Raw genomic sequence first — 144,179 nt, 5'->3', positions numbered from 1 at the left:
ATAGCAATCTTGGATAATAGTGAAAGAATTTTTGAAATCGGTTCGGTAGTTTCGAAGATTACCCGCCTCAAACATACAAACTCATGAACGCTTACCTCGTTATAATAATTATTTAATATAATTATAATGTATTTTCCATAATTTGTACATTTGAAATAAATCCCAACTAATATTATAAATGCGAAAGTTTAAATAGCAAATTGGATAAGGCACAGAGATAGGCGAAACGTTCTCAAGTAACATACGCTTTATTAGTGGTTTTACCCGAGCGAAGCCGGGACGGGCAGCTAGTATTCAATAAACTAGCAACCGGTCAAGGCTATGTGTACCTTAGTCGCCACATTCGACATCCACAGAGGGATAGAGTGGTTATAATCTAGGGCGGAACCACACGCTACAAGAAAAGAACAATACCTGTCAGCGAAATATATTCGGACGAGTTCAAATTTCAGTGGGTTTAGCAAATTGACGCCACTGCGCCGTTGGAAAAAAGTTTGCGTTTGGCGATTGAATTCCGAAGCTGAGGCCACAGTATAATTAGGACAGAAGTCCGAGTCATTATTGTTATGGATCGTGTGGAAAATTTTGTTGTAACTCTTTTGTATGTTATAAAATTTTAAATATTTGTTTACTAATTTTTTATGGTAATTGTGCAAACAAACAAAATAAATTTGTACGGTATTTAGAAGAGGAATTGGAGAAGTAGGATATTTTTTTCTTTATGATATAAGAAAGCCGGGTTTTCACTGTTTCTAGATCTATGAAGGCTGTCTATAATTGTTCACAAATACAAGAAAAAATTGCCTGTATACAATAACTTACTACTGTAACTTATTATCCAGTATCTGCGTAATGATTCTTTAATGTTTCGTTTATAAGTTTCAAAGCCTTTATTCTGAAATTAGGCCTTTACATATACTTTTTCACGTCATATTCTAATTAAATAATATTTGCCAAAAGGGTTTGAAGATTTGTGGCATACCTACTGCCGCCATTTTGATTTTTTTTCAAAATCGCGGCCAGCCATGAAACGTATATAAATCGATAGCTGACATTAATACCAACAAAAAATATTAAAACAATGACCCTCGTAAAGTGTCAGGTTTCTGAGATAATAACCGTCAAAGTTGATCACGTGACATCCATAATTATAAGCAAGGGTATGTGTTCTGATGAATCAAGATGTTAAAAAAAATAACTTTTAGAACAAATATGTATGTTGCATTGTATCTGGATATATTTTTCAACTTAATAACATATTTTGTGACCATCTATGTGTGAGTGCAGTATCGTCATTTGATTTAATATGACATTTGACATTATAGGGTAAATGAAAGTAATAGGTACCTCTGTAAAACCATTTACTACATAACATAAGATAGGAATAATCATAAAATTAAAAATTCTCTTTACATTTATATTGTGGCATAGTTTTATGGTTACCTACTACAATTTCTCTTTGCGAAAATAGTTATATAAACCTGGATTTATTTTTACATTGGCACAAAAGGGAAAAAAATTAAAAGTACAGTTTAGGAACAGTATTTTTATTGCCCGATAAACATTTTAAGGCATCATGCTTTTAGTATACACAAAAATCATATTCATAACATCAATACAAATACTAAATAACGAATAACTCGCACAGAGAGGCGTTTACTCCCGCATAGAAAGAACACAGGTAGCAACAACTGAGTGCAGCGGTCGGGGGGGTATAAAGGTGACCCCCCTTCCGTCTCGCTTGCACATTAGAATAATGCAATATATAATCTATTTTCTTGTTATATATACTCGTAACACCTAAAACAATACCTAATGAACAGTACGTCACCATTGACATTTTTGTCGTAGTATGAAATATTCTTATTAAGTACATAGTAGCCGCAACATGTAGAAATATCATGAGGCATAGTTATCTATGTTTTATTATTAATATTATCTATACCTATTAGAATATTTTGTGTATGTTTACACATAGTTATACCAAATAGATGGGATTATAGTAAAAAAAAAAAATCACGTGATCAACTTTGACGGTTATTTTCTCGGAAACCTGACACTTTATGAAGGTCATTGAATTAATATTTTTTGTTGGCATTAATGTCAGCTATCGATTTATAAAAGTTTCATGGCTGGCCGCGATTTTGAAAAAAAATCAAAATGGCGGCAGTAGGTATGCCACGCTCCATAGTAAAATCTTCAAACCCCTTTATAAACTACAAGCACTTCAGAACGAACGCTGCTGAGAAGAAATGCCGAAAGAAATTCATAGAAAGTCAAAGAGTAGGTATCCCTGTCTAGTCATGCCAGAAGGGCTTACTATTATTTTTTTATACATAGGTATATGTTATAAATAATATAATAAAGTAGATTCTTTAAATCATGGTCAAAAAGAAAACATAATTTTTTTAGGATTATGATCAAGTGCTGATATAAAAAATATATTCTTATATGAGATCATTTTTTCCCCGGCGATCAACAGATGACCTTCTTGTTTGCATGTACTGTTCAGCTAGGCTGTGCTGTGGCGTCGTAATTTTTTATCGGCTATCCCTCGGGAGTATTTGCCCTGAAACCGGTGGACGTTGCCAAAAATAGCTGGCTATTTTATTGACGATAAAACCCCACGTTTTTTTGTGACAATTGATGAGCAATTAGATAATTTTTTTAGTAACTTTACAAAATATATATATTTTTTAAATTAAAGTTTTTGTAATTTAGTCAAATTTCTTCAATAGCTACGAATTTATAAAATATTATATATTCGGGATAAAAAATACCCTATGTGTTATTCCATGTGATAGATAGATTTAGCATGAAAGAGTAACAAACAAACAAACAAACAAACAAACAAACAAACAAACAAACAAACAAACAAACAAACAAACAAACAAACAAACAAACAAACAAACAAACAAACAAACAAACAAACAAGCAAGCAAGCAAGCAAGCAAGCAAGCAAGCAAGCAAGCAAGCAAGCAAGCAAGCAAGCAAGCAAGCAAGCAAGCAAGCAAGCAAGCAAACAAACAAACAAACAAACAAACAAACAAACAAACAAACAAACAAACAAACAAACAAACAAACAAACAAACAAACAAACAAACAAACAAACAAACAAACAAACAAACAAACAAACAAACAAACAAACAAACAAACAAACAAACAAACAAACAAACAAACAAACAAACAAACAAACAAACAAACAAACAAACAAACAAACAAACAAACAAACAAACAAACAAACAAACAAACAAACAAACAAACAAACAAACAAACAAACAAACAAACAAACAAACAAACAAACAAACAAACAAACAAACAAACAAACAAACAAACAAACAAACAAACAAACAAACAAACAAACAAACAAACAAACAAACAAACAAACAAACAAACAAACAAACAAACAAACAAACAAACAAACAAACAAACAAACAAACAAACAAACAAACAAACAAACAAACAAACAAACAAACAAACAAACAAACAAACAAACAAACAAACAAACAAACAAACAAACAAACAAACAAACAAACAAACAAACAAACAAACAAACAAACAAACAAACAAACAAACAAACAAACAAACAAACAAACAAACAAACAAACAAACAAACAAACAAACAAACAAACAAACAAACAAACAAACAAACAAACAAACAAACAAACAAACAAACAAACAAACAAACAAACAAACAAACAAACAAACAAACAAACAAACAAACAAACAAACAAACAAACAAACAAACAAACAAACAAACAAACAAACAAACAAACAAACAAACAAACAAACAAACAAACAAACAAACAAACAAACAAACAAACAAACAAACAAACAAACAAACAAACAAACAAACAAACAAACAAAAAAAGCCGACCAAACGCAACGAATAACAAGCCACACAAGTGATCCACGAATCTACGGACAGATGGCACGACGGTCGACTCACTATAGACAGCTAACAAGCCTAGATCGCGCAGACAGTGCGTTTACGATTGGAAGCATAAATACAATTTCCGACCTGACCCAGGGGCAACACGTAGCCTGGCGGGAAGATCTTCCTTTTGTGGCGGTCGAGCATGATAACCTAGCTCCCGCTACACATACACACATATTCACAAACTTCTATAATATTAGTAGGATAATAATGACCTGGTGGCGTTTGAAAGGTAAAATTGGTTCAACAGTTTAGCCATGAAAGCGGAACAGATAGACAGACAGACTTTCGCATTTGAATATTATTAGTATGAATTGGATTATATGGATGATAATCTCAAAATCTAAGATCAGTTTTCCTTCTTTTTTTAGTTACATTCTTAGTAATCCACTTAGTAGATATTAGTAGTCGGGCATTGCCACGCATATCCTTGACAACAAACCATTTTATAGCCATATTCCATTGCGCAATCGTGCTCCCATTGTTTTCTATAGGTTTTGACGCTGATGTGCATTGATGTACATCGAAACTTCACACAATTTCTGCTTTGTCTATCGATTGACCAAAAATATTATACCTACTCTGGTATAGGTATGTACATGAACTTAGTAAGTACTCCGTGAGGGCGAAGTGCGGGTTTGCTTTTTCACTTCTCACCATCGAATCGTATCGACGAGTGACGCACCAAACCAATGACATTGCAGTGTGGTTGTCGTTGCGTCACAACGGCGTAATATAATTGGTTCGCTATATATCATTTCGAATCTAGAGTAGTGAAATGCTAAGCCACACTTCGCCGGATTACTTACTAATTCTATGGTAGAATGTCTTTGCGATTGACATCAAAACGATGAAGCGCGACTGAACAATGTTGCATGGCTCTTAAAATCGATTTTTCGATTGATTTATCGATGCTATCAAGACGCTGTCGATATAAAAGACCATTTCTTGTGCAATCGCTTCTTCGCTCCTACAACAAATGGATCTCCACAGACGTGCGAATGTTATACAATGCGTGACGTCATTGAGATTCCTGTCATTGCTCAACTTCAGTTGGTGTATTGTGTTGCATGCAAATCCTAATTCTGGGAACAAAGGCAAATAGCCGGCGACGAATAAATCACTTCGTGTGTACTATGTGCGGTCCTGTGCCCATGTCCCGGGCAGAATATCTAGGTAGTAAATCTCTATTCATATAACTTTAAAGTGTAGTCGTGTTTGTTTTGTAGGTATCGTTAAATAAAGATGGCTGAAAATTTTCTACGGTGTAGAAAAAATATTTAAGACATTTAACTAAATTCAAATTAATTTATTTCGTGAACATATGTAGTACAGCAGATGGTATACAAAAGCGGGTTTTCTGTATGTTCCGCCATACAAAATTTATCACATAGGTTTGTGTCATTAAATGTATTACATTACTAAAGACAAGTATAATATATAAATAAAGATATAGAAGAAAAGTATAATATGTAAGTTATAGATAACTAGCTATTTACTATCGGCTTTGCAAGCTAAATTCCCTGGCAAACAGTTTTTTCTTCGGAATAAAATATCGATTGATTGATGATTATTATCGATTGATCGATTGATTGATTGATTTGATGGATTGAGACAGTTGGAATAAAATATCGGTATCTCATAAAAAAATTGCATATTGCAAAGTTATAAAACGTGCATTTAGCGCCACCAATATTAGAATTACAATAATTAATTTTACAGCTGTATAGGGAATGATCTAACTTAAAATCTTGTATAGGTTTAATCGCGACACGTTGCTTAGTACCTACCTGAGATATTAATAATAGTGAATTATTATTATATTTATCACCTCTAAAATATAAAACATATTTTATTATATCATGACTAAATCAATATTATTTAGAATTTTATTGAAATGATATAAATTTAAGTGCAAATAATTGATTTGAAGAATATTATTGAATTTTTAGGCTGCAGTACTAAAATTCAGTCAGATTGAAATTTTCTATTTTTAAATACGTAAGATAAACCTTAAGATGTTTAAGTAAATATTAGGTGTGTATAGGTCAAATAACTGAAGCAGCAGGCTTACCATAAACTTTTACAGAACGATTCCAATGCAACTCATTTCAATTTAGGCATCTAAAATGAATCGCATTCATACTAAAAATTAAGTCGATGGTACGAATTTGCGATGCAGTTCAGTTTAGGTCGTAAAATGGATGTTAAGAGATGATGGTAAGCCTCCGGTGTTAAAATTTACCAAATATAAAAAATATATATATTTTATATTTTAGAGGTGGTATTATCCATTCTATGTTACTACTATGTCGAAGATTAGGTAAATATGCACTAGAATATCCGATCTCTGCTAATATAAGTCATAAGCAGACGCACGAATTTAGCCGCGAGAAAAAGCCAGTTAAATAAGACAATTTCAAATTATAAAATTTCAAATAGCCTTCACGTTTCCCTATATTTGTTATCAGTTTCATTCGGCTTCGATTTATTTTATAATTAAATTTATGTTTAAAAAATGGTAAGCCCTTCTGGCATGGTAAGCCCTTCTGGCATGGTAAGCCCTTCTGGCGGGACCAACACTATTTGAATGAGTTTGAATTTGAATGAACAGTGGTCGTTCTGAAATGCTAGTAGTTTGTAGTTTTGGTGAATATCATTTAATTTAGAATATGACGTGAAAAAGTGCCTGTGAAGGCCTAATTTCTGAATGATTTGATTTTGATTTCGATTTTGCCCAAATATCAAGTTTCCATATAATAAAAACGTACGATATTTTATCTGTAGCCTAAAATGCCTGCGCTTCCTCTGAAATATTTAATTTCGGTAACAAAACTGGGATCACTAAAATGGAAAGCTAAATAAATAAAACAAATTCTGAAATCCGAAGTGGCAACAGATGTTGTATCCGCGATCGCCCCGATGGGTTTACGAAGGGTAGGGGAACACCGCCATTTTGCCTTTTTTGTATCATTCTAAATCTCTTTTTCTACCTTTTATTTTGACATATCTGTGGTGTAGCGTATAGCCACGTCCACTATGGTCCTGCTGGCCTACCGTCAACATTCACAGAACGATTCAAATACAACATTCAGTTCAATTTAGAAATCTAAAAAGAATCGCATTCTTTCATATTATTAAACAAAATCCTTTACCGCTTCTGTCTGTTTATTCGCGATAAACTCTAAAATTACTACACGAATTTTCGGTGCGGTTTGCATCAGTAGATAGAGTGATTACTTAGGAAGGTTTGAGGGTATAATTTATTATGTATTTATCCGAGCGAAGCCGGAAAGGGTCGCTAGTTAATAGTAAAAATTAAGTTGATGGTACGAATTTGCGATGCAGGTCAGTTTAGGTCGCAAAGTGGATCGCGTTAGTAGATAGTAAGCCCCGTGCTTCAATCCCGATATTTTACTTGTTTTAAATTGGTTGTCTGTTAGAGACTTCGCGATGGCTGACCCATGCATCAACTCGTGAACGGGTGGTGCTAGGGGGAACTGGTCAGCTCGATCTCTTATTAAATTTAATTTGGTCAATTTTATATAATTGTTTTTTATCAGTACTCGATCACAATCATAGATAAAAAAAATATGATCACAATCATATGTTTCCGTATAGCTTTGCACATGTAGGTACCTTATTGTGCAGTGGTAAAATGCTTGCCTCTGGTCCGAGAGGTCCCGGGTTCAATCCCCGGTCGGGTCACGATGGAAAATGATCTTTTTTTGATTGGTTTGGATGCTTATCTATATTATGTATTCGTTATAAATATAGTATCGTTGAGCTAGTATCCCATAACACAAGTCTCGAACTTACTTTGGGGCTAGCTCAATCTGTGTGATACCTAATATATTTATTTATTAGATATGCAAAATGATAATTAATTCAATAGAAGTCGACAATAAATCACACTATCTTGTGTAAATTAACGTCGTTTTAAATAATGTCCTTCGAATTTCACAAATCTTGGCTTTGATACTGTACTGTAGATGTATTACAATTCAAAACCACCATCATACCTAAAAGCCAGCCAATAAAATTTAAATGACGTCGATCTTATCATAATCCGGGACAGCGGGACACTCCGGGGCAATTAGGCTCTGCTAGGTTTATAGTCCAAGCGGCAGCTACCACGATTTATAGGCTTTTGTCTATTGTTGGATGAGCGATAGCCTGGAGAGGAGTGATTTTGCCAAACATTCAACAAACTGTGGGCATGCCGTCATCTCTTAACGCGATCCACTTTACGACCTAAACTGAACTGCATCGCAAATTCGTACCATCGACTTAATTTTTTGTATGAATGCGATTCATTTTAGATGTCTTAATTGAACTGAGTTGCATTGGAATCGTTCTGTAAAAGTTGATGGTAGGCCTGCAGGTCCGACATTGCATTGGCGAACAAATTCGTTGGAGTAGAAAATGTGAATTTTCAAAACACGAGGTATGTACAGCTGTTTCAAAAGTACAAATAAACTTATAGAATTAATTATTTGACGTCAATAAGTGATGTATATAATCATAAATTGAATAAAGAATTTTGAATTTGAATTCGAAATTTGAAACGGCGGTTTAAAATTTTAGTTTTTCTTTATCTGAATCGTAAATCTCATATTGGCGCTCACTCCACTTGCATTTCACACAATCGCATTAGAAATATGACAAAGATCCAAAATTTATATTTCTTTTATCTATGAAACCAACAATGAGATTGTCTATACTTTTTACATAATAACACTATGTTTTTTCTTATGAGAAAATTATATACATCTTATGTAATAGCCGAACTAGCATGGCTTCGATAGCTCAGTGGTCAAGAGCACTGTCCCGAATAGACCAGGGTGCGGTTCCCGCTCGATTCCAGTATTTTTTAATCTCATTATTATATTAAAAATAAATTAAAAAGCAAGTGTCACATGTATAACAAATCCATTTATATACCTCTTGTGTACTTCTTCAATTCTAGGTTTTGCTTATACTAAAATTCATAATGTCGGCACGCATGTGTGTGTAACAATAAAACTGATTTCACGTTAAGTATAAGTGATGAATTAGTGATAAAGAAATGAAATATCCATCTGTTAAATATATAAAAATCTCCCCTCTTCGTCGGAGTCAATTAAATTTGTATTAGTCCAATTAATACTTTCCACCCATAGCGTGATTTGGCAAAAAAAAATATCCGTGAAAGGTAAAAATGGCATCAAGTATGATTGATCACATTTATAGGACGTCATCAATCATATCTCAAGATCAGGGACTCGTTTATATTGTTATCCAATCCAAATGAAATTAGTCGGACGAAGATTGAATTAATATTTTCTGCCAATGAACCAAAATTATTTAATTTACCTAAGATATAGTCCAGTTTTTGTAACTTTTCTTGTAGGACATCAGTATCACCCCCTTCTATAGTAATCTTCTATAGTAATGTATACTATAGAAGATTTATTAATACCTTAGATAAATATAAATCATGGGTCATAATCATACTTCATTGCAAACTTTTGTATTTGGGTGGAGAAAATAATGTTGTACTGTAGCACGTCTTCATACTATACGGAGTAGACAGAGCTGCGAAACTCAAAAGTTACATTTAACTGTACGGTGGCTTCTTTAATTAGTCTAAAAATTGTATGAAATTCTCAAAATTGCAGCCAAAGTACAATCAAGAAAAAAAAAACATTATTTTGCTAATTTATACAGATATGGTGAATGATATGACGTGGTTCCGATCTAGAATGCCCACGACTCGACTCGATTAAGGGACACAGACTCAGCCTAGGCATCTGATAGGTAACAATAGCATTCCCAAGGACGTCAGGTTATAAAATCGCAGCGGAATCTTTTAAATTTTAAGGTGTAATATTTTAACATACCATAACGATTATAAATTATTATATTTTAAACTGGTTCAAGAACTAATTTCAAAATCACGAAATGGAGAAAACAGAGCAATAAATTCTTCATATTTTGTTTATTATATCATTACGAGAGTCCAGTAAATCATTCTCGTACAATCTCCTTATCCTTTAATACTCCGATTGTAATTCTAGCGGCGTTTCGGCGAAATTTATTTACTTTGAAAGTTCAGCGATATAAATTTAGTTTGTCTTATCAGATTAGGTAGTTTCCATTATTGTTTACTTTTCTGTTTGAAAACAAGTTTATATTTGTTTCTAGATGGACGTGATTCTTCATAGTTGTATGATGGTCATCCACGTAATAACCACGACCCTAATGTCGTGGTTATTACGTGGAATGAAACACACACAACAACTTTCTTGGCATCATTAATGGAGTGATTTGACAATGCTTTCTCCAATTCACACACAAAATAATAAGAAACAACCAGTGTGCAGGTTTCCTCACGATGTTTTCCTTCACCGGAAGCAAGTGGTGGTCGATAAAAACTACTATACATGAGTCAGATTGGTATACAAACTCATGTGGCACGAGTAGGATTCGAACCTGGGACCTTTCGATCCACAGGCGGGCGGGTTAACCATTACACCACCACCGCTTCATAGACTTGATATAAATGTACAAAATAATTGTTAATTTGTTTTGTAATTTATTATTTCAGATTATTAGACTAGTGTTTGCCCGCTGATAGCCATGTGATTTTTCTGTTTTAATAGTACTACTGACTGCTAGCTTTTGACGAACGAGCAAATAGTTGAGTTTGAAATTAAAATTTAGCATTTTACTATGATAAATAAAACATAAATTTACATAATAACAAATGTTTATTTATGGACATAACTAAAATTAGCATTTGAAATTATTTCTATACTACTATTTAATAAAATAATAATTATCTAGACAAACTTTGCACTAATTTCGAGGTTCGAGTTAAATTCAATATACAATATTGATATTAAAATGATAACGGAACCTAGCATTGTGTAGGGCGATGTAAATTAAATTGCTGGCAACAACTGACTGGGGATGGCCCAGGACAGAGATGGTTGGCGGAGACGAAAGAAGGCCTATACCCAGCAGTGGGTCACGGGGGGCTGCGGACGATGGTGATTAAGAAGTATCTAAAATTGATATTTTTTTTCTCTATATTATAACTTATTTCTAAAATACATTTTCGACCAGCAATTCAATTATTGTGGATGTCACAATTAGATGACTGAAGCAACTAATAACAGGAATGGAATAACAAAGTAATAACCCAAGTAATTGCTAGCCAATATAGATATAGGACATGGAATGGCTAAAAAACTATGGAGCGCCCATATGGTCGTAGCCAGAGGGTGAAGTGTAGGTTAGCATTTTCACTTCTCATTATCGAATCGATTCGAAGTGAGACGCCGCGAACCAATGCCATTGCAGTGTTGTTGTCGTTGCGTCACAATTGCGCAATGTGATTGGTTCGCTGTGTCTCATTTCGACTCGATTCGATGGTGAGAATTGAAATACTAACCCGCACTAACCGCTCAGAGCACCAATTATTGAATCTAAGGCAGAAAGAAAAGTCACCTGTTACGTACTGTTTGTATAACTAACAAAGTGCACACAATTAAGCTACAATATGAGGTTTGCTAACTAACTCACTACATATTTTATTATTTCAATATCAGTTTATTTTATCCATGTTTCTATTTAATATTTTTAAAAATAAATAAAGAACTATAAATCTATATATATAATAATTTTTTATCAAGATGTATTTCTTTTGTATATATAAAAATATTTTGTCCTATATTCCTACTACTATATTAAACATAAAACATATTTGTAAATATAAATATACGGACAAATCACACAGACTGAGCTAGCCCCAAAGTAAGTTCGAGATTTGTGTTATGGGATACTAACTCAACCATACTATATTCTATAACATATACATATATAGATAAACTTCCAAGGCCCGACCGGAGATCGAACCCGGGACCCCTCGGTTCAGAAGCAAGAACTTTACCACTGCGCCACCGAGGTCGTCAAATATTTTCCGATAACATTCTAATCAAAAGAAATTCATATTTATGAATTTTTTTTCTCTGTAAAATCATAACTTGATATGAGGTTCTGTCCTTTCTCCCTAATCCTTGCAAATGGTTTAATAACTAACAAGACTACACACTGATTCTAAGTTAGCAAATCGAATAACAAAAAGTATGGAGCAGTTTCATTAATCAACATACATAATTCACAATTATGAATTACCAGAGCGCCAGAGAATTCATGTATCATTAGAAACTTCCTTGCCCGTGCTCTGCTATACACAAGAAAAGGCACACTACATCTACAATAGCAAATCTAATCAAAATATGGTAATAGTTTCATTTCGGTGGCTCGTTCACGTACGGCGCGGCGCCCGTCCATGTGATCTTAGCGTCTTGCCATCTGCAAAACAAGTTTTTTACAGTTATACCAACAAACTAATGTAATTTGCATTATATCTACTAGAACAAATTGTTAGTTTGCGTTTGTTTTCTTCATATTTTATGTCGATTTAGTTCTGATTACATCTTATACTCAATACTTTATTTGCATCAGTTGTTATTGAATTATATTGTCCATCACACAAGCCTAATCCGACTATGCAAAAACATATTAACATAAAATAGGAATTATTGTTCACATGCAATAATTAATTAGGTTAATTATTTATAAAAAAAAAAAATATGACAAATTTCAACAAAAATCAATTATGTTTGGGTCGATTTCGAAAAAACAATTTAACTGAGTAAAAACATTGGTTACATAGCCAAGTTTTCAGTTCTTTTAAGAACTTCTTACGAGGCAGCAGACATGCATACTTATTAGACAAATATGACCGAGAAAAGTATTAAAATCAAAAATTTTAAAAATAATTTTCTGCCGTCTTTGATTACGGTTTATGTATTATTTTCTACCCATTGCTGATACTCCTCCTCCTCTCTTTATATACTCCATAAGATTTTGCCTTGTAAGACTTTTATAAGACTTTTATACGACTTCTGGACTTTGTATCGTCTGCTTCTTTCATTGCAGGCAGTTTGATATTTATTTCATTTGCTCTGGGTTACCATTCGGTCAATTCTTTACTGTTTGGCATAAATGTGGTTTCAACTGAGTAAAATTATTTCGATTAATTTAGCTTATTAAAATTTCTATATCCACTATGAAATTGGATATAGAAATTTTAATAAGCTTACCTAAGATACCACTATTTATATAAACTATACTCTCTTTTATATTTATATTCTCGGTTTAATTCTGGGTTGTAAAGCCACGAAGCCCGGGGTCAGCGTGAACAAAATATTTGTCTGTAATTTTACAACTGGCCGCCAGCCTGCCGTCAACCCTCACTGGGAGTGCTATTGTTGCCTATTAGCTGCCTAGACAGTGTGTCCCTTAATCGCCTCGTACAACATCCACGGAGAGATATAGTGTGGTCCTATTCCGACCAGGACGGAACCACACTATTTAAGTTATACATGCGGTATTTAATACAAAAGTTACTTGGTGTGAATCAACTTTTCAAGTGGGGTGGCGCTAATGTCATCATTCCTTATAGATCCAGGGATATCGTCGTGCGCCCGAGTGTCAACATTCAGGAGGACATGGCAACCACCGCATGTATAGTAGTTGATATCAAACCTGAAATATGAAAGGAAATTTTAAAACTAGGCGATCTGATAATAATTACATACAAAGTCGACAGTCGCAAAGCATCATCAGTCTATTAGAGTATGGTAAGTTAGGCAAGATTGCTGATACTGAAGGAAAATAATTACAGCAATATAATACTTACAGTGTTTAAAATAAATGTTTTATACCTAAGATAAATTTATCAAACATTAAAAATAAACAATCACCTTCTTTCGGCATGGTAATTTCTAAGTAGCTCACGATTGGTATTGAACAGCAGACCATAATGCCCCGAACAACTAGTTACCTAATGTTAAAAAAAAATACATAAATTGTGAGTTAAAAATTACACATTTTTAACAATAAACAATTGTTAGTCAACAATATATTTACTGTTGTTCAAATCTATCCAAACGAACACTAGTTTAATGATAATGCAAATTGTACAGAGTATTATATATTTATTAGCTTCAAACATCAGATTCACTCACATCATGATCATATAGATATGGAGTGAACTCATATCTTTATGCGACTACGTACTGAGTATAAAAGCTACATTTTGTTAATTGACGTCCTTGGAGAAAAGGCTGCGGTGAAGTTTGTTGCACCGCTTCTTCTTCACCAGCGCTTTGGAATTAGTTTAAGTAATTTTTTGACATAAATAAGTGATGTATATCATCCTAAATTCAATAATTTTGAATTTGAATTTGAGTAAGGACTTACTATGAATGGTATGTAGGGTGTGGTGACCACTACGCTACAAAACTTGTCGCGTAATCCTTAATGTGTTGTAATAATGAAATATTAATTCTTACCCATATAGGCATGGCTGGAGTCTTCAGCCTCGATCCAGGATACTGCTTGTTAATGTTACTTTTCGACCCATCTTCCCCTCCATACCACACTAACAGTCCGACGGGGCTACGGGATAGAATTCCGAACTGCGGCATTGCCTGAAATTTAATAGTGATTACATTAGTTTTACTCGTAAAACATGTTTTTAGTTTGGAAATTTTATCCACTCATTCTAATTTAGGATTTTTATCATTTTGGCCTACGTCAACTATCAGGTAGTCGTTCATTTATATCTAGTGACATTTAAAAACATTTAACTAACATAATAACTAGCTAACTAAGGCTTAAGTAACATCGCCTAGAATTTGTGCTTATTATTAATATAGCAACTTACGTAATGGTCTTCGTCGCCGACATACAAAACCCCATTATGAAGATATGGTGTGGCTCGTCCAGTCAGCAGAAGAGTTACAATATTGATTGAGCCTTCCACGTGAGATGACACTAGATTCGTCAGCTTGCCATCTAGATCTTTCTTTATGCTGTAAAACAACATAAAACATATATTTTCTTTCTTTCTCTCTCTCTCATCTGAGCGTTTTCCCGGTTCCGTCCTTGGAGCGTCGGAGTCCAAGGTCCGCGTTCCCAACTCCACTACACACGCGGCGTCCCTAGTTGTCAAATCATTGACTAAATATTTAATTTCTTTATACATCGTATTCCTGTCATTGAAATGATCACAATATTTTTGATGTGAATATTCATCATCATCATCATCATTTTCAGCCTGTATCATACTGAGTACAGGCCTCCGTTTATTCGCACCATTTCTGTGGCCGTCTCATGCATCTCTTTCCCGTGACCCAAACAATGTCGTCTGAGCGGGATAAGAAAATTATTATCTGAAGTTCTTGGTTTGATTACTTGGATATATAAATTGTTAACTTACTTCTCACAGCCTCTTGATAGTATAACTGAATACAATAGTAGTAATGCACCTGAACCCTCTTCAATTTGGAACTGTAAAAAAGATTTTTTTTTTTACAAAATTGTTTTTAACAAATTTGTCAAGAGATTCACTGTCGTATCTTGTTACATTCATTGTATAACAAAAAGTAATGTCTGTGCAATTAACAGTTGAAAATTACAATGGCAGTTAAATATAAATTTAAAATATATTATTTGATTGATAAAAAATATTTCAAATTAAAAGTACTGTGACTCACCAAGTACAAATAACGTTTGACGAAAATTTGCAGATCTTCCATATTCTTGAACTCGAAAAAGTGAAGCTGAAAATTCAATAATTTTATGTATGAGAAATTTTAATGAAATTACTAATACAGAGAACGGCGTTTAAATTAAAATGTAGAAGGGAATCAAATTACGATTTCGCAAACTTAAATGGCAAAGGGGTGTGTTTATGAAAAACAAATACAAATTCGTATAGAAAAATGAAATTGGATAAGTACTTCAATATGCCAAAACCATGGAATTAGTAGATACTCCAGTACCTACTAATTCCATGGCCAAAACTAATACACTTCATTTCACTTTTTAATTTTATGGCTCCATCGTTTAGTCAAACGATGATTTTGCCAATGTCAAGTTTGAGAAAGTCACTGTGATTATTGCTACAAATTATAATCTGTTAGAAATTCTACAGCAGAAATTGACCATTGTCCAAGAGCCTAAACCTAAAACGACACAACAAACAAAACTAATTCGAAATTGTGTTAAGTTTTGATGTACGTCAACTAATGTCAGTGTCAAACCCCATAGAAAACAATGTAGCACCACGGAGCTACAACATACTGCCATTTCCATTGCTCGTTGCGATGTCGCAACGAGCAATGGAAACGCGCCCTATGGGTCTAAGATCAAGTAAAGAACAAAAAGTATTAAAGCGAGCCCTGGATACCGACGCTTTATTACTGATGTATGCAAATAAATGATTGATGCATATAAAACAGTTCACCTTTTCAGTAATCCCGTCCTGGTAGTAATGAGAGCTGTGTTGCACGTATGTATTCTCACTGGGAAGAGCGACGACCGCTTTCGGCTCCACCCCGCTTTGAGGATTGAAGCCTCCTCCGCACTTCCATATCACTTCGCTGCAAGCTCGCCAGAGTGCCTCTTCTTGACGATCTTCTGATGGACGTAGGTAACTGTAATAATGAAAAATCATTAAATTACCAAATTTAACAACTTTGTTAAAAATTATTGAATCCGTTAAAAAATGATGGTTTTTTGAAGCTGAACCGATGTTGGAACTATACGAATATTGCAAAGACAGACTTACGGATGTATTTCTTTACTTACGCGATCTAAATAAACATTAATTAATTGTGGTTCTCAAAATCTGTGTTTCCGTACCATCGTGTAGAAAGATCACTGAGTTATTTTTACTTTGCATTAATCCTGACAATGAAATTAATCTACAAGAATGCTCATTTTCAATAACATGATAAGTATACGGATTTCTGCACAAGAATCCTCAGTGACACTACACCTTACATAATTCATATAAACAATGGGTCATAAAGGGGCCATTGCAAGTAAAATATCGGCCAATAGTGCATTGAACAGATTTATGCTGAAACACGGGACGGGAGTTATGATCGGCCTTTAACGCTGGTCGGTGTCTTACAGCGATAGGAAATACGCGTTTATTTTTAAAGTTTTATTCTCAGTTTTACTTGACTTGGTTTATTAGTATGTTTTTTTGGTGTTTATAAAATTTTACAAGTTAGATCTTTTTTTCTATGACAATTCATTATTATGATATACAGATCTAATGGTGTATCCAGGATCGCCTTCCGACTATGGCTTGCTCTTTTGAAGTCAAAAAATCAAAATCAAAATCAAATCATTTATTCAGAAATTAGGCCATCACAGGCACTTTTTCACGTCATTTCGTATTCTAAATTAAATGATGTTTACCAAAGCTATAAACTACTAGCATTTCGGAACGACCACTGCTGAGAAGAAATGCCGAAAGAAACTCATTCAAACAGTGTTGGTCCCTATTATGCCATTTTTTAAATATAAATTTATGTATATTTTTTTATAAGTAATATAACAATGTAAGTACACAATAAAGTACATGGTCAAAAGGTACACTGAAACATATTATGATTGTGATCAAGTGCTGATGAAAGGAAAAAATATATACCTATATATATATATGTATAATTAACCAAACAAAAAAACTTTTAATAAAAGATCGAGCTGACCAGTTCCCCCGACAGTACCCGTTTTACAAGCTTGTGTCAAAAATAATTTTTTTTTAATCTTATTTATTCTATAAAAGTTGCAGAGAGGTGAGGATGAAAACAACAGTTTTCATAAAACAGTTACAAAATTGGTGATTGCCAGACGCTAAGTAAATTTTAAAGAAGCGGAATTGATTTTTAAGATCTGAAATAAGGTTCAATTTAGTATAAAATAATCGCGATTCGTAAAAAAACAGGACATTATGAAAATCTGGAATTAAATTTTCTAAAACTTAAAATGTAAACTCTCCGCTTAGATACGATAAGCCGCAATGGAGCGTTCACTCTACTTTCCCGTTTGGTCTATTTTGAATATAATATTATATACTTAATAATGTTTATTTTTGTCAGACATGACTTCTTAAAAATAAAAAATACAGTACTACATGCTGCGCCATTAGGCATACAAAAAAAAAAACACAAAATTTTGGAGTGTTATCTCAACTTGTAAATTTTTTCCTAATCCCGTGGAACTAGTCCCGCTTACATCATGTTTCACTGCAGATTTTATTAACGTTTGTTACAAAAAGTGACATTTTAACTGCCTCCCTTAAACTACACAATAAATATTTTTTACGGTTACAGCGTAACGTTAAGGAGTTTCTCGTCGCTATAAACAAATTTGATGACCATCGGTGAAAAAGTAAACACGTTTATGAGGGATCTGGAACATTTTGAGAAGAAATATCACTTACATTGCTGATTTTACGTTTATGTATCGTTTGTATTGTTGATAGTAGAGCTGTAGTGGTACAGTTATTGAGTCAATAAAATAAAAAAATAAAAATAAATATATTAGGACAAATCACACAGATTGAGCTAGCCCCAAAGTAATTTCGAGACTTGTGTTATGGGATACTAACTCAACGATACTATATTTTATAACAAATACATATTATAGATAAACATCTAAGACCCGGGCCAATCAGAAAAAGATCATTTTCCATCATGACCCGACCGGGGATCGAACCCGGGACCTCTCGGTTCAGTGGCAAGAACCTTACCACTGCACCACCGAGGTCGTCAAATCTGTTGGTACAGGTTTGAATTCTATACCATTCTCTTTTAAGATACAAAATATCACCAGCCTTTCAGGTCTTTAGTCCCAGTAGTTTGATCAAACTACTCACACTAACATTCTATGGTATCAGATTTTATTCAAGTCACCTAAAGACAACAGACATGATGTATTCACTGGTTTTATGTAACCATTAATTGAAAATTTTAAGCATAATTATAACCTAGAATAAGGAATATGTTACGGAAAATGCAAAGAATCAACTACTCCTAAAACATTGCCAAAGTAAAAGATACTAGATGCTTCCAATGGTATTAATGAAGAAAGGCTTTAACATTTAGCAGTAAATAAATGGAACTTTAAAACTTAGACATTCATACGTATCAATCGGCAATGTCTTATTACCCCAAGTCTGATCCGGGCTGCACTATGAGGTTATGCGTAATATATTAATGTATTGTCGTGGAAACTGAAGGGATGTGGAAAATTTCAACTTTGTAGGTCAACTGGAAGTAGGAGAAATCTAACTTGCAAGATTTGATTACAGACAACGGGACAGGTGAAACTAAATAAAAGCTTGTAAAAATTCAAGATTCTTACGTATCTGGCGGCAACGCAGACTTGTTGTCCCGGGTTAGCGGGCGTGAGTCGAATAAAAGCCACTTAATGATGTGAGCTTGGAGAGCGGACAGCAAGGATCTAGCAGCATTTCTCGGAGCACAGAGACCGTAGGCCAGAGGTTGGTCTGGAGGTCTCATGACAAGTGGTGTGCGCACCCATTCACCTCGCGGGGGACACGCAGCTGTGCCAAATGCTACTATGCGAAGTTCCTGATAGAAACAAAAAAAAAAGAAAACAAATTAAAAAAGATAATCTTATTCTTCAAATGTCACAAAATTTGAGTTATTTAGCCACATGTTGGGCAAATGAACATATGAATACAATGGAATCAAAATATTTATAAATAAGTGACCTAAAAATAAAAATTCTTACAGCGGCCTCCTCTTCAGTTATTGGTTTTCCTCCCACCACAGCAGGTTTTGTTCCGGCCAGCAATTTGTTTCTGGCATAGAGCACCCTCTCTGTAAAGGAAGAATGTATATATCTTGATGATGTCATTGGCGTAGTACTCACCACGCCCGCACGCTATCTGGAGGTCCTGGGTTCGTTTCCCAGCGCGGCTAAAATATTTACCTGTGATCACAAATTGTCTGCGGTTCTGGGTGTGGGACCGTTTATGTGTTTGTGTCCATCGGATCCGCTATAAATTTTTATTGTTTAACGGCTTTAAGTGTTGTCACATGATTATTTTTCTTTACTATACGTCGAAATAGTAATTTCTAATACGTCTTTAATGTCTTTACCTTTTGTATTATAATGTATAGCTATACAAAACAATCCCTAAACAAATTTAAAACTTTTACTACAGAAATCTATTTCTGTTGACCGTAAACATATGAGGTAGTTGTCCGTCCACTTAACCTGTGTTTTTGGGTAACCTGTGTTTTTTGTAATTTCATTTTTGAATTCATAATTGATTAGTAAATTTTTGTTTACAAAAAAGAAAATTAACATTTTAATTCACAATTGATAACTGCTGTTAAATAAAAGGGCAACTGATATACTCTCTCCAACCAAAAATATTAGTTAATTTCTGAATAACTCAGAGTCAAAGTTTAAAAGATATTCTGGAGTTTCACAATAATGGAGTAGACCCTTGGACCCTGTCATGTCAAGTTCTCTATTGTTGGCCACACAAAAGCAATCAATTTTCTCTCAAAAGCATCAAAAATTTGGATGTCGAGGCATGCAGTAACTTTATTTTGAAAGGAAATTGCTGTGTTGCGAATTTTGTATTGCTCAATTTTATTTTATAGTGATTTTTATGTTTTGTATATTATATTTTTTGAATTAATTTCTTTTGTTAACGTTAGCAATTAAAATTGTTACAGTAATAAAATGTAATTAGAGTTACAATATTAATTGTTAGTTTATTAAAATATTTTTTCTACTGTTTTATTATATGTATTGATTAATAAAATATTATTAAAGAACACGTTACAGTCTATAGTTAAATGAACATTTCGAACTTACAATTTTTTTTTACTCTTCAAAATAGACTCGACAAGATGAATAGAAGTGAACAATCTTTGTTCTTTAAAACTAAATGAGTAAATTAACTTTTTAAAATAAATTGACTATAGAATGTTCAACACATCAGCTGCAGAAGGAGCCTGTCTATTATGTATTATAATTTTCATAATTAAATAAAGTCTATTATATAAATAAATAAATGTGAAATAAAAATTATTAAATAAGCACATAGCAAAAAGTCAAACCATAGAATTCTTCTTGCGATGTTCCGAGAACGTTTTTCCTCTTCGCTCCGAATAAATACATGTTTATTTGCAGTATATGTTTTTAAGATTGAACATAAAAAATAATTAAAATGTGATGAGATGCAAGAACACTCTTCCATATGTCAAGTACTATATTTCGTATGGAACTATAACTGTAAGTAATTGATAGTGTTCCTTCTATTACGTTACGATTTTGTAGTCAAAAATTATTCCTTAATATATCTAGGTACATAAGTGAGAAAAATCACGCAAATAATGAAATCGATCTATTAAAGTCACTTTTGGTTACTTTTATGAGCATATGTTTTACCAGGGCAAATTGCCAATTGATAGTCTACTCTATCGCTCAAAAAATTGAATTCATTTTTATATTTTTCTATTTTATATTTATTATATTTTATATTTGCGAATTGACATTTAACATTTACTCTACCAATACAAACAATTTAAAAGGAACTCCCGTTATGACTTCAAAAAGATTTTTAAAAATTAGATTTTAAACTAGAAGAATTGAATTCTTTTTAAAATAAATAATCAAAGAAACCTTTGCATTGCCAAAAAGTTTATGCGTACAACAATTGCATAAAATTATGCTACCACTAAATTAAAAGTGACTATTCTAAAAAATTAAAATAAAAACTTTCCTTTTTTTTAGTACCTAAGTTTACCAACGAGCCTTAATTTAACGTAGTCTTATAATTGACTTAACGAATTCCTGAGGCAATGTGTCGACTAATATTGAACTATCTATTACTGTATTTCGTATACAGGTCGATAAACAAATGAGACGAAAAAAATTATGTGAAATGTAATATTGTCGCCTCCTAAATGCCATCCGAATTTAGCATTCAAGATGAAAAAAAAACATATCCCTGTTTTCTATTTAGCGCAGATGTAGTTGATTTTCACTTGCAACGAATACATCATTCAAAAAGCATTATATTTTTCACAAAAAGATTAAAAACACGATCAAAAACGAAAAGCAAAGAAAATATTATTTTATAAAATTTCAAGAAGAATTTTTAAAATGAAAGCACGCAGGAGTGATGATATATATACACTGAAGACGTTGAAACGGAGACAAATATTAAACAAGCCGACACCGCCAAGAGAATGATATGATCCACTACGGAACCTAAGTGTGGATTGTCGACTGCATTAGAGGTAATTTTCGCTTGCACGCTACGGCCATCACTTTTGCTTGATAGGTCTCTGCACTAGTACGAACCTCTGAATCTACTTATTTAATTTTAAAATACTTTTTTAGATCAAGGAAGCCGAATATTTTTAAAAGTCTTTAGTTTGATTTCTGTTGATTTAGGTTAAAACAATATAATCGTAATTTTATATAATGTGGTTAGTTTCTATTTGCTAGACTTTGAGGAATTGATTTAGGCCTTATTGACGTATACAACGTACATAAAAGTGTCAGAGAAATGATAAAAGCATCAGAAAAAAATATTCATTAATTTCTCACTCGTGTCTTGAAATTTATCATTTCATTATTATAATTTCTATTTCGGAATTTACTATTTCGGAGATCAACTTATACGTAATATAGCTAATCGATTTGCAAGTGTGTGTACCCAAGAATGCTAATATACAACACAAAATATATAATTCAAACAGTAATATCACAGCTGTCTGCATGCGCAGTCATAAAATGCATGTAGTCAGAGTATTTTTATTTTATTTCGTCCTTTTTGAGACACAAAAGGTGTCATGCAAACAATACACATACATAGTTGCTAGTCCAGGTGAATTTTAAAAATATATTTGTTATGTTATCAATTTATGAGACCGTAACTTTATAATATTATTACGTTTCTTTGTAAACTTGGTATTAATACCAAATAATGTATTTTCTCTACAACATTGAGAAGTATATTATAAATATTTTATTGACAGTCACGTTAAATAATTTCCTTTAATTTTTGACATAAAATCTAAGTAAATTATGTGTTATCAGACTTGATATAAAATGCTTGTAATTTAATAACACACTTAAAAGTTTACTTTGTAACACAATAAGTCAATAGATATAGGACTAAAATGTAAATAAAAATAAACAATTAAATTAAAAATAAACTTGTGTGTGTGTGAACGTGACTTTTAGCAATACATCGAATGCAAAATGTCAGGGACATGAGACATTTTTACTGTATGGCTTCGAATTTGCTTGAGAATTGATTTCCCTCAAATCGGAAGTCGAAATTTGGGCTTCACATGCACTTATCTGCATCCACTTCTAAATTTTATATGATTCCGTCAGATTACAAACTACCAGCATTTCGGGAGGAGCCATTGTAAACCAAACTTTTTTATGCATATTGGATATTCTTATTTTTCAGATTGAGATGTAAATGTATAATTGACATTAACTTTGTATAATTTTTTTGTAATTACTTATTCAGAGTAGAATCTCCTACTGGTTTAAATTGAAAAACATTATGATGTAATTGATACTCGTAATTTTTTTTTTTTTTCAAAAAATGGATAAAATATTACCTTCAACGTGTAAAAACGCGCCGTTGTTTGCAGTTTTATTCATTTTTGATACTTTAAAAAGGATTCATGAAAACAAAAAGAAGATATTATTTTATAAAATACAATTAAATTTAAAAATGAGTATATCATTGGATTGGATTGAATTAATAGGTACAAAACAAGGAAAGAATTGTGAAAATCGAATAACTGTCAAAGCAACATCGATTTAGAATGACAACCAATTTTGCACTAATCGAGTATCACTCACAAAATGTCCATCAGAACCGCAATCAAATCTTCAATTTCCTGATCGAACACAAAGGAAAATGTTCCTTATTATACTTTGTTGTAAAATTGAATGTGCTTTAAATTTTTATAGGGATAATGCACGTCAAAACGGGCTACGTGATTGTTTTGAAATGGTTGCATTTCATTGTGTAGACTAAAGTTTGTCAGGTATATATAGTGTTAACTTGATAACAGATGTTGGTCGAATGGAGCTGGCATGTTGATTTTTATTTTTTTTTAAATCGAGATTTTCGATTTTACTGTTAAATGTTTCACGTATCTTTTTCAAATATAAGGCTAGTAAAGTGTTCTATGTATATTTTTGATATCGATTAATGACATTTATCATACTATAAAATAATTTTGAATTCGTCGCGTTAAATCGTCTTTAGGTACTGTTAGTAAGAACTGTTAGTGCCGAGTAGTGAGGATATTTAAATTGCTGATGAATATTATGAAATTGAATACAAACAATATTGTTATAAATATTTTTAATTAAAGTAATAAATAAATTAATAATTAACCTACGTAAATAGTGAAATACTTTTGAAAAAAAATTAAATCATAAAAAAATATCATAAAACTTTTACTAAAATGTATTCTTCTCCTGAATAGACTATAAATTTTTCTACAGCTTGAGAAACTTCGGTACTCCATCACTTGGAAAAGATTAACCACATACCACCTACGACCTTAGGAAATTAGCCTTTATTTTTAGACCCGATACTTGCCAACGTGTGAGCTTTCGTGTGTAGCTGCAATAATATGCGGCGGCCATATTTCAAAATGGCGTCGCGTTCGATTTTTAAAAAGACCGTTATGGACGATTCGTTTTTTGAATTGCGCATACTTTGATTTATTTTATTTGTAGCTTTTATCTGTTTGGTCCAGTTTCAAAATTTTAACTGCCAGTTTTTTGTTGAAAAACCGCATATTAGCAAATTGAGTTGTCTGAATATTATTTTGAAATCGTGCGGATTGGTAGTAGACCTTGACTTCTGTATAAATTGAATTGGTTTAACAGTTATGAAAATTGAAAAATAGTTTATGGTTGTCTGTCACAATATTCGGTCAAACTTTGAAGTTTTAATTCAAGAGAAAAGTAATGTATTAACAATTATCGAATTATGAATAGCAAAATAACATAAAAAATTATACAATATTATATATAGTTTGCAGTAATGAATATTAAACTCACGGCCTTTTTTATTTTCTGGAGTTTTTTTCATTTCAACATATGATTTCACTCTAACACCAAGGAGGACGGGTTGATTGACCCAATTTCAGAAAGACTACAATGTTATAGGAGGCACCTTCTATGAAGACGATTACTTACTAAACGGATGACTTAACTGCAACTTAAAATGTTCAAGTTCTTATTAAGTCTTGAACTCTAAGCGGGGTTGTAGGAAAAAAATTGTCGGTCGTCGAACAATTTGCAAAACTTTGGCGAATTCGGTATACATTGTTGGTTTTTCAATGCGGTAAATAAAAGCACTGGTACGAACTACGCAGTGTTCACGCATGTGTCTGAGTTCGGCGACAGTGCGCAGCTGGCATTAGAATAGGACGTGTCCTCCCCGACTAAACCCATTTAGGCTTTTGTTATAACCTTATGGCAACGCTCTTGAATTATAAAATTTGTTTGTCCACTACGCTCTAGGTCGGAACGCTATAATAATGCGTTTTTTGTAATTTTTTCGAGTGAACTGTACCACTCTATATCCTGTATGTATGAAGCGACTATTGTCTCACATAGCCTTGACAGCAGCAAAAAAAATAGGTTGATGACAGACGGCCGAATTATATAATTACAACTTGCCTTAAATAAGTATAAATGTGAAAGTAATTTTTTGTTACCTCTTTAAGCTCTGTAATGCTCAACCAATCTTCTTGAAATTTTGTATACGTGTATTTAGAAGTACGGAGAAGGACATAGAGTATATTTCATCCCGGAAAAATAAATGTTCCCGCGGGGAATTCACGCGGGCGAAAGCTAATTTCTAAATATTCCTAAAAGTCTTGTTTCTGAATATAATTATGCTTGGTTTCTTAGTTTTTGATGCAACTTCTTTCTGACTTATAATTGTCTCAACTAGCCTAGGGTATATTTATATATATAATCGTAAATGCCATATAGAATGGGTCCCTGATGGCTGGCGGCGACGTAAAACAGGCCGGAGCAGGACAAGATGGTCGAAAGATTTTGATGTGACGGATAAAAACTGGAGGAGTTACGCAATGAGACAGAGATGGATAGCGAAATTGAGGGGAAGCCTTTGCCCAACAATGGTGTGTCCCATTGTTGGGCAAAGGCTTCCAACGGGCTATTAATTCCACAGGCTATTAAAAAAATCGCAAATGAAATATACTTTTATCGCTTGCACCGCCAAATTTTTGTAAGTAGCGCTGTTATGCATTAATCAAAGTCATCGACAAGATAAGCGGTACAACCTTCTCGCTTCAAATTTGGTTTGCCTTGTTATCTTGGACTGTTAAATACCTTTAATTGTACTGATTATATCCAGTAATCAGTGAGTATATCCAGGCATATTAGCTATTGCCTATACACTCCAGCTCTTCTATTATCTCCACACCAAAAATAGAACATCAGAAATTTATAAATAATTTATCTTTGAGCGTTTTCCTAATTACTTCCTCAGCCTGTGAGCGTCTGATCCCTTTGAACGGTAGTCGGTATCGCTAGTTATTAGATACAGGAAAGCCTACATTAAAAAAAATATATTTTGTATTTAAACATTTAAAAATTTTGATTGAATTGTATAAGAAAATAATAATAGTTTCAAGGTCATGTACTATTATGATCGATTAATAATTTACAATTTGACAGTACAGTGCAATATACTCCTTTAATTTGTATTTGTGTAAGGCTTTATTATCAAGCGATACTGACAATAACGTATCCATGGTATGTAGAATAGACTTCCTATTCTAATCACAGTGCATGTTGAAGGTCAACGTTGATTGGTTCTTGGAAGCAATCATGAGGATACCTTTGTAGTTGCTCTAGACGTAACGCCTGCATAATTTGGTAATCAATTTTTTTTATAATCTATACAGAGTGGCGCCTTGAGAAATACGTGAAAATTGACAAATACAGGAACCAATCACACAGATTGAGTTATACTAAAGGTGAACTCGAGACTTGTGTACCCTAATCTCAACTAATATTATAAATGTTAAATTAAGTTTTATTGTCTGTTTATTACTTAAATATGCTTTATTTTCTCAAAGTAATTGGAATTTTGCATAATATAGTTAAGAACACATACAATAAAGCATTCATCTCGGAAAGATAATTAATCCAGTGCAAAATTGGACATGGACGGATGTAGTTGCGGATAAAATTTAGTATTTTATAAGATATGAATAGAAATGAACTTAAAAGACCAAAAAAGATAAATTTTCCATCTTGATTTATTGACCGGAGATAAAACTTAAAACGTACGTTACAATACAAACAACTACTCTCTTACTTACAATAAACAGTGATACTAAACCTCAGTGCAAATGATGAATTTGCTGATGCATGTCAAATGATTACGGTTCGAAAAATAATTAAACAAATAAATATTATTAGGACAAATTACACAGATCGAGCTAGCCCCAAAGTAAGTTCGAGACTTGTGTTATGGGATACTAACTCAACGATACTATATTATATAACAAATACATATATAGATAAACATCCAAGACTTGAGCCAATCAGAAAAAGATCATTTTCCATCATGACCCGACCGGGGATAGAACCAATGATCTCTCGGTTCAGAGGCAAGCACTTCACTGCGCCACCGAGGTCGTCTAAAATTCTATGATAAGTAAAGACTTACCGTCAGTCTTCCTAGCAGCCTCTGGGGACAATAGCAAGAGTCTTCTATCCGTAGGCCCTTCTGTTTTCTTCTCTCTCTTCTCCGCCTTTATAGTCTCGTAATCATTACGACAACTTGGTGTAGTATTGTATACTACGTATTTTACTAATGGATCTACCATTATTAGGTCTTATTACTCAATACTGTGTTAGTTAATATAGTTGGCGCATGATGTTGATGGGTACCTTCGAGGCATTTACAAGATTTTTTTAAATTTAATATACCCAGATTGTAGTTTTGAATTGTTAACATATAATTTTTTTAAGTATTAACTGATATATTATCTCTTTTTGATATGAGAAGAAATCTACTGGGAAACCAGACAGTTACAGGAAACTTGACATGCGGTTTTAATCGAAACTATGCAAAAAATATATAATAAAAAAAAGTAATTGGAAACACGTAAGTGAACACATTTTTATTAAATAAATAAAATAAATACATTAGGACGAATCACACAGATTGAGCTAGCCCCAAAGTAAGTTCTAGATTTGTGTCATAGGATACTAACTCAACGATACTATATTTGATAACATATACATATATAGATAAACATCCAAGACCTGGGCCAATCAGAAAAAGATAATTTCCATCATGACCCGACCGGGGATCGAACTAATGACCTCTCGGTTCAGAGGCAAGCATTTTAGCCTCTTCGCCACCGAGGTCGTCATTATATAAAATTAACACAAGCCATAGTTATTTTTTTAAATTCGATTTTCACACCAAAACATAACTTTAGCAAGAAACTCAAGTAAAACAAGAATCACATTCTTTTCAAAACAGTCTCATTTTCGATATTTTTGTCAACTATATTTTTTTCTTTGCATCAGAAATCTTAAGTAATTTCATGTTAAATCTACAATCGAAACTCTAGTTAAGTAAATGTAATATCACCAAACTTCACCATTCTCTGTGTTAAAAGTGTACTCTGTGTTAAAATTGTAATAGCTAATTAGTTAAGTAAATGTAATATCACCAAACTTCACCATTCTCTGTGTAAAAAGTGTACTCTGTGTTAAAATTGTAATAGCTAATTAGTTAAGTAAATGTAATATCACCAAACTTCACCATTCTCTGTGTAAAAAGTGTACTCTGTGTTAAAATTGTAACAGCTAATTAGTTAAGTAAATGTAATATCACCAAACTTCACCATTCTCTGTGTAAAAAGTGTACTCTGTGTTAAAATTGTAACAGCTAATTAGTTAAGTAAATGTAATATCACCAAACTTCACCATTCTCTGTGTAAAAAGTGTACTCTGTGTTAAAATTGTAACAGCTAATAGAAATGGTAAAAATTTAAATCCGCCCATTAGAAATCAAAAGTGCTACCCATGCAAAAAATGGTAATTTTCCGGTTGCAAAAGTGTTGCGTACACGTTACAGGTGCGACGACGGTACGTATGAAACAACTCGAGCCTCACACATATTGTGCCTGTGATGTTTATGCAAATCCAAATTTGCATGAAGGCGGATTCTCGCATGTGGATCGTGTGAAAAAGATTTCGAAATTATCTACGTTTTATTGAATTTCATTTAAATTGCGGACGCTTTGGACGTTTTTGTTACGTGAAGAGTAATCAGTGCTACTCGTCTCTCTCTCATGTACGATCCCGGTTGCGATCAGGGTTGTGAAGCCGCGAAGCCCTGGTAAGCATAAAAATAAAACCTGAAAATTTTGAAAATTCGGCTATGATTTTACAACCGGCCGCCTGCCTTGACGTCAACCCTACTTGGGAATGCTTTTGTTACCTATCAGCTGCCTAGGCTGTGTGTCCCTTAGTCGCCTCGTACGACATCCACGGAAAGAGATTGTGGTTATAAAATTTCATAGCGTGTGGTTCGAGTCCAAAAATACGATCACTTCGTGTCCATTCGTAAATGTCATGTGTATTAAAGATTTTAAAAGCCATGATAGCTTAAATTAACAAATGCATTTCATTGTGCTATTGTCCAATAGGCAATAAATTTCTCAGATGATAACGCGCTTGTGTAGTCTTCCAATCAATTTTAAATCGACCAATCAATATCACATACAAAAGTTGCACTCCGCGAGTGCCGACAGAAGTAAAAACTTATAAAATATTAACGTTGTGCATTTTTGACGTCTTACGAATTTTCGATCAGGATCACGTGTCCTGACGCGAATTTAATATTTTTTGCCCATCACAAAAAGTGCACAACGCCGCCAAAGAAGTTTTCACTTCACTGAAAATTAATCATTATTATTTGTACTTTTATTAATTCAATTTCCACAATAGATTCAAAATGTAATTTGCAATTTAAAGTGTAAACCTGCATGCACAGCTTATCAGGGCACATTTTGACATTGACATTGTAGTACGTTTGACAAATTTTGGTACTTTTGTGAAATATATAGTTTTTTTTCTATTTAATGAAATAAGTAAATTGTAATAATATCTTATAGCATATTGTTTGGGTGTAATCATTCGAATAATTTAATTTAACATTTAATACCGACTGATATTATCAATTTTTTATAGTTTAAAAAGTTTAATTAAAATTACGGATTATTTGCTAAACTGTATTTTTCATAGAATTTAATTTCTATGAAGATGAACAAGACAATAAGATTCTTACTTCTTTATAGTCGTATTCCTCATAGCTGAGGGTCGTGGCCATAATGTGGAATGAAACACACACAATAACTTTCTTAACGCTATTGATAGAGTCGTTTGCCATTACCTTCTCCATTTCATACAAAATTTTATAAATCAACCAATGTGCAGGTTTTTTCATGATGTTTTTCTTCACCAGAAGCAAGTGGTGGTCGATGAAAGCTAACCAGATTGATATAAAAACTCATGTGTCACGAGTAGGATTCGAACCTGGACCTTTCGATCCACAAGCGGGCTTACCATCACACCACCGGTTCTTGGCATAATTCTTCAGGATAATATAAAATTATAAATATATATAATAATAAAAATAGAACAAAATTATTAACATAATAAAATATTATTATTAAATCAAAAGGGACCTTATGTCACCTTGCACTTACGCCAAAATTACCGTTGTTTTGTTGTATTATACACAATTATAATGCAAGTATCAAAACTGCAAGTCTGTACCGTGTTTAAAATTAGAATGATTTGTAATTGGTCCGCACCGCGGCGCTGCAGCCTGTTTTATCGCGGGGCGTAGTTACCCCGCATTAAGGCCGTATTTACACGGTAATTAGCACACAGATTGTGCTACATATTTATTATGATCACTGACTTGACACTCAAGCTAAAAATGTGGTAAAACCAGAATAGCTCACATTATTGAGCTATTCTCACTTGTTGTACTTTCATACGTTAATCTATTACTGGTCAGTCACTAGTGGCAAATTAACAATAGGCCTATTCCCACTTGTTCTACTTTAGAATCTTAGTGTACTACTGCTCAGTAGAACTATCTTTATTTAATTAACATTTCTTTTAAAATACTTTTTAGTGGGAGCAAACCACAGATTTCATCAGATTTCTAACGTAAAGTAATCCATACAATTTATTTCTAGTTCAATTTTATTTCAAATAAGTTTTTGTTAGTAATGAATTTGCAGTTATAACTTTGGAAAAAATAGATAAAAATAATTAATTGAAAATATATAAATGAAATCTTATTTTACCATTTAGTAGTCGATAGGTGTTTATAGTTAAGTTTGACGACCTCGGTGGCGCAGTGGTAAAGTTCTTGCCACTGAACCGAGAGGTCCTGAGTTCGATCCCCGGTCGGGTCATGATGGAAAATGATCTTTTTCTGATTGATCCGGGTCTTGGATGTTTATCTATCTATATCATATCTATGTATTTGTTATAAAATATAGTATCGTTGAGTTAGTATCCCATAACACAAGTCTCGAACTTACTTTGAGGCTAGCTCAATCTGTGTGATTTGTTCTAATATAAAAAAAAAATTAGTTCTAATGATTTGGTAAAAATACAATATAAAACAGATTTTTTGATATTTCTGTCCACGAAAAAACGTGATCGAAAATACAATTTTCATTTCTAAATAATAAAAAAAACTGCTTTCAACGTCTATTTATCTGCGAAAAATGCGACTCTCTTAAAATGAAGTGTTTTAAAAGTATGTTTACTTAAATTAATATGCATAGAAATTTCAATTACAAGATGAAGTAAACAAGAGAGCCGCAGTTCTTTATTTAACAAACAAATAGACTTATGCTGAGAAATCGCTGGAAAATGTTAATTAAACCCTTTCATTTTACTTTTTATTAATTTGCTGCGCTCTTGTTTGGCTAAACTTAAAATTCGTGATAAATAATAACAACTTACTGCTTATAACAACAGTGGAAAGAAATTGCTAGCAATTACAATAAAAACTTTCGTGCGCTAACGAAAAACAACAATACACAGCTAATGCGTGTGAATCTACCGAAATTCGTTGAAAATTCACCCCTATTACAGCGATTTAAAGATCCGTTTGGGATGACTAGATGTGACCAACTATAAATATTTGACAGACATGCGGCCCACCTGATAGGAAGTGGTCACCGCTGCCATTCAACGCGTGTAAAACCATTTGCCGATATGTGTTATAACTAAACCATCGCAAGTACAAAAATATCCCTACATTACAAAAAGGTACCTCTTTTTGTCGGCTTGTCGCCTCTGTCTGTATGAATGCGATAAACTCAAAAACCACCGAACGGAATTTTCTATCGTTTTCACTAAAATATAGTGTCATTTCTTAGACAAGTTTAGGTGTTTAAATTACTAGCGACCTATCCCGGCAAAATCATTACATGAATTTCGGGATACAAAGTACCCTATGTGTTATTCCAGGTTATATCCTATCCGTGTACCAAATTTCATAACAATCCGTCCAGTAGATTTTGCACGAAATAGTAACAAACATACATACATACCTACATCCCAACATATTTGGCTTTATAATATTTGTATGACTTACCATCACCATGAAGTAAGTCGGCTACATTACCAGTGAAATCCGGTTCAGAAGTTACTTTTGACATTATAAGGAATTAATCTTAATCTTCAATAACAATGTATGTCTTTTAAATTTCCATGAGCGTTATTTTAACTAAATTAAAATCTTTTTTTTGTTTAACATTTAGTATCTTCACTAATACACTGCAGAATGAAATGTATCAAGTATATTTCTATAATTAAAAATTCTCCGGTAAAAAAATTCTCGTTCAATTCTATAACGTCAAAACTATTTGTTATAAATTGGAAAGAACTGACACAATCGGAAACCTTATAAACACTAAAAATATGTGTGGGTTCGCGTGATGTCTAGTTTCAACTTTCGACACTACAATAAAACTTCCTATGTCAGTGCAATCTAATAGTGTTTGCACTAAACCTAACAACATCAAGATAAAAGTTAATCGAGTGTTACCACCGAAAGTCGATTTATAACACTGCAATGTAAATTCCACTAGATTTATCTACTTAATTGTATTTAGTTAATTAATTTTAAGCGTATCTACGAACTAATTTTATTTCAGGGTTTAAAATTCCAGTCCAAATAAAAGCGTGTTCCCATTGCTCAGTCGTGCTCCGTTGCAGTAACATTACTGTTGGTAAAGATTTGTACGCCTATTTATAGATGACAAGCTGCGCCCCGGGGCTTCGCTCCCGTGGACATTTTGGGATAAAATGCACCCTATGTATTATTTCAGGTAATATTCTACACGTGTCCCAAATTTCAAAACAGTCTGCCCGAGATTTTTCACTAAAGAGTAACAAACATACACACATATTAGCTCACAAACTTTCGAAATCAAAATCAAATCATATATTTAAAAATTAGGCCTTCACAGGCACTTTTTCACGTCATATTCTAAATTAAATGATATTTACCAAAGCTACAAACTACTAGCATTTCGAAAAGTACAGCTGAGTAGAAATGCCGAAAGAAACTCATTCAAACAGTCTTGGTCCTTATCATGCCAGAAGGGCTTACCATATTTTAAACATAAATTTATATATAATTTTTTATCAGTAATAACAATGTAAGCACATATTGTACTCACTACATGGTCAAAAGGTATAAACATATTATGATTGTGATCGATTGCTGATGAAAAATATATGTATATAATTAACCAAACGAAAAAAATTTATTCAGAGATCGAGTTGACCAGTTGCCCCGGCAGCACCCGTTCGCATAAAATTAGTGGGATTTTTGTTACTATGATGATGTAAATTTACAAAAAAATTAAAATGGTGAACTATTATAAAAACATAAATTGATATATTTCAAAAAGCAAAAGAGCGAAGCACGTACCTTTTTCTTTAGCGATATTCAAAACCTTATTGATAGACGGTTCATTGTTGCCTTCTTGTTTATCATTAGGCATAGTTAATTTGACATTTTTCCAACGATTTCCTATATTTTTCATGGTTTAAAAAGTATACTCGTATTATCACTATTAATATTTTGTGGTAAGCGTTTGTGAACTCGATTGCTGTCGGATTTATGAACGTATTAGAATGTTTTTTTTTCTAAAACAGTTTAAATAGTTCGTTTATGATAGGATTTATACATCTTGATCGTCGCATTATTTAATTTACTTTTCTTTGATATATTTATTTATTCAAGTAGGCCTTACAGTCTTATTACATATGTAAATATGTCTAAAAAATTATAATATTACAGTTGCTTGTAACAAGATTGTGACGTCCTACTATCATATTTTCTCGTACTCCTTCATAATTCATTAAGATCATTAACATATCTTTCTCTTCGTGACAATTTACCAACTTACTACTCCTGACACATGAGTTTATATTGAATCTGACTCATGTATAGTAGTTTTCATAGACCACGTCTCTTGCTTCCGTTGAAGGAAAACATCGTGAGAAAACGTGGACATTTTAATTCGCTAGTATGTACGCGACTACTTGCCACTAGATGGCTGACGTAAAAGTCATGTCACATGCCTTTAGGCAACTTGAATAAAATCTGACACCAGTTTTAGGAATAACACACTCGATCATAAGAAATAATGACCAACTTATTTGGGGTTAACACTTAACACTCCCTTACTACTTACTTAGTAAATAAAATCCTCCAAAATACTTTTACTAAATAAAATCCTCTTTTATTACTGACACTCTTTAGACACTTTATAGTGATATTTTTTGTAATGCTTTTTGGGAGCTACACTTTTTACTTTAAACTATTACACATTTTAAACATCCCCGATATTGGTAGACCTATCTACTTGTGAATAGGGATAAATACATCTATAATCTATCCAATACATTTTTGAAATAGGTAGTACTCATTAATTAAATAAATAAATATATTAGAACAAATCACACAGATTGAGTTGGCTCCAAAGTAAGTTCGAGACTTGTTTTATGGGATACTAACTCAACGATACTATATTTTATAACCTATACATGTATAGATAAACATCGAAGACCCGGGCCAATCAGAAAAATATCATCTTCCATCATGACCCGACTGGGGATCGAACCCGGGACCTCTCGGTTTAGAGGCAAGCACTTTACCACTGTGCCACCGAGGTGGTCATTACACTCAATCGCACTATAAATGGAACGATCAAGAAAACTCCCATCTGTTAGTTAACAACCCATTATTCTTTATGTGAACTTAAAACAAAGCCGTATCAAAGTAATCGCAATTCTCAAGACTGTTTAATCGTAGTCCAAATCGATTTAAGTCTCGTAAAAGGGTTTTATCGTTGAACTAAGGTCGGGAAACCACTCCAAGTAAAGGTGTGATTGGTGATCGAACCCCATGAGGGGTACTTTCAATAGAGTGATAACTACTACTTGCGATTATTCACAATTTTTAGCGTGTTTCCATCCGTATATAAGGGATACGGCTACTTCAAAACATTCGCTTTGATTTTCAACGACTGTTATAATTGTAATTTATAGTATACCGGCTTTGTATAAACTTAATAAATCATAAACCTTCCTCAGGAATCGCTCTATCTATTGCTGAAAACCACATGAAAATCCGTGCAGTTTATCGCGAACAGGCAGAGAGATAGACGCAAAGGATTTTTTTTTAATATGCGAGGATAAGGAAAGGATAAGAACTTTAGTATATTGGCTGTCGGTACCTATTTAATTATTTAAAATTCTAATATCATGCAGAATCAAGAAACTTATAAATCCTCATTGACAAAAGTACATAATAACAATGTAATTTCGATTTTATATGATTTCATTTAGCTTTGACCCTCTGTAACTTGTATACATTTTATTATTCTGTGACAAAGGCCGCGATCACACATTAGTTCTTTACAAATGGGACCACTTCAATTGCTTCCAAAACTATTATGTTGTATGAATAGGGGTTCTTGAAAAACTGATTCATTTTCGATAGATGACTTGCGCTTTCTGTGTTTTGCAGCTTTGCTGGTTGGTTGGTTGGCTGGCTGGCTGGCTGGTTTATGAAATTTTTATAAAATGGTTGAACGATTCTCTTGCATTTTGAGAAACCATTATAGGCTTAGAGGTCTTTAGTTTAAAATTTAGGTATCAATAATTAATATCTACGACAATAAATAAATGAGGACAAACCACACATATTGAGCTAGCCCCAAAGTAAGTTCGAGACTTGTGTTATGGGATACTAACTCAACGATACTATATTTTATAACAAATACATATATAGATAAACATCCAAGACCCGGGCCAATCAGAAAAATATCGTTTTCCATCATGATCCGACCGGGGATCGAACCCGGGACCTCTCGGTTCAGTGACAAGAACTTTACCACAGCGCCACCGAGGTCGTCAACAATATGACCTAAATATATTTTTTTAATACTTACATAAAATAGAGATACCTACCGCCAATTAGAAGTAATGATTAGTTTTAAATTTCTACAACAGGCTCAAATGAAACATAGCATAAGAAAACTAAATTAATGTAGGCTCATATATCTTTCGCATTCGTTTAAAGACAATTTAAATCAATCGTAAATATCTTAAAACTAGATGTTGCCCGGGGCTTCGATCTCGTGGGAATTTTGAGATTAAATATAGCCTATAGCAATCTTGGATAATGTACCTTTAATGGTGAAAGAATTTTTGAAATCGGTTAGGTAGTTTCGTAGATTACCCGCCTCAAGCATACAAACTCACAAACGCTTACCTCTTTATAATAATAGTATGAATTAACCATTTGCAATGGGTATTCTAACAAAAAAATCTATCACTCAGGTCAATAACGCATTAGTGACTTTTCTAACGTTGTTTACGTCCTATCAGATAATTTTCATTTAAATAATATTACGAAGGCGCCCAGGAAAACCAAGATATAGTTACGACCAGACGAATAAATCAAAAAGTTGGTGTCGTGTCGTATCAAGAATTGAAGGAATCGGCTTTGGAGAGAGAACAATGGAAGGAACTCCACAGACAAGAGCCTCGCTCATAAATTACATGATGATAATAATACTAATTATCGATCGTCAGAGAATATTTTCCGACTTATAAAACAAAAATTAAGTATACAAAAAAGACTAAAAGATTCAGGGAGAGTCCCAAACAGATTAGCCCGATCAGACTCGATGTCCGCGATACTTCACCGGAGGTAATATACCGGATATTGTAGTTCGCAGTTCGATTAATGTGTACGTTTTATCAACGTCACAAACGTTTATCGGACGATCGCTCCGTAATGAAATTCGAAATTTCAATCGAAGGTAGTTACAACACAGCGATACTATTGAATCTGTTAAACAGCTTTGATAAAAAAGTTCGCAAATCTCTTGCCATGCCCCATGGTCATCACGCCGGACTGCCACACTGGAGGTCCCGGGTTCGATCCCCGGTAAGCTCGAGATGGAAAATGAACTTTTTCACTTTTTTGTCTTGGGTATTGGATATTTATTTATATAATGTATATGTTTCCGCATTCATGTTTGTTTCAAATTAGCATGGGCAAAGCCGTGGGCAAAAGCTGGTTCATTTAAAAATTATTTGTGTTTATAAAAAAAAAATTTTGAATACAAGCTTATATTGTCTTCAGAGAGATTTTATTTCAATCAACGCATGACACAAACTCACATCAGTGCAATAACCGTTGAAGGGTTCCCGCGTTGAGGGTCGTTCCTTGTTCACCATCAGCTTAGGAAAATAATGCAAATAATGTATTGCCATCGAAACTTGAGCCATGTGTAAACTTTCATGACCGTTGGCTACTAACCGTTTCGGAATTCCCTCGACATACATACGTACAGATATACATAGGTTCATTGCATAATACATAAAAACTTTTGAAAACAAGTAATTATTCTTGTCACATAAAAAATATATTCGTAGTTAAAGTAATTTTAATAAACTTTTTTAAGTTAAAATAGATATTTTAACTCGCTTTTTTCAAAGATCAAATAAAAAAGCATCGTCTCCTAGTGACGTCACTTGCTACTTCGTTATAGCGCCATCTAACCGGATTGCGTGGAAATATGAAGTATTCAGAAAACAACCTGAATACCTTCATTCTATTATGCTTTACTTCCTACCTTCGCTAGATGGCATTTGTTAGAAAGTTTAAGATGACCAAGTATAAGCATTGTTGGTCCGTTGTTATCTAAATGTCGTCTCCACACTGTCGTCGAACAGTTTGCCAGACTTTGGCGGATTACATTGCTGGTTTTTTATTGCGGTAAATAAAATCACACATGCTAACTATGCAATGTTCACGCATTCGCGTCGGCATGTGGTGCTGGCTTCGTATTCGTATCTTTCGTTCTTCGACTTCGTACAATTTCCACGTTGGCAGTCGACGGACGTCAAAACGACGGAGCGTGACTGAGCAATGGGGCATAGCTATTGTACTCAGCTATTAATAATTTTAAAGATTTAAACTCAGTTTTGAATGTATATTATTAAAAAAATATATAATTTAAGGTTAGGTACCTAGGACATGAATGAAAAGATTTGTAACATTAATAACCTCTAATTGTATTTTTTTTAAATAAAGTTTATATACAAGGCTACTGGTATCTAACGCATAACCTTCCAAAGGCGCATAAGGTATATAGAGACTCACATCTTTTTTTCTACGACTTTTGTCTAAACGTAATAAATAAAAAAAAAACATTTTTTAGTTATAATGTTGATTCTATAAACGTTAACTCTATGTTTGATTCTGCTACATAACGCTACTGTACTGTCTCGTGTTGCTTGGCTATTACATAGAGTTAAGATGTGTAGAATCGCAAATTACATTGTATATTTTTTTATATAAAAAAAATACTACAAATCACGAAAAGTCGTAGAATAAAAGTTGCTTGTTTTGATGTACCCAAGTAGTCTTTAGGAGGTTTTGCGTTTGATACCAGTAACCTTGTATGTATATATGAATGAGAAAACTTCCAACGTAAAAAAACTCCCAAAACGTTTAAGTACAAAAATTGTTTCCTTCGTCTAAAACACTCATTGTTCATCGCGACGCGACGTCTTCATCCCCATTTCAAGAGTTATTTACGTTTAAAAGGATTTTTCCTGAAATTGCTTTTTTTTTTTTTTGAGCGAAAATCGTATTCGTGAGTGCAAAGTGGTATTAACCGCTCCAATTTTTTCCCTTTTGTAGTGGCTAAGTGGTTGTTTAAATTTTTTGTTTTAGAAGCGAAACGTTCAGACTTTGTCGACGCGTTTTGGAAATGAGACAGTGAAGACAGTTTTAGCTGATAAGCTGATGTTGTGATGGATGAAATTTTTTCCCTGTGTTCGTTTTAACAAAAAGCCTCCTTTTTTAACTTGCAATGTATGTATTTTTCGGTAACATAATTTTGAAGCAGATATCTTTAACCGATTGAGCTGAAATTTTGTAAACACGTTTAATTTGGATGACAATGTATTATTGTGATATGCATCACCGTAAGGCGCGCCCAGTAATGGCTCCCGACGTGGAAATTTTTCAACGGTTTACTGAACAGATTTGATTTTATTGTCACGCATTGACTGCAATAATACTCCTTAGTACAGACACAGCTCACATTACAGTTTTTTTGTATGTATGTATGTATGTATTATACGTATATACGTACTGTTTACTACTGTGTATTAGTTTTTGTAATTATATGCTATATATAATAAAGAGAATTCAAGAGTGTTCTTAACTATGTTTGGAAAATGTGTGGAAACCATCAGCATTCATTTTCTACTATATGGGAGATTGCAAACAACTTCGAAGTCGAGGGTTTTACATTTTTAATTTATTTTTTTATTAATGAACGACCGCTTGCTACTTCGAATCGTCAAAATCACAAAGCAATAAAAATAGAATAAATAAATAAATATATTAGGACAAATCACACAGATTGAGCTAGCCCCAAAGTAAGTTCGAAACTTGTATTATGGGATACTAACTCAACGATACTATATTTTATAATAAATACATATATTGATAAACATCCAAGACCCGGGCCAAACAGAAAAAGATCATTTTCCATTATGACCCGACCGGGGATCGAACCCGGGACCTGTCGGTTCAGTGGCAAGAACCTTACCACTACGCTACAGAGGTTGTCGATACCTTTATATATGCTCAATCAAGATTGTTTCAACATATGACAGCTACACTGGAGATCCCGGCTTCGATCCCCGGTCTGCTCAAGATGGAAAATGAAGTTTTTCATTTTGCCTTGGGTCTTGGATATTTATTTATATATGTACTAGCTTATGCCCGCGGCTTCGCCCGCGTAAATTTTGTATGTTGTCGTATCGAGACCATGAAATAACCAAATATAGAGAGGTGTGGTGTATACTGCACCAAAAAGAGCATAATGTATTTCTTACATATTATAAAATAAAGTCCTTTGCCGCGTCTGTCTGTTCGCGATGAACTCAATAGCTACTGCATGGATTTTCATGCGGTTGTCACCAATAGATAGTGACAACCGCATGAAAATCCATGCGTCCTGAGGACGCGAATGCGTGAACTGAGTATCTCATAACACAAGTCTAGAACTTACTTAGCGGTTAATCTATGTGATTTGTCTATATATATTTATTCAATTAATATAAGAGAAAAAGCTACTAAATACCAAACACATGGTTTATAAGCCGCAGTCCGTTTCGGATTATCCCTGTCAAAGAGATTACCGTGGATCACCTAATGGATGTCGGGATAAATTCATTCATTTCAGGAATGACTTTCTCTGTCATTTCGTTAATCATAATACACTTGTAATCATAATACAAATAACTTTGATTTTTTCCCCTGATTCTTTCTTTTCAAGTGGGTTAATTTCTAACAATGGTATCAGGTTTTATTCAAGCTAAAAGGCATCGGAGATGACTTTTTACGACTGTCTAACGCGACTAGTAGACACATACATTGATTATTGATATTTGACGACCTCGGTGGCGCAATGGTAGTTCTTGCCACTGAACCGAGAGGTCCCGGGTTCGATCCCCGATCGGGTCATGATGGAAAATGATCTTTTTCTGACTGTCCCGGGTCTTGGATGTTTATCTATATATGTATTTGTTATAAAATATAGTATCGTTGAGTTAGTATCCCATAACACAAGTCTCGAACTTACTTTGGGGCTAGCTCAATCTGTGTGATTTGTCCTAATATATTTATTTATTTATACATACTATACCGATATTGTATTTATGTAAAGTCGGTATTGACCATTGCACCACCACCGCTCAACGGCAAGCAAACAGGGCTGTAGTAAGAAATCATGACTGTTCAGGTGGGTTTAGCTTTGACAGCGCCTCTAGTTATCTCCATATAATATATAGGTATGTTATAAAATATTGTGTCCTTGAGTTGCCCCATAATACAAGTCTCCTGGCTTTAGGGCGAACCCTATTAGTGTGATTTGTCCATACTATTTAATATTCTTAATTTTAATTATTTGATTCGGTAAACAAAGTTTAAATTCAACTAGTTAAGCGCTGTAAGCGTGTTTCGGCGCATAGCAGATGGAACCGCCAAAGAAACGTTTACGCTTTCCAATCACACTGATTCAATGCACGACTGGCCTTTAGCCACTCTAATGAATACTGTGAACATTTCTGATTCAAATAAAATAAAAATTGTTGCACATTTCAAAATACTAGTGGAAGACTCAAGTTTTATTCACAATTAGGTAATTTATTAATAAAATTAAGTGTTTTAATTTTTAGATTTGCATCTATATTCTGCTTAAAGGCATTTATGTTGTGCCTGGATAAAATTATACAATACAATAGGAGTTACAATACAACGAATTGAAGACACTTGAAGAAGTCAAAAGTCGATTCGTGTGATTAATTTTGTATTGACATCCGACCTACTTTAAGACGTAATATGATCAAGAGAAGTTGTACCTTTGGCTGGACATTTATAGATATTGGTCATTCCGAGAGACTAAATAATATGGGGACTGGACGTTACATGAGACTGGACTCTTTAACATATTAGAAATTGTCAGCCTAGATATTGTGGATCGAAAGGTCTCAGGTTCGTATTCTACTCGTGCCACATGAGTTCGTATACCAATCTGACTCATGTATAGTAGTTTTCGTTGAAGGAAAACATCGTGAGGAAACCTGCACACTGGTGGACAGTTTAGTTTACAAGTATGTATACGACTAGATGGCGATAAGATCTGACACCAGTGTTAGTAATAACACACTCGATATGATGATGAGCCTAAACGCATCTAAAATGCTAATTACTAGTAGAGGCGTGTTGGGATAACAATGGAACAATACGAGACATGAATAAGAAAGAAGAAGAAATACATGTTGAGGAATGTTTTTTGCAGTTTTCTATTTGTAAATCTATATTATAACTTTTTTATTGTATACATAAAAAGTTTTACAAACAAAAACTTCGACAGAAATCCGCGCATAAAGAAAGCTTTGTCTTCAACAAATTGAAGTTAAATGCAATTCTGCGTCCTCTCCTCGCTTATTAAGTCATAATTAATTTATACTTTAAGTGGTTTTTACGGAATTACTTTCGAGTATTGCGACTTCAAACTTGTCAATAAAAAGAAATTTCGTGTGTACATAGAAATTAAAAAAAACAAATCAACGATTCAAAAAAGACAAATTTATATTTTATAATTAGAAGCAATATTTAGCTACATAGCGTTATCAATTGTATTTAGGTATTTTTACAATTTATTAAACTATGAGAAAATTATAGCATGTTTTAGTAACCGATAGGCTACAAAAAATACTATAATTTTCAAAAAATTTAGATGAAGGCCAAAAAATATTTTTGTAAAAAATGCTACATTGTTTGTTACAATAGAACAATCTTACGTTAAAACGTTCCAAACGTTAACAATACAAAAGAAAAAAAAAAACTAATTCTACGTGATTGCAAATTACACTTTACCAAGTTAATAATTTTCCACATTTTTTCAACAAATCAAAACTCCTCAAAAACATGCAAAACCTAATTAAAAACTGGCAACATTCAATTAAATGGCCCAGTCGGTAATTCCACGTGGTCCCATTGTACCGCAGTTAATTTAGTTCCAACTTCGCCGTACTCCCGGTTTTTATCGACGGAGAGAGAATTCGCAATTCAGTACTCTGATTAGCCTGGGTTTTATGCGAATTGTCTGTTGTGGAACAATTTGTTAATGTGTTTTTTCTGCATCTGTGGTCTAGAATATTTGCATCATTATTTGAATGAAACATTCAATGGTTGAATTATATATACAACTGTCGATTGAATATTATCAATAACTAGGCAATCGTGGACTGCTACACTGGTCGTCCTGGGTTCGAATCCCGGTCAGGTTAAGATGGAAAATGAACTTTTTCAGATTGACCTGGGTCTTGGATGTTTATGTATATAATAATGTAGATGTTATAAAATATTGTGTCGTTGAGTTAGTAACTTATAACACAAGTCTTACTTTGTGGCCAATTCGATCTGTGTGATTTATCCATACATAATTGTTTATGTATGGATAAATCACACAGATCGAATTTATATTTGTATATTTCAATGCAGTTAAGCAGAGACTAGGAATTTCCGCTTGCCAAAACCTGACAAAATGTCAATTGCTTGCTTTACCCAAAGGTTGGCCGGAAGATATTGCTTAGCAACAAGCCCAACATTTGTCAATATGTATATGCTTTTGTATTATATTTATTGATACTGTTTTTATGGGATATAAAGATAGTTTGTGTGTGTTGTATTGTATACTCATCACTCTTTTCATGCGTGTTCTCCGGATGAATAGTTATATGTATTAATATAATTAATAATTATTCAATACGTATACTAATATTGCTAATAAAATATTATAAACAGAAAAGATTTGTATTTTCGTTTTTTGTTTATAATGGATAAACTCAAAAAGTACTAGGCCGAATATGATGAAATTTGGCAAAGAGATAGGCGAAACTATCAGGAGTGACACAGCATACTTTAAAAAATGACAAATAAAATGATAAGAATCTATTTGATCGAATCCACTAGGGTTTTCTTCTAAAATATTTTTTTTACTATGATTTTTTATGAGAAGGCCACAAGACAAGACTTAAGTTTGTCCTTAAACGATGAAAGATCCATTTCCACATTTGACTATATATAAATTCCACTAAGAGCGTCATATTTATCTGTAACTTTACATTACTCGCTCTAAAAGGCTCTAGAGTGCTCCTTAACGCACACGCGCAATTAACACGACCCATATCTAAATTTAGCCTTTAAACCCATCGATGTCACACCATTATCACCCTTAAACACAAAGGAAGAGAATGCAATTTGGTGTAACGATTTCGGAGATATAACAAGGGATTTATATTGACAATACAACATTTTGATTTTGAATCTTATTTTGGGCGCGGTAAAGTTTATTTTGATTTGTTAGTATTTTTGAGAGGATTAAGTACAGTAAATTATTTCATGTGTCTTAGAGTATAAGGTTAAAAGTTGCTTGTGGGTATATAATGGTGGTAATATGAAGAATGCAACGCCAGCATACAGCATCAATGTGCAGCTTACTGAGGTATTCGTGCTTCAGGGCAATAATGTGTTGAGGTGCGAAGGTGTGACGTTCTGTTCAACATAACTTTGTTTAACTATTTCTACATTATCTAGTTGTTTTATCTATGGTATAGTTCCTCCCTTACCACGACAGTCACAGATAAACAACAAATATTCAAAAACAGACTGAAATAATAATAAGGTCCTATAAAATGGTCATTATTTTTCTGCCGTTTCGTAAATATTGGTACGGAGCTTTGAGTGCGCGAGTCAACTCGAAACTCGAACTACGAGTAAGCCCGTTTTCACAATTGAAATTAAAAACAAATGCTCAAGTGCTATTCTCTAAGTGGTACTTAGAAAATAGTTGTAATAAATAATCTTTACTAAGTAGTACTTTATGACTACAATTGTAGTCATGAAATAGTACTTTATGACTACAATTGTAGTCATAAAATAGTACTTTATGACTACAATTGTAGTCATAAAATAGTACTTTATGACTACAACTGTAGTCATAAATTAGTACTCTTTATTACTATAATTGTAGTCATAAAATACTACTCTTTATGACTACAATTGTAGTCATAATGGAGTTTAATTAAATTCCATTATGATTGAACATTTTAATTAATAAATAAGTAACAGGAACCCAAATTTTACCAACACTATTTTCCCGATATTCTCTTCCTTGATAATCTAACCTATTAAATATTTCATCAAAAATCAGCCTAGAACAGTTAAGCTGTGATAGAAAGACAAATACTTTCGCATTTTTGTAATATTAGTATCATCAATTAATTTATGAACTTTGTTCTTGTTGGTGGAGCATTTTCCATCTAATTCTGTCCGCAGCCATTGATTTCACCTCCCTATACGACACGAGCTCTGCCTTCTCTTTTATTTCATCTAGGAATGCCCTTCTTGGCTTTCCTTTTCCTCTTCTTGCTTCGAGTTTTCCTTCAATCAGATATTTCATAAAGTTGTCGTGTCGTATAAGGTGGCCAAACATCGTTCCCCTTCTGTTTCTATTACCTCTATTCCTCTTCTTGTCTTGTATATATTAATATATGAAACTAATTAATGGTAAAATTTTCAAATTATTGTATTTAACTTGTCGTGTAACAATTAGAAGCCTCACTTCCTTTTTTGTTGGTCACAAATAAACTAACAAACCGGATCTACAATTTCTGTAAAAAAAAAAAACATTAAAAAAAATTATACTTTTAAACATTGTCAAAACCTAACATTTCTATAAAAAAAAATATTTGAAATATATTTTTTTGAAAATTGCCACGAACCTGGTTACTAAAAAAACATACAATAAGCTAAAAATATAATCTGAAAAGACAGTACTGCTGTTATGCCAAAAAAAAGTGTTTCCAACATCATAATGCCAGCGTACGTATATTAGGAAACGAGAAATATCATTATGGAAAAAGAAGGGAACCATAAATAATAATAACTCTGTACCAAAACTGAAAACCTCTCGACATAAATCTTACTTCGCGACCAGTGAACCGCACTAAAAGCAAAATGCAGTACGTATACAATGCAACCGAACATAATTTAAGACAACGGCTTCAAAGTTCAGACTTTCCAACGAATATTCAGTTGAATCCTTACAAAGTAAAGCGCGCTGTTCGAATTTTTCAACTGTCCTTTTGATGTACCGTCCTGGCTGACCTTTGGGGATTTCCCCCGGATCGCCAAGTGAATTTCTGTGTTATGAGTTAGAAGGCTTCCCATTATTGGAATAGATGTGGCAGTTTAGATTAGCGCAAATTGCGCAGTAAAATTAATACTTACCTTGTTTTATTTTTTTATGAAAGTTTGCTTTAATTGATAAGTAAATTTGAACTTCTTCTCAATATATTCTTAAGTCAATTCAGCAAAAAATAAATTTAGAAAATGTTGAATTCGCAAAAAGGGTTCACTTCAAATACTTGAAGAAATTTTGATTATTTTTAAGCTGATGCCAGATTTCGCGGCTTCATAGCCCCGAACACGCGGAGATGAGAAAGTTGCCAACCCCGCTGTAACGTTTAAAGACTACGAACGGCTCAAATCAGAAACCTATGGACAATAAAAGGGGAGACATTTGCCTAACACTGGGATACAAAAACAAGCAATTAAAATAAAAAACACACGACCCTAAGCGTTCGACGTATAAAATTGAATATGTTCGCTTAACGTATAAAATTGATTAAATTATTGGTGCCAAGATATCTTCAATTAAAGCTTATAGTCTACTTGATAGAGCTTTTGAGCTTTAAAATCCACGAAGTCCAGTCAAGTCAATGCCAGCTGTCCACTTTCAGCTCAGCTAATCTAAATTACGATACGGTCGGTGTAAATCCTGAAACCCAATTTATCTTTGACACTGCGCTTTATACTTCCTAGGACTGCAGCCTTGGGCTGTGACGTGGATGTTGGTTGGTTGGAAGAGGCATTCAAATAAAATACATTATATAGTTGAGGGCAAAGAATTCTGACCCGTCGCGCTATATTAATTGCCTCAAATAAATGAATACGTATCTATACTGAAAACTTGTAAGGTTTTTTCAGCTTTTTCCGCCAATACATACATATATTTCAACAAAGCTGAAAAACCATTATTTTCAGTATAAGATAAAAATAATTAACATGACTTAGATTATATAGGCATTCGGAAGTTTATATTCCATCATACGACAATGTATTAAATGAATTTTGTACCTACTCCCAAGCCTTGAAAATTCTCACTGGAGCTGACCAAATGGCACAGCTAAATAAAGATGCGTGAAAAGAAAAATGAAAATAAGAAAAAAGTGAGAATATTGAAAAAAAACAGAGAGAGATCTACAATGTCTAGCTGTTCAAATTCAAATCATTTATTCAGAAATTAGACCTTCACAGGCACTTTTTCACGTCAATTTTTATATTAAATCTAGTTGTTTCTCACAAGCTACAAACTACTGGCATTTCAGAACGACTACTACTGAGAAGAAATGCCGAAAGAAACTCATTTGAACAGAACAACTTCCTAGCTCTATGGACGGCCGTGTACCGCAAGGCAATTGGTAGTAATTACAGTTTTAATCCCAAGACCCACAGTGGAGAAGCCGCATTTAACGACGATTTTATATTTATGATTTCAACCGCCACCCGGACGAAATTACGCGAAAAGTTAGTTTTATGGCCTCGTAAGAGTTGGAATTAGATTCATTTGATGAAAGGATTCGCGGTTTTTTTTTCCTGATCTTTTATGGCTTTGTTTCTGAATGAGTAAAAACGGAACGGTTGCCGGATCTGTCTCTCTGTCTGTCAAAACTTTGTTTTATAAAGAATAATTCTATAATATCTATAATATTCCAATTCTTACGAAATTGGAATTAGATTCGTTTGATGAAAGGATTCGCGGTATATATTTTTTTTGTGATCGTTTAGTGTTTTTGTTTCTGAATGGGTAAAAACGGAACGGTTGCCGGATCTGTCTGTCTGTCTGTCAAAACTTTGTTTTATAAAGAATACTTCTACGTGTCAAAAGTCAAGTCGAAAATAATTAACTAAATAAAACAGATAAATAAACATTATTGTAAATAAATTACTTTCAACAAAGAGTATTAACTTATTTTTCGTAAATTCTTCACATTTTCCTAAACTTCTGCCTTTTTTATTTTGATTTACATCAATTGCATAATAATTCACTTTCAAATAGCACTTCATATTTGTCAACATAATTCTTACCAATTATTTTCTTTCATGTCTTACATAATTTATTTATTTAAACTTTATTTTCCACTATGGTAGTAACGGCAGACTTAACGCTAAAGATATAATCATTATATGAATACAATAAAAAAAACAATAATTTAAAAAAAATCTTCAACGAAATCTTAAAACGAAAGTGTCAATACTATTTCTGTCTTATTCACTCTGAGAAGCTCACTATGAAAATCCATCAACATTAAATTGATCCATTACCGTTGAGGCGAAAACTCGAATGTAAATACAAAGTGGGGTTAATGGTTTACGGATCACATTTACTGTAGCACCAATTAGTGTCAGTAATGCATTTTTTAAACCACAGAAAAATGTATCTTACCAATGAAATATACGGCTCAAATTTGATTGCACTTTAGGCGCAGAATCTTAAGTAATATGCATTGGTGTCGTGTCAATCGAAAATGGAATTTATGATGATGGATAAGAGTTCAAATTTGAAAATGATAGATATAACGCAGGCTGGCTAAATGTTATAAAGATATTATCTACGTAAGACTAGTCATTGTCGAAGTATATGCATGTTTAATATGACTTTGATGATGCCGCCTTCACCATTAATATTAAGCGCCGACAAACGTTCGTGGCCTATTTGCATGTCACTATCATTATAATTAAATTCAAATTCAAAATTCAAATCATTTATTCAGAAATTAGACCTTCACAGGCACTTTTTCTCGTCAATATTTATAGTTATTTCTCACAAGCTACAAACTACTGGCATTTCGGAACGACCACTGCTGAGAAGAAATGCCGAAAGAAACTCATTTGAACAGTTTGGTCCCTATCATTATCATTAGTTAAAGCTAAACTTGTTTTCAAACCTGAACCGCTGATTTCCTATGTTTAGCTCGTTTAAACAATGTATACAATCAAAATCTCCAGCGTACTTAAATATTGGTACAGACAGACAGCAGTAAACTTGTGTCCTTCTATTTAGTGATTTGTATAACCGGCAACACAGTTTTCAAATCTTTTAAAATGTTAGTGGTCATGACATATTCTTTATACATCTATATAAAGTACATAAAACTCTTGCGTTACTGAGTGACTGAGTGAGTGACTGACTGACAATGCACAGCCGAAACTACTGGGCGTAGACAGCTGAAATTTGGTGTGTAGGTTCCTAGCACTATGTAGGGGAGCACTAAAAAGACATTTTCTGAAATTCTCACGGGAAACGGATTTTTACTCACATACGGAGTTATGGGCAAAAACTAGTCTTATATATATTCTTAACATCAAGTCGACTCAATGACTGTGATAAATAACCGTGTGAAAATGTTCCTAAAGATGGTCTTTGCTGTAACAGTCAAACATTAATCTCGAGTTAAGCACTCACCTTCCATATTCAGCGCTGTATTTGTTTACAACATTGATATGCATATGAATAGATGACAAAACTTTATAATTTTTTATTACTTATTGAAAAGTAGGACTTTTCAATAAGTAATAAAAAAATAATAAAAAAGTAATAATATTATTTTATTTTATTTCTAATCGTATCTGATAATATATATTAGCATTTTAAGATTTACATTTAAAGCAATCAGCTTGTGCACTATGACACAACACACACTTGACACTTTTGTCCAAATTACCGAATATTCCTAAAACGGATTTTTCTATGCACACAGTGGCATTATTACCATATAAACGCCTGCACTTTTTGGAAGCAAAAAAAAAAAATCAGTATTCTGAGGATATACCTAAGAATAAAACCAAAATTTGAATTTGCAAAGGAATAAAAAAAATATGTTGATTTATGTACGTGTTACAAACACTGTTTAAATGAGTTTTTTTTCGGCATTTCTTCTCAGCTGTGGTCGTTTCAAATGCCAGTAGTTTGTAGCTTTTTGAAAAGTACAGTATAATTTAAAATTTAATGTGCAAATGTGCCAGTGATGGTCTAATTTCTGTATAAATACATTGATTCTGCTTTTGATGTCCATTGATACGTATGTCAATATTTGTTACCCCTATATGCTCTGAAGAACGCTATGTAACGGTGTTTGATTATGGAAAACTGACTCGGCAAATTTGACTGAAACTAAACGCTGTGTTGTATATGCATCCCGGCTTGGTTATTATGCTAACTCGTTTGTTGCGATTTTTCGAAAACCACACGTGATTTTGCAGATATTTTCGTAGAGAAAATGATATTTTTTTTACAAAGAAAAAGATTATTTATTTGCAAAAACATAAGTTTACATTTTTTTTTTTACAATGTGGTGTTAAAAGAAAAGCTTAATCCTACATGTTTCACCGTCCACGGGTATGCAAATTTAAATTGAGAGCATGCTATCATCCCACAAAACAAAATCGAATAAATAAAAGTAACTGAATTAACTAAATTTTTATCTAAACCTATCATTCAAAAATCGTTCAAATTATATTGTTTTTTAATTTAAAAAAAACTAATCCACCACCATTTCTTTAAAATAGTTATTTAATGTGATTATAATCTGTATATCAAATTATTAAATTAGATCACCAAACTTAAAAATAAACCACATTAAAAGTATGAATACGGTTGTCTTGCGTCAAAATGACCAAAAGGCCGACAGCACTGCCGATTTGCATTGCAATGCTGAGCCTCTGACCAAAAAAGCCCTTTGGTAAGGAATCACTTGCAGAGCCTCTAGCTAAAAAGCTTCCAGCCCTTTGGTCACGAAATACTTAATGATTACAGATCAAATAGAATGCAAAAAAAGATTTTACAACCTAGTTATGCGAAACAATATGCTATGGAAAAATAATGGTATGTGAAAATATTGTTATACTAAAAAAAAGTTATGTCAAGATATATTAGGAAATCTTTACGATTCAAAGTGAAGAGATCCCATATTTTAATTTAATAGTAAGTCAATTAAAATATAGTATCGTTGAGTTAGTATCCCATAACACAAGTCTCGAACTTACTTTGGGGCTAGCTCAATCTGTGTGATTTGTCCTAATATATTTATTTATTTAGAATTGTATATTTTTTTCTATATAATTTTTGTTTTGCGCCATTTGCGGGTTGCAGCTCTGATAACTGGGAGTTTGAACGTAAATCAAAGTTCAACAATAAGATATAAAGACCAGCGGACAAAGCACGAGCTGACGTAGATCCGGGAGAAAAGGTACCAGGTGGTGGGAACAAGCCATAGGAATACAGCGGATTTGAGTTTAAAATCTGTTGCTGTTGTAGATGATGCTGTCTCTCTCAACTCCGAGTATTTCCGGTTGAGGGATAGCATACAAAATTACCTTTAATAGTTTCGGCTATGATTTCGCGTACAAAATTACCTTTAGTCTGCCTCAATACTCCTTGTTGATGCCATTTTTGCCTATATCAGCTGAAAAGCAGCTGCCTAGGCTGTATCCCGTTGTCGCCTCGACATACACGATGAATACGGAATTGCCTTGCCTTATTGTTGGTTCGGTTCTCAAGCAAAAGTGTTTCATCTTACTTCAGAATTTCATCTGTTTCTCTCTCTCGCCATTGTTTGTTGTTCTTTTAATTGTAAGCGTAAGAGGTGACCGATGAGCGGCGTTACGGACCATTTTTAATAGATTTCACATATTTTTTATTGTTAGGTTTTGCTTGCAACAATTGACCAAATCGGTCCAAAGTCGAAAAAGTAAATATTTAAATTAGTTAAGATATAAAAAATAATCTTAATCTAAACCAGTTCTTAAAAGCTTCCAGCAAATCAGACAATAATAATAATTAATAATAATAATAATAAGCCCGCAGGGCAGCTTGTGGCGAGCTGTTGGGGAGTAGCGACCCCACGGACCTGAGTGCTCCCAGGGGAGGCCCCTGTTCCTCACCTCCGCCTTCCTTCCCCAAGGTCGGAGTGGAAACCGAGAGGTAACAGGACCCCTACCTCTGGCTTGCCTTCACCGGCCGGCCAGAGTGGAGTCGCGAGAGCTATATGCTCGAAGGGTGGAAGTGTAAAATGTCATAACGCCGGGGGCGTCTGACTGGATCACCATGATTTCGCGCCCCGCAGACTCACCTCTCTACACCCTTAGCCGCCCACGCCAATGTTGCCCCTTTGTCGCCAATCGCGGCGACTGATTTGAGGGGCCCATCCAGTGAGCGGCGAGTCACCACCTGCCACTGAATAGTCAGTTATCATGATTATGGCAGGTGACCGAACTCGTTACAATAGCCCATTCTCAGTTCATCCAAATTTCATTCTATAGACCAGTACTTCTATCCATTATTCTGCAATAGTTCACACTCCCGCCGAGACCTGCTCATGGGCATATCATTTTATTGATATATCCGCGAGCGGGCTTTGGCGGGAGACCTACACAACATCAAAACTCTCCAAAGGGCCTCTACGTGTTGGATCCATATCCCCACGCAAGCCTCTCAAAGGACCGGACTTAGTGCCGTGAATTCCAACAGAGGAGAAACATAATAATAAAACACAACATCAAAATTCTCCAAAGGGCCTCTACGTGTTGGATCCATATCCCCACGCAAGCCTCTCAAAGGACCGGACTTAGTGCCGTGAATCCCAAAAGGAGATACAAATAATAATAATAATTTATTTTCAAAAACTAGTTTACATAATAACTCTTTTTTGATTGATGCCTCCTTTTAAGCATTACGCCTGTGCCAGGAGACATCGCTCTTCCACAACACAATTTATATTTATTTATAAGTATATATGTAGATATAAGTATAAGTATAATTCCATAGTAAGCCATAATGTACCAAGATTTAAACAAGACTAAAATTTATTTAACATAGACAAGCATCCGAAGTCATAATTGACTTCGACTGATTGTTACCTGTATAATTTGATATACCTATCTTGGCTTTAGCCTAATGGCTACAGAAAATATAGGTATATCAATTTATACTTTAAAAATATATTTAACAATAATGCGATAACTTAAACCATACACCCAACTATATACAGGATATGACAGCGTAGTGGGCGGTATTCAAGCGTCCTTACTACAATGAAAATAGTGCTCATATCTTGCGATCAGTAAACTTTGCACGGTGAATATTCTGACGGAGGTGTAATGTACTTGAATAGCTACCTACACTGTAAATAGAGAGTTATTTGAGACACGTTTTCGTAATGTGGAAATGACAAACGTATTATGAATGTGTCTCATTCTCGTCTGACGTTATAGTAACCTATTTGCATTATCTAATATAAGACGTGTGTATTGTAATGTAATATGTCACTATAATTACAAACTAATAGTGAACGCGGCGCCATTGCTCAGTAGTGTACAGTTGTTTTGATGTCCATCGATCCGACTTAAATCGACATATGTCAATGTCAAAACCTATGACAAGCAACGGAGCATAACCATAGATTTAGTAAGTACTTCTTTACGGAGTATCGACTATTTCTGTGAGCACAACAGAGCGACTTGATGCATCAGATTTTTTTGCTGACTCTAGTCTGAGCGACGTGACAGGCGAAACAGATCCATAGACAGACAGACTGTCGCATTTATAATACTAGTTGTTTGTCGCGAACACAATATTTTTTTACAAAATTGTGAATATTTCAGAAACTAATCAACCGATTTTGATGCACCACGAAATTAAAATTTCTATTGACAAATTCTATATACATTTTGAATTTCATCAAAAACATGAATGTTATTGCGTTACAAACAAACAAATATAAATAAATAAAAAAAAATTATTTTTGCCCCAAGTAGAATGATAGACCTCGCACTCTTCGCTCGCTCGGTCAATCAGTATGGATACATTGCTACTTCCAAGTGAATGTTAACAAAACGCATAAAATCTAACAACCAAGCATTTTTATTCAAAACATTGACCATTACATAAAGGAAACGACACAAAAAGTGAGGACGGGGAAAGGAGGGAAATTTAGGACCGCAAAATCCTTATATATTTTGTGTAAACAAATAAAGGAGAGGCTAAATCGCGTCCGTGGCGTAAAAATATTCCTTCCTTGAGAATCACTATGATATCCGTTGTAAGCGATGAGATGTTGGCGATTTTAGAGACGATTTTGTCTTCCTGCTTGTATCTCATTTCTATCGAATCTTTTTCTTTCATCGTCATTTCTAATTATAAAAATAAATACTTAAATAAATATATTAGGACAAATCACACAGATTGAGCTAGCCCCAAAGTAAGTTCGAGACTTGTGTTATGGGATACTAACTCAACGATACTATATTTTATAACAAATACATATATAGATAAATATCCAAGACCCGGGCCAATCAGAAAAAGATTCATTTTCCATCATGATCCGACCGGGGATCGAACTCTGGGCCTCTCGGTTCAGAGGCAAGCACTTTACCACTGCGCCACCGAGGTTGTCAAAAATGTATACAAAATTAAAATTAATCTTTCACAACTTACACCCGCGCACAAATCGAAATTATATCAGTGTCCCAGAGGGATATTTTTTTTTACGAAACATCCGATATTTATTTATTTTATTTTGCAGGTTTGGCGACAGGCGGATTTTAATAAGTATCAATTTTCATATTTTTTTTGAAAAAAAAAAAGAACAATATACTTTTACAGCTGTCAATGTTTTTTTTTTTTTTTCGTTTATTATATCGAACAAGATACGATCTTATACTGCGAGGAGTTTGTCCGACCACAATGTAGTCTGCTAGCAATCCAACAAGACGTGGATCGGGTCGAGAGGAAATATATATACATTGTTATATTACTGATAAAAAATTATACATGGCACGAAACTATGTGTATTGTTTGGTAGATAGATAGATAATAATATATTATATTTACCAACTAACTTTTTACTCATTATCTACTGGACCGATTGTTGTGAAATTTGGTACACGGGCAGAAAATAACCTGTAATAACACATAGGGTACTTTTTATCCCGAAATTCCCACGGGAGTCAAACCCCGGGGCGCAGGTAGTGAAATATATACCAAAGCATTCCTCTTAAATCCATCTATTAAATCTGATTAATAATCCGTTGCGTAGGTATAAAGATCTAAACATACATATAAAGTTCTAAATATACGTAGGGACAGCGGGAAGTGACTTTGTATTATACTATGTAGTTATTAAACCAGATTTTTCTATAAAACTAATACAAAAAGTATAATTCGTAGCTTCTACAATCACTGTAGCGTATGCCACGAGATCGTAGCTCTGCTACGACAGAGCTACGACGCTACGATCTCGTAGCTTACGCTGCTGTGGTAGCACGCGTTTTCCAAGCGATACTTGCGTGCAGTTAATACCCATAGCTATTTCATAGCACTTAGAAATAATAATAAATATATATTTACTAGCTACGCCACAGGGCTTCGCTCTGTGAGAATTTCGGGATAAACAGTACCCCATATGTTAGTTCAGGTTATATTCTACCTGTGTGCCAAATTTCATAACAATTCGTCCAGTAGATTTTCCGTGAAAGAGTACCAAACATATATCCGCACAAATGTTCGCATTTATTATAATATTAGTAGTATTGTAGGTTGTTATATATTTTACACCTAATTTAATGTAATTTATATTCTATTTCAAACTTCGGAAAAAAATAAACTTTCCGTATTTTCTTCGCAGGTTTTGAACCCTAAAAAATTTTAAGTGCGTCTTGCGCTTGTCCGATTTTCCTCAATAGGTATTCTTTAAACCATTGCTTATCATACAATTTACATTTTTCTCTTTGTTTGTTTTTTTGCAGACAGAATACATTTAAAATGGTAATTTTAAATTGAATTGTTTGTTAGATATTGATTTAACCATATTTTTTTATGAAATATGTGTCTACTCAACTGAATTCTGATAGGTATAGGTAATAAATATATTGTTTTCACCCAAAGATAAATATTCTTTATTAATAGGTAATTATAAAGCATCAAAATTTTGGCAAAAATTTAGGTAAATAAAAAAAATACTATAAACAACAGGGTATTTTATAATAATCAAATAATTTAACGTCTTCCAGAAGAGCTATGCCCCATTGCTCCGTCATTTTAACGTCTGTTGAAGACAATGCAGAAATTTTACGGAGATTCGACGTACGTCGACGCCCGTCATTGCAAAGCTCTTCGTTAACTGAAAAGTCAGAATATCTAATAACAGCGCCATCTCTGAAAACAGTCGCGCACTAATTCTTAAGCTCTTTCAGCCCACATTCAATATGGAGGGTCGGAATATTAGGATACTGGTTGAAATATTTTTCAGTAGCCTCGCGCCATTCCGTGAGAGCGGACACATCGTTGCGCGATTATATCAAATTCCTACGATACTAGACTACGTACTAATTTTAAATAAAATTAAATATGTATTTAGTCCTGTGTTGGTGAAACTTTAGTGCTAAGTGATATATGGAATGGATGTTTGAAATGTCACAAAAAGGTAACTTAAAGACATACAAAACCCTATGTGCTTTATAAAATATTGAGGTAAAAAAAGGGTGTTTTACTCTACCCTGGGAATTTATGATGTTCTAGATATCATTATTTTCGAATTACTCGCAAAGGGCTGAACTCGTTCGTATTTTATCTCACGTGCTTGATAATGTCCAAGTCGAGTGTTTTTTATAATTACTCGATGTTTAAAGATGCGAGAATTTCCGAACTAAATTATATCAAGGTGCTTTTATGTTAACACTTGCACTATATCTTCATACTCGTATTCCTCATGGCTGAGTGTCGTGGTTGTTACGTGGAATGAAACACAAACAACAACTTACTTGGCATTATTAATGGAGTGGTTTGCCATTGCCTTCTCCATTTCACACACAAGTTAATAATCAACCAGTGTGCAGGTTTCCTCACGATGTTTTTCTTTACCGGAAACAAGTGGTGTACGATGAAAACTACTATACATAAGTCAGATTGGTATATCAACTCATGTGGCACGAGTAGGACTCGAACCTGGGACCTTTCGATCCATAGACGGGCGTCTTAACTATTACTCTAGACTAAATAGTGTACTCCGTGTATGGGCATTTTAAAAGTCCCAAAAAAACTCTCCAATTTAACAAAACTCTTACATTATTGTTATGTAAACCGTAGCGATGGAGATTCGCACATATCACCATATTTTTAATCATCAGACTGCAAACGGATATTTATCTTACATATATTGAAGCGAAACTGGAAAATGAGCGGGGAACATTGAAAATAAAAATAAGTTACATTTTATTGCTTGCAAAAATATGCGAAACACCCATAATATCCGGTACAGGGCAGAGCGAATTGCCGAAAAAATCACTTGTATTTTTTTCTTAGCATGTGATGTCCCACTGGGTAAAACTTCCCCTAAAATTCTTCCAAGCATCCCTGTGTGTGGTCACAAACACATTTAAATCAATAATATATTATGCAATCAGATGAAATAAAAAAAATCAGTCATCATCATAATCGAGTGTGTTATTGTTTGTTATATAATCTGACACTAGTGTGTTGCTTACACTGGTGTCAGATTATATCAAGTCGCCTAAAGGCATCCGACGTGACTTTTTACGACTACCTACCGCCATCTAGCGACAGAAAAAAATCTGTATAAGTGAACATAACACCAAAATCTTTAATTGTTAGAAAATCAAGAAATTAATTATGATCATTTTTATTTTATAATTCCAAAATTTATTTTAAAACAATACAAAATGTAGATTTTGCGGTTCGGCCTTTAAATAGGACCACTCCATATCCTCTCTGGATGTCGTAGGAGGCGATTAAGTGCCAGTCGCAACGGATATAAACATTTGAGAATCAAACACTCAAAAACTTTAAGGTTTATAAGGCCACAGCCGAAAAGGCAAAGATGAAAATAATACAAACATGATTTTCTAGAAACATATAACTTGCGAATTATTATTATAAAATTGATATTCCTTCTATAATGAGGTCAAATTAACAAACATTTCCTTTCTACTAACATGAAATTACATAACACATTAACGGTAAAAAGGCCGAAAGTTGAATCTTTGATGTCGAGACCTTTGAAATTTATAATTAATCACGTCCAAAAATATCCTATTCCTTCCACTCAAATATGTTGTGAATTAATAATTTTGGATTAAGGAATGCAATCTCATTAAATCTACAATAATACATTTGGTTATTACCTTTCTATTCTTATGACGACCTCGGTGGCGCAGTGGTAAAGTGCTTGCCTCTGAACCGTAAGGTCCCGGGTTCGATCCCCGGTCGGGTTATGACGGAAAATGATCTTTTCCTGATTGGCCTGGGTGGTGGATGTATATCTATATATGTATTTGTTATAAAATATAGTATCGTTGAGTTAGTATCCCATAACACAAGTCTCAAACTTACTTTGGGGCTAGCTCAATCTGTGTGATTTGTCCTAATTTATTTATTCTATATACCAATCTGACTCATATTATATAGTAGTTTTCAAAAACACTTGCTTGCTTGAAGGAAAACATCGTGAGTAAACCTGCTCACTGGTTGACAGTTAAGTTCACTAGTGTGTTCTTCTGGACTTTATCCCACTCATGTGGGGTCGGCACAGTATGTAGTTCCTTCCATTTCGTCCTGTCATTTGGCCATATCCATTGATACTCCTTTTCTGTTCATACTATCCTTGACACGCTCCATCCATTTAAATCTATAATTGGCAAGAGCCTTATTATTAAAACGAATTAATAACTAATACTAAGATTTTAAAAAAATATCTTGACAGATAATTTGTTGCTAAAATTATTAATAATCAAGTAAATTAACAATCCCCAAGTTTATTTGTTAGACAATAAAAAATAAAAAAACTCAACTTTCAATATTCATTTCGCTATAACTTTTGATTTTCATGAAACATGGCTAAGAACTCTCGGGAAAAAATTATCTTTGAAACAAAAAAAAAAACTAGACGAAAATCGGTTCATCCGTTTAGGAGCTACGACACAGACATATATACGGATACACTCTTTTTGCGTCGGGGGTTAATAATAAAAAATCAAAATATTCTTATACTTTTGTGAGCTATAAATAGGTAAACATAAAAGTTACACACACATAAATATCATTATAGCCTTTAGGGGTTAAATAATAAGACTCCTAATATAAGAGTAAATTTTAGATACGTCCAAAGAGAATTCAATTCGACATTTTCTAAGAAATTAACGGTTTGAAGATATCCCTCAATGTTACACATGTAACATATTGAATCGGTTTCTTGGGAATCGAACTGTAAACGTTATATTGATTGCGTTTCATGAGATTTCACCCACGAGACGAATTCGAATTCAGAATCGAAATTTCATAAAGCTTATGGATTTGTTGAACAGCGCTCTGTTCGAATTGTTCCTAGTAAAAATATATATTGAACTTTCGCTTTAAAAATATCGCTCTTATTGTGTTTCTTAGAATTTGTATACAAAGGAATGAAGTCGAATGGAACAAATTGGAATAGATTGGTTATACTCGTATGTATAGACATAAACCAATTTATTCCAATTCCTTACCTATAAGGAACATTTGCAAAGGGCATATTTAGCTAGACTTTAAGGAAGCTTGTTAGTTGATCCTGGGCTCCAACGCTCAACGGCTGAGAAAGGAACCGGGAAAATGATTAAATGACGAATTAGAGACTGGTTGCCCACGCGACTTCAGTAAAATTTTTTTTTAATCCGATCGCCTCACTCCGGAAGCAATAAATAAATAACTCTTCATTTTCGATCTAATTTATCATTTGACGACCTCGGTGGCGCAGTGGTACAGTGTACAGGGTCTTGGATGTTTATCTATATATGTATTTGTTATAAAATATAGTGTCGTTGAGTTAGTATCCCGCAACACAAGTCTCGAATTTACTTTAGGGCAAGCTCAATCTGTGTCATTTGTCCTAATATAATTATTTTATTTATTATTCTATAGAGAACCACGATGAGGTAAGTGACAAGGCCACATATAATTTTAAAAATATAAATAGCCATTGCTACTCTAAAAGAAAAAGAAAACATAAAATATTTATTGCCAGTTCGCTCATAACAGAGATTATATTTTAAAACAAATTTGACATTTCTATTAGGTTTATTCATTCCAAATCATACAAATGTCATAACGGTTACAAAATAGACGTACAGCTTCTTGTTCCAAATTCAAAAATAACTGAAAACATTATTCTATCCACGTTTATATCAAAATGAGAGATTTAAAACCTCCCGTATCATCTGAAATAGTAACAAAAATATTTTCATATTTCCTCGCGGAAATTCGTAGCCGTCACCATTTTCCCGAGAATTTTCCGTTTCACTCACTATTGTACGCGTTGGTGTTTTTCTTTCATCTTTTCCTGAATATGTTTCCTTTGTACCGGAATACACAATATTATTTGAATTTCTTATGATAGAATACAGATTAAGCCAACTATGGCCATGTTAACATTGAAATAAGATACAAAATAGCCTTAATTACACTAAGTAATATTTTAAATCCATACTTTAGAAGTTTTTTACATAATTACACTTTAATGTTTGAACAGAATTATATACATTTATTACAAAATTAATATAGCCAAATATGAGATCCGATTATTGTTGATTTAATCCCAAAATGATTTAAAAACAAAGCATCAACATAATTCTATCTTATTATGTTGTCTTGCAGTTTACCAAATTAAAATATTCCATAAGCTCCCCGATTAAACATTTTTATCGTGTCGTTATCATGCCAGAAGGGCTTAACATTGTTTCTCAGTTATATAACAGTGTAAGTACATAATAAAGTAAATGGTCAAAAGGTATATAGTATAAACGGAAACATATTATGATTGTTATCCAGTGCTGATGAAAAAAAGATTATATACCAAATGGACTTAACGAAATACTTTTATCCCAAACATCAATGAAGCTAGCAGACTCATATTCTCAAATTATCAAATAGTAGACTACTCTGGACGAATAGGGCGACTTAGTTAATATACTTTTTTAATGGTGAAATAATTTTTGAAATCGGTTCGGTACTTTCGGAGATTACCCGTCTCAAACATACAAACGCTTACCTCTTTATAATAGTAGATGTAAGATTGATACACAGTAAAAGTGAAAATGATCAGAAGGTATAAAATGTTTGGAAACATGTTATGATTGCGATCGAGTGCTAACGAAAGAAAAAATAGACTGATAATCTAACGGTCTAAATGAAATACTTTTATCCCAAACATCAACGAAGCTGAGTGAACCCACATTCTAAAATTATCGAATTATTAGAACTAGCGGAATGTTAATCGTATCTGATTTAATTCAGTAACTTCCCCATTGTGTTTGTAAGTTCATTGATGTCATGTTTACTAGACCGCGCGTAATGTGGATCGGATACTAGTTACATCACATGACTTTGTTGATCGTCGTGTGAATAAAAGTTGTCGTTGTCTGAATTAGCGGTATTTTTCTTTTGATATGGATATTAACATTAACATTACTGCACTCTATGTGATGATTTAACAACTATTGTTGAAGGGTGAAGGCAAAAATCACTGAATTCATTTAAATAAAATGACCACGACTCTCAGTCATGAGTGATCAAACTCGTAGTCAAAATTTGTGTAAACACAAAGTTTATGATTGCATGTAAAATAGTGAATTTATTTACAGTTTTGTAACATTGGAGGTGTTTGGGTTTAAATTATTTATAGAAAATAATTGCATAGTCTAATAAGTTCGCTGCAAACTAGTTGATTTGTCATAATTAACCTAAGTCATATCGAATGCCCGTATGATGACGAGGGTGTGTTTGATTGATACGCACTTTGTTAAGGGTAATATTGGATACAGACACTTGCGTGAAATATAGCTTTCTCATGAAGGGCGTTCACGTGTTTGTCGGAATTATAGTCAAGAACAACATTTAATGAACCTAACAAAAGAATAAAATTAATGCAACAATGATAAAGTTAATGTGCTAAATATAAATGTGTTATAAAAAAAGACAACATGAAAATTGTCAATGAAATTTATAGATCACTTAGTCAATAGAACAAAAAAACTTATAAATAAATAAATAAATAAATAATGTATGAACAAATCACACAGATTGAGCTAGCCCCAAAGTAAGTTCGAGACTTGTGTTATGGGATACTAACTCAACGATATTATATTTTATAACAAATACATATATAGATAAACATCCAAGACCCAGAATCAGAAAAAGATCATTTTCCATCATGACCCGACTGGGGATCGAACCCGGGACCTCTCGGTTCAGAGGCAAGCACTTTACCACTGCGCCATCGAGGTCGTCAACTTCTTGTCAGTATGACCTATCAAGAAATTTAGATCATACTGATACGGACAATCAAACGCTGGAGTTTATAAAAATGATTTAATTAGTATAAAACTTGATGTTTTTAGATGCGGTTAGTTTTCATTCTAAAATAGTATACCTTTCCTCCCGTGGCTGTCACAAGGCAGTTCATAATTAAGAAAGTACTCACAGCTGATAGGAAACAATAGCATAGCCAAAAAGGATTGTGGCTATTGACAGGTAAAAAATCAGAGTGAAATCTTCAAACGCAGATGTCTTCATACACCGAGAATACGTGAATATGAAAGAGAGAGAAAAAAAATTAAAGAAAAAAAAATGTAGGACCTTTCTAATTTTCATTCCATTGTATCCGTAAAAACCTGTTCACACTTCTCAAAACCAAAATCAAAATGAAATCATTTATTCAGAAATTAGGCCTTCACAGGCACTTTTTCACATAATATTCTAAATTAAATGATGTTTACCAAAGCTACAAACTGCAAGCATTTCGGAACGACCACTGCTGAGAGGAAATCATAATATGTTTCCTCTGTTCGTTTACTCACCAATTGATTATATTTAAATTGCAAATTGAATGGGAAAACAATGAAAATTTCAAGGATATTCTATTTTATTTTCGACATTTACTTAATTGGTTTTAACATCCTTACATGTTATAAAAATAAATCCCGTCGCGTCTGTCTGTATGAACGCGGGAAAGTCAAAAACAATCGAACAGATTTTTGTACGGTTTTCGGCATTAGATAGTGTGATTAAGAAAGGTTTACATGTACAATGGGCCGACTGCATGACGTCAATCTTCCTTGGGAATGCTATTGCCTCGTACGATATCCACATATGTCGCTTTCTAAGGCCACACAGGCCTTATCCCATTCGAATTCGCTGTGGAACCACATGCCGAATACAAATAGGATAAGTTATTTATTTGCTTTATTCTTGTTGGATTTATTTAATTAATTAAATACAATTTCAATCACTCCCTGAAATCAATTTCATTTCTATGATCAAAATATAACTCTGTCTTTACTGTCCTGTCAGTTTGTACGTCAAAGTGAATGGCAAATTTAATTGATATTAAAATATCTGCAAAGGAGTTCAAATAAATCCATCATTTAAATGCAAATGAAATAAAGGCAGAAAATGACAGAAAATTATAATAACAATTGCTATATTAAATTAAGCGAGTTGTTAGGGTCCCCACTAACCTATTAAAAAAATTCATTCCATCTCCAAAAAAAAAAAATTAGGTACATCGATTAATTTTTCTCTTAGCCGGCGTCTCACTGCAGGGCAAAGTCTTATCCTTGCTTTTAAAATCTATGGTTTATAAAATCTAATTTATCATTTGACGACCTCGGTGGCGATAAAATGCTTGCCTCTGAATCGAGAGCTCCTGGGTTCGATCCCCGGCCGAATCATGATGGAAACTGATCTTTTTCTGATTGGCCAGGGTCTTGGATGTTTATCTATATATGTATTCGTTATAAAATATAGTATCGTTGACTTAGTATCCCGTAACACAAGTCCCGAACTTACTTTGGGGCTAGCTCAATCTGTGTGATTTGTACTAATATATTTATTTATTTATCTAGGTATATGGCAACTTACTGCACTAAATAAAGATTTCTCGGAAATTAATTTAAAAAGCTTAATAATTATGATTGACAGCTATATATCACTGCATATACATTGAATCGTCTTTAGTTTTTTTTTAAATATTTATCTTTTGACAAGGGTTTTGGAACGCGGATATGATCGTCAATTGAATAAAAAGGTTGGGGCTTGAAGTTAAACTATGAATTTATGGAAACTGAAATTATTATTTCCTTTTAAATATCGCTTGGAAATCAATACGTTTGACACCTAACACAGTGAGAAAAGTGATGATACGAAAACCAACAATCTCTGAACGAAGTGAGCGAGGTGAACGGAATGAACGATACGGCGGTTGTACGAATGAACCAATACAAAAGATTGAATAATGAAAAGGATCAATAAAATCCATGCAGGTATTATTTTTTTGTTCGATGTTTGGTTTTCTTTCATATGAATTCGTGAAACTTAACGGTGGTAACCCTAGCCACAGTGCCGCGATTCTCGTGTAAATTCGTAAAGACATTTGAGATACAATTGTCATTTAAATTGCGTGCTTTGTAACGCCTTTTGATATATTTAATTGTTTTATGGTGCACATTCATTGTAACATTTGGCTGGAAATTGATTAGATATAATAACTTCAATCAAATGAAACGAATTCTTTGAAAAATGCCAAAATAACCCCCGGAAAATATTTCTTAAAATAGGTACTTTAGGACTTCGTAACCTTTTGCAGGACACTTAACGCCTATGGACGTAATAAGAATTATAATTCTTTTTAGTTTCAGAGAACGGGTAAAAAAGCAAAGTGAGTCCAAACACGGGGCTAGGGATATATGGCGTGTGGTTCCGCCCTGGAATAAGATCACTCCATGGATGTCGTACTAGACGACTAAGGGATAACCAAGGACGGTTGACGTCAAGCCAAGCGTGTCTTCAAAATTGTTAGGTGTATTTTTTTTTTTACATTGATCTCGGGGTCCGAGACGTCACAGCCTCGAATACAACCGGGAATGCGTGAAGATGAGAGATGGAAAGAATTAATGAAGAGATTCCTTCCAACACTACAACTTTATGACTCGATAAACTAAAGTAACTCCAAAGAACTATATTCGCTATTTTATCCACTAGCCAAAGTTTGTCGCTTACATAAAGCTGGCCTAATCGCGAGTCACCGTAATAAATAGGAAACATTATTGATATAGCTGGTCGGACATGAGTTTCTATATTAGTATGTTACATTTACCTTTATATAGGCTACATTTATTTGATTAATTATCGTTTTCTGTTTGTGATTTCGTTAGAAATTCTGTTTCCTAAATCAATATTCTGTAGTTTTTTTTTGTATTATAATGTTTCACGTGTCAAATAAAGAAGAAAGAAATAAAATTATGAAATAATAAACAAGTATTAAATGAGGAATATCAGTAAATAGAATAATAATAATAATGAGGTACCCTTTTTTATTTTTTATTTTTATTTAAAAAAGGAGAAAACATTTATAAAAGTATAATAATAATAATTTGAGGCAACTGATTTGAGGGGCCCATCCAGTGAGCGGCGAGTCACCATCTGCCACTGAATAGTCAGTTATCATGATTATGGCAGGTGACCGAACTCTTTGCAATAGCCCATTCTCAGTTCATCCGTGAATCCCAAAAGGAGATACAAATATATAATAATAATAATCTTTATTTTTCTTCTCTCACATAGAATTACATATTTAAAAAATAAGGAATAAGGTGAACCATGCAGTTACAAAATAACGATCTATGTGAGAGACTGGTGTCTGTACTAGGCAAACCTGTATGACAGATTACCAGCCTCTCCTACTCTGAACCAGGGTGTATACAAAGCAAAACGCTTATACTAGTTTAATGACCAAGAGATGTCAAATAAATTTACATTTATAAGTAAGTAGGATGAAGAAAATAAATGTAAATTTATTCGACATGTCTAGGTCATCCTCCTTACTGATATTCATCATTATAATACTTATATAACCATCATCAATTAATTTATGAACTATGTTCTTGTCGGTGGAGCATTTTCCATCTAATTCTGTCCGCAGCCATTGATTTCACCTCCCTATACGACACGAGCTCCGCCTTCTCTTTTATTTCATCTAGCAATGCCCTTCTTGGCTTTCCTTTTCCTCTTCTTGCTTCGATTTTTCCTTCAATCAGATATTTCATAAAGTTGTCGTGTCGTATAAGGTGGCCAGACATCGTTCCCCTTCTGTATCTATTGCTTTCAATAACGTTCTTCTCTCTTTGAACTTGTCTAGTACTTCTTCATTTGTTTTCTTATCAGTCCAATTAATTCTCTCCATGCGCCTCCAGCACCCATACCTCTTATATTATATTAGGACAAATCACACAGATTGAGCTAGCCCCAAAGTAAGTTCTAGACTTATATTATGGGACACTAGCTCAACGATACTATATTTTATAACATATACATATATAGATAGACATCCAAGACCCGGGCCAATCAGAAAAAGATCATTTTCCATCATGACCCGACCGGGTTTCGAACCCGGGACCTCTCGGTTCAAAGTCAATTACTTATTTATTACTTTATAATTTTATTTCTTTCTTCTACATTTGTCATATGAAACCTTATATAATACAGGACACTTAACACCATAAATAAACACATACACACAACAACATAAATAAACACTCAATCTAACAAAACACCTATCATCAAGCTGACAAGTCTCGTATCTTGAATAATATAAATGTGTTGTTACCTGAGTTGATTTAGTAAAACTTGCTTATATAAAAGACTAAAATATTTTATATGCATCTAAATACATACTAATTCATAATACATACTAATGTTATAAAGAGATTAGATTTTTATTTTTGTTTGTAATATATAAACTCAAATTACTGAACAGATTTCGATGACATTTGACACAGAGATAGATGAAACCATCAGGAGTAAGGCCAATTTTTGTAATTTTTTAAAGACATTATGGTTTTACCCGTACGTAGCCGGGACGACGCAATAGTTATCAATAAAACAACTCCAGTTAATTGACATTTCCGCCAACAACCTTTTTCAGACAGTTCAATTGAAACAAGACTGAAATTCAACCTAGGCATATAATATTTTACCACGACCTCGGTGGCGCAGTGGTAAAGTTCTTGCCACTGAACTGTGAGGTCCCGGGTTCGATAACCGGTCGGGTCATGATGGAAAATGATCTTTTTCTGATTGGCCCGGGTCTTGGATGTTTATCTATATATGTATTTGTTATAAAATATAGTATCGTTGAGTTAGTATCTCATAACAGAAGCTTCGAACTTACTTTGGGGCTAGCTCAATCTGTGTGATTGTCCCAATATATTTATTTATTTTTATAAACTTTATCTTCTTCCTATTTCGATGTCCACAAAATAAAGCCCAAGTTTAGACATATAATACTTTATAACAATATATTCCATCTCCTATATCCTAGAAACGTGGACTGACGGAAAAACAGCGATCCATTTCTCTCAGTACATATTATGATGTCATGGCAAATACGATTTCTCCCCTAAATTATGATCTATTGACCTTCAACTGGCAAACTTCGAAGCCCGTAAGGGAAAGCGAGAACTTTATGTAGATGGTGGGAATAACTTGAATAGGAAATTTATTCCATGTCATAGGGGAAAGATTCCCGGGTAGACACTTTTCAGCACATCGATCGAATTATCTATATTCAATGGTAAATCAATATTGGATGTAGGTCAGTCGTGATGTTTGGGAACCTGTAATGAGAATGTAGGTCGAGTTCAGTGATACGTTACGGTATTATTATGGTATTACCCGAGCGAAGCCGGGGGCGAACCGCTAGTTTTAAATATTGATGTTATATTTGTTTATTATATTGTACATTACTTTTCTATATGTTTATGTTTTGAAATTGATATAGTATCTCTTGAACCAGCACATATAGCTACAGTACATATTTGGCCGAGCGAGCTGTACAATTCAACTTGGGGCAAAAATACATTTTTGTGTGTATGTTTGTAACGTGGTAACTTTCGAACCGTTGGTCCTATTTTTATGAAATTGAAACGGTATGTAGGATCTGCCAATAAAATTTTTAAGTTCGTGGGGCAACAGAATCGGTTAAGCCGTTTTTAAAATATTCACAATTTTGTAAAAATTGATTGTGTTCGCGAGGTCTACTAAGTTAGCGGCGGATAACTAGTATAATCCTCATTTTAATGGCTATTAAAAACCGTACATTGATTTAAATACTTAAATAGTCTCAGTGATTTTCATTGGGATGTACTATTCGAAATAATGTTTAACTTTTTATTTCAATAAACAAAAGACGATCCAACACTGAAAAATTAAATACATGTCTAAAAAAACCTTTTTAGTTTTTCTTTAAGATCGACTCGTGTAGTGAATGCTTTTAGCATCAACTCCACACTATATCATGTTGGTAAATAAATTTTAAATAAATAAAAACACAAAAATAATTTACAATTTGGAACACGCAAAATGTCGTGCTTTCCCCGTTCATCCGTTTCATCACACTCATAATCCGAACACAAATATGATACAAAGATGTTTGCGTTAGGGCCAAGACACCTGTGCCTGAATTTATTAAAACGCCCAATTTATTCGCATGGCGACGACGTGTGTTGGCCCTTATTTCCTGAAGAGTGGCGCAGATGTAAACCATTGGTGGTGCAAATTAAGAGAGCCGAGCGTTTTTTTGTTTTAACATTTTTTTCATCTAATTTTCGTTCCAAAATTTCACTGATCCGGTAAAAGAAAAATCGTGAGGTAACCTGCACACAGGTTGACAATTTAGATTCACTAGTGTGTATGTGACTAGACGCGGTAGGTAGGTGTGAAAGTCCAATCAGGTGCCTTATGTTAAATATAATAAACTATGTTATATTGAATGAATCAATATTCTTTGTCTGTCATTTTGGGTGATGTATCCAATAGCTCAATTTTCACTTACTATTATTATAAAGAGGTTTGTGAGTATTTATGTTTGAGGCGGGTAATCTCCGAAACTACCGAACCGATTTCAAAAATTCTTTCACCATTAAAAGGTACATAATCCAAGATTGCTATAGGCTATATTTTATCTCAAAATTCCCATGCGAGCCAAGCTGCGGGCAACATCGATATTGTTCATAGGATAACTCGCCACTTATTTATGATAAAAATATATAGAAATATTACGTTTTTCTTTTTCAAAATAAACCAAAAATTATTTTAAATAACATGCCCCTATCATGGGCGATCAAAGCGACGATTCAATGGAACCAAAGGCTCGGCGAACAATAAAATCGAAGTTTCCTTGTACTTTACTCCCTTTTAACTCAATTTAGTCCCACTCCGTCAAAAGTTGTTTTGAACTGTAAACAAAAACATAACGTTTTCTTTGACAAAACTCTGTGATGTAAGGGGCTATACAAATTAATATTCTGACTTATATCACTAGTTTAGTTTAAGCATTAATTTGTTATATTAATATTGTTTATCTTCAATTTAGTTGTTTAATTATTGTAAATAAATAGATAGTATAGTTTATTTATAACAAGCGCGAAAATGTTTAAAGCATTTCAGGTTTCACGATTGATCTCAAATGGTTTGAAGTAAAACGTGATATCAAATCAAATCATTTATTCAGAAATTAGACCTTCACAGGCACTTTTTCACGTCATATTCTATGTAATTACAATATATAATAATATAATATAAGATAATTGAATTAAAACATGGATCTGCATATGATGATTTGATGACCTCGGTGGCGCAGTGGTAAAGTGCTTGCCTCTGAACCCCGAGAGGTCCCGGGTTCAATCCCCGGTCGGATCATGATGGAAAATGATCCTTTTATAGCTGACCCGAATCTTGGATGTTTATATATATATATATATATATATATATATATATATATATATATATATATATATATATATATATATATATATATATATATATATATATATATATATATATATATATATGTATTTGTTACATAATATAGTGTCGTTGAGTTAGTATCCCGTAACACAAGTCTCGAAATTACTTTGGGGCTAAATCTGTGTGATTTGTCCTAATAGATTTATATTTATGATTTGTTAAGAAAGAGAAAGCGAATTATTTATTTATTTTTATTTTCATTTTTCTCATTCACTCCGCGCCTCGTAGCCCTGTATATATGTAAGATCTACATAATATAATTACAATGTAACACGTTACATTCGAGTACGTTGTTATATTATTTAATCTTGAAATTTCTTCACAAGCAGGTGAAGTGTATTCTTCATAGTCGTATTCCTCATGGCTGAGAGTCGTGGTCATTACGTGGAATGAAACACACGCAACAACTTTCTTGGCATTATTAATGGAGTGGTTCGCCATTGCCTTCTCCATTTCACACAGAAGTTAATAATAATCAACCAGTGTGCAGGTTTCCTCACGATGTTTTCCTTCACCGGAAGCAAGTGGTGGTCGATGAAAAGTACTATACAAAAGTCAGATTGGTATACAAACTCAGGCGGGCATCTTAACCATTACACCACAACCGTTTCTAAGTATATTATGTATCTATAAATAATAACAACGATGAAACACGTGAAAGTTTTCAGACACGTGGATAATAAAATTGACGACAGTGATCATCATCTGGCTGAAAGTTTCAGCTACATTTCAACAGCAATACAATTTCAAGTTTTTGAGGTGTTTGAATTGTTAACGGCTACCTGATAATTCCAGACGTAGGTCGTATGTGAATATTTTTAACGAACATATAATGACTCTGATAATTACTTCATTCGTCTATTGAGGATGAGTTGACAATAAACAAGTTATCTGTTAAAGAATTTATAAATTGTAACTAGATCGCGGTAGGTGTTCGTAAAAATCATGACAGATGCCTGAAGGTCACTTGAATAAAATCTGACACCAGTGTTAGCAATATACACACTCGAAAAGGAATCTCAGCTAAGATAATGAGGACTGTATTAGACCATGGATACAGCATTTAGCATTGAAGAATAGCATTTTCTATAGCATCCTTCTGGTCTTTCGATGTGGATTTGATAAGCCACTATGAGTTAGAACCATGGCATGCACGGGTGTCGTGGCTCCTTTGTTTTCTAGGTTTGGACACAGACGTGCGTTGACTTCATACAATTTCTATGTAATCCTACGTTGTCTGTCGACGGACGTCAAAACGACGGAGCGCGACTGAGCAATGGGGCATGGCTCTAAGTGAGCCATGGTCTTGGAAGAGAGAAAGTCTTATAAAATAAAAGACTTCAGTCTTTTATTTTAGATATAGATAAAATTAAAATCGGCCAAGTGCGAGACGTAATCGCCCATGAAGGGTTCCATAGCAGCAGTAACATAATATAAAAGTTCTTGTTGATCGATTTTTGTATATTTTTATATTTGCGTTGATTGAACGAAAGGTAAATTGCGGTTTAGGATTTATGACGTATAAAAAAAACTACTTACTTAGCCCTCGTTCAATCCAATTATCGGTGGAAGTTTACATAGTAATGTATGTCATATAGGTATATTTTTGAGTTTTATCATTCTCTATTTTAGAAGTTACAGGGGGGGGGACATTACCACTTTTGAAGTGTCTCTCGTGCAAACTTTTCAGTTTAAAAAAAATATATATTATAAACTTTATTCATTTTTGAAGACCTATCCCTGGATACGCCGAAAGTATGGGTTTGACAAAAAAAAAATTGCAAGTTTTAGTACTAAGTATGGGGACACCCAAAATTTCTTTTCTTTCTATTTTTATAAATTTCTTCTTATTCTTAATGCGGTTCACAGAATACATCCACTTACCAAGTTTCAACAGTATAGTTATTATATTTTCGGATAAAAGTTGCTCCGTTTTTGCCATGGAACCCTAAAAAGGTGAAATTTATAGAAGTAATTCTTACAATATTTTAAAATGCTTAATTCCTTTCGACTAAACGCTTTGTTCTTTATATACCTAGTACATTGCCACAGTACTCACAGATATTTCTAGTGGGAAGGAGCCACTTGGAACAAATTGCTTCGGCTCCTGGCAACAGACCAACCGCTTTTGCGCATCCCCGTTTTGTCGATGCCGTTTATAATAAATTACACTCTTAGAATTATGTTATTAAACGAAATTGGAAATTTACATATCAAAAAATTAGATTTAACATTAAAAAGTTAAGATAAAGTAGCTTAGTCGACTAGACACGCTACTAGATGGCGGGAGGTACGAAGGTTTGGCTTGTCAGATGCCTTTAGGTGGCTTGAATATGTGAATAGAGTTACCAATTATTTGATAGGATCCAGTAGCAATATATTTATTCAATTATTATTATCTGAACTGCCAGATGGCCGGATTGGAAATTTAATACTATCTTGCATTAATTTAGCTGTGAATTGATTAAGCAAGAACAGCGGACCTTGGGTTCCGACGCTCAATGGCTAAGGAAGCCGCTCAGTTGTGAAAGTGTGGTTTCAGAAGATCATGTATTTAATTTAATAAACCCTCTCTTCATAGTCGTATTCCTCATGGCCGAGGGTCGTGGTCATTACGTGGAATGGAACACACATAACAACTTTCTTGGCATTATTAATGGAGTGGTTTGCCATTGCCTTCTCCATTTTACACACAAGTTAATAATAATCAACCAGTGTGCAGGTTTCCTCACGATGTTTTCCTTCACCGGAAGCAAGTGGTGGTCGATGAAAACTACTATATATGAGTCAGATTTGTATACAAACTCATGTAGTAGGTTTCGAACCTGGGACCTTTCGATCCACAGGCGGGCGTCTTAACCATTACACCACCACCGCTTCCCACCCAATTAATAAACCCAAATAACAATAAATGCTTGTTTTAATTATCATCAAAGCTATCTTTTACTGGTTGATTAAATAATCTATTTAATCGTGACTGAGTTAATAAAATACATAGAAGTCAGCACTTAATCAATAGAAAATCAGTACAATAGAAGGTTCTCGTTTAAAATTTAACCTATTGAACATTCAACTGTCGCGGTTGAATAGCTTTTGTAATAAGGGCTTCGGGCACGTAGGAAATACGTGGAAAAAGATCTCCTTTGAGGAGAAGCAATTAATCTGTCATCATTGATGTGTAAAGAATCGCTTTAGATGATTAAAAATACATATAAATTAACAAATACCGTTATAAATATCTTTTGGTTGGTGGGATTTGTCGGGTCGGGTTTTTATTACTTATTTATTGTCTCTTTAGTCATTGTGGTGGTCAAGTGGTTAAGACCGTTCACCTGTGATAGAAAAGTCCCAAGTTCGAATCCTACTCGTGCCACATGAATTTGTATAAACATAACTAGCAACCGTTTTGTTATTCAGTAAAAAAAAAACCTTACACGCAAAAATTTTACGTAACGATTAAGCTTGAAGTGGATTAAAAATAAAATCCAGTAAATTTACAACAATTCCCGTAAGCTGCCAGTAAGCCTACCTTTTCTGTACCTTTTTTACAAGGTCAAATGTTTTCATGTGACCATACAGTTTGGAAAAGAAGTTGTTGACACGCTCATTCGACAAGTTCAATTGATAGACAAATTAAAAAAAAACCCCCGACTTTCTTTATTCATTTCGCCAGAACTTTTGAACGGCTGAACCGATTTTGATCCGGATCCGAATCGGTTCACTCGTTGATGAGCTACGGTACCACGTACACAAACAGACAGACACACTTAGCGGTCAAACTTATAACACTCCTCTTTTTGCGTCGGGGGTTAAAAAGCGCGATTGTGATTTTCTATGATGACGTGTCGCTAGCTGATGCGAATAAGGGTAAATTATGATAGCAGAAAGCAATTATGTGTGGGACACGCGTCTAGTTTTGTGATTTATACCTAAGTGGACTGTAGGTTGGAGGTTGGTAGGCTGCTATAGTGAAATAAGTGATTCGACTTAAGTCAACAAAGTATATTTGTATTACTCAAAATATTAAAATGTAACCTGGACATGTCCGACAGACGCAACAAGGGGATGGGCAAAAAAATCGATATAACAAAATATTGATATTTTTTTCAGAAATATACCGATATAAGTCAACGATATTTTTTCCAGCGATATATCGATTTTCGATATTTATTTTCAAATATCAAATTATTAATCAAAATCGATATATTTTTCCAATGCGATTTCTAAAAAAGGAAAACAGTAAAATCGATATTTTTCCAATGCGATTTCAAAAAAAAAAGGAAAAGAATAAGAAAATATCGATATTTTTCAGTAAATATTTATCGATACATTTGAAAAATATCGATTCTATATAATATCGATATTTTTTTCCCATTCGCCCATACCTAGCGGCAACTTTAGTTAGCACAGCAAAGACAGCATTGTTATTTTAAACAAAATTATCTAAACAATATTTTCCTTTCCTGATCCAGCTATTGGGTTATATAATGCTATTGAAATACCACATTCGACGCACCGTGTTACCACCCACACGCAGTGGTTACCCTAATAAATTTATGCCGGCTGTGTGTGGAGGATTAAAAAAAAAACAGTTAAATTCACAATGAACCCGATAATGGGGGCCTACTCCGAATAACAATTATATTTTTTCGAAATCACGTTTGCATGATCCTTTTAATCCTGAATTCGTAATACACTCCCATTTTGAAATGATGGGTGAACCTTTATAAACAACATTACGATGTAATCCAGTTACAGGTTTAATGTCTTTTATCATCAATTTACGCGTATATATATATATATATGTTTTCATGTTTTTTCATGAACCGAGAGGTCCCGGGTTCGATCCCCGGTCGGGTCATGATGGAAAATGATCTTTTTCTGATTGGCCCGGGTCTTGGATGTTTATCTATATATGTATTTATTATAAAATATAGTATCGTTGAGTTAGTATCCCATAACACAAGTCTCGAACTTACTTTGGGGCTAGCTCAATCTGTGTGATTTGTCCTAATATATTTATATTTATTTATATTTATATTTTTACTAATATTTATACCTTTCTTAGATCGTGGCTGAATTACTGGTGTGCTCCCAAACCTGTTCCATGAAGAGAACCTATTATTGAGCAGCCTAATGCTATCTATAAGTATTTTTTTAATTTAAAATCTTTATGTTCTTGTTGGAGTCATGACTTGCGAAGTTTTAAGAAGGAATGATTGGATTTGGCATCGAACAGACCGGCTTGGAAAAACTTGGGGGAGACCTTTGCCCAGCAGTGGTATTGACGGCAGGTTAAAAAAATCTTTATTGCACAAGATTAAAAAGTATATAAATAATGGAATACCATTCACTCAATGATGCACTAAGCTTCTATCGCGAGTCCGATAAACACACACACACACACTGAAATGGGCACATCACACTCAGAGCCGCAGACCAGGTACAAATATTTGTCAGCGCTGGGAACCGAACCCAGGTCCTCCAGACATCAGAAAAATGATAGACTTAAAGTCACTACCAGTCCAATTATGGCACCAAACAGAAATTGCATGTATTTGAATTTATTCATATGTATGTCAATTTGAGAGATACAAATTCATATTTGAAACCAAAGAAATTTTCGTGTCTTTTTAACGAAATGGAGTACGAAAAATTTTAAAGTAATTTACTAAAATGAGTCAAATAAATTATAAGCTCCGTTGAACTTTCAAAATGTCACCACCACAAATAGGATGTTAAATTTGTCGAACTTCTTGGAAACTTTTTCAAAGTATTTTATTACACAAGAAAAAACTTTTATAAATACATTAAGTACTTAATTTGTACTTTAACAAAAGTTACTTTAACCGTCCTTTTCGTTATTAAAATGACAAATTTAATAATTGGACTAAAATTATGTGTTGACTGGGGGTCCACGTGGTTTCGAGTACCGCTGTTGCGATGCTCGCCGTTGCGAATATTTTTCCCGCTGCCTCATAGGTTCGAAAGCTTGTCGACTCGAGGGATGCGTTCGCGAACGATGCTAAAACAATTACAAGTCTTCGAACCTATCATGAGACAGTGGAAAAATAATTCGCAAAGGCCAAAACCACGTAGTGGACCACCGGTCAACATATATTTTTTTGTTCAATTACGAGTATTATTAAATTTAACGTTGACTGGAATATTTCGCATTAGCGAGAACTCCGCCTTTAACCTTTTTTTAGCGTTTGTTATTTTCTTTTTTATACTTTTCTTTGGCGGCCTAATTTGTAGTTTGTTGAGAAATTACAATATAATATAAAATTTGCCGTGAAAAAGTGCAAATTTTAAACACGAGAGAGTTTTGCAGAAAAATCAGTTCCACAGCCGTTGAAAACTCCACTTTTATGGACTCATTAGCAATAATGAACAAAACGCCGACGAACCCGAATAGCTCAACCTATCACCAGTTTATAAATGACTGTAATAAAATTCCAACACTCGGCCAATTAAAACAAACCCAATATTTCAGACAATGGAGGGGAAATTCTTAACTGTCATTTCTTATTTTAATTAACTTATTCACTCTTCTGAAATTTCAGTCAATTCTATAACAATTTATCCATCACTTTGGGCAGGTTTTAGTGTTTCTGACGATGTATACAATAGACTATGAATTCGATAAATTAATAAATTCATCAGTTCAATTTTCGAAATGACAAATGCGTTTACGAAATACTGACGGTGTCATTTTCTTTAATCAGTTTTTTTTTTGAGGATACCAACATTATGTATTAATGTTTAAATTTTGATTTATTTGTTCTAAAGTCAACTTTTTTTTAATGAATTTGGATTAATAATAGGTAATCATAGTAGAGTAAATTCAGAAATAATATTCACATTAACATTTATTACAAATTCACCATTATTATCGAGACGCTTAGTACTTTGGTAATATAAAAAAAAAACTTTAATATACCTTAGCTACCATGTCTGTTTTTTAAGTAATCCTTGGCCAGATTACTTGGTATGAGACATCCGAGCATAATTGATTTTACGTCACAAGAATATTGTTTCAGGAACAAATAATGACAAATTGTGCTCTAGATAATATTGATGACTGCGTTTAATTTTAGAGGCATATGTTCAGATTCTTAGAGGACTGTATTTTGTGGTGCTGGGTTAGGTTCGTCGCTGGGAATTAAAGTTGCAGGCACACATAGGAAGAAGGGCATATACTTCACAATATTTGGCAATATTGTCATGTATATGCCCTTCTTCCTGTAAATATTAATAAAAACTAAACTAAATGTTGCTGGTCGAAACATCATGGCTCATTTCTACGTTGCGCTTTGACGTCCCCCGTCACGTCAACGTCCGTTGACGGATCAATGCAGAATAAAGTAAAATATATTGGATGATTGGCATTCTATATAAAAGGTTTAACAATATTAAAATCTCTGAAGCCATCATCTCCGCGAAATTAAATATTAGAAAAAGTCACACGAGTCGGGTTTGACAGTCGAAAGTATTACCGTCAAGGGCACCTGGTGCCTAAAAAATATTATATTTGGGGATAACCTAAAGTTCAATATCTTTTCGTTTTTTATGTCAGAATATTGAATGAAAATAAATATTTCATAGAAAATTTAAGGAACTCCTGCAATTCAACGCGCAACAGGGCAATGGGGGGTGTCTCTAACTTGACTGTTGACTTATCATCCTTTTTGTTTGTTTGTTTGTTTTCTATGTCACGTTGTAGCGATCGCCATGGCAGATTAAATAAATTAAAAAATATATTAGGACAAATCACACAGATTGAGCTAGCCCCAAAGTAAGTTCGAGACTTGTATTATGGGATACTAACTCAACGATACTATATTATTATACCGAGGTCGTCTATTCGATTATGGGTTCAAATCGCTGACGTGATCAAATATTCGTATATTCATTTCATATCTGTGCCTCCTGGTGGCCGAACTCAGACACGCGTGAACATTGCGTAGTTAGTACGAGTGCTTTTATTTATCGCAATGAAAAACCAGTAATGTATATCGAATCCGCTAATCTTGGGAAAACTGTTCGACTACAATGTGGAGCCGACATTACGATGTCATTTGTATTTTTGGGTGCAAAATTTGTAACAATTGGTTATTTTATTGGATAAAAAAACATCGCATGCCAACTATTGGTGCAACACGCTTCAGTTAAATATATATATATAACTTTGTCCTGTAATATAGCTAACTATGTTTGCCTGCAAATATATTTATTCAAGAATTCAATAAAATACAAACTAATATTTATATGACCTATATATTTGTCAAGACGTGTCTTAGAAGAAAAGGGTGCGGTGAAATTTTTTGCGCCGCTTCTTCTACACCTGCGCTTTGGAAGTCAGCGGTAGACTTCAATTAATGTTTCGAAGTCAATAAGCGATTTATATCATCCTAAATTAAATTAAGAATTTTGTATTATTATATGTATCTCCTTTTATAAATTCACGGCACTAAGTCCGGTCCTTTGAGAGGCTTGCGTGGGGATATGGATCCAACACGTAGAGGAGAAGTTTGGAGAATTTTGATGTTGTGTAGGTCTCCCGCCAAGACCCGCTCCCGGATATACCAATGAAATGATATGCCCATGATCAGGTCTCGGCGGGAGTGTGAACTATTGCAGAATAATGGATAGAAGTACTGGTCTATAGAGTTAAATTTGTATTATTATTGTTATTAAGAATTTAGTACGCTCTATTCTTTTCTTGTCCTCTCCTTCTTCGAACCGAAACGCTACAAACCAAGCACTGATGATGTAGAAATATATAAGACTAGCTGCGATAATTTCTAGATAAAAAGTACCCTATGTGTAATTCCAGGTTCTGTTCTATCAGTGTACCAAATTTCATAACAATGGATCCAGTAGATTTTGCGTTAAAGAGTAACAAACATACATACGTACACCCTCACAAACTTTCGCATTATAATATTAGTAGGATTCAAGTACATAATACAGACGACGGTTCCAATAAAAGTCTATCTCTAGTAAGTAAAATAAACATTCAATTATTATAACTAAGCAAATAACTGATTCAAATTTGAACTTATAAAATATGCTTTCAATCTGTTATCTAAAGTAATTGATTGGCTAGTGTGAACAGCCTTTTGTTAATCCTCAATAACTGTCGCCGTTGACTAATTATAAAAATAGATGCGCGGCCCGAGCGGTCGTGGGTTCAGTGTGATCGCAGCCTGGACTAATTGTATTCAATAAATTGTTATCGTTATGAACTTCATTGGTATATAAAGTTTGGAGATTATTCTAGAGTTTCATCTCTCTCTTGTCGTCACATGTTACCGGTTACATTCGGAGCGGTGACGTCCCGCAGCTCAGGACGTCAGCTCAGGACGCGTCAACCATTTTTAATTTATTTGACTATGCTTTTACAACCGGACTGACATAACTTAATTTTACTTTAGTTATTTTCATAGCTTAATGTCCTATGGGATACTACTTTGGGGGTGTGCTAGCACCATTAACACTATTTTCATTTTACAAAAAAGAGCAAGCCGTGCCATATATGGTTTGAGGAGAAGGGATTCCCTTAGTGATTTTTTTAAAGATATTAATATTTCAACTTTACCCTCTCAATACATATTTGACAACATTATGCATGTCCGGAAAAATTTAAACTTATTTAAAAAAGTTGGTGATTACATTGATAGAGCCTTACGTAATAAAGATAAATTGTCTGTCCCCGGGCATCGGTTGGCCAAAGTTAGAACGTCTTTTGTTGGGAACTGTATCCGTTTTTATAACAAATTGCCTAAATGGATTCTTGATTTGCCGGACAAAAAATTTAGAAATTATATAAAAGAAGTACTTTGTAAAAAGGCATATTACAAGTCTGATGATTATGTGAACGACAATAATATCTGGCCCAAGCATGGTGCAGTATCCTCATAACATATGTAATTGATTTATGACATTATTACGTACGTTTTGTACATTTAGCTTTTTATTTATATGTATATTTTGTGTGACAATTTTCAATAATTTTATTGGAAATACATATTTTATTTTATTTATTCAAATTTTTACATTTTTAATAATGATGTAAATTCGTCCTCCTAATTTTTAATATATGTATAAGACCTATATTTGTTAATTGTCGTCCTTGGAGAAAAGGCTGCGGTGAAATTTGTTACGTCGCTTCTTCTTCACTTGCGCTTTTGAAGCCGGCAGTAGACTTAGTTTAAGTAATTTTTTTGACGTCAATAAGTGATGTATATCATCCTAAATTGAATAAAGAATTTTGAATTTACTTTTAGTGGCAGGTAGTAGCTTACACATTAGTGAACATAAACTGTCAATCAGTGTGCAGGGTTTGTCACGATGTTTGGCGCGCAGTTTTCTGCAGATACCGGGTTCTGCGCCGCGTCAGTGGGATTAAGGCGGCATTCACACTTAAGATGATGTGCGCTGAAAATGAAAGAATGCAAAGAGAATTATGTAGAATATGTAATGCTTGTGGAAATTCTCAATTCGTCAAGCATAGTAGTTGAGCATAAACTGTCAATTTTTTTCACGATGTCTGTCTGTCTGTGAAGGAAAACATCGTGAACAAGATCACGATGTTTTCCTTCACCAGAAGCAAGTGGTGTTCGATGAATACTACACGTAAGCCAAATTGATATACAAACTCGTGTGACGCCGAGTGGGATTTAAACCTGGGACCGTTCGATCTCAGGTATACGGTTTTAACCACTGGACCACTATCACAGCCAGTAATAATGTCTAATCAACTATGTATTTATATTCATCCTTTGAGAATAAATTAAAATCAAGTTTTCAAATCATTGTTCTTTCATTCATGAAACAAAAGACTGGAGAAAAATTTTATTGCAATACTCAAGTTTGAAATCTGTAAAAGGAAACCTTATAGTTCTTAAAGGCTGCTTGGCAATATTCACGATTAAAGTAGAAATTATATAGAGTCCAAGACTTTCATTTTAATATTTTTTACAATAGTTGTTACCTTATTTTATAGATAGATATATTTTTAATAATATAGATATATATACAATATATATAGGTATATAATGTTTTACAATAGACTTTCGTATTAAATATTGTTATGGAACTATTTTAAACATTACTGACACGAATAAATTTTATATTTCAGGTATTGCAAAAAGGAATATATTGTTATAAAAAAATAAATAGTTTGATTGATTAGATAGTTGATTATTCGAACATACTTTCATGCTAATATTATATAGATAAAGATATAAAGATTTGTTTTCTTTTTGTTTTTGTTCGTAATAAACTCATAAACTCAATTTTGGTGAAATTTTCCACAGAGACAGTCAAAACCTTCAGGCGTAAACATAGGCTACGTTTTTAATAATGGTTAAAAATTATAAAAAAAAAAATATTTAATAAAAGTGTTCTCCACATTTCTAGTCAGTGTTTTCTTTAGGTAGGTAGTACCATTAAGTTTTAATTTAATAACTTAATAGAAAAAATTTATTAGCAAAAAACAAGCAACTAGGTTAAGCTAAATAATACTAAATTAATCTAAACAAACCTAAATAAAATATAATATCATGGAATTTGGCTTGAACTCTATTCTATAGCTACTCTGTCTTAGGCCAAAAGCACGATTGCAAATCATTTCTGCATTACTGAATCAGGAGATACCAAAACCCATTGCGCGTGAAACCATCGCATGAGCTGTTCAGATAATGTAATACGAACGATGTACATCACAAACGGTTTTTCGAGATGATTCAATAATGTTCCAGTGATTAGGATGGATTGTAAATACATTTTATTGAAGTGAAAACTTCTTTAGCCGCGTAGTATTGTTTTGTGATGGGTAAAAAATGTTAAACTCGCGTCAGGACACGTGACCGTGGTTTCCATTTCACTTCTCACTATCGAATATATTCGAAGTGAGACGCAGCGAACCAATCACATTGCGGCGTGGTTGTCGTTGAGTCACAATGGCGCACTGTGATTGGTTAGCTGCGTCTCACTAATGTAAATAGAAATTAAGTCTCATTACGCACACTGATCGAAAATTCGTAAGACGTCAAAAATGCACAAAGTTTTGAGTTTTCACTTCTGCCGGCACTCCCGGTGTGCAACTCGGGTTTTTAATTTTTGTTGTCTCGTTCTCAATTATCTGTAATCAAACTTGACAGTTTTGTTATTATTAATTTAAAGTAATTTAAGGTATGAAAATCATCCAACAACTTAGATCTATCGACAGTAATGTATTTCTGAGGTTAATAATCGCACTATTCAGTACAAAAGTGATTCATATATACATATATATTATTGTGTCTATTTCACATAGGGATAGACAGAAACTATAAATGTCCACTTGCTACGATCCTGACAAATCTCAGTCACTTCCTCTGTACTCATCACTTTTCGCCAATCAGTGTTAATTTTACTATATTTTATTATTAGAACCGTGTCGCTGCATCTCTCATTAAAAGTTGTAAAAAGCGGAATAACTCGGTGATTAGACTGTTATAGATGGGAGTCCCTGAACTTTTGTAACAAGTTTACATTTAATTAAAATAGATTTTTCACTTTGTCTTGTGTTGGTTTTTATTTGTTTTTATTTGTAAAACTTATAAGTTCCTTCTATATGATTTTATTATGAGAAAAAAAGGAATTTTTTTAAACGATCTTTAATTGCGTTCCACTCTTTTGGTAAAATAGCTGCAATAAAGTTTTACAATTACTAACCAAAATTTAATTTCCATTGAACTTGAGGACGAAAACGTGATGAAATCTGATATAAACACGGTGTTTCTTTTTTTTTCTGCTATGTAATTGCAAAATAATAGTATGTTGGAGCCTGGGGCCTGATGTACAGGTTCTGTTTTAGCTTATTTCAAGCACCAGTCTTCACAGAATACCATAACTAACATAACTTCCAATGATTGCATAAAATATTATGTACTTTTTTGTGAAGAAAACTAAATAAAATTCTTATTCTTATTATGACTTGAGGATAAAAATACACCCTAGGTAACTGCATACCAGCTACTGGCAACTGCATATCAGCTGATGTCTACTTGTACGTGGCACTCGCTAACTACCGACATGCCAGCTACTTGCCCGTTTTACTTAAATTTGACTTGCACAATTTTTTTTTAAATTACATTCTGTCTAACAGCCCGTCTCTAATTCGCTCGAGTACAAACATAATAACAGTGGGGTTAGTGCGGGTTTGCATTTCCCTTCACACCATCGAATCGATTCGAAGTAAGACTCAGCGAACCAATGACATTGCAGTGTGGTTGTCGTTGCGTCACAATGGCGCAATGTGATTGGTTCGCTGTGTCTCATTTCGAATCAATTCGATGGTGAGAAGTGAAATACAAACCCGCACTAACCCCTCGGTATCTATTGGTAAAACTGCACGAACATTTGTGCCGTTTTTTAAGTTTGACATGAACAGACAGACACGACAGAGTACTTTGTTTTATTATATGCAAGGATAAGGATTAGCCAAGATTGTAATACAATTTAAATGGATTTATTAACATTATATTTTATTAACATTATAAATTAAACGTTTTTTTTTTCTTCCGCATATTTTTTTTTTCTTTTTATCGTAATGGTTAGCTATAGAAGAGAATGCTTTTAGCATTAAGTTCACAATTTGTACTTATAAACAAATGGAGAACTTAGTACAACAAAGTTTAACAAATAAATAAAATATTAAAACCAAATAAATCTTTATTGACGTTGGCTAATATAAAACATTACATTATTAATACGCCACAGATGATTTATGTTAACCAACCACTTTGCTGTTACACGGGTCAGAAAGGATAAATTCTGAACTGCTGAAAATTATTCAAAAATAACCCTTCGCATACTGGCTTTTCTACGTGACCTTTGCATTGCATGTTGTTGCAGCTGTCTCGCTAAAAATAAATGCACTTCGCCTGAGTGGGCACGGAGATCTCACACCAAATTGGATTTGGTTCACGTACACATATATTTTCTAGATATTTCTGTTCTTGTTCTTTAGGTTGGAGACAATTCATGTTTCCTTTGTGTTGAGTGTTATATTTTGTTTTGTGAAACAGTTTTTAACCTATTTACACTTCGTTTTCATTATACTTAGTAGTGATCTGTTAGTTGTTAGTGTGTTATAAATTATTATATTCTAACCGTGTACCAAATTTCATAACAATCCGTTCAGTAGATTTTGCTTGAAAAACTATCAAACATTCGAATGTGTCAATTTCTACGTTAAATACGTAGTTAGTAATTTAGTTTTCGTAAGTTTTATTCTTCGTACAGTAGCTATCTAGTTAAGATCCTAAGTAATAATAAAATTGCAAATGTTTGTGAGGATGTAGGTGTGTATGTGCACCTATATCCACACACCTTACGAAAACTAAATTTAAATACGTAGGTATTGACACATTCGAATATTTTATTCTCTTGTGTGTTACTGCAATATATATCTAACCTTCAATAAACCACCATATAAATTACCTTTAACCTTCCACATTAAACTAACGTCCCTATATTTTATTTACGGTTAGATCAGAGCCTTTTATTATCCCTTATTCCCTTATTTGCGTACGACGCCCTATGGGGGATCATTGAATTCGACATAGAAAGGGTCCGTGACGTCACGACCTAGTTTGTTTATAGATATTTAAACTAGGACTAGCTGTTTACTCGCGACGTCCTTAGCGTAGAATAATTATCTCTGATAGTATATTTTTGTATTTTGTGATTAACATGTTTATTCATGCTAGATTACTAATTTTTAGGACCAATATTTTGTGTGATAGCCAATTCTGCCGTCATACGGAGTAAGGACGCATCTGACGTTTTTATCGAAAATGAGTTTCATACTGATTCGGAATCAGGAGAATAAGACGCATCTGCTAGTATTTTTAAAGTTTTCTAAAACAAACGCAACCTATAAAATCTAACTGCAAAATAGGACGTATCTGCAATATTTCACTAATAATACTAATTTGGATGGACCTTTCTGTTCTATAATAAATTGAAAAGACATATTTAAATAGAAATGTCTTTTTTTAACACAGTTTTTGTAATGTGTCATATAATGAAAAGGCATTTCTATATTGTAATAAAAAGAAAAGTCGGATTGGCGAAGATGTGCCTCTTTATGTTAGCATTGTTCACTTATGTATACCAGGCGCTAAACTACCTAGACGCAAGTGGCAGTAGCGTCCTTTTTTCGTAGTATCGTTTGATGTGCGGGGACTGCGGGGTAAAGGAGGAGTTCGTGGCACGTTGTCCGCACAATCAGTTGCGCCTAGGCAGCCGAGGCGAAAGCCGACGTCTATGCGACGCTCGTCTCCGTGTTTTTTACGGAAATATGGTAAGTATATGCACGATATTTTCATGTGTCAATTTATAAAATTTATGACATTGCAAACGAACTTGCCTATCCAACATTAAGCTAAAACTGTAATAATTGCTATAAAACAAATCGCCTCGGCACGCCACGGGTTTAGATGGATGGTATGTCAGAATGTGGTGGTGGTGATGGTGATATGTATGAATATTTACGCATAAGTAATCCCACTATAGGTTATATTTATTCATAAATATGAAAGTTTGGATTTGAGTGTGTCAGGATACTCAATTACGTATTTCCGTCCAGGATTTTGATGAAATTAGGTACATGTAGAAAATTTTACTTTATATTTATTTTATTATTATACATAAGTATACGCATCCTGGCTTTGGCTGGTTCCCAGTGAAAAAATTAGGTTTTGGTTATAATTGTTACAGTCTAATCAAGCGAGATCTTCGAGGTGCTCAAAAATAATTTCGTTAGTACAACCAACTAGTTCCAGTGAAACTAATTACTTGAATAACGAAATTTTGAATAACGATGCTATGGATAACCAAATGTTGAATAATGATACTTTTGAGATTTTGAATAGCCTGATTTTGAATAACGAGATTTTGAATGACGAGATTTTAAAATAAAAATTGATTTAATTGGATTTTGATTCAGACGATTCAATTTTTTATAAAGATTTTATACCTTCAAGTTTAGAACTGCAAAAAAGTTCCGAAGATTCAGACTCAATGGACATCATTCCTAACTCTCAGCCGATTAATATTATCATTCCGGAGTCACCCGAAGAGTCTCATCAAGATTGTTCGGAAAATCTAACGAAGAAAGGGCAAGTTAGGAAACGTAAAAAGTATGACAAGACACCAGCTCAGAGGAAACAAATGAAAAAAAATGCAAATATGGAAAATAAGTATCAGTTAAAACCTGGATGTAATATGATTACTAAGTCAAGATTAATAGGGATTAAGCAGCCATGAAAACATTTATTTAATTAGAAAGAAGAAGTAATAGAATAAGTTTTTTATGTAGTTGATTTGATTTCAATTGGAGTGATCTCAAACAATTCTTTTGGAATGTTCACTAAATCCCAAGCATAATTTCATAGAATTTCAAGAAGTGGGCCCTCAGGAACATATGTATACTAATACTCTGAATTTATTGAGCTACCAAAGCTGTGATTGTAGTTTTAGTACTGTAAATTTTTAAAATTTGCAAACTTTCAGTATAAGTATAATTTCTTATTAGACTTTTGTGATGTTTAATTATTATGTCTATATAAAAGAAATTATTTCGTAACGTGTTTTTTTTCATTTTGTTTTAAACTCCAATTCATAGATGAAAAACGAAAAATTTTATTATATAATATAATACATTTTTTAATAATAGTAATAATAACTTGAACAGCAGCTAATGGCTAAAAATGTGTTTGTTAAATAGTAAATTACAACCAATTTTTACATTCTTACTAAGTAGTAAAGACGGCTCTTAAAGTTTCTGAGTTGAAAAGACACATATAGCCATATACGTCTTTTCAATACAGTATTCAAGATTTTTCTATATTTTTTTTACTAAGAAGAAAAATAAAATTTTAATTATTAACGATATTAAATAAAAAATAAATATAATAAATACGTATACCCATAGATCTCACTTATTTACACATTTTACAACCGTAAAAGTATATAATATCTTAACCTCTTTCGCGCAGCAAACTTTTTAAATTGAAAATCACAAACTATTTTTTTTCTCCGTTTTCAAGTTAGTGCAGAAACGTCATTTCTCCGTATGACGGCAGAATTAAGTCCCTCATTATAACTAAAATATAGTTAGTTCTAGACAAGTTTATTAAAGGAAGAATTTTCTAAACTAACAACTCTATAACATACTAAGATTGTAGAAATATTTCGCCGAAGAAAAATACTTGACACTTCACCACGAAATTGCTCCAAGCATGCACCAGTAATATTTTGTCTCAGCACTTTGAACGTAGTTTAAATGAGGGTTATTGCACGTGTCGCCGGCGCCGCCGACGTCGACGGCTAAAGATGAATGAATTTACTATTTGCTACCTTTGGCAGCTGTTTTTTTTATTGAACCTTGTTAGTTATCAGTGCTCTTGGCACGGCTTGGCTTTGCACAGTAGCGCCAATTTGAGAAACAAATTTGAGTGAATGTAAATTAATACGTGCTCGAATAGTATAGTATTTGAAGTGTTTAAAAATCTTTTAATTTACAGATACAATACAATTACTCGAGTATCGTGTAACTATATCAACTTAAAATCGAGCTCGAATATCAGTTTCAAGATGTTTTGTATTTTTTGTCAAACATTTTATCATTTTATGAAATTAAATAACTATCTATACACATTATAAATGTTTTTAACCTTTAGTTCGCTCATTGTATACTTTAACAAATTGTATTTTTGTGCAATTTGAGCTAGATGTACATGAACCAGCATAGTACACAGAAAACGGTATTGTGCGAATTAATATTTTTCTTTTAAAGTCGGTTGTAACTAGTTCAGCTATTCAATTTGTTTGTCGTCGTCTCGCCGGGAAACGACGCGCAAATTTTCCGTTGCCACATTTTTTACCAAGAGCACCTTATCCACTTAGCGTACCTGGCAGAGTTTTGCCTTGAGAAAATTTTAAATTAGAAACACCTTTGGGTTTTTTTTTTTAATTTATCTTTTTAATTTGTTTGAGCTCTTCGCGAGGTATGATTCGAGTAACGGGTGGTAATACGTCTCCGCTTTTTGTTCTTATTGATGATACTATGGTTATGAGAAATCTTTTTTTCAATTCCTGACCCCTTTTGTCATTTTTTTTGTCGACCTCGGTGGCGCAGTGGTAAAGTGCTTGCCTCTGAATCGAGAGGTCCCGGGATCGAACCCCGGTCGGGTCATGATGGAAAATGACCTATTTATGATTGGCCCGGGTCCTGTATGTTTATCTATATATGTAGGTATATGTTATAATATATCTAGTATCGTTGAGTAAGTAGCTCATAACATAAGTCTAGAACTTACTTTGGGGCTAGCTCAATCAGTGTGATTTGTCCTAAGATATTTATTTATTTTATTTATATCACAAAATATATTTTTTTTAATTCAGAATGCTTTGTTTCGCTGATACGTTAATGGCATTTTTATAGACTAAATTAATTTTACCAACAAACACTTTAAACCACCTTAAAACTATATAGATCTGTCGAGATTTTTTGATATAACTGTGAAATAAATCATTTAGGCTCACCGGCTTGATCTTCTTCGACTTTCTCTTGCATTTGAAACAGTAAATAATATAGTTAATTCGATGAATTATTTTTTTTTACCGATTAAAAGTTTAAGTAATTATCATAATTATTAAACTAAATATAATTAAATTCTGCCTATTATACAAAATAAATTTGTAATACTAATACAATAAAAATATTACCTAAATAAATATTTACATAAAACATATTTCCACCCTCAAATTCCGTGGAGTAGTTCTATCAATTTTCGCCGAGATCAAAGAATCTTTCAACTGATCGAACATTTTATAAAGGAGGGTATGTAAAACTATGATCAGCGATGTGCGAAGCTACCTTCACGGTGGTTTATTCCAACGAAATATTATTGTAACCCAATATTTTTTAATAAATCAATCGACAATAAATATCAACATTAAAAGTCTAGGCTTTAAGTAAGTAAAATCACTTTATTGCACCAAATAAGTTTTAGACAAAAGATACTAAATATATAGAAAAAAGTACAATAGGCGGCCTTATCGCTAGTGCAATCTCTTCCAGGCTACCTCAGTGAAAGGATAGTAGTAAAAATGAATGGTGGTGCAAGAAAAAGGAGATATTACAAATGTGTAAACTAAAAACCATATAATATAAAGCTATATAAATACACACATAAAGAGATACATAGACCTACATACATATACATACTCGTACATATATATATATATATAATTTTTTAAATTTTCTGACCTTGACAGCTACCCTATTATATATATATATATATATATATATATATATATATATATAATTTGTTGAAATGTTTTTTTTTTTTATATGTTATCAGAGGTACAGTGACCTTCGTGCCAAACTGAGGTCATCTACACGTGATTCTTATCTATTTCTGCTACTATTCAGTTGAGGTTGAATTTGGTCTCAATTTGAAGGAATTTTGCAAATGTAAATTCTATTGGAAAAGATCCCAGTTCACTGTACCTTCACGTCGACCTCGGTGGCGCAGTGGTAAAGTGCTTACCTCTGAACCGAGGGGTCCCGTGTTCATATAATAATATCTACTTATATATATATATATATATATAAGTAGATATTTTAAATACTTAACAGTAGATATTTTTGTAAGATCATTGTGATGATTCATAGATAGTAACAATGCTGCTGGATCATTATATGAAGATTTAAAATTGCTTGGAAAGTCTATTTAAAAAATGCCTATATATACTACAGAAATAAACTCAACCATCATATGAAACGAAAATTTTGAAACAACTTTTATTATGAAGTCAACGCCTTAAAGGAAATATTTAAGGTAGCTGTCGAACAAACATAGGTTTTTCGCTAAGATATTACTCTACTGTGACGTCACGTTTGTGTTATCATTTTCACGCTAAGATCGTAGGGGATTGTCCACGCGCCGTGAGATATTACGACAGAAAAAATGGACCATACGGAAAAAAACTTATCCGTGAACTAGACGTTATTAAATTAATGAAAGCTCTTCAGCTGTTTAACAGTATCACATTTTTATTATGAATCTATATTATTTTGTTATTTTAATATTATTATCTACAAGATATATTTAAACGAATAAGTCTTTTACAAGAATAATATTAAATATACAAATTAATGTCGAAATGAGATAAAAGATTGTGGATTTACCCAATTAAGGGAAGACAATATTAAAGCAAGCAACTGAGAGTATCATTAGTATCAAAATTTCGGCCCCTTGTAACTTTTTGGGACTTATCCTGGCGTGAATTCGTAGTGGCTTCGTAACGACATCTTGAGGACATAAGTATACTTTTAGAATTACTCTTGGTGGAATGAAATTTGTGGTAGATATGCCATAAATCTGGATAGACACATCTTGATTGTTGTCGCGCCATCTTTAGAACAAAATATTCTTATTACATATGTTTTCATATACTACTAATATTTTAAATGCGAAAGTAATTTTCTTTGTCACATCCTCACGCTCTACCTATGCAACTAATCATTTTAAAATCTTTTGCATACATATAATTTGAAGTGTGGAGAAGGATATGGTTTACCTTTTTGTCTCGGAAAAATAACTGTTCCCGTGGAAAATTTGCGCGGACGAAGCAACGGTCAACTGTATTATAATATGAATGTAAAATATATAACTATATACATACGTATATTCTATATAACTAGTTATTCGCCACGAACTTAGAACACAATAAATTTTGATCAGTTTTTACAAAATTGTGATGTTTCAAAAACGATTGAACCGATTTTGATGCCCGACAAACTTAAAAATTGAATTGAAAGAATCTACATATCTTTTAAATTTCATCAAAATCAGACCAACGGTTCAAGGTTATTGTAGTGCATAAATCTAATAAATCTATAAATTTCAAAAAAATATTGCAAATCCGACAAAATTTTTAAATTGTTTATCGTAAAAACTTATCTACTTCATAATTTAAGGGGCACCATATTCTATATTAACTAAACTCCTAAATTTCAGCGCCACGTCACTTTGACCTCCCTTCACCTCGGTGTACAGCATCAGATTTTCATTTATCCTAAATCGAACTTTATCATTTACTGATAAAGTTTCAATTTGTTTGGTGCATTGGAATGGGATTCGTCCCACGTAGGAGGGAAGGTCGTCACGTGACAAGAATGCGTTGCTTTGCAATTTGATCGTATTCTTGCGTATGTGTGAAATAGTGGATCCTCAATATTTTCCGAAGCTTGATTTGCAAAAGAAATTTGTTTGGACCCCAACTTTGGACGTCATGTATAAGACGTTCTAAATTTTTATTGAATTTTCCCGTTGACGTCTGCTTAGGTTTTATACTATTTTCGTGGATATGTTTACGTTTTTTCAAGTACGTTATTATAAAGAAAGAATGAAAATATTTATTTGCCAAAAACATGAGTACAATATACAAATTGATGTCAAAATGGATTAAACCTACACGTTTTACCGAATATAGGTATGCAAATATAAATAAATAAAGAGAAGCATGCTATCCACTACAAATAACAAAAAAAGAATTATAATGTATACTAGCACTAAATTCTATTCGAGTCTATCATTAAAGAAATCATTTAAAGTAAAATAACATTTATCAGCTAATAAATAAATAACTAAATAAATATATTAGGACAAATCACACAGATCGAGTTAGCCCCAAAGTAAGTTCAAGATTTGTGTTATGGGATACTAACTCAATGATACTATATTTTATAACAAATACGTATATAGCTAAACATCCAAGACCCGGGCCAATCAGAAAAAGATCATTTTCCATCATGACCCGACGGTTCAGTGGCAAGAACCTTACCACTGCGCCACCGAGGTCGTCATAAAGACTTGAGGTGCTTTTTTAATAGATTTAAGTTGAAATCCTACTATGTATTTGTTTATTTTAAAATATAAATACTTAAAACTATAATGCTAAATAGTGATCTCTAGCAGTCAACTATGAATCTTAATAAGTTTTTATACAAAAACTACATTTATGACATAAGTTTTTATTGTTTTCAAAGAGATCTTATACAATTATTGCGTGACAATAATTATGTCTGTGCAGTAAACCGATAAGGGGTTCCGGCGTCGGCCGCCGTTCCTGGTTGCACCGTCATAACAATAAGGCTTTGTCACCTTAACGGGTGTACACAATTTATACTCAATTGTGTTGCGAGATTCCGACAACCTCGGTGGCGCAGTGGTAAGGTTCTTGCCACTGAACCGAGAGGTCCCGGGTTCGATCCCCGGTCGGGTCATGATGGAAAATGATCTTTTTCTGATTGGCCCGGGTCTTGGATGTTTATTTATATATGTATTTATTATAAAATATAGTATCGTTGAGTTAGTATCCCATAACACAAGTCTCGAACTTACTTTGGGACTAGCTCAATCTGTGTGATTTGTCCCAATATATTATTATTATTATTATTATTATTATTATTCCACTCAATCATTCTAATTGCATACATTGAAAATGCATTTCGAGTTGTATAACTCATGTACCGTTTTATAAAATAATCGATATTGTCAGGGGGTACCTTTCTAATGGTGAAAGAATTTTTGAAATCGGTTCGGTAGTTTCGGAGATTACCCGCCTCAAACATATAAACTCACAAACGCTTACCTCTTTATAATAATTGTATATAGGCCTTGTTTATAAAGTTCTGACATTAAATTTGTTATAGTTCATTAATTAAATAAAATTTATAAAATGAAAACAATTGCCAAAATGAACAATCCCGAATTCGTATTCAAAATTGCGATAAACATTTCTTGCACTAGCGTCGGTATAAATGTTAATTATAAAGCTAATTACTGTATTTTTTGTTTCAGGTAAACATTTCTCGCTGTAAAACTCTTCCTTTGAACTGGGGAATAAGTTAGTGAGTTTATCAGGGTCAAGTTAATTTAGTTCTCTCGGATTGCGATTTCTTTATCACAGCAGTCCAAGTTGTCGTCAGCATTCCGAATAATATTTTAAGTAATTAACAATAATAATAATAGTAAGGAACATAAGGAATATGATTTTTTTTTTTTTACTATTTGTTCGCCGCGAACTTTGACCCTGCGACCGCAATACATTTTAAAAAAATTGTGAATATTTCAAAAATGACTTAACCGATTTCGTTTCCCTACGAAGTTAAAAATTCTATTGACAGACCTACATACCTTTTAAATTTTATCAAAATCGGATAAACGGTTCGAAAGTTCGCGTCACAAACAAACATACATACAAAAAATTTAATTTTGTCCCAAGTTTCTTTGCTCGCTCGGTCAATAAGTGGTGACTCAGGTTGATGTTCTATAAACTTCTTTATAAATTATAAATAATGCCAGTACCTCAGCAGTGGATCTTTCAAAATTATTTTTTTAAACCGGTGATTTCATCACTAAGTAAGAATTAGTAAATGCTTACCGATATTAGGATATAAAACGTTCTTTAGTAAATAAGACAAACTTTTGCGGATTTTTATTGCGGACATTGCTGGTTTTTCATTGCGGCAAATAAAAGCTCTCACACAAATAACGCGATGTTCACGCATTCGCTTCGGCACTCTACAGTGTGGAGTTGGCATCTACGAAACTACTGATCTAAAATTTTGAATTAAAAAAAATATGTATAGTCCATTGAAATATCTATAAGAATTCTATAAATTGTACGTAACCCTCTTCACGCGAGTTTAACTCGAGCTTGACCAGTTTATGTTGTAATTTTCTTATTAAATACCCCAGAAAATACGCTAGATATGCTCATAATATCTGTAAAAAATACACATAAACTACGTTATAGAGATATTTTGTACGGTTTTTACATAAATTCTCAAAGCGCCAGCATTAACGCTGTTTGCAATAATTCTAACGCGGTAGTACCTACCCAACCTTTTTATTTGAAATGGGCTCTTGGAAAGTAGTTTTGGTCATTCCCAAAAAGGTTCCCTTTTTCTTAACGGTAACTTTTTCTGCAGATTGCCGCGTTAGTTAGATGGATCGTGTATGGGGTATTAAATGTTGGTATTTGCTGTAAGTAAAGGTTAAAGGTGCAAGAGAAGGGATAGGTGAATACACAATTAGTATCTTTAATTATTTATCTCGTTGGTTACAGATCTTGTGGACAAGCGAGAGACTAACTACTTGTACATAATTCCATACTAATTATTGAATACGAAAGTATATCTATCCATATGTGTGTCTGTCACGCTTTTACCGCTAAACCGCTACTGGGCCAATAAAAAATAATATTGATCCGTGGTCAAATAAATATGTATTTAAACAAAACTTTCCCTGCAAAAGGGCACTATTAGAAAAACTTGTCATGTTGTATAATGTACTAGGTTTGCCCACAACTTCGAATGTGAGTAAAAATCCGTTTCCCGTGAGAATTTCAGGAAATGCCTTCTTAGTGCTCCGCTACACTGTCCTAGGAACCTACACACCAAATTTCAGCTTTCTACGCCTAGTAGTTTCGGTTGTACGTTGACTGTCAGTAAGGGGATCTTTACTTTTCGCATAACTTTTTTATCCTAATTTAATTTAGCATAACGAGTTGGGAATATATTTTTTTGACATAATAATATTTTGACATACTTGTTTTTTGGCATACCTTTTCAATAAGCATAATTATAGTTTAGGCTTATGTATTTTACCATAATTTTGATTTGCATAAAGCTATAGTGTAGCAGTAGGTCAGAGTGCGGCGGGGTGGCCGTTGGGCCACCCATAAGCCGCCAATATGCTTTAGGATATTATGCTTAAAAATTGTTATGCTTATGGTAGGTATGCGTAAAATTAATATTGTGCGTAACTATTATTATGATAAGTAAAAGTATGCCATGTTAAATTATGACATAAAATTGTATGTATAAAGATAGGGAACCGTCAGTAAGTCAGTCAGTCAGTAACAGAAGAGTTTTATATGTATTGATTATGTTTACTATTAAGTATACAAATAAAAAGTGTAAGTGGTGAAGCTTGGCCAACGTATGGTTACTTGAAACATAAATATAAATAAATATATTAGGACAAATCACACAGATTGAGCCCCAAAGTAAGTTCTGGATTTGTGTTATGGGATACTACCTCAACGATCTTATATTTTATTATACATATATATAATATAAACATCCTAGACCCGGGCCAATCAGAAAAAGATCATTTTCCATCATGACCAGACCGGCAATCGAACACGGGACCCCTCGGTTCAGAGGTAAGCACTTTACCACTGCGCCACCGAGGTCGACGTGAAGGTACAGTGAACTGGGGTCTTTTCCAATAGAATTTACATTTGCAAAATTCAGTGTGTCCTTCAAATTGAGACCAAATTCAACCTCAACTGAATAGTAGCAGGAATAGATAAGAATCACGTGTAGATGACCTCAGTTTGGCACGAAGGTCACTGTACCTCTGATAACATATAAAAAAAAAACATTTCAACAAAACCCGATCTTATTTCGACATTTTTACACTTCCAAAAGGAATGCAGAGCACAAAAGGTTCATCGCAAATGGTTTCCACGGCGCACGACATACACTCATAAAAGTTTGTATTCACGTAGTGTGTGATAGTTGTCACGCGGCTCTTAGTATTCATGAATATTTTTATACCACTTTTACTGTCATGGTTTATTTTGTTTGAGTGTTTTATACCGGTATATTGAATGGTCTGTAGCGTTTTGTTTTTTGTCCGGTGTGATACAAACTGCTGCGAAACTGTTGTGAATTATTTACGACAGTTTTCGAGTACTGTCTGAAAATCGAAGGTTCTGTAATATGCCAGATATAATATAACGCTATCATCATCACAGCCGTGCTTAATGTCCCTAATATTGGAGCTTTGGTCTTCGTTATAGGTGGAAAGGAGGATGGGCTGTCCACAACCCGGGTCCGATGTTAGTTGGTTCGTTTTTAATCAAATGCCAATTCATTCGTGTAGCAAAATTATGGAGGAAAGGAAAACCATTTTTCTAGACAAGGTCGACCTAGATCTTGGTACTGACCAAGATCTTGCCAAGATCGTATTTGGGCAGTCCACTTGGACTGCCCAAATACTAGTTATGTATGTAGAAACTTAGGATTTAGGACAATTTCGAAGTTATTGGTCATCGTCATAATATCGAGTCATATTGCTAACACTGATGTCAGATTTTATTCAAGTCGCCTAACGGCATCTGACATGACTTTTACGACTACTCACCGCCATCTAGTGGCAGGTTGCGACTACCTGCCACACTAGTGAACTAAATTGTCCACCAGTGTGCAGGTCTCCTCACGATGTTTTCCTTCACAGGAAGTATTGGTCTATGAAAACTACTATATATGAGTCAGATTGGTATACAAACTCATATGGCACGAGTAGGATACAAACCTGAGACCTTTCGATGCACAGGCGGGCGTGTTAACCATTACACCAGCGTCGCTTCTGTGGTGAACCGCTTCAGAAGTGATTGGTGCGTCGGTGTGACGTATGGTAGTACTGCATCATATTAGATATTCTATGAATATATTTGGAGCTTTGGGTTTAGCCTGTATTTGAGCGCTTGATTCTGCCATATGTATTCGAAGCTCGGATTATAGTATGATGTCATAGATCTCGGAATAATAAAACAAATAGAAATATCTCCTACTGTCTTTATTACGTCAGCATAAGTCGGTTACGCTGATGCAATTAAAGATAGAATGCAAATACATTAAAAAAATTGATTGTAGAGTAATGTTCTATCGAATAAGTACCTTCTGGGCTGGAATAGGTACCTTGAGATGGCTATTACTTGAAAAATGCTATTATACCTGTAAAACATTATTTGAGCATTTATGATTCAATTTCTTAAAAATTTGAATAGTTTACTATTCTAATTTCTCAACTGATAATTTTTATATAAAGTATATGATATATTTGATGACCTCGGTGGCGCAGTGGTAAAGTGCTTGCCTTGAACCGAGAGGTCCCGGGTTCGAACCCCGGTCGGGTCATGATGGAAAATGATCTTTTCCTGATTGGCCCGGGTCTTGGATGGTTATCTATATATGTATCTGTTATAAAATATAGTGTCGTTGAGTTAGTATCCCATAACACAAGTCTCAAACTTACTTTGGAGCTAACTCAATCTGTGTGATTTGTCCCAATAATTAATATATATTATAAAAAAGATTTATTAGTGACACTTTGTTAAATTGCGATATCTCTTTACATATGTTTCTCAATAAATATATTTGACTAGCTTTTTCCCGCGGCTTCGCCCGCGTTAATTTTACGGGATGGAAGCTACCCTATGTCTTTCTCCATAATTCAAACTATACGTGTGGAAAATTTCAAGAAAACTGGTTGAGGTGATAGAGTGTTAAGAGGTAATAAACAAATAAACTTACTTTCGCATTTATAATATTAGTTAGGATTTCATTTGGGGCGTCTTCAAGACAGCGATGGTGGATTAAAATTAGATTTGAATAAAAATTCGTTTCAAATTCAAATGTTGAATGTATATGGAATTAATATGTTCCTAATTCTATGTTAAGTTAAGCTACGAGCTTAAATATTTTCAAAAGAATATCCTCCGTCCGTAATATTCTTATGTGAGGCTATGTCGGAACTAAATTCTTATCGTGTCTCGGTATTTCATTACTTCGGAATTTCGACATCGAAGCCAAAGACCACGATATTTGAGACGCTTGTAATAGATTCCACTGAAATTACATATAGTATTCATACTATGTAATACAACTACATCTTTTGTCCTTTTGAACTATTATCACTGCGCCATGAACATTCTTTTCCAACCTAATATTATATTAAAAAAAAAATGTTTTTGTTGGTAATGAATAAACTCAAATATTACCCGACTGATTTTGATGACATTTGGCATATAGACAGACAAAATCTTCAAAAGTAAAATAGGCTACTTTTTATTATGGTTTTACCCGAACGAATCCGGAACGGGAATGCTATTGTAATACCTACTAGAATGATTTTGTACATTACAATTTTTACATTACAATTTTTACATTACAATTTTGGTGCATTAAGTTACCGAACTGTATAATACAAGAGGGAAATCTATAATAATAGATACACAAATACATATTACAAAAATATCATCATGTATCATCAAAACTATAAGAGCGAGACTCTTGTCGTTGAAGTTCCTTCCATTGTTCTCTCTCCAAAGCCTATTCCTTAACTTCTTGATACGACAGAAATTATATTCCAACTAGCGTACCATTCCGGGTAAAACCATTATAAATTAGTAGCCTGTGTTACTTCAGAACGTTTAGTCTCTGTGCTAAATATTATCGAAATCTGTCAAGTAGTTTTTCAGTTTATTCTATACAAACAAAAACACACATCTTCTCTCTTTATAATATTAGTATGTATATAATATTTTTTTCATAGCATGGCATTCAAGCGAATTGTCTGTAATAGACGTGAGCATTGGAGCGGTACACTAAATTGACACTAATTTGACGTAACACAACCCCGACAATAGCATTCACATAAGCAGGCCAATCTCAGCTTTAGGACTGTAAAAATAAAAACTACGCTAAAAGCAAATAATAAATAAAGTCGGTAAATTTACTGAACGAGTTTTATGTTGATAAGGTCGTGTTTTGTGCAGAGTGATATGAAGGAATAATATTATGCAATTAGGTCAATGAAACTTTGGGATATAGATATTTTAAATCATGATAATTTATGAAGAATCTCCCTGGAAAAAAAGGCAAACTTAAGAAGCTTGCTTGACGTTGTTAAGGATAATATGCATACCAGTCAGACACCTAAGGATAGACAACTGATGACCGCGCGAAGTGGAAAAGAAAAAGTAGGAAAGTAGAGACCCCAGGCTGACGGAAGAAACTCGGTAAACATTCAAACGAGAGAGAGAGAGAGACAGAATGTGTTGAAAGTAAAGCGTGCATTGATATAGGCCAGTAGTAGGTCTATTAATAAGATTTTGTACGATAGTGAGCTGAGAATATAACAATGACGCTATCGCTCCGGTAGGACCGGAATTTAAAAGTTGTGTAGTTTAGAAAAGCTATGCATACATAGGGAGAGACAGACAAGGGGAAGGCAATTTGTTTTATACTATTAAATGAAGTCCAGCCTTAAAATGACATCTTACAAAAAATAAGCTTAATGTATTCCATTTCATAACTTAATCAATCCATTAATGTTAACAAAAGTCACAGTTCCTAAAACTAAAGGACGATCGAAATCTCAGTCAATCCGATCTTTAAAGATTATAATAATTTCCTCAATTACACTGTGTTAAGTACTAGAGCTTACATGTAATTAGGCTAGTATACACAGCTGACCCTTCAGCCAATCCTGAAACAGTTCATCGTATGTAAACGTCCCTAACGACACTATCGAAAATAATGTTCGACCATTGCCCCTTTTTCCACTCTCGCCTTCGGTTATTTCTAACTGAAGTAGCAATCTAATCGGTTCTTCTGGAGATTGAATTGTTGTTTTGTTTTTATGTGTGAGTATAGTAAAGGACAGCACGAGAACCCAAGGGTTCGTTTCATGTCAGCGTTATATTATTATAGGATAAATTATCACATTTCCTTTCGGATTCAGTTATTCGGGTACGAAAATGCCAGCGTGTTTTTCGTGTGAACTGAATTGAATTGATTTTGTGCGATAAGGGATATACCTAGTTGCGATTGCGTAAATAAAGCATGAATGAAGAAAAAAAAGGTGAATTTGATGAATTTGATTGAAACTAATCGCATTAAAATTAATAACTTTATCATCGCTCTATTGGAATAAGTAACTTCATAAACGTACCTAATCCATTTTAATAGGAATGTCAGATGCCTTTAGGTGCTTACTTATAAAAATATGCTTAAGAATACCATATGCTACCCTATGCTGAGCATACCCTATGCTTAAACATATTGTATTTTACTCCTTTGGGTGCCCAAACTAACAAACCATCTTTTTCTTTTCGAGTGTGTCAGATTTTATTCAAGTCACCTAAAGACTTCAATTCTGACTCGACGTCAAAACGACGGAACGCATCTGAGCAATGAGACATGGCTCTTAGGCAGCAAGCGAATAAGCATATCATTTGTAACTTTTATTTATGTAGGTTTTAACAGAATTTCCACAACTAAAAGCATTTAACTGCAGCGGAAATAAACGACTATGCGATTAAAAAGTCGATTTCCGTGCATTCCTTGATCTTCCATTATAAAGGGTGAGTTGCACCGGTTGCCACTTTGACGTTGACTTTAACCTGCATGCCGCCGTAGTTTACACAAAATGGTATGCTTATCCAGCATAGGTATATCATTACCTCCGGCTAGATCTAGATACAGTCGATCACAGATGATTAAATGTAGATTTTAGAATAGTTTAATTCATTTAAATTCATTTTTAGACCTACCATGAATATGTACCTGTATATCAGTGCATACGATTTTCGACCTTATTGACTATTATATTTTTGAACTCTATTAACAATACTACAACTATAGCGAATGGTCTAACTTAAAATATAGTATAGGTTTCATATTGACAATAATAATATCTAACAATAAAATGACTGAGATTTCTAATTCTTTGTTTAGAAGAGAAATTCACGCGGGGCAAGCCGTGGGTAAAAGATAATAGATAAATAAGATACGTTTAAAAAGACACAAGCTTTTAGCAGTCGTGTAAAAAATTATATATGAAAAAGTGTGTTAGATATGTTTAACACGTCCAACATTCTATCAATTCTCCACACATTTCTTTCGGATGCGAATGAATAACTCTTGAATTCGTTCATAATATTTTCCTCTTCGGCATCTAATATGCCGTGAATCAAATTTATCATAAAGTTGGAAAAGAAAGATCTAATATTAATATTGAAGCAAATGTTTTATTTTTTAGGGTTTTGTACAAAAAAACAACGGAACTTTTATCACTCGTGTGTCTTGTCTGTCCGTTCGTCTATCACAGCCAGTTTGCTCCGAATCTACTGGTTGAGTTCGTCGTAGATTCAGAAATTATGCCTAAAATATTATTGGCTTGACTTAGTACGGTAATAGACAAAAAGTCGAACTGATTCACGTCAATATGCTAAGATTTTTTTTTATATCAATTTTATAGAGCCCGCAGCTTCTTAGCCTTTTTTTCTCGTGGTTTATTGAACTGTTGGTAAATTATCATTATCATTGTCATATTCACCACATAGTATAAAACAAAATCGCTCTCTGCCTCTGTCTAATTCTAAGCGTACTTCTTTTAAACCACGCAACGTATTGTGATACAGTTTTCAATATCATTTAGACAATTTATTCCCGAAGGTATTTATTTACTAATACAAAATATTTATAAGCATTGTAGATCAAGATTGTCCTTTACCTAATTTCATTTAAATTAATTAAGTTATCACAGAATATTGAATATCAAAATGTCATATTTTTGATAATAGTGACATTATTAAGCATTTGACAATAGCCAAGCTGTTGAAACTAATAACGTAAATATTCTCGTCAAGCTGGAACTAAGACGCAACTTTGACGAAGTGTGCTTTATGTCCAAAAGATGTTAGGAATTATATGATGGGCTCATGTCCGAAGTTGATTCTCTCGGTCGAGTTTCAAACTTAGGAAGGGGTCGGTCCATTGAGTTAATACAGCTTCATTTTCTATAGAGCGAGCTTCAGATTTAATATCACCAGAAATGACATCTGTACTTACTGTGCAAGCATATAGGCATGCGGCCTACCTGATAACCATTGTCTATGAAAGGGTAAAATACTTACGTTTCTTGTATTTCTTGTATTAGAGCTCCCTTACATATATATTAAATTATATTTTTTAGATTTTTTTTTTAATCTGTGAAAATTTAACATGTTCATCTATTACGGTTCAAGACGTGTCTTGACAGCCTGATGATAGACGGACAGACAGACGGACGGACAGCGGAGTCTTAGTAATAAGGTCCCATTTTACTGTTGGGGTACGGAAACCAGTAGCTAAAAGTAGCTTCTGTCACCAGATTTTTAACTATCTCCGCACAAAAAATCATCTCAATATTAAATAATTATTTCGATATTAAAGAAGTACAATCACAATTTCAAACAAAATAAGCAAACATATAATGCTAAGGAATATATAACGGTATAAATTCAAGGTCATAATCGTGCTCTAGATTATATAGTTACTCTAACAGCTGGCTAACTTTCCTGATAGTGGTTAGGTTGAAGATACTTCTCGAAACTTGCTGTGGTTAATCAAACGTGAAATCGCTTGGGAATCTACACTGATAAATTTGCGTTTCGAATTTTCATACCTATTTAAACAGACCAAGTGTTTTGACCTATACATAAATTTATCTGCATATTGTCTTCTCTTTATTGTCGATTCGGCGAATCGTTTTAGTGAAGACCGATAAGAGGTCACTGACACAGCATTATCTGTGGCTACATAAATTACATTAATGAGACTTAGCACGTTTAGATTCGTGCTAAGTCCCGTTAATATAATTTATTTAGTAATGTAGTTAATATAATTGACGACCTCGGTGGCGCAGTGGTAAGGTTCTTGCCACTGAACCAAGAGGTCCCGGGTTCGATCCCCGGTCGGGTCATGATGGAAAATGATCTTTTTCTGATTGGCCCGGGTCTTGGATGTTTGGTGTTGGATGTATTTGTTATAAAATATAGTAGTACCGTTGAGTTATTATCCCATAACACAAGTCTCGAACTTACTTTGGGGCTAGCTCAATCTGTGTGATTTGTCCTAATATATTTATTTATTTATTTATTTATTTTTTTAATGTGTTCAAAGCGCGGAAGATTAACACAATTTTCTGTAGTGATAATATATGACAATAGTGATACTTTGAAGGCAAGATAGTGGTGGCCCAGTAGATAAATCTCACGCCTGTAATCGAAAGTAAACTAGGTTTCATTCCTGATCATACCACAATGAGTTTGTATATCAATGCAATTTATATTAATTTTTCATTAATTCAAAAACAATTTATATTGTATATGAAATTGAGCATCATACAGTAACTTACACATTATCTATTAGTCAGAATAATTCCCACAATTGTCACAAAGAGTTGAAGTCCCAAGACAGCCACTTGTTTTCTATCAAGCGAAATATTACGAGCACTAAACGTTATCATCTCGACCCATCTCCTGCGGTCGGCCGCCCGGCGAGCAATTTAAACGAAGTTACAGAAATGTCGGTTTAAACGGGTGATGAAATTCTCTACAAATACACAACATGAGAGAATTTTTTTAACGATTCGTGTTCTTTCCGAGTTAAACTACACAAGTTTTTCAAGAAAGAAACTTTGACAATGTGATAATAAAATTTAAAAGTGATTATTTTTAATGATTTATTAATAAAGTTTTAGATTATAGATAATAATAAACTAATTGCGATAAACATTTCTAATCTAATTTAGAGATAAAAAAAAAAAAATACGTTTCTTTTACGTAGGCAGTAGGTAACCATTTACTTAATATGAATAAAAATAGCTTTGACTTCAACATTTCGAAAAATAATTGAACCAAAATGATTTTCTAACAAAAAAACGGTGTTTTAAATGCTTACAATACGAAAAGACGTGTAAAAGTAAAAAAAACACTTTTCGTTCATGTCGTCATTTCAAACACGAAATAAAACAACGTTGAAAAATAACAAATGAAGGAGGTTGAACTCTAAAAAGATTAGATACTTTGTTTCTAGGTCGTTAATAAGAGAAAGGCGTGATGAATGAACTCTAAACATTTTAATTTCGCAAAAGCCCAAACAATATTTCACTTCTTTTATTACTTGTTCTAGACCGTCTAGATTTTTAATAAAACACTTTGAATTAACCTTCAGTTTGTATTTTTCTTTGTTTAATCAAGATTAAAACGAGCGCTTTTGTCTACTTTTGCGGATTTTTGTGTTGTAATTATCCAGAGAACCATTTCTTTATACATCTACTAGAGTTATTTTAATGTTTTTAATAAACTGGAATTGCTCGTCCTTGCATATTTTAAAAAGAAATCCCCCTGACGCGTCTGTCTATATCAACGCGAAAAACTCTAAAACTAGCAGACGGACTTTTGTAATCTTGTCACCAATTGAGAGTGTAATTCCTGAGGAAAGATTAGGTAACATATTACGTTGTAATTGAACGAAGTCGAGATAGACAGCCAGCTGATATCATACTCAGGTATATTAATTAATGCTCAAAAGTTAAAACAAAGTATTTTTTCTGTTGTGATCTAATCTGATGATAAAAGTAATTAATCTTATAAACTTTACGAACAAGTAAGGGGAAGCAGTAAATGATAATAAACGGAACAAAGGGAAAGCGTCCATAATTTTACTAGTTCTTCCTTATTCCGTGAAATATAAATAAGTTTTGTTTGTTTCAGATGCGGAGGGTAAAATCACTGTGCTGTTTAGTCCAATAGATGGAAACAAAACAATGATAACATGATGAAATATGTACCAAAACGGACGCAACCACGAGCGAACTAGGACTGGCTCGAGCATGTGTGATAACTTCAACAGGGAAAATGGAAAAAGATACAAAAATACCGCCCAAAAAGTAGTTTGTTTCAATTTGTATTTCGTTTTGTTTGTGATGTGTTTATCGGTTGAATATGTGAACTCGAACACGGCAAATATGAATAGACATTTTAGTGAAAGTGCCAAAGATAGTGATCGTGACGATAATGATGACAATCACGACGATGATTACAAAGAGCACGAGCACAGTGATAACGTAGATTATGCTAAAGTCAATTTCGAACACGACCCGTATTACAATAGTGAAACTTTTGTACATAACAACAAATTTTACAACCCCGAAAACAGTGCTTACAGCAACTATGAGGATTACAAAAAGTTCTACTTGAACCCATCGAATCCGGTCCCGAAATCTAATGTGAAATTTAAAATAAGCAGCAGAATAGTCCAAACTAAATATGGGAAATTACAGGGCATTGTATTGTCTATGGACGAGCATAGATATTTGAGTCCTCTTGAAGTTTTCCTTGGTGTACCTTACGCGACGCCTCCGGTCGGATCAAATAGGTAAGTTTACTAGTTTAGTATAGATACTAATTAATTTCCAAGGCGAAGTTTAGTTAGCTACATACATGTATGACAACCTCGGTGGCGCAGTGGTAAAGTGCTTGCCTCTGAACCGGGAGGTCCCGGGTTCGATCCCCGTATACTATTACCTAATGGTAGATTTTTCGTTATTTTCGCAATCTATTTTATTTATTTTTTTTAAGGACAAATCACACAGATTGAATCTGCTGATTCTAATCTGATTTTTTATAAAATGAATACCAAGGCTTAAGAAAAACTTAATTTAAGTTTATATTGTACTGCCAGCAATTTTAATATTGTTTTTCAATGTCGTAAATGAATAAAAACAATCAGGTAAAAAAAATACAAAAGACACACGTCCACAAAGTACTTTTACCCATTGAATATCACATACATATTAATAAATATAGCTTCTTTTTTTAGATTTAGTCCAACAAGAACCCCGTCTCCGTGGGATGGGGTTCGCGTGTCCGACAGACCGGGGCCGGCGTGTCCCCAGAAGTTACCAGACCTAGATGATGAAAGGACCATTTTAGACAAAATGCCCAAAGGCAGACTAGAGTATTTGAAAAGACTGATGCCTTATCTTAAGAATCAAAGTGAAGATTGTTTGTATTTGAATATATTCGCGCCCTTGCAGAGTAAGTGAAGCTTTCATTTTGTTTTTACTCTGTTATTTATATACTTTTAGCTAAGGAATATTTTGTCTTGTTCTGTCAATCCCAAATATTGTAATGGTACCAAAACATGAATTAACTAATTTCTTGAATAACAGGGTAAGTCTTTAGAAATTAGAAGTTTTAGCGTTAGATTATCAAGGAAGTTGATTTATTTTTTCGATAAAAAAGATTATGCCCAAGTTTTATGCGACACATGGGGTGAGTTACACCAGTCAACTTTGGCATTAACTTTCAGCGCGCCGCCGTCGTTTAGACAAAATGTTTACTGGGGTGAGATTCACTTAAAGAGTACAAATTATTTTATGAATGATAAAACCAATTCACACGCGGAGGTTACACATTAGTTACAAGCTTGAATTAGAATAAGTTATTTTATTTTTAAGTTAATGTACCTATTCATACTGACTTATATTGAAATGGGATAAAATTCACTACCATTCTATATTTTTCGTTGCATATTCATTGTCAGCTTAAATTATAATGAAAATTTCAGACAAACATATAGACCATATTGAGAATACAAGTTTTATCATCCGTCCGGTCCGTATGCCTCTTAAACACCTCTGAAAGTCTGTTTCTTGTTTATTCAACTATAATTTTTTTATGAAATGTATTGACTGCATAAGTACATTTGCGAAAATATTTTGGACGTTAAAATCATTAAAAATATTATACGAATACTGTGTACCTAATGGCGGTCAGGACTGAAAACGAATTTCTTGGAACAGGTGCTTTGAGCTACGATAAAAATAAATTAATGATTGGTTCTCTTTTGAATTTTACTGTAAATTACAGAAATTACAGATTTGTTTTTTCATTAATACAAACAATCGAAAATATTTATTTTTCTCTCAATATTCATACATAAACATGTATGAACAGTAAAACTACTGTTGTAACTTTATCGCAAGAATATGAGACTTAATGAGAATTAACTAATAATTTTAGTATTTTTAAATAGAAAATTGAAAGGGGCATAAAGAAAACTTTTTTTTTTAATAGAGCAATGAAAAGTATATATAGTGGTCCTATTCTAGAACGAAACCACATGCCATAAACACATGACTGTTTCATATAAACTACGAATACTTTCTCGCAAACATTTGAGCTAGCCCTAAAATCACAATATTTGTTGGCTCCAGTCAATTAATCGGCTCCTGTTTACTCCCAAGTTTCATTTCCTGGTTTTGCTCAACTCAATGAATTTGCAAGCTTTGTTCAATCGTTTGATTACAGATACTTGTTTAATATGTTTAATAAATATGTTTAATATACGTTAATTGTATTGTATTAAGCGTAAACTCAATCCATGATTTTCAATTAACGACCTCAAAAGCATAGTGATAACAACACCCGCTCGCTATCTTAAGTTACTGGATTCGATTTCCAGTGCGGACAAATACTCGTATATATGTATGTACATTTATTTACTTTTCTAAGAATTTTAAAAATATTTGTATAAATTACTATAGAGTAGGCGATTTTCGATAATATATATATACACACAGATTGAGCTAGCCCCAAAGTAAATTCGAGACTTGTGTTATGGGATACTAACTCAACGATACTATATTTTATAACAAATACATATATAGATAAACATCCAAGACATGGGCCAATCAGAAAAAGATCATTTTCCATCATGACCCGACCGGAGATCGAACCCAGGACCTCTTGGTCCAGTGGCAAGAACCTTGCCACTGCGCCACCGAGGTCGTCAAACCATTGATAAAATTCGATTATCCTTATTATACAAAATTCAATAATCTTTCTATATACTATCTAAAATAAATCGATTTTTATGGTCAACACATAAAAATTCTTGGTTTAAAATAAATCTATTTTTATGTATTTTGTTGTCCGAAACTAAAAGATTTTTATTTTACTTTTTTTCTTTTTTATACATCAACAACGAATCTAACGCATTTTTTAAATTTTTGCGGTTTTTAACGGGACTTTGCACGAACCTTTTCTAATTAATCTATGATTTCCTAAGGCCCGTTAATATACGTCTATGAACCTAATAATATTTTTTTTTAGTGGACGAGACTAAGCTAGCGCTGCCAGTGTTAGTATACATCCATGGAGAGAGCTACTCATACAGTTCAAGTACACCTTATGATGGCGCTGTTCTAGCAAGCTATACGGATCTTATTGTCGTTACTCTGAATTTCCGACTTGGGGTTTTAGGTAAGTAAAAGTTTAATCATACATTTTTGATTAGAAATAGTCACTTAGTCTTAACATTGTCAGTCTCAATGCTATATACATTTTGTACTTTGTTCGTTCTTACTTCTATGAAATTATAGTTTGCTGTTTCCAATTTAATGCGAATGTGACAAGAAATATAAGTACCATCTTTAAAAACACATGCAAGCTATGTTGTAGATCTTCATCATTGATATAAACTACGTAGGAAATATTTAGGCTGTTTATAAAGTCCGGCGAAGTCTGTTTAGACTTCACGAAAATCATTTCATATTAACATTGATCTAACAACTAAAATTGGTGTTAGACGTACGAACTTAAAATACTAACTCGGCTCGACGTCGGTGACACACATGAAGCATGATCATACTATATTGCGATGTCGTATATAGAAGCTTTGCGTTATTTAAGAATAGTATCAACTTCAAGCTGCCACACGTACGATCCGAGACCAGCTACGAGATATTTCAAACCGATTGACCGGCCGACGACGGCACACTGCCGATAAAGATTGTCGAGCTACAAGTACACGCCAAAAACATTTGTCACTCAGCACTGTTTCAGTGTCTACTTTAGAGATTGGTACACGCGAGGCGTTTAATTATCCTAACTAATATTACAAATGCGAAACTAAGTTTATTAGTTACCTCTTGACGCTGTGTCCACTCAATCTTTTTGAAATTTCGCATACGTGTACTTTGAAGTATGGAGAAGGAAGCCGCGGGATAAACCTAGTTTTCAATAAAGTAAGAAAACCCATTACGCACAATTCTTCTTCTTCTTGACCTTATCCCACTCATGTGCGGTCGGCACAGTATGTAAGTTCTTTCCATTTCGTTCTGTCATTTGCCATATCCATTGATACTCCATTCCTATTAATACTATCCTTGACACACTCCATCCATTTCTTCTTAGATCTTCCTCTATTCCTGGAACCCTTTACTTCCATCTTTAATGCCCACTATACAAGTTATAATATAACAAATCTCCCTTTCTCACCTGACCGATTTTCTGGCTTCATCCGCAGCTGTTGAACGTTAAAATGAATCAAGTACAATCTATGGTAATGCCTTACACTAATTAAGGTCGCCTGTTAATGTGCAATGTGCGTGTTAAATACGCAACTAAATGCCTAACCAAATGATGCTTAATGTATTGTTCGCGTGACAGATTTGTTTTATTAGAAACATTTTATTTACTTAATTAGAAATATATAATATTAGGAAAAATATTATATAACCTTGTGTTGTGGTCCCTTACTGGGTAGACAGTGTCAAACATCGTGAGATTCAAAAGCCACATTTATTTTGAATGCTATTGTTTTTGCATTTATTTATTATTTATATTGTCGTATTATTAACTGAATAAATTTATTTGTTACATAATTAATTCTCACTATTCTTAGGACCACCTAGGGAATACTGATAGTACCTATCAGCTGTTAAAGCAATATCCACGATAGAATATGTAATAGTCATATTCTAAAGCGGAATAATACACTGCAAGAATCCGCTGGCACATTTTTCCTATGCTGCCAAACTGGCTTAAATGGACAGAGTTAAACGGGGCTTCTCGATTAATGCTCTGTGTAATTTTGGAACGGTTAAAGTCATGATTCATCTGTTGTCTTGCCCATACTGTCCTTCCTTCTGCTCCAGAGAAGACATGAATAAGGGGATTGCTATGGCTACTAATCTAATTTGTATATTGTTTCGACTCGAAAAGAAGGATATCTCGATGATTTTATTACCAGCTAATATTATTATGTAAATTAGACAAAGCAACGGCAAACAACTTGATAAATAGTGCCAAGAAGAAATGTGTGTGAATAAAGATCCTCAGTTATGCCATTTTCAACTTCTAAATTCGAAAAATTCCCACGATGTGTACAGAAAATGTTTAGCATTCTTTGTGTCGCCCGAGTTCCGTCGTAATTTAGACAAAAGAATTAAGGGCACGTCAAAACTTCTAAGGCGATGCCTTTTTTATTTCTCCAAATATTTTCAATGCCAATGACACTGACAGACTCGGGAATTGTTGAATTAAATAACGAAAACTTTGCTGTTATATATGTAAAAACTTTTACCTATTTAGAAGACGAATTAGTGCTAAAAAGTTAGATTAAATACATTAATTGCTTTATAGTATTAATTTCAATACGTTCTGAATTTCTGAATTCTATTTCCTTGTTCAGGCAGGGTCTCTGGATTCCGACACATATAGCGGCCGAGAAAACAGCCGAACAAATTACCCACATGAGATTAAGAACTTCTTAAAAAATATTGAGTCCACATGCTTTTGAGTTTTTGTCTGTAACTATTTTGACAATATCACGACTTACTACAACATATATATTTTTTTAAATAACTAAAGATATGACTAAATTGTACAACAATCAGAAAATTCGTCACGTTATTTTACCGAATTATGCAAAAAAGGGACGAAACTTGCTCTAAACAAACTTTTTAGACAGTCGTAATGGTAAACTTTTCTTTTTTACAAGTTCCATTTGAACAAATCAGTTTGTTCCGTGAAAATAGTATATTCGTATATTTTGTTCAGTTTTCTTATTTCAAATCTTGCACTATGAAATTAAATGAATATTGTCCTTCAGAAATGCTATTGTGATAACATACAATACAATCTTTATTTCAACTATATATCGGTACACTAGTCGTTACAAAATGTGTTTATTTGAACAATTTATACGTACCAATATTATAAATGTTAAAATTGTATACTATATACCTATAGTTCCTGAAGAAGACAAGGCGTTAGCTAGTTACCACTAAAAAGCACCTCAAGTCTTTATTAACTGATAAATGTTATTATACTTTAAATGATTTCTTTAATGATAGACTCGGATAGAATTTAGGGCTAGTATAAGTACATTATAATTCTTTTTTTGTTTTATTATTTGTAGTGGATAGCATGCTCCTCTTTATTTATTTATATTTGCATACCTATATTCGGTAAAACGTGTAGGTCTAGTTCATTTTGACTATTTGTACTCATGTTTTTGGCAAATAAATGTTTTCTTTCTTTCTTTCACTGTTTCCAAATTCTATTACATCATTAACCTCACATAATTGTGTTCTAATTGTTTTAAGAACACTATGTTAAAACATAAAATTATTATTGTCAACATCTCGGATTCTAAGAAACATATAACGATGACAGCTATACCAGATTTTAGGATATATTCCATGGAGTAGTTTTTGCGTAATGCGTAAACAAACATACAAATGAACAAAAATAAAATAAACAATGTTTTGGCTTCTATTAGTCCAATAACGAATATTATTTGTTTAATATTTCCTATGTACAAACATAGCCCACTTATAGTTTTATTACATGTATAGAAAATATAAATTAAATTATATACATAATTGCGCGTAATCATGTATTATTATAAATAAATATATAAATATATTAGGACAAATCACACAGAATAAGCTAGCCCCAAAGTAAGTTCGAGACTTGTGTTATGGGATACTAACTCAACTATACTATATTTTATAACAAATACATATATACCTATAGATATACATCCAAGATCCGGGCCAATCAGAAAAAGATCATGATCCGACCGGGGATCGAACCCGGGACCTCTCGGTTCCGAGGCAAGCACACTGAAGTCGTCCTAATTTGCATAAATGTTGAAATAAATTCTATTGGATATTGTAAGGTTTCCTCATACACTTCTTCTTCATAGTCATATTCCTCATGGCTGAGGGTCGTGGTTATTACGTGGAATGAAACACACACAACAATTTTCTTGGCATTAATGGAGTGTTTTTCATGTCTCCATTTCACACACAAGTTAATAATAATCAACCAGTGTGCAGGTTTCCTCACGATGTTTTTCTTCACCAGAAGCAAGTGGTGGTCGATGAAAACTACTATATATTAGTCAGATTTGTATACAAAGTCATGTGGCACAAGTAGGATACGAACCTGGAACCTTTCGATCCACAGGCGGGCGTCTTAACCATTACACCACCACCGCTTCGTACACCTAAACACTTGGTTTCTATTAAATATTAGATCCTTACATATGAAATTGGCGTTTTGTTGTACTGGCCACTTTAATCACAAATTTCTCCTGTTTGGTTAGGAATTCCAAATTCAAATTTATACAGCTATTTACACATGTATTTGTGTTTCGTTAACCGTCATTTGTTTTATTTTCTTCTGATTTTTCTGTTTGCGTCACTCAATTTACAAAATGGAAAACTTGAAATGTCGCGTTATTTACGAGTACGAGTTCCACCGTGGCACCAGTGCTGCGGAAACGGCACGTAGGGTTAATGATGTGTATGACGGTTGTGTCGCAAAAGAAAACACAGTGCGTTTTTTGTTCCAACGTTTTCGTTCTGGATTACTTAACCGGGACAATAATGAAGGGTTTTTAAATCAAATTATTACCTGTGATGAAAATTGGATTCTCTACGATAATCGGAAACGCTCATCGCAATGGCTGGATCCTGGCCAGCGAGCCAAATCCTGCCCCAAACGAAAATTGACCCAAAAAAAGTTACTTGTAAGCGTTTGGTGGACTAGTGCCGGTGTTATTCATTATAGTTTTCTCAATCTGGCCAGACGATGGAAAAGCTAGCTGCTAAACAATCGAGGCTAGTCAATCGCTCCACGCCACTACTGCTTCACGACAACGCTAAACCACACACTGTACAACAGACGGCTACCAAATTAGAGGAGCTTACTCCACCGTACTGCCCGGACCTTGCTTCAACAGATTACCATTTATTTTCGAAATTTGGATAACTCCTTCCAAGGGAAAAGAATCAACTCCGATAGGGTACTCCAAACCGCCTTCAAAGTAGGACCAAATATTATATTGTAAATAGTCTTTCCTGGTTGTCTAACATCTTTTCATCTCAATAACACTGTAAATAAGGCCATAAAAACTTGCCCCAAGCAAATTTCCTCAACATTCGTATTGGACTTTTTTCTCCAGTTCTATTTGTTCCGTATTTACAATCCTGTATATTTAGTTCTGTTCCGCTAGCCCTGAAAAGATGCACTCTTGAATTAAATTAACACCGAGAGTCTAGCAACGGTTGTTTTTCAAATGTACCTTTTACTTTTGCAAACTTTTATTTTGGTTAGCTAGACTTTATACGAAATATATGTAACAGAATTTTTTCAACTTGCAATTTGGATATCTCCCTATGACTCGGGTGGAATTGTAACTCAAGTTTGAAGCTGAAATTTTGTTTACACGTTTAGTTTGTATAACAATCCATTATTATTATTAGCATGACCTGATTAGATTTTGACTTTAAAACTATGTCAAGATAACATAAATGAAAATAGCCATAGCAGCGAATTTCCAATGAACTTGGCTAGAATGATGTGCTGTTGACTGTACCTGGTTTAAAAGTTTAAATTTAAAGTTGCCCCATGAGACTGGAGCGGTTCTGTGAACGAGAAATAAATTGCAATATAAATGCGCTTCCTCTGATTCAGTTTCTGTTTATTCGTGTGTATGCAATAACTAATTTATTGCCTTTGTAACTCATTATTTTAAATTTGTTTCAGTCTTTCAAAATTCAAAACAAATAAGCCTTTAAAAACTTCTTAATTTGATTCTTCAACAGAGGTTAAAGAGATAATAAAATTTAGTTTTAAAGTTATTTGAAACAATATTTACATAAGTGAACACTTTATTGCACTGTCTAGTGCATAGTATATATTATACTTATTCATATATGTATGTATATGTCGTGGCCATATCGTAGATTTGCTCAATTCTTTATGCATTTATTTTAAATATTTGTATGTACGTGTATTCCATATAATACGCTAGTCTGCCTCTTAGTGTATGAACTAATAGTTTGTTTCTTTCAGAAAATTATGTAAAATGAGAAGTAGGAAGGAATTATAATGATAATAACAAAACACTTATTTTGTTCTATAAAAGGATTACAGTATATTGCACTGTTACGAACACTTACAAGGGTATTGGTTTCACTGAACTTAAATTCTTAAAAATAACTTAGGTGCAAAGTAACGTAAAACATTTAACAATATTTGATTTTATCTAAATTGTGTCATTGAACTGACATATTTATTGCATCATAATTTGTTCTATTTTTCAAATTCACGCTCTTTTTTTATTTTACTTTTTGCACTCTTACTGGCCAGTCTAGCGGGAGTACCTTTACTTTTTTAAAGACTTTCACTAACACTTAGTACCGCCTCATCATTCACGGGTCTAGTGGAAGAGATTTCTTTTGAAATATGTGAAATCTTGTACTCATTTTTATTATGTTGTTTTTATACCATAGAAATAAAAAACAAAAAAAGGGACAACACTCAACGGCCCAAACTAAGCACTAAGCTTGTATCGCGGGTCAAATGGACACAAACACAGAAACAGGCACAACATACCCAGAACAGCAGACAAATATTTGTGATCACAGGTACAAATATTTGCCCGCGCTGGGAATCGAACCCAAGACCTCTAGATAGCGGGCGGGCGTGGCGACCATTACGCCATGGAGGTCGTCAATGTAATCTATAACATAAGTTTCACGTGTACATAAATTGATAAATAATATAAGAAATCATTGCAGGCTTCCTAAACGCGAATCCAGCTCCACAATTAAAGGCGCGCGTGGCTAACTACGGCCTGATGGATCAAATTGCAGCATTGCATTGGGTGCAACAAAACATTGCGCTGTTTGGAGGCGACCCAACTAACATCACGCTAATGGGACACGGCTCGGGTGCCGCTTGCATCAACTTCCTCATGATTTCACCAACAGTTATGCCTGGTACTTAGTTTTATAGAATATACGTAATAAGTTATATTGTTATGCTTATAAGTTTGTGTTTGTAAAATGTTAGTTGAGCATCTGTATAGACACCCAACAAACATTTCTATTCGTTCTATACAGACGTTCATTCGTGTATATACAGACACCCAACTAACATTTTACAAACACAAACTTAACACAACATATGCTGGAGTGATGTTTTAGTGATGTCGTGGTCAGACTTTAGATTGATCACATTAAATAAAGCATTGATTTGCTAAACGAGCTAAACATTATTGTAGTGACTATAAAGTTTACACTACACTCTGCTATAATTATAATAATAATAATATCGAGTGTGTTATCGCTAACACCGGTGTCAGATTTTATTCAAGTCGTCTAAAGGAATCTGACATGACTTTTATGACTACTTACCGCCATCTAGTGGCAGGTAGTCGCATACACACTAGTGAACTAAACTGTCCACTAGTATGTAGTTTTCCTCACGATGTTTTCCTTCACCGAAAGCAAGTGGTAGTCTATGAAAACTACTGTACATGAGTTAGGTTGGTATACAAACTCATATGGCACGAGTAGGATACGAACCTGAGACCTTTCGATCCACAGGCGGGCGTTTTAACCATTACACCACCGCTTCACCCTCTATATCCTCTGCTACGATACTCTGGGAATAGTTTGCGTGCCTAGTCAGACCATTCAGGTGACGAGATATTTTTGCCTATTGGATCGATATATACTAAGTCTGATTATGATTACGAGAACATACTAATAGTTTGACACTTTTACCCTATTGGTTCGTAAAGCGGCTCACATATTTTTGTACTTCTATGTAACAAATGAATTTAAATGAAGTTATTCTAATTAACTTTTACATCTCAAACGTAATATAGGGAACTTAGGAGATAACAATAGGCATGAGGGCACGTTCTCATTATTCCGTTGCGATGACGCACCACGTTGTAGCTCCGTGGTGCTCCATTGACATGAGTCAATATGTCTAAACTTCATACAATTTTTACGTTCTTCTGCGTGGATCCGTCGACGGATGTTAACGTAACGGAGGATATTGCAGCGCAACTGAGCAACGGGAACGTGCTCTTATAGGATAACACCGATCGAGCAAACTGACAAACGACTCAAGGCATACAGCGACGAATTTATTTTATAATATTTTTTTTTCTCTTCAGGTCTATTCCACAGATCGATATTGTTATCAGGCTCAGCGTTAAGTTCCTGGGCGATAGTTGATGATCCCGTGTACTATTCAATAAAACTAGCAAAACACATGAATTGCAACATCCCAGACGACCTATCCAAAGACCATGAAGTTATCGTCGACTGCCTTCGCGAAGCGCCCATTGAAGATTTATTATCAGCCGACATATCTCCGCCTAACTTTTTAACGGCATTTGGGCCTTCTGTCGACGGTGTTGTTATAAAAACGGATTTCGCAAAGGATTTTCTAACTTTATATTCAACTGGGGATTTCCCGAGTTTCGGGCCGCTAAATAATATGAATTTGAATGTGAACGTGCATAAGAAGAGAAGTGATAGCGGGAGGAGGTTGTTTCAGAATAAGTATGATTTGCTGTTCGGAGTGGTGACGAATGAAGCCTTGTGGAAATTTTCGGGTCACGACGTGCAGAATGGCATTGAGCCGGACAAACGGGACAGAATGCTAAGGTAAGTGTTTTATGGGTAAATTTTGTTTTTATTATAACAAATAATCGTTCAAGTAATCATCATTATATCGTGTGTGTTATTGCTAATACTGGTGACAGAATTTATTCAAGTCGCCTAAAGGCATGTGACATTACTTTTTACGACTAACTATCTGCCCGCCATCTATTAGCAGGCAGTCGGATATACAAACTAGTGAACTAAACTGTCTACTGGTACAGGTCTTCCCACTATGTTTTCCTTTACCGGAAGCAAGTTGAGGTCAATAAAAATACATGAGTCAGATTGGCATACAAACTCATGTGAGCCGAGTTTGATTGGAACCTGCGACCTTTCGATAACAGGTGGTCTTAACCACTAGGCCACCACCAGTTCAAACCGCTTCGCTTTCGTTTAGGTAATAGTTATTAGTAAAGAAATATATTTTATATAATATGTTTATATCATTTGAGAACTAAAAATTTATTAGTCAGTTTGAAATCAAATATTTTAAGACTAGCACCGACAAACCGTGAATTTGTTCCAATCTTTTTCAAATTTTCCCGCTAACTAAAAGCTCATACTTATAAGGTCTTGTCTAACTTTGTACCATCAATATCGGTTAAGCGGTTTGATTGTTACTAACATGCAAAAATAAAATTCTACCGTCTATAATCGGCCATTTTATAACTAAATTCGCGTTACGAATATTTTTTTTTTATAAGAAATAGGTACAAATTCTATTGTAAACTATTTTATATATTTATATAATTCCATTGAAATTATAAATAGCTTTAATACTCTTCGAAAAGCCAACCACTTGAAACTGAAGATCGTTTTTAATTAAATTTAAATTTCGTAATTAAATTTAAGATCGTTTTAAATTAAATGATTAATGAGACGCTCAAATATTTCGTTATTTTGGTATAGACAAGTATTAATTCTGCCAGAGAACAAACATTTTATTTTTACTTGATTCAGAATTTTTTTTTGGTGGTAAGTTTAAAGGTAAGTTTTTAAGGTGGTGTAATGGCTAAGACCGCCTGTGGATCGAAAGGTCCCAGGTTCGAATCCTACTCGTGCCAAATAAGTTTGTATACACATCTGACATGCTTTCGTTGAAGGAAAACATCGTGAGGAGTTTTGCAATCTGTTTAATTAATATGATTATGTATGAGCTTGGGGGAGACCTTTGCCGAGCATTGGAATGGTACAGATTAAAAATTGAAATGGAGAAGGCAATGGAAAACCTGTAGCATTTATTCTAGACTAGTAAGGAAAGGTAACAAAAATTACTTCGTTACAAAAAAGTCAGACTATGACCTCGTCCTTTAATCCTCCAAACCAGCCAGACTTCAAGAAACCTTAGTGAAAGGGAATAGCTTCAATGTGCGGCCGTAGGATGAAGGAGAATCCGGTACCGGATCGTAAATCTGAAAACATAAAAGGGTTACAAACCACTCCATTAATGTACCATTCCAATGCTCGGCAAAGGTATCCCCCAAGATCACACATAATTATAATAATTAACCAAATTGCAAGATTAATAGTGCCAAGAAAGTTGTTGTGTGGTTCATTCCAAAAATGTATTTCTGTTGATTTCAATTTGTCCCATTTCATGAATAAGACCTCCTAATAATGAATAAGAATTCATATAAAACTAGTTTTATATCATTTCAGAACGTACGTGCGAAATTCCTATACGTATCATTTGAGTGAGATATTCTACACAATTATCAACGAATACACCGACTGGGAAAGAACGGTAGAGGTTTGTTTGTTCAACCAAGTAGAACGAATCGCCCAAACTCTCAACCGAGGCAAATACAATTTACAACTTTAACTTAATAGCTATAAAATTGATATTCCTTTGCAACATTGCCGAATGATTTGGGTAATCGTTCTATTCTATATATATAGTATTCTATAAACCAAATCCCTCCATTAAGTCCCTGAATTTGACTTTGGGTTCGCACAAATATTCGTTTGGTCAACATCACTGGATTCAATTGGTTTGCCATAGAATATTTTATGCAATCGATATCTTATCTCTTTTAAGTAGAGATCATAATCCTTTGTAGCTTCGCTGACTCGCCGGTGCCTTTCTTTATTTAGGCCTTGGCCCGAAACGGGAAATTTTGCTAACTCAAATAAAAAGTTTCATACGTGTAATTATTTATATTCAAGCAACTCATTGTATTGGTACATTACTTGCTGTTTAGATATTGAAACATTTTCACGCATAAAATCTTTTATCATCGCATTTACTTTTGTTTAGAATAAAACCTTGGAAAGTAATTAGCTTCGATGGTATGAGCACATTATTAGAAGGGGGAGAACAACGTTGTAAGAAGGGTAATGGATTTGAAATTATATGGAAAAATAAATAAGGGAAAGACGAACAAAAGAAGAGATGGATGGTGCGTTTGGCAGGATACCTATGGCTATTAAAATGTAACAGATCGGTTGACATCGGACAGGGAAACGTATAGGAGACTGACTGACGTGCTGTTCCGATCCAACATAGAGATGGATAAAAGTACGCGGATGATAATATACTAAATAAATTTTAGTTTCCATAATCAACATAATTCTTGACGTCTTGGCGCAAAATGTCCGCTTCTTACAATTTCTATTTCTCCTCCTTTATCAAAATGTCAATTTCTCCTAATGTATTTTTCTCATAATGTCCTTATCTTCTAATGTTCTTATCTCATAATGTCCTTATCTCATAATATCCTTATCTCATAATATCCTTATCTCATAATGTCCTTATCTCATAATGTCCTTATCTCATAATATCCTTATCTCATAATGTCCTTTTATTAAAAAAACCGTCTTGGCGCAAAATGTTTTTTCCTTACACTTCACTTCGATACACTTCACTTATGTCCTTTCTCATAATGTCCTTTTCTCGAACTCGAGTCTTTAGTGCGCCAGATAAGAAGTGTAATAAATCATTTCTAAATTGTACAAGTAGGACGTTGTTATATTTTATATAAATCCCTCAAGACATTTCTAAATTTGAGAGCAAATGTATTTGGATTAAACTATAATTTGAAATAAATTCCTAGTTAAGCAACAAGAAAACTACAAAACGGGCCACAACATAAAAGTTTCTGCGCTCATTACCATACATTATCATAGTGCTTTGTTACAGAACCCGATAAACACTCGAGACGCGACCGTGGCCGCGTTGTCTGACGCGCAGTATGTCGCACCCTTAGTCCAGAGCGGGGATCTGTTGAGCGGTGGACCTAAACCTGCCTTGAGCGACGAGGAAGGACCTGGAAGGCCAACTAAAACATTTTTCTACGTGTTTGATTACCAGACTAAAGACGGTTTCTATCCACAAGTAAGTTTTCTTATCAAATTTTATCGCGACAGCGTCGAGGCTGATAAATGCGTGAAGTTTTCTGTAATACTGCTCCATAGTTTCAAGAACTTTTTGGTGCAAGATACATTATATTGATATGCCATGGTCTAACCACACTTTCTTATATATTGCGAGATATGTACATAAGTATAGCTATAACGTACATGACGACCAGTGGTGCTTGCCTCTGAATCGAGAGAGTTGGTCCCGGGTTCGATCCCCGGTCGGTTCATGATGGAAAATGATCTTTTTCTGATTCAATCTGTGCAATTCTGTTTCTTATAGGATCGGTATATTTTTCTCATCGGTGTGTTTCTCTCAATGTGATACATTGGAGGTTTTAAATCATGACCAGCTTTTATGATTGGTAAACAAACTCATTAGTCACAAGTAGTTTTCGAACCTTTCGATTCAAGGGCATCTCAACGATTAGACTGCTGGAAATTTCCCAGAGATGTGCATATTCATTTTCTTCGCAGAGAATAGGCGCTGTGCACGGAGAAGAACTGCCTTATGTGTTCGGAGTTCCATTAGTCGATGGGTTTGGTCACTTTCCCCAGAACTACACGAAGTCTGAAGTGGCGCTGTCTGAATGTATGATGCTTTTTGTGGCCAATTTTGCCAGATCTGGGTATGTTCCATATTTATTTATTTTCTAATGTGTTCTTGCTAACACTGGTGTCAGATTTTATTTAGGTTGCCTAAAAGCTATCTATATTAAACAAAAACAAGTTTTTTGTACAAAAATGTCATTTTTGCCACAAGCTTTTATTGTCTTGTGCCACTTAAGGCCTAACACAAAACCGATGTCCGTGTTTTAAACCGTTGAGAAGTTCCCTCGTTAGGAGCCGATCCTGGGTGCACTATCACGTCATGATTATCATAATAATACATAGTCTTGAAAACTGAAGCGACGTGGGAATTTTTAACTCTGTAGGCCAACTGGAAGTAGGAGTAATCTCACTTGCAAGATTCTATTAATGACAGACAAGCAAACTTCGGGACGGGTGAAATTAAATAAAAGCTTGTAATAAAAAGTATTATTAGTTTTTTTTTGTCAATTAATCTAAGTACTATTATTATAAAGAGGTAGGGAAGCGTTTTTGAGTTTGTATGTTTGAGGTGGATAATCTCCGAAACTACCGATTGATTTCAAAAATTATTTCACCATTAGAAAGGTACAATATTGAAGATTGCTATAGGTTATTGCTATAATTTATCCCAAAATTCCTACGGGAGCGAAGCCTCGGTCAACATGTAGTGTATAATAATATAATTTCAAAGTATAAAAAAAGTAGAAAGTAAGAAAAACTGTCACACTTTTGTCAATTCATTGTTAACAGTTGAATAAATGCATACCAAATCAACTTTACATTTGTACTAACGAGTGTAAACATTTTAACTCGACACTGTATTGTATACCGTATCAGTAAGCAATAAAATGACACAGAAGCGAATTTCCTCTCAATCGGGTCTATGATAAAACAATACAGCCCCATTATACTCTACATCTGAGCAAATTTGTACTTAGACTCAATGCAGTTAAGGCTGCTTTTCAATACGCGTGCTTCTGAAGATTCTTCAGAACTTTGTACTGTTGAGTTTAAACGAGCATATCGAAGGAATTTGAACTTTATTATTTGGAATTTAAAGTCGTATTTGTATCTGAATATCACATTACGGAATAATTTTAATGATTTTGTTATAGTTTAGTACTCGTCGAGATTTCTTTACTGCTGAGATTCAAATAAGTATGCACCTTAGCATGTAACAATATACAACAGTGTTATTTACTAAATTATTTCAATACATACATTTGACACCACCGCTATTTGTCCCTTAGTCGCCTCGTACGACATAAACGGGAGGTTATATAGTGGTCCTATTGTAAGACGAAACAATAGGAACTTACAATATAAGGAAAATATTTTAAAAATATTTTTTTACAGGAATCCAAACGATAATACGAGGCAAGAAGTATTACTACCAGCATCAAGGGAGAGAAACAAATTCAGAGGAACAGTTTGGGAAGAATACGACTCCACGCACCAGAAGTATTTGGAAATTGGTAAGTTTATAACGTAGTCGCTCGCCGCGTACGTACCTAGACTTCGCGAATGTTAAAGATTTTTTACAGTTTTCTTTTACATATAAGATATATTGTCAAATATCTTAGAACACCTTTTTCAAAGTTACAGTCTTTTGGCTTCACACGGCATCGCGCGCCGTATCTACCTACATAAAAAAATTGGGCGTGCATATTTTTTAATTCCACGATATTTCAGAATCTATTCGTCCAATTTATATGCTGGAAAGGACAAAATTTATCTTCATGAAATTATCTTGATGATGAAAGAACTTTTGATCATAAGGATTAATATGCTTGTGTAGTAATAATTGTCAAAATGCACCTTGTAATTTACATTATCTATTTACATATAAAATGCCATATAGATACTTAAATAAAACTACTTAAAAGCTTAAATTTAAATCTATTTAAAAAGCACCTCAAGTCTTTATTAACTGATAAATGTTATTATACTTTAAATGATTTCTTTAATGATAGACTCGGATATAATTTAGGGCTAGTATAAGTACATTATAATTCTTTTTTTGTTTTGGATTTGTAGTGGATAGCACGCACCTCTTTATTTATTTATATTTGCATACCTATATTCGGTAAAACGTGTAGGTCTAATTCATTTTAACATCAATTTGTCTATTTGTACTCATGTTATTGGCAAATAAATGTTTTCTTTCTTTCTTTCTTAATTATAAAAGATAGATGTATAGTGTCGCAGACTTTTTTATGGATCTATTAAAAACCTATATTTTTGTAGTACATTATGTGCATGTAACAGTAGGGCCGGCGCACGCAGGTTAAGATTTTACGTACATACGAACATACGTACATACGTACATACGTACATACGTACATACAAAAAATGTATTTTCCCTCAAGTAGAATGCGTCAATTAAAGAAGTATGAAAATATTAGTTTTGTCTAACCCGGCGGTATCCTGACTGAGTTACGAATGCGACATGGCAGCACGACGCGGCTCTATGCGACAATATAAAACGTAATTTGTATTATGTGTGGTCACATAGGGTTTTCGTCAAATCATTGCATTTGTGTTCAGTGAGGACCGGGTATTAAAGTAATTCATTCATTGGCAAAAGCTTAAATTGGATTATTACATTGATATTCATTTGAGACATATGGTAATACGCAAATTAGATATAAATTTCTTAAGTAATGTCAACTGAACTAGAGGAAAGTTCATTTAATAGATTGACAATGCCAATCTCAAACGTTCATTTTTAATGGCAAAAATTAACAATTACCGTAAGGTTGATATTCAAACATATCAATGTGTTCCTTATACGTTCAAATGTCGTCTAACACATTTACACAACATCTGAACAATAGACCTATCTAATCCTGTGAACAATAGATCCACTTCACGAAAAAAGCGTCACAATACCCCAAAAGATATCCACACGAATCTTTTTACATTAGTCGTGTTCGCGACCATTTCACAACGGAAATTTTCCTCCTGTCATCTCGAATTTCATATATCACACGTACAAATCCCACACTATATCTGTAAGCGAGCGTTTGTTTGCACACACTTGCACAAAATGAATGTGTCTGTATTCTGAATTCATCTGTTTCGACGCGAACTGCTTATTAGCATTGCATTCGTCTCAAGATATAACGCTGATTGTCTTCGTTTATTTTTAGATCAACTTGATAAACTTAATTTAGAATTGTTAATGTCAAACAATATACTTTTGTGCACAGCCTAGTTATCTGTGGTGTTCAAATACTTGATCTAAATTCAAATTCAAATCATTCAGAAATTAGACTTAGTCTTAGGAGTTAGTCTTTGACGCCAAATAAGTAACTACTGCTGTCAATGTGCTCCGTGAATAGTAAATAAAACAAATAGTCTAAATTGTTCTTTAGTTGCTGAGAGTTGCTGTATTGTGTCCTGTCAAGTGGCAGTTCTAAGATTCTGTTGTGTTTACAGTGATATAAAGTGTTTAAACTAATCACTCAAGTAACATCGCTTAACTACTACCTGCTAAGCTCGTTCGTTGCGGTACCCCGTCGCGTAAGTGCAAGCGACCCTCGCGGTTGTGTGTGGTACTTTCGGGTCATAATAGCGTGCGGTCCGGTGGCCGGTGGCTTATCGCTAATTCTACGTCACCGGCAAATCGAGTGACCATAGATCAACTATTACAGAAGAGATAAATACTTAAGTGCCCTGGTTTGTCTCTGTGAGGCTTTAAATGAGTATAGTTATACTCCTATAGGTCCTATATCACTACGTTCCTGCTTTCGATCCGTGATTACGCTTACGTATCTTCAACATATAATTGTATCACTTTCGAGTTTTTTTTTAAAAAACCGACGTTTACTGAATAAATCAATTATAAAATTAGAGAAGTAAGCATAAAATCAGAACCAATGCCTCTAAAAAGAACTCCACCTACGACGCCCAACATGTCGAAATCTGATACAGACCTATTCCAGCTCAGCTCTGCCAGTCCGGAAGTAGTTGAGAACATAACCACTCGCTATAAAAGACCACGAAATTCCTCGCCACCTGAAGAGATGAGTTGTCATAACGGAGAAATGAGGGCAATTATGGAGTCCTTGCAAACGAGCTCCTTAACCCAGCAAGCAATGATGACCATACTTATCGAGGAGGTCGGAGAAATTAAAAAACAGAACCTGCAAATACAGAAAACGAATACGCAGATTGAAATATGCTTAGAAAGCTTAAAACAAAGTAACGAAGACATGAGAAAAAGAATCCAAACTCTGGAAGAAGAAAGAAAGGATCAACATAATTATATTCTAAACTTGGAAAACAAAATAACTAACTTACAACAGAGTAGCCGCTCCTCCTGCATAGAAATAAGGAATATTCCTGCCGAACAGGATGAGTCACCTTCCCATCTCACATCTCACGTAGTCAACACAGGCAAAGTACTAGCAGTCAATATTCAGTCATCCGAAGTCCGTGATATTTACCGCACCGGTAAAAACAAGATCATAGTGGCCGAATTGAAATCAGTTCAGATGAAAAATGAAATATTGGCTGCCGCACGCAAGTATAATGCAAGCCGTGATGGAGACCAAAAACTCAATACCACTCAAATAGGTATTAAAGGCAGGCCAACACCTATATTTGTATCGGAGTATCTGGCTGGGAGTGACAGAAAATTGTTCTACATGGCCAGGGAATTTGCAAAAAATAATAATTACCAGTTCTGCTGGGTCAGAAATGGTAATATTTTTATCAAGAAGGATTCCACTTCAAAACCACTTCGTGTCGACTCTGAGGCAGCACTAAACTCCTTACAGGCAAAAAAGTGACTATATTGTAACTGTTTGTGGCAAATCTTTTTATGTTATAGGATAGGATACGAGCACAATGCATGTTTAGTTAACTTTTGTATGTTATTTTATAGTTTCTGTTTTGCTTACATATTATTTTTATTTCATTATTGTTACGGGTATACACATTATAAAAATATACAGTTTCTCTTTTTGTACTACACATCACAAATTAAACACACAATTCTCAACACATACAAATACGAAAGGTCTATTATTCACATGATAACTCATTGTTTCGATAAGCTTTGCTACCTGCGTCACCTTCACTTGTCCAGGATCTCTTTATTGAATTCTAAGTGGTACTTAGCGTATTCCAAGCTCCAGTCCTCAAATTTTATCCTAAATAAAATACCAATTTTAACATGACAACAAATATAAATACACTTGCCTCGGAGCTGGAATCGCTAAATGTATCCAAATCATACATATGTGCACCCGATCAATGCGTCAAATACATAAATGTTAATAATAAAAATATTAATATTATACATATAAATATTTGTAGTATAAATTGTAATTTTGATCAGTTTGATACCCTTTTAACATCAATGAATATTCAATTCGATATTATTGTATTAACCGAATGCTGGTTGTCAATCACTCCATATCTACCTAAATTAAAAAATTACAAGCCATATCAAACTATTAACAATGGCAATCAAAATGCTGGCGTCGTCATGTATATACGAAATAACCTGGACTGTAAAGTTTCTGAACCCACAATAGTAAAAGAAGCAGACTGTCTTGTATGTAAATTTGGCACAGAGATTGCTATTATCGCATTATATAGATCACCTTCCTATAAAAATGCCGATGTATTCTCTAGCTGTATTGACAATCTATTAATATCTCTTAAATCCTATAAAACGATCTGCCTAGTGGGTGATATAAATATAGACATAAAACCGGACAATAAAGATAATAAATCCGACACTTATTTAAATCTCATGGCTTCTCATGGTCTATTACCCACATATACTTATTTTACACGACAGAACAAGTGCATAGACCATATTATGCTAAAATCAAAACTAAACTCTACTGCCATAGTCATTGAATCTTTTATAACAGACCATTGTCCGTCGCTACTCTCATTACAAACTTCATTAACGAAATGTACTAGACTAAGGACACGTACGAAAATTGACTATGAGCAAATTAAAAATGACCTGGCTTCGTTTGATTTTACGGGTATCACACAGTCTCATGATGCAAATTTCGCAACAGACCTTTTAATATCCTCGGTTACAGACATTATAAATAAGAATACTATAAAATACATGCCTTCGCGCAGTAAAAGAAATCTTAAGCCATGGATTACCCCAGGGCTTATTCGTTGCATGAAAAATCGGGACAAAATGCATATGAGTTTAAAACGAGATCCAAATAATATGACGCTAAAAATTACATACTCAAGATATAGAAATTATTTAAATAAACTCTTGAAAGGACTAAAGAACGAGTACAACAAAAATCTTCTCCTGAGTGCGAAAAAATTCTAAATCCAAATGGAAAGCAATTAAAGACATCACAAATATCGCACCTTCCCCTGAAACCTCAAAAGATCTCCTGAAATCTTCACCAGACCCTATAAATTCTGTAAATGAAGTGAATAGATTTTTCGTTGGAATAGGGAAAAACTTAGCTAATAAGATATCACAAAATAATAAAGGTCATTCTACGTCGACTACACTAACATCTCCTCTCAATTCCTTTGTGCTTTTCAATGTTGATAGTGATGAAATAGATAGCTTAATAATGAATTTGCGACGGGATTGCGCTGTTGGATGGGACAACATCTCTGCCCGTATTCTCCAATCATCGAGGGCAGTATTTGTTCCTATACTCACACATATTTGTCAGCTGTCACTCTCAACCGGAGTATTCCCAAAAGCCTTTAAAAAAGCTATTGTTTTCCCTGTTTTTAAAAATGGTGATAGACACGATGTCTCAAACTATCGCCCAATATCAGTGCTTACCGCTATGTCTAAAATTCTAGAAAAAGTCATAAATTCTCGTCTAGTAAAGTTCTTAAATACTAACAACATTCTTTCTAATAACCAATTCGGATTTAGAGAAGGCAAATCCACCGAAGACGCTGTGATAGCTTTGGTTGATGACATTGTTGTCTGCTTGGAGAAAAAAGAGAAATGCCTGGGTTTGTTCTTAGATTTGTCAAAAGCCTTTGACACGGTCTCGATCCCCAAACTTATCTCTAAATTGGAAGCAGTAGGTGTTAGAGGAATAGCGCTTGATCTTTTTCGTGACTACTTATCTGACCGGACGCAGACAGTTAAGATCGATGAATATACCAGTGAGGAGGAATGCATTACTACAGGTGTCCCTCAAGGGAGCATCCTTGGCCCTACTTTATTCATAATATATATTAACGAACTCTGCAAATTAAATCTTCCTCACTGCAATGTCTTTACCTATGCCGATGACACAGCACTTTTTGTTCATGGCAAGACTTGGTCGGAGGTACAGAATCATGCAGAGTTGGCTCTCTCAGTGGTAATGACGTGGTTATCTGATAATTTACTCACCTTAAACTTATCAAAAACAAACTATATGACCTTTGGACTACAATCTGCGACCTTGCCTGCACCCGACAACTTCATTATAAAGGCTCATACATGCCAAAACATTACTCCAAACTGCACTTGCTCTGCTATCACTCCAGCTACTACTACTAAATACCTTGGCATTATCCTAGACAGAACACTAGACTGGAAAGCACATATTAAGGCTCTAACTTCACGCATTCGTAAATTCATATATGTTTTTAAAAATCTCCGTGAAGTTGCAGATTTGGATACACTAAAAACTACCTATTTTGCCTTATGCCAGTCTCTTATAATGTATGGTGTCGGAATCTGGGGCTCAGCCCCAAAAACAACTATGCTTCCACTCGAACGTGCGCAAAGAGCTGTTCTCAAAGTTATTACACGAAAACCATATCGCCACCCTACTACACTACTATATTCTGACACCAAAGTACTAACAGTGAGACAGCTATTTGTACTAAAGACAATATTAAGGAAGCACTCCCAAGTAGTGTATGACCCTAATCTGAATTCAAATCGTAGAATGCAACACCGCTATAAAGTATGTCCCATATTACCACATAGAACCTCCTTAGCCAAACGAAACTTCAAAATCTTGAGCTCAAAATTGTACAATAAAATAAATAAAGAGACAAATATTTACCAGTGCACAAAGTTCTTATGTAAAAAACGAGTTCAATTATATCTGACCAACCTTGATTACTCTCAAACGGAAAATCTTCTACTGTGATTTTATTGCCTTTCGCACTTTTATGTTACTTGATGGCACTTGATGGTCTTTTGTTATATTTTATAATTACACAAATAAATAAAAAAAAACTGATAAACCTTTCATGCAAACACACTCATCCTAACTCACAAACTATTTACTCATATACACGAAACACTCCACATTCTCACATAAAAATATATTATATACATATACCCATATATATATTCATACTATTATAGCTTAGTCATTCGTTTATTTTTAAATTGTTAAATATAAATAGATTTCCCAAAGAAACAGATTGCTCTAGTTTGGGAAATCTAAAACAAAATGTTATCACTCGTAAATCAGCCTTTTATATCTGTTACCTAAATTACCTTTAGCACCTATACGTATATTCCCCATGCCAACCCGGTGGCAAGCCGACTCCGAGATACAGACTTACGTCTAGTTCGGAGATGGTCTGTTGCCGATTGGTAGAGGGAACAATATACTATACAAATGTGTTTTTATTTTTGTTTCTTGTTTACTTGTTTGGTTGAAATAAAGAAATTTATTATTATTATTATTATTAAATAAATAACAGCTCTATCTGTAAAAAAAAAAAAAGACTTTCACAGGCAATTTTTCACGTATTTTTTTAAATTAAATAGCAATTACTCACAAGCTACAAACTATTGGCATTTCGGAACGACCACTGCTGAGAAGAAATGCTGAAAGAAACTCATTTGAACAGTGTTGGTCCCTATCATGCACGAAGGGCTTACTATTATTATTTATATATCAAGCATTTTTTATATAAGCCAGTAATCGAAACCAACTAGAGAGTTAACTTTGATAAGGAGTTGGAGTTGGAGTTGTTGCATCTAGTGGACACTTTCTTTTTGACTTTGCTGAGATGAGCCCTGTATGTAAGGGTAAGGGTTCCATCAATTAGTTTTAATAGAGCATAGTATAAACAGACACACATACCCTCCTTTCAACGTCGCATACGGTGAAGATAATCAAATTATTTTTGTTAATGACACAAGTTCGTGCGTTCTTGTATCCAATTCTCTTAATTTGTTTAATTAAGTTAAGAGTTTCGAATGTCATTAAATTTTGTAACAAATTGCTAGCGCCGTGATTGTCCCTTAATTTCTTAATTTTAAACTCATGTCATATTAATGTTGAGTTCAAATATTCATAAATTGTCTATTACTATAGATTTATGACTGGAATTCTTGTTCTCTTTAACCCTAGCCAATTTAGTCGAATCGACGGACACATTAAATGAATATCGTATATTTTTAATGCGCGCGCCGATGACCACACCATCTCTTGTCGATAATTTATTTGCTGTCACAGACCCTAATAATCTTTATATTATTGGCTATGAAAGGGCATAACTTTCTGATACAGGTTTACTTTAATAGATACTTTAATAGAACATAAAACAAACAATGTACTCGTATACTCGTATACCAGTCTTGTTAAAGAAATAAACGATTTTGATTTCGTCTTAACTAATACAACAAATGCAAAAATATGTTTATTTTTTTGTTATCTTTTAAAGCTTTTGTTAAAATTTTGCCAACCGGTTTTGTTAGAATTTTGCATAATTATATAATATGAAAAATTCCTTAACTCGGAAAAGATTTATTTCCATGGGAAATTCAGGTGAGCGTAGATGCCGTCAAAAAGTAGTATGTAATTTTTTTTTTCTTATGTAGCTCTCAGGTCCCTCTGCTGGGCAAAAGCCTCCCCTCTTTGTTTCCAACCACTTCTGTTCCTCGCCAGTTGTTGCTAATCGTTATCGAAGGCCGACAGTTCGTCAAATTCAAATTCAAATCATTTATTCAGAAATTAGACCTTTACAGGCACCTTTTCTCGTCAATTTTTATATTTATAGTTATTTCTCACAAGCTACAAACTACTGGCATTTCGGAACGACCACTGCTGAGAAGAAATGCCGAAAGAAACCCATTTGAACAGTGTTGGTCCCTATCATGCCAGATTGGCTTACCTTTTTTTTTTTTCTTACAATGTTTTTTTTTCTAATAATATATAAAAGTACATAACCAGACCATCGCACCTTCAGCTTGTATGTAATATAATTAATAAATTGTATATACTTATAAAATCAATTTAGTATTGCGTGTTACGTATACGAACGATTATATGCCGTAACGCTTGTGAACGCCTCAACAACTAGGTGATCAATTAATGTTCAAAATGTACAGAAATTGTTAGTAACAAAATTATAGTGAGAGGCTTACTGGGCTGGAACGAATATGTAGCATGCTTAACAAAATAGTTGTTCTCATGGTTGCGTAGGCATAGTTATATTCGTGCTTGTGACGCCGAGAAGCCTGGTGTGAAGTGCTCTTTCTCTCATATGCAAAGATGAGAAAATAAATTTCTAAATTTATATTTAGTGTTCAGATTTTCTGTATGTAAATTTAGGTTAATGACAAATTTGGGGAGATTGATGAGCTGTTGTCTGTACGATCGTATATTATTAAATCGTATGTAGGATAGTCACATCATTGATTCAGTGTATATACCCTAAGTAGAGCGAACAAAACTCACTTATCGTCTAAAACACAGAAATAAATCTAAACGAATAACATCTGTAATATTTGCAACAATATTCGTCAAATAAAAGTCCATTGTTAAATATAGTATTAAGAACATTTTAAATAAATAAATCAACACACAATAAGAAACTTTAGTAGTTTGTAAGTGCAAATAATTATTTTATGTACTGAGTAACCAGAAACTTTGTCCGCAGGTATGAAACCGAAGCTCAAGAATCACTATCGAGCGCACCAACTGTCCGTCTGGTTGCGCTTAGTTCCTGAACTCCACCGCGCCGGGATGGAAGACGTTACGGCCAGACACAACCTCTTCAAAAACCACAACGAGCAAGATCTATATGAAGGCATCGTGAGACCTGATCCACTAGCAAGAACTGGGAACGAAAACGAACAAATCAGACGTAATGGAACCGTATATACTGACACCGCTTTGACAACGGTCGATACTATCTTAGCCACTTGCGCTACTATCCTGCCAAATGGAAGAGACCTCCAAACAGTTAATGCCACAGATAACACTTTAGCTAATCTCGAAGCCGCCGGCTATGCCGCGTATTCAACAGCTCTAAGCGTTACAATTGCAATCGGCTGTTCATTACTTATACTGAACGTCTTGATATTCGCCGGTGTGTATTATCAAAGAGACAAATCTAGGTCAAGATCGAAACAGACGCGTTTTAATGAGAAGCATTTCGAAACGATATCGGGCAAGCACTCACATTATCACATGGACCCGACCCATGCTCCGAGTTTGGTTGTGGACGTGGAACGACACAATCGCAAGAAGCAAATGATGTCGGAACCGCATTTGTCGGGATTGAATTTCAAAGGGCCATTAAACGTGCCGAAGTCCCCGCCGAGCCCGTCGATTAGTATAGATAATATGATGCTGCCGAGTAAGCTAGGTAGTCGGAACAGCAGTTTTAGATTACCAAATGTGAGCTATCCTCAAGTGGGAGGGTATGCGACTATGCCGAAGAATTTGAACCAGTTTAATAACTCGCCGCCCTTGCAAGAGTTGCGGCAGCAGAAATTCCAGCCACCGAACGGTTCTGCGGCGCAATCCTCCCCTAGGGAGGGGGAAGGAGCGAGGGGAATGCCCCATGCTACCCTCAGAAGGGGGAAGCCTCCCCCCAGCCTTCCACAAGCAGCCATTGACGAGATGAGAGTGTGACAGTTAATTCCATTTGACTTTACATTACAGGATTAAAAGGTGTTTCTGAGTCTTTTTAAAGTGTAATTCGTGTAATTCAAAGTGTAAATAGGTGTATGGGGATGTTGAACGTTCTTTTTTTTAGAAAAATAATAAAAATGTTATCGATTTTCTCAGTCACAAGAATATGATTATAATGAATAAAATCATATGTATCATAAATTCAATTGTTTTATTCCGTCACTATTTTAGATTTAATGCCTTAAGGTGGGTAAAAATGTCAGTAAAATACCCAATCAATAAGTTAGATTAATTATACTTATAAACTATTAGAGCCATGCCCCTTTGTTCAGTCACGCTCAGTCATTTTGACGTCCGTCGACAGACTACGTAAAAATGGTATGAAATCTCGTTGTACGTCAACGCACATCAGTGCCAGAACCTATAGAAAATAAGGGAGCTATAACGTGCTGCGTCATCGCTAAAGAGCTTGAATGAGTATGGCTCATATGAGTTCACAGATTCAAAAACACAAAACGTTGTCACTTGTCACTCCTCTGTTAAATTCAATATCACTCGGAAGAGGGATCGTCAGGAATTCCTCCGGCGTCAGAACTACCGCATTGGAAGATAAATGAAATGTCATTTCCATGTTTTCTCAGACGTGATGTGCTCAAGGTTGCCCGGAAAGGGTTTAATCAGGCTGAAAAAGGGCTCAAGTCACTCATAAATAAAACATCTGACAATACACGCGTTGCGTGGTTCACGTGGCTCAGTATAGATTTCTTTTAGTCTTCTTGAGTTTGACTACACAATCGTTTATAGATTTGTTTATAAAACTTAAATTAGCGGTCTTGAAAATAAAAATAAATATTCATGCCTTATTCGTATTGTACTAGTTGCATATGTCACCTTTACATTTATCTCCACACAAAAATACCTACATTTATTTTTTACTCCATTTAGACGTGAAAGAAGGACACAAACAAACTTTTACGATTATATTAATATTATGGATGTGTAAGTAAACTTAGAGTGGGTTGAAACAGTCAATTTGACGTTAACTTTAGCCTGCGAAGAAGAACGCAAAGTACGCCATTTTGTTTAAACGTCATCGGCGCGTAGGTCCAAGTCAACGTCAAAGTTTACTCATCCTAAGACATGAACTATGACAACATATATAGTAAAATCTTTTATCATATTCGTTATTAAATACTTCTAATTATATACATTTCTTAAAAACGCCTACTAATATTTTTTTATGAAACAAATTGAGTTAGTTTTGTCTAAAGGTTAAAGATCGTGTTGTGACCAATATTCAATTTGCATTGGATTTGTGAGTAACAATTAAAAAATGTAGACGTAACATAGGTCAATCATAAATAAAATAAATATGAACGATGAAAAACGTTCGAATTTTTTATCACATAAAAAGATCACAAACAAAAGAAATATCATGTTTCTTACAGTTCCAAATTAAAATCCCTATTATCTGCAAAACGTAATCAGAATTAATCTCCTTACAGTTGACTCTCGAATAATTGTGGTTCTTGCTTTTACCTGAGATTTTTTACGTTCTGTTTTTTGTCAACGCTTCTAAGTTGAAGATAAATTTGGCACAATAATATTGAAAAATAAGTTCAAAAACCAATGGAGTGATTAAAATGGTAGATTTTGAAAAACAAATATGTCAATGACCTCTCAACGAAGTCCAGCGTAAATGTCGCTGAATATTTCAACGCAGCGGCCGTCGATACGTCACTGGAATGCGTCACTTGAACAATTGCTGGAGGATCACATTGAATATCAATACATATAATAAAATTGAAGAAAGGTCAAATTTGTACATTGGATTTTTTTTTTAATTCTTCTTGGAATATACCTAGTTACTGATATAGATGACGAAAATATAGTTTTGGAAATTTTTGTCTGTCTGTCTGTCTGTCTGTCTGAATCTACTGGATTGCGCATCACTCGAAATCTACTGGACCGATTTGCTTGAAATTTGGTATGTAGGTACCTTATATACCGGGTTAACATCTTAGATATATTTCATCCCGGTAAATTCATTCCCGTAGGATAATTGAAAAACTAATTATGAATCAAAAATGCCTCAGAATCCCGGGCTAACATCTTATAGACATTTCATCTCGGAAAATGAGGAGGGTCCTGTAGGAAATTTAGATACATTTCATCCCGGTAAATGGTCAGGTTTCCGTATAGAAAAGAATGAAAAAGGCGTGAAAAACTGTTAATATGAAAGTTCTACACCGTTGAAGTTAGTGACTTGAAAATTTGGATTTTGGTTGTTTACAACAAATTAATGAATACGTGTTTCAGATTTTTCTGATAATTAACCCTCAACTTTCAAAAGGGGGGTAAAAATTGTATGGGATTTAATACAATTTTCAAGATAAAAAGCTGAAAATTCTTACTGACACTTACTTTTTGTAGTAAATAACAGTAAGTAAATACAAAAAATGTTTAATTTACGTTTGTGGTTAATAAAAAACCGGGACGTAAAACGTCATGAAAAATGGGACGGCACGCTGTACAAAGCGGGAGTGGTAGTCGGAGCGGGAAATGGTAAGGAGACACGTAGTGGGAAACGGGACGGGACACATTGCGAAAAACATGATGGCACAATATGTAGGAAACGGTACGGGATATCTACATTACATAGCAGGAAGCGGGATTGGACAAGTTTGCGGGATGAGACATGCAGCGGGAAACAGGAAATTGAACTAAAGATGAGAAAAAATGCGAATTTAAATCATATTTATGTTTACCAGTCTTACAGAATAGGTAAGTGATAAAAAAATTACTGATATTTTGCTATGCAATTCACGTGGGCGAAGCCGCGGGCGAAAGCTAGTCGTAACTAAGATTGTAAATGCGAACGTCAGTTTGTTTGGTTCTTATACCTCTTCACGCTTTATGCTAATCTTCTTCAAATGGGAACAGTTATTTTTGAGATGAAAGGTACCCTATATCCTTATACTTCTTGAAATTTTGCATACATATAGTTTGAAGTATTCAAAGTATATGTATGCAAAATTTCAAGAATAGTATTCAGTAATAGTAGAGTATTGTAATAAGTTAAAATTAGGATTAGTTTTGTCATTAAAATAAAAAATATTTATGTATTAAAAATCATTGAGGTGAAATATATGTATGTAGAACGATATTTTAGAGACCACCAATACGAGAAACTCAACAAAGTCAACGTTAAACAAAGAAGTTCTAACTATAGCATTGTAAGCTGAATATCACTAGCCATGGAATATCTTTAGAATTTGGTTTAGTATTGGCTCCTTCCTGCAAAGAGCGTCGCGTCCCACAATATTGACTACAGCTAGCAATACAGGGACACGACGATAGATTGAATATTTTATAGCAACCGTATATCCTGTCATTACAAAATATGGAACATATAGAATAGACAATAATCCATAGGTACTAATATCATAGAGAAATATTTGTACTTTTGGTTTTTTTTTGGGCCGATTTTGTTGAGATTTGCACAGAAATAGGTGCAACCTTCAATACTTACTTATGTACTACTTAATATTATGGTTTTACTCAAGCGAAGCCGGGGCGAGCGGCTAGTATATTTATATAGTTGGTGTAGTGAATTTTTTGCGGAAATAACTGTCTATGAAAATACACGAGTCAGATCGATCTAGTTTATATAGTCAGAAAATCTGGACTAACTTTCACATGTAAAAAAAAAAACAAAATAAAAAAAATATCTGAAAATGCATAAATAATAAAATATCCAGTCATTTTTTTATTTTATTAGCTGTTTGAGTCCCACTGCTGGGCAAAAGCCTCCCCTAACTTCTTCCACTCCTATCATTTGTGTTCTCTTGCCATTCTTTGTCGATTTCCACATGGATTCCTGACATATGAAATATGCATATTTTTCCTGTACTTTTTAATTCCACATAAGTTATTCTTCTAAGATCGCGTTATTTTGTACAAAGTGACGTCGACAGGAGTCTATTGACGTCACGTGTACCGTTTATTCGTGTCGCTGCGAAACGAAGATAACTTTACATTAGTATACATTTCTATACGTTGGTAAAACATTGGTGAGTGTAGTGTTTGAAATGCAACAAGCGATGGCTAGTGAAGTGTTTCAAATACAACAAGCGATGATGAAGATTAAAGATGATGAACTCATATTCACTTCGTCACTAGTTCAATCATTATCTGTCTAGATAAACTCTCTATCTAGAAACACACGATATGTGTTAAGATCGACAATGTCTATAATTATGTGTCGATCTTAACACATTTCATATTATGTCTATGATTATGTGTCGATCTTAACACATTTCATGTGTTTCTTATTTCATGTGTTAATTATGTCTATAATTGTGTCGATCTTAACACATTTCATGTGTTTCTTATTTCATGTGTTAATTATGTCTATAATTGTGTCGATCTTAACACATTTCATGTGTTTCTTATTTCATGTGTTAATTATGTCTATAATTGTGTCGGTCTTAACACATTTCATGTGTTTCTTATTTCATGTGTTAATTATGTCTATAATTGTGTCGATCTTAACACATTTCATGTGTTTCTTATTTCATGTGTTAATTATGTCTATGATTATGTGTCGATCTTAATACATTTCATGTGTTTCTTATTTCATGTGTTAATTATGTCTATAATTGTGTCGATCTCAACTCATTTCATGTGTTTCTTATTTCATGTGTTAATTATGTCTATGATTATGTGTCGATCTTAATACATTTCATGTGTTTCTTATTTCATGTGTTAATTATGTCTATAATTGTGTCGATCTTAACACATTTCATGTGTTTCTTATTTCATGTGTTAATTATGTCTATAATTGTGTCGATCTTAACACATTTCATGTGTTTCTTATTTCATGTGTTAATTATGTCTATGATTATGGGTCGATCTTAACACATTTCATGTGTTTCTTATTTCATGTGTTATTATGTCTATAATTGTGTCGATCTTAACACATTTCATGTGTTTCTTATTTCATGTGTTAATTATGTCTATGATTATGTGTCGATCTTAACACATTTCATGTGTTTCTATTATTCACTAGCGTTTGCTTGCGGCTTCACCTGCGGCAAAACGTCGCCTTTTTGACTCTCCAACCATCATATAAATTTATTATTCGTTTTAACTTGATAGAAAGACATACAATGAGACTTTCACATAAGTATTTTTTTGACCTTTTTGAGCTTAGAAATACAGATTTTGAATTCTATCTGTATAATATTTCATGTATTTTTGAGATTATGATTATCGCCAAAATATTTGTCTATTTATTGAAACAATAGAACATAATTTATTGTACCAATCCTACTAATATTATAAATCCGAAAGTTTGTGAGGATATATTTGTATATTTACTCGACCGATTGTTATGAAATTTGGTACACGGGTAGAATATAACCTGGAATAACACATAGGATTATTTCGTACTTTTTATCCAGAATTTCCCTCGGGAGCGAAGCCCCTCGTAGACCCGGTGGCTACGAGCCAGAACAACGTGCTGTGTAGCACCTCGTAACAGATATTTCCGCTGAGCGCTATTTAAACGTCTTCTTTTCACTATATTTGCTGTCTACGCCAGTACACCACAACACTAGGCACGTCGCGCCCGCGACCCCTCACGCGGCAGCCAATGGCTATCGAACACGACATTTAAATTTTATTCCTGCGCGCGCACTACAAATCTAGTTTTTTTTCCTGTCATTCGAATTTCTGTTTTCCAATATACCAATTTGTAAGAACAAAGAAAAATATAATTATCTAATTCTTAGCTCCAAGTATTTTATTTTAACTACGTATTAGTTCCGTAACGAACATTAGCGTCTTGGTCTACATTTTTAGGTCAGTCGAATGATTTAATCAAATTCATAACATCAGTAGTCATTTAATAAATAAATATAATACTTGAAATGATAAAATTGTATGAAATGATCAATTCCAACGATCTTTGTGGTCTAATGGTTATCATGTCGGATTGACTGGAGGTCCCGGATTCGGATCCCGGTTTGGTGATGGAAAATGGTTTTTTTCAGATTGACCTTGCATGCAATACAAGTTTCGATTTTACTTTGGGGTTAACTCAATTTGTTTGATTTGTCTATTTATATTTATTAATAAATTGTATCCAAAAGACTCTTGGATAAAAGATGGTATTTTTCTCAATAAGGACACTAATTGTGAAATGTATGTCTCATAGACATTGAACCAACAGCTTTATGTTTCTGAGGCTACTATATATCTCAAGTTAGTCCAGCCATTCTGTAAGACAGCCATTCAGTGTATTAAATAAAGCACCGAGTGTTACTCGGCGTCCTAAGTTAGCGTTGAAATGTTTTACGAAGTTACACATGTATAAATCACTACACTGACGACAAAGGCCATAATTTTTTTTATTTTTGACTGGGCAGATCACGTCTGCCGAACGCACCATGACCGCTGGGCCTTTGTAGCTACCAAGTGGAATTCACATGGTGGCTACAGTAACAGAGGAAGACCACAAACAAGATGAAGCGACGATCTGAGGATTCAGAAAGAACTGGTCGGACGTTGCGCAAGATAGAGAGAAATGGAAGGGGATGGGCGAGACCTTTGCCCAGCAGTGGGACAATAGGGGTTAGCAAAAAGAAACTTTTGACATATAGGGAACTTTTTATCCCGAAATTCTCACGGGAGCGAAGCTCCATGCGCAACTAGTGTAGTATAAATAAATTACTTCCTAAAAGCGAACAACTCGACTTCCAATCTTATCTTGAATCAAAACTAAAAATTATATCTCATATCTCGTGTCCCGGTTACATAGATAGATAGCTTACATACCTGATAGCAAGTCCCAAATAATAAACTTCGAATGTATGACTCGCCTGTGATTTTACAACCGGCTTTCCTTCAGTAAACCTTCATTTGGAACGATAATTATTGCCTATTATAAAGTAAGAAATTAATCAATAAAAAGTAAATTTCTTAGACGACCTCGGTCCACAGGACCTCGATGGCGCAGTGGCCTCTGAACCCCGGTCGGGTCATTATGGTAAATGATCTTTTTCATGGTCCGGGTCTTGGATGTTTATCAATTTAAATACATGTTAAAAAATATAGCAGCGTTGAGTTAGTATCCCATAACACAAGTATACTTTGGGGCTAGCTCAATCTGTGTAATATGTCCTATTATATATTTATTTATTTAGACGTATTTATATTTAAAGTAAATAATAACAGACCATTAACTTTCTTAAGCTGTAGTCTACGGCATTGTGCAAGTTAACGCCAGCTTTCGATGCCAGAACTTGGCCAATTATCTTTTTATGCGCTTTAGGTTTCAAGTACTTAGCAAAAGTTTTAGTTACAATACTTCCATTAAGAGCACAGAGCTTTCAAACGTCTTCACCGTTAATAACAAAATGATTAAAGTTAATAATATTGTACAACAACTTTATTTGTTAGACAAATTAAAAAATAAACCTGACTTTCAATATTTATTTCGCTATAACTTTTGAACGGCTAAACCGATTTTCATCATACATATCTAAGAACCACCGCACAAAAAAATGAGCTGTCAGATTAAAAAAAAAAACACATCCAAATCGGTTCACCCGTGGATGAGCTACGGTGCCACGTGCACAGACAGACAGACAGACACACCTAGCGGTCAACAACCTCAGCATCCTTCGTATGCATCAGTTGCTAGCCAACTCAATGTTGTTACATGGAGAGGAAAACGGCTTGTTACAACTTAAACATCAATGTTTTTCAATATTCAATTCTAATATATGAAAATCCTCAAGCAAACACTTACAGCAACCCACTTTTTGCGTATGGGATTAAAAATGAAGGAAAAACGAATACATTTAATAAAGGAATAACAACGTGATAAGAGCGCTTATAACAATTGTAAAAAAAAAAACGATTTATTTGGTACTTAATTATAAGCAATTTTGATGTTCATAAAGATGATCATGGCAATAATTAATCACATTATGCCTAATCCGGATAAGTTGAGATTTTTTTTATAAATTAAATATCTCTTCGAACGCGCCGCTTCGAGGCAATGTGCCCAGAATGCTGGCAGCATTTCACCGCTGAACTGCCAGATTTATTATTAAAAGAGAAACTTGCACAAAATAGTTTATAAATTCTACATAAATTTACTGTTAATTTGTGTTAAACAAACAACCACTCCACCACTCTATACTTATGTCACTGAATGTACATGTGTGATCTTAATAGTCGTATTCCTCATGGCTGAGGGTCGTGGTCATTACGTGGAATGAAACACACACAACAACTTTCTTGGCATTATTAATGGAGTGGTTTGCCATTGCCTTCTCCATTTCACACACAAGATAATAAGAATCAACCAGTGTGCAGGTTTCCTCACGATGTTTTCCTTCACCGGATGTGTAATACTGATGAACATATAAATATTTGTATCTATCTTATCTAGATATTATTCGCTTACATATTCACCGAAATAAAAACCAAGCGTTCAAAAAATCAGATATTCCAGTCGAATGCGGAAAAAATTGCAAGTTCCAATTCCATAAAGCTAAGGGTTTACTGCGCAGAGCCTTCATCAAAAAACTATTCTTCGAATGGCGGCATGACTCGCCGGGCGGGGCGTAAGATGCGCGGTGATAATATTAGGCTGTTGACACACTGTGAGCGGTTACTCTTTGTTGCACCAATCGACATTGACCTGCGCGCCGCCGCCGCCGATTTAATAAAAGGCGTACTTTGCTTTGTTCTGCGCAGGTTAGAGTCAATATTGCACCATTAATATATTTAAATAATGTTGTTCTTCCTCATAGTCGTATTCCTCATGGCTGAGGGTCGTGGTCATGACGTGGAATTAAACACACACAATAACTTTCTTGGTATTAGTAATGGAGTGAGCCATTACCTTCTCTATTTCACACACAAGATAATAATCAACCAGTGTGCAGGTTTCCTCACGATGTTTTCCTTTACCGGAAGCAAGTGGTGGTCGATGAAAATAACTAATGCATAAGTCAAATTGGTATACAAACTCATGTGGCACGAGTAGGATTCGAACCTGGGACCTGGGCATATTAGTAGTGGATATGGACAGTATTCTTTGTTACGATATAAACAGTTTTTGACATCCTGTTGTTATTATGAAAATTTTGTAAATAGCATGTCTATGGTATATTAAATAATAAAAGAACCTGTCCAAAAAAATTACAACGCGCTTCATTTCAAACGCGATATCACAAATCGAACCTTGACGATCCTGTGTGACAACACCTTTAGCTCTCCAAGAGTTCGCAAAACAGATAAATCCCAATCCTCACTTTGTCTTATTGAATGTGATTTTTTAAGTATAGATCCGATTCGAGTCGTAACTCAGTGATAGTGGGTGATACCGACCTGAAAATGCTGTGGAGTATTACTGAAAGTATTATTATTGCCAATTCTTTTTTACATTTGGACGACCTCTACGTTGTGGTACGCTCGTTCGCTATCAGTGGGGGTCCTGGGTTCGATTCCCAGCGTGGATAAATATTTGTACCTGTGATCACAAATATATGTCTGTGAATCTGGATGTGCTATGCCCATTTATAAATGAACGTATGAATGTTTTTTGGCAACTGACAATGATACACATTTTTGTAAGTAATACTTTTAAAAGTACGTTAATATTGACCATTCATGCACCACTTTTCCCTTAATGGCGCAAAAATTATTGAGAACAGTTCCCGCTGGTAAAAGTAATCTATATTTATTAGATAATATATTTATGCAGGCGACAATTATATGTATTATCTTCATAACAGTTTATATTTCTAATGGCAACTTCTAGTTTAATCTATATATATAAATTTCTTGCGTTACTGAGTGACTCACTTTGACTGACAACGCACAGAAGAAACTACTGGGCGTAGAAAGCTGAAATTTGGTGTACATATTCCTAAGACAGTGCAGGGGAGCACTAAGAATGGATTTCCTGAAATTCCCACGGGAAACGGATTTTTTACTCACATAAGAAGTTGGGAGCAAAAGCTAGTAAGTATATAATTTAGCTGTGAATAATAACGTTGTGGTTTACATTTACGTTCAATCACCAACATAATGTATATTATTGTATCTGTAGCGGGAGCTAGGTGATTATGCTCGACCGCCACAAAGGGTAGATCTTCCCGTCAGGCTAGGTGTTGCGCCTGGGGACCGCACGGCTCCGACGGTGTCATGTCGGAGGTTGTATTTATGCTTCCAATCGAAAACGCACTGTCTGCGCGGTCTAGGCTTGTTAGCTGTCTATAGTGAGTCGACCGTCGTGCCACCTGTCCGTAGTGTCCTGGATCACTTGTGTGGCTCGTTATTAATTGCGTTTGGTCGGCTTTTTACATCTGCGCCGTGTGGCGTGGTAGATGTCGCCACATATCTTTAAGACTAAGAATGTAACTATTTCTTATACTGAATTAAATAAATAAATAAATGCGTGTGTAATAAAATTATATCTATGTTAATTGTTTAATAATAGTCTACGTTACTTGTCAATCAGTAAATTCCCTTAACAAGATCAAACAGGCTAGCTATTTGCATCAAGGACTAACGACCTATATTCTAACTACATTCAAAGCAGCGGCTTCATCAAAGTGTGACAGGAACTAGTTTCACTAAGATCTATAGATAACCAATGAAATAGACTGAATATGACGTGTATAGTAAGTACTCTAAAGTAAACAGCTACTAAATCTTAAATCTGAGGATCTCAAGGTCTAGTTTTCTACTTTTTCTTCACCATTTTACAGGGTTGTAATCATTCTTTGTTTTTAGACATCTATAATAGGTTCCTCGAGTATAGTACGCGTGCCAATCAACCCGTACCCAGGACCTGGTTGGAGTGTCATAGCTAGATTGTAGTTCTAGCAGAATATAACTTTTTATTTTCATTCATTGGGGACACAATTGCAGTATTTAAGAAAGTTGTGGCGACATCTACCACGCAACATGCACAACGGCGCAGATGTAAAAAGCCGACCAAACGCAACTAATAACAAGCCACACAAGTGATCCAGGACACTACGGACAGATGGCACGACGGTCGACTCACTATGGACAGCTAACAAGCCTAGACCGCGCAGACAGTGCGTTTTCGATTGGAAGCATAAATACAACCTCCGACATGACACCGTCGGAGCCGTGCGGTTCCCCAGGCGCAACACCTAGCCTGGCGGGAAGATCTTCCCTTTGTGGCGGTCGAGCATAATCACCTAGCTCCCGCTACAAAGTAATTAAACTGTCGAAATATATTTATGAAATCTGTCTATGATATTGAAAGTATGTAAAACTATAAACATATTTCGGATGTAGGTATAAAGAAAATTAATACAAAGAATAAATCAAAACATACACAAAGCAAATCAGAAATTAACGTAAGCTCTAATTAAGAATTTAGATTGAATGATCAATAAACCCCTCTATCGTCATTATCTTCTTAATGCAACCCTAACAATTTTTTTTTAAGAAAGTTTTTTTTTTAAATTGCTGGCTTGAATTTAAGACTTATTGCCATAGTCAATTAAAATTAGCGTTATAACCTATACTATAATCAGAACTAAGAGACCTGTCTTTGAACCTGACTCAGGTTGAGCCGCTTGCTGCGAGCCAATTTCATTTGTTGTTTATTCCATTAATGATCAGCTCAACCAGAACTAAGCGCACTAAGCGCTAA

General features: G+C 34.0%; 2 protein-coding genes across 7 annotated transcripts; one reads left to right on the top strand and one right to left on the bottom strand.

Annotated features, from left to right (window-relative positions):
* Positions 1-10,670: 10,670 nt before the first annotated feature.
* On the bottom strand, positions 10,671-32,800 carry LOC128670200 (uncharacterized protein). 5 transcript variants are annotated; one of them, XM_053745676.1, is made up of 12 exons: positions 23,735-23,883; positions 23,488-23,538; positions 19,613-19,701; positions 19,220-19,449; positions 16,305-16,494; positions 15,553-15,618; positions 15,276-15,346; positions 14,721-14,868; positions 14,347-14,484; positions 13,756-13,835; positions 13,400-13,537; positions 10,671-12,298 (listed from the first exon to the last, which is right to left on the bottom strand). In XM_053745676.1, exons 2-12 carry the CDS (start codon positions 23,528-23,530, stop codon positions 12,235-12,237), a joined length of 1,257 nt encoding a protein of 418 aa, XP_053601651.1. In that variant the 5' UTR covers positions 23,531-23,538; positions 23,735-23,883; the 3' UTR covers positions 10,671-12,234. The 5 variants fall into 5 exon arrangements, with proteins under 5 accessions (XP_053601651.1, XP_053601649.1, XP_053601652.1 ...); XM_053745674.2 differs by lacking the exons at positions 23,488-23,538; positions 23,735-23,883 and adding an exon at positions 32,586-32,800; XM_053745677.2 differs by lacking the exons at positions 23,488-23,538; positions 23,735-23,883 and adding an exon at positions 24,953-25,065.
* Positions 32,801-56,572: 23,772 nt separating this feature from the next.
* LOC128670198 (neuroligin-4, Y-linked-like) lies at positions 56,573-132,664 on the top strand. Of its 2 annotated transcripts, none has more exons than XM_053745670.2 (11): positions 56,573-56,713; positions 104,611-105,274; positions 105,719-105,936; positions 108,016-108,165; positions 114,783-114,983; positions 116,174-116,669; positions 118,326-118,410; positions 119,806-120,000; positions 120,501-120,652; positions 121,971-122,089; positions 131,484-132,664. In XM_053745670.2, exons 2-11 carry the CDS (start codon positions 104,682-104,684, stop codon positions 132,461-132,463), a joined length of 3,189 nt encoding a protein of 1,062 aa, XP_053601645.1. In that variant the 5' UTR covers positions 56,573-56,713; positions 104,611-104,681; the 3' UTR covers positions 132,464-132,664. The 2 variants fall into 2 exon arrangements, with proteins under 2 accessions (XP_053601645.1, XP_053601644.1); XM_053745669.2 differs by having other exon boundaries at positions 118,326-118,416.
* Positions 132,665-144,179: the final 11,515 nt, after the last annotated feature.

Source organism: Plodia interpunctella, chromosome 5, assembly GCF_027563975.2.
Source record: "Plodia interpunctella isolate USDA-ARS_2022_Savannah chromosome 5, ilPloInte3.2, whole genome shotgun sequence".
In the NCBI taxonomy this organism is placed as follows: Eukaryota; Metazoa; Arthropoda; class Insecta; order Lepidoptera; family Pyralidae; genus Plodia; species Plodia interpunctella.
The sequence above is the reverse complement of the archived record's forward strand: the minus strand, read 5'-3'. Positions and strand labels throughout refer to the sequence as shown.

Coding starts and splice junctions, on each gene's coding strand:
- LOC128670200 (XM_053745674.2), bottom strand. CDS start 32,649: ATGTCAAAAGTAACTTCTGAACCGGATTTCACTGGTAATGTAGCCGAC. Junction 13,836..14,346: donor CTCCAGCCATGCCTATATGG/GTAAGAATTAAT, acceptor TTTTAACATTAG/GTAACTAGTTGTTCGGGGCA. Junction 13,538..13,755: donor AATTACCATGCCGAAAGAAG/GTGATTGTTTAT, acceptor TTCATATTTCAG/GTTTGATATCAACTACTATA.
- LOC128670198 (XM_053745669.2), top strand. CDS start 104,682: ATGTACCAAAACGGACGCAACCACGAGCGAACTAGGACTGGCTCGAGC. Junction 108,166..114,782: donor TTTCCGACTTGGGGTTTTAG/GTAAGTAAAAGT, acceptor AAATCATTGCAG/GCTTCCTAAACGCGAATCCA. Junction 116,670..118,325: donor AAACGGGACAGAATGCTAAG/GTAAGTGTTTTA, acceptor ATATCATTTCAG/AACGTACGTGCGAAATTCCT.